Source organism: Anticarsia gemmatalis, chromosome 12 (assembly GCF_050436995.1).
Source record: "Anticarsia gemmatalis isolate Benzon Research Colony breed Stoneville strain chromosome 12, ilAntGemm2 primary, whole genome shotgun sequence".
Classification (NCBI taxonomy): domain Eukaryota; kingdom Metazoa; phylum Arthropoda; class Insecta; order Lepidoptera; family Erebidae; genus Anticarsia; species Anticarsia gemmatalis.
The window spans coordinates 8,713,591-8,835,486 of NC_134756.1; the positions used below are offsets into that span (position 1 = coordinate 8,713,591).

General features: G+C 33.6%; 2 protein-coding genes across 2 annotated transcripts; both read right to left on the minus strand.

The window, feature by feature from the left end:
• Positions 1-6,621: 6,621 nt before the first annotated feature.
• Positions 6,622-12,969, minus strand: LOC142977113 (G-protein coupled receptor moody-like). The gene is made up of 3 exons (XM_076120834.1): positions 12,775-12,969; positions 10,682-10,920; positions 6,622-10,149 (listed from the first exon to the last, which is right to left on the minus strand). The coding sequence occupies exons 1-3, from the start codon at positions 12,967-12,969 to the stop codon at positions 9,345-9,347; spliced, it is 1,239 nt and encodes a 412-aa protein (XP_075976949.1). The 3' UTR covers positions 6,622-9,344.
• A 750-nt stretch (positions 12,970-13,719) lies between these two features.
• On the minus strand, positions 13,720-121,589 carry LOC142977111 (G-protein coupled receptor moody). The gene is made up of 5 exons (XM_076120833.1): positions 121,049-121,589; positions 75,197-75,237; positions 19,267-19,728; positions 14,820-15,058; positions 13,720-14,567 (listed from the first exon to the last, which is right to left on the minus strand). The coding sequence occupies exons 3-5, from the start codon at positions 19,498-19,500 to the stop codon at positions 13,724-13,726; spliced, it is 1,317 nt and encodes a 438-aa protein (XP_075976948.1). The 5' UTR covers positions 19,501-19,728; positions 75,197-75,237; positions 121,049-121,589; the 3' UTR covers positions 13,720-13,723.
• Positions 121,590-121,896: the final 307 nt, after the last annotated feature.

Sequence of the window (121,896 nt, forward strand, 5' to 3'; positions counted from 1 at the left end):
TACATGTGAGTATTTGTACAAAAATACTACTATAAACCGTTTAATATATTATTCTTTAAACTATTTTAAGCTGTGAATGATTGCAGCACCAGAAATAATTTGTCTATAATATTTTTATTAGCTCTTAAAGAATACCTACGTCGCGTCGTGAGTGCTTAAATAGCCTCAAGATCTCATTGGTTACTTTAACTTGAAAAAGGCTGTAATTATGAAAACGTCAATCATACAGGCTTGTAACCTTTAATTTGCGTGAAGACTCGTGCAATTTCTGTTCATGACAGAGCTATCGTAATAGTTACTTTTGCGTTACGGCCTTGAAAATATTCTTATCTGTTTATATACTCTGTTGTTAAACGCTGTTTATAATCCGGAGCATATCAACTAAAGACTATATAGCTAGAGATGCAAATGTCTTATAACACGTGCCGCGAGCGACGACGGGTGAATAGAGGCAACGTTGCTGGACTTCGATCTACAACGCTAGACTTGTCGCTAGGGGCATAATTGGCACGACATGTTGTGATATCCTAAGATCTTGTAGGCAGCAACTATGTCGTGGGACAATGGTTTCCTAATATAACCCTAGCTTCTAACAATCGATACCCGTATACACTAGCTCAATCTCAAATTAATACTGATATGATAATTTAAAACTATCCTTATTTTACGCAGTAAGGTAATAAATTGAACAATCGAACTGCGTATGTCGATACACCATTTTTCACAAAATTACAGATGAAAAGAAATCGTGTGAACATTAGTAAACGTCTTCCTACTATTGTCGTGGCACGGAAAATATGATATAAGTAACGTAGAATTCGTAGCCGAAATCCGCATTCAGTGAGCTCAATGTATAGAAAAACGTTAGATGCTTTCTGATAGTCGGACGTTGAAGAATCGTTGCCTTTTTGTGCTTTATCCCTCAAAGACCAGCTGGGAAATAAATCTACACTTCTATACTATAAAATATTACTATTGACTGAGTCCGGAAATACACTATGTTTGATCTTAAGACATATACGAGTATGATATCAGTGATGTCTTGCAAAAAGGTCAAGTGCGTAGTACTCGTGGCCGGGGTGGTACTGTATGACAAAATGTATGGATGCGAATGCGAGGAAAGTTTGTTAGGTTCGTAGCAAATGGCGTTCTTTGGTGTCTACCTACCCCTATGGAAAATAAGCGTGAATTAATGTATTTATGTATGTAGATCGTAAATTCGTTCTAATCTGTAAGGGAAACAAGTTAAAAGTAACGCGCTAACACATTTATCTCAAGGAGATTCTTCATTTCCAGCGAAATAGCATAAAAACGCTAGTGTCAGATATAAAACCTACAAACTAGACATCTACAAAAATCAAATAGAAATCCTGACCTCGCAATCTGGTTTCTAAGCATCAGGGAGACATTTCTTTAACAAGAAATTGAGGGATATCTTTTCTATAGTCTTTCCTACTTTGTAAGCTTATCTTGTCTGAAGTAGTAAAACAAAATGCCTCTGGTAATACTAGTTGTAGCGTTTCATGCCTTTGCTACTTGTTTTTTTATGTATGGTCTTACATAAAAGAAAGCTCAGCTTCAAGCCGTCTGTCCACTTTTCATTGATTGATAGAAGGGTTTTTCCGATTTTATTTATTGCCCGCAAGCCACTTAGATTTCTAAAATCTCATTGATAAAGACATTTGTAGTAAAATTAACTCTGAATCATATCTGAGGCTTAGATATAGATCTGCGTCGTTGTGTGTACCTATTGTCACCAACGATTGATTGCATTTTAAAGCCTGAAAACTATAAACAAAATGTCAATCCAATGATTGATTTTACAGTCTAGCAGTTTCCATATTTCATAGAAAATATAATAAAACTTTCGTAATACGTATACGATTTGTCTTTGTCAATGTACGTTACAGTATATTTGCGCGACTTCGCAACCGTTTAGCTGTGATTGACACCGCTTAACTGAGTGCGACGGAGCGAATAAATTCCATTTACGATGTCATGCATCGTCACCCGACCTGTGACTGCGTCGATAGCACTTTATATGTTTGAAAGAATGTCGTTGCTTTGATGAAAAGGTTTCGCGTTTGAATTTTACAGGCTGCGTTTTTCAAAGCGAAACCAAAAGCGTAACTGTCGCTGTGGTAGTGACGTTTTCAAATTGTAAGAATATTTTTAATAGTAGCTCGGAGTCTGGTAATGCGCCCGATATATTTATGTCCATCGGCACGGCCCCTATTACATAGGACTAAAAATTAACCGCAAAACGCGGGTGTATCTCAAACACCTCTGCCTACATCTTTCAGTATAATAGACGTATGTAAGCTTTCGATACTGTACGCATAATTATCATGATCATCCACATTCTTGTTCTGTCCATTTTAAATAAAATGTCGGTATATGTCGATGGAATTTTGTATTGAAAAATGTAGAGAATTTTTAAAGTAGGTTAAAGTTGAGCAGAGTGTGCGGGGTCTGGTCACTTTATCGCTCAATTTCCTTCTGCTTACGTATCAGATGTAGGCTATATATTAACTCAATTGAATATGGAAAGTGATAGATTTTAGTAGGTATAGAAATAAGTAGCTTAATAGAATTAATAATAATACCTACAAGTTAAATACGACTTACATTTTTCAAGTTATATTTATAACTACAAAGAAGTATATTAATAATATCTTCATAAATAACTAAATACAATAATAATATTTTAATTTAATACGCGACAGGAAATATGTACGCAATATACGTAAACAAGATTCATCTGAGCGAAATGGTAATTTATTTTCCAAGATTTAATTAAAGTAAAATCAGCGTTGATTGAATTTTTGGCAACTGTTTAATATCAGAAACAGAATTGGGACTTTTAAGACATAAATAGTGTTGTATAGCCTCGCCCTAGTTATTATAAAATAATTAAGTTTAGTTCTAATTAGGTGCTAGTAATGGAAAATGTTCTACGCTGTATCCTGAAACCTAATTAGTGGACTAGACTATAAAACACTGAAATTTACTTGTAGTATAATAATGAGCATCGTTCTGCGAAGTTAGTAGTATAAATGTTCCCCGTGGCAGGGATTATCTGTTGCTCCGTGCGGAAATCGTCTTTTTCTAATCAAAACAAGCTTTTAACTTTTAAGCTTTATGCACTACGGAAACATTAGGAATAGGTTTTTAAGAATAAAACTGGTAGAACAGCATTTGTTTAAATTTTTAATAGGTTTTTTTAAATAAATAATAACGTATTTACGTACAAGTATTTTTAGGTGTCTAATAATTGATACTCGATAGTACTGACTCTCGAAAATCGCACTACAGGTGTTCTAGAGGTAAAGGTTATGCTGTGATGAAAATGGGAGCAAATAAACCTTAACTACCTATATGTTTTCGTAGAAAGTCCGTACATTTCTTTTTAGTTAGAGTTCACGTATCTTGAAGTGAGATAACTCTATCGGATAACTTGTATCGTAAACCCAATGTTACCTACAATTTGTGTTACAGACTAATGCGAATTTAATGTTGTTTATCTTTAACAGACAGAACACTATTATGTTGATGAGTGTTGTAAAATAGATTTCTGTGTATCGTCTAAGTGTAGTATTACGTCTAATCTACCGACGATAGTGACTGAAATACGGAATACTGAAGATTTAGTCTACTTTGTTGTATAAAACGCCGTATCTATATATTTATATATGGCGTTTTATTCGTTTTAATTTGCGTATGGCAGCATTTAATGTAACATAATATAAGTTAGAACCTTATCTGAAAGTAAGTCCTCTTATCAATATTTTTTGGATGTGCTTGAAACACTTTACATTAGAAAGAAAATATAAACATTAAATGTTAAGTTGCATTTTTTTTAAAGACTGTTTATTTGTACCACTAAGTACCAAGTGGTATATTCTAAACAATAAGTTGTTCATAGTTTGATTAATTGAATGAATTAATAATTTCACGAAGTACCTCTTTGAACGTCGAGATTGATCGTCGAGTCGACAACGCCTGGAAGAGCTACTGGTCCATGAAGACGTTACTCAAGGGCGACCTTGCAATGGTACATAAACGTAGACTCATCGACATGTGTATCTTGCCTGTCCTAACTTACGGTGCTCAAACCTGGTCTCTGACCGAGACTCAGCTAGCTATCGAGCGGAGCGTATTAGGCCTAAAACTCGCATACGTAACACCGTTATACGCTCCAAAACAGGAGTCGCGGATGTTGGCAAGAAAGCTGCCAAACTTAAGTGGGATTGGGCGGGTCATGTTGTTCGGATGCATCCAGATAGGTGGGCAAGTATCGTCACAAAATGGATGCCTGAAGGTCGTCGACGACGGCGAGGCAGGCCGAGGAAACGTTGGCGTGACGATTTGGACACCTATCTGGAAGGGTGGCAAGAGATGGCTGAGGATAGAGACCGGTGGAGGAGTTTGGGGGAGACCTTTGCCCAACAATGAGACAGTATAGGTTAAAAAAAAAAAAAAAAAAAAACCTCTTAATAAATAAGTGAACCATCTGACGTAAACTTCTTCAATGTATTTTTTTCAACGTCTTCATTTCCTTCACGTTTCACATATAAATCAACATGCAGCATGTGTAGCATTTCTTCGGCTACTTTAAACGTTACTACGTATTGCAGATAATGAATAAAACATAGTACAAGTGCGGGCAGTCCATTAGTGGTGTAATTCAATGCTCCTCTGGCCGGGTCCGTTTCGTCCTATTTCTGAGTTCCTACACAACGTATATGAAAAAATCCATTTTCGGCATCGGCAAATTAATTGACCCAGTTACGTGACTTCTTTTATCGGTATTTTTCTTATTCTTTTATAGTATATTGAATCGCTGAAGTGGCGTGAAGTGTGTTGAGGTAAGCTTGAGTTATATTACGACTGTTATCGAGAAATATTTGGCTTATTATATGAGAGATAAATAAGTTAACTGAAATAATGTTTCCTTTGCGATTCTAACAAGAAAAGGGAATAAGAAATATAATAAAGTCCAGCTAATAATTTTATTGAAGCTAAAGAATCCTAAGAGGTCTACAATTTCTTATTCCGTAACTGTTTTATGATAACGAATGGGTCCCAAAATATTAGCCGCTCGTAATTTTAATATCTGCGTCCTTTTCATATAAATGACGATCTACGGCTGCTAAGTAAAGATTAGGTCTTTAAAAACTCGCCGAAGTGCGTCGTCCAATTTATTATCTCCTTTTGTTTGAATACTGTTTTTATATAGTATTTCATGAACAAACTTCTTTTGAAGTGCTGTAATAAGAGCTCGTTTACGACTTCAGCTGTTTCATTAAGATTTTTCTTAAGTATTTTGATGTTAAATATGTATAAAAATGAATAGTTATGCTCTGCGACCTAATTGTTAATTTAACAATTGGTCATTTTTTGTCAAGGTTGTTACGTAAGCCTTAAAGAGAGTAACTTCTAACAAATAGAGTATTTCAATAGAACGATCTGAAAAGGGACACCTAAATTTGTTACTATTTAATTAGTAAATATTTAGAATACTTATTTAGGAGCACACTTGAAGTAGGCTTGTGCCGCTCGTAAACCAAAGTTATTATTGACCAAGTAAGAACCAACATTTGTGACTAATAGATATTTTACATTCACGTGGGAATCGAACCCCTGGAGGCAATTGTAGTGTTATTATTTACTCTAGTCTACAGAACATTTCTCAAGTGATTTGCATTCACTCCATCAACTATCTCTTGCGAAGATCTCTTTTATCTCTCTAGTACTCGACTCTACTCATCTAACGACTGCCTCCGTGGCGCAGTGGTTTAGGTCGCCACGCCGATACCACTGCAACGGGAGGTCGTGGGTTCGATTCCCACACGGAGCAATTATTTGTGCGATCCACAAATAATTGCTTCGGGTCTGGTTGTGCTTTGTGTCCGTTGTTTGTATGTTTGTAAAAGTCCCCGCGACACAAGAGCAATTCTTAGTGCGGGAGTTGTCTTTAAAAAAAAAAAAAAAAAAAAAAAAAAAAAAAAAAAAAAAAAAAAAAAAAAAAAAAACAAAAAAACTATGAAATCACTTCATTAGCTGCCCAGTGATAATGTTCTTTTTTATCCCATTCCTTTCCCAGTACTGGGCAAGAATAGTTATTATGAATCTAATGCTCATCATCAGTGGTTTTTAACGAATGAATCACGCATTTAGTTTTGGTTAACTTTAAAAAAATTGATAAAATATCAAACATGTTATACTTAGCCATGCAATCCAAAAGTTATAGAGTGTAAGTAGCAGGTGCATTTATCTCATTTAATACGCAACCATATTATTATCTTGCTTGCGAATCTATTTGCTTAGTCCATATTTATAAGCCTATTATTCAGGTACAACAGCACTGCTAAATTTCTTTAAAATCCGTTCAGTAATTCAGGAGTGATTGAGAACTTAACATTCAAACTCTCGCATTTATAATATAATAGAAGAAATAGAATACGTGATTAAACTTGAAAACATGGTTTGCACTTCAGCATTTTTAATATTAGCAGTATAGATAGATTTCCTGATCAAACATTTAATCATGGTTTTCTTGATGTTTCGGCGCAGATTTTTTATTGCTGAGGTAAATTGATGAATAAATCAAACAAAATATTATTGAATATTTTAATTTATTTTTAATCATATCTTTGGTAAGTACAATGGCTTAAGGGTTGTGGCCCCAGGACTTGGTTCTTTGGTACCTACGCGTTTTGGAGTTCGATTACAATAATATGTCATCAATACAAAGAGTATTTTGTTTATACACAAAGGATTGTGGTGAAATTATTGCGGCATTTGTTTTTCCCTTTTTATGATTCATAGCCTCCCACGAAACTAGAATGACAAAATAAATGATTAATAGAATTTCGTGTGGCTTTGAATCGATACAAATCGTGAATGTATAAATTAATGTAATGGATAAATTATCCCCATATTTAAAGTTTTTTTTTTCAAAATCAAATCATTTATTTTTGAAAAAAAAAACTTTAAATATGGGGATAATTTATCCATTGTTCATCCAAGTTTTGTAAACAAAACGTGGATTTTACGTATTTATATGGTCAAAAGTTTATCAATGTCATTCTAATGTGGTTATTGTAATGACACATTAATTTCACCCCAGTCCTTAAAATAATTAAATAAATTAATATGCCTAAAAAGTCTATACAAACTAAAAAATATATTTTACAAGTTCAGTATCTTTATCGAAAACTTAATTAAACAAACATACGTTGGTACAATCGACCTTTCAATTACATCATTGAGTATAAGTACAATAGAACAACTTGAAAACAGTACGGAATTTTAACATTTCTTTAAGTTTTAAGAGAGAATTGCCTCGTTCAAGCTTGCCTTAAGCAATTTGAGCGTTTTTATTTTATAAAACTGTAGGAAAGTCGCCTGTGTAATTGTAATGTGTTATCGAATTTTGTGCGTCTTATTAAAATTGAAACAAAGTTTATCCTATCTGACTCTTGTCCAATTTATACCCGAAAGATACACGTTAGCTATCAAAGATTATATAGTAATCAACCGGTGACTTGAGTTCTTTGTTTAAACAACGCAACGGTAATTCATGACAATTATTTAACAATTGTATTAAGGAATTGAGCCTTTTATATCCAGTTAGTTACATTGTGTAATCGCTCTCTTTAAAATATTATGGTTATCAATTTCGCTTGGGATGTAATCAGGGTTTCCAGAGGTTTTAAGGACTATAGTTTTGTCGGCTCTCTAAATAAATTGCCTTACACAATAATAACATATCTTTGGGGAATCTTCGGTTATGACTTATCTCACAACTATTTATAAATCTATCATATAAAACATTTAATTCTAAACACTAGTAACATTTTAATATTTCGTCAAAAACAGACAATCATTTGGAATGAATGTCTTTTATTAATTTTGTATTAATATCTTTGAATCAAAGCGCTGTTATATACTCCACCTTTCCATAAGCTAATTGTATGACTGCCCTAACTAAAAATAAGATCAAGCATAAATGCTGCCATTTGCATGAGAATCATTCTCAAAATGTCATAAATAAATGAGTGTTTTCAGTCTACAAACATTATAAAGATCAATTTACATTATATAATCCACAAATTTATGCATATTTACTGCACTATCCAAGTTAACTTCGAACGAAACAGCACCGTCTTCGATTCAATATTAATCGTTATCGAAACATTTTATTTTTATTTTCAATGTCTTTGACATCCTCCTTATTTACAATAATATCACACATTGATATTGTACACTAGTACGAAACACCTTTACCGCTGGTGACTATTGTTTACTTCGGCAAATAATCCATTCATACGTTAACCGCAATAATAAGGAAATAATATGATCGTCTTACTGGCACATTCGATTATGAACTCTACTGCCTTGGAATAAGGTTTTTAAATAAGGAATTATTTACTTGATCATTACGTAGAAATTTTGACCGCGGTACTGCATGAATACGCCATTACTGGCCGCGACAAACAATAATCACCTTTAATTAAGAGGCCTTCGAATTTTCATTAATTAAAACCCGAATATTTTGATTCGGCTTAAAACTATAAAAATGCTTAGTTTATCGTAATACTCATTAGCATAGTTTTACCGTATAATATTACGTTATGTTACGCAGAAGTAATCGTATAGGTAAAGGTAAGTTAATAAATATCTTTTTGTATAATAATTAAACTATTCAGAGGTAACAAGCGTCAGTTCATTTTAACATTTTTGGTAAATATTTTATTAAGTATTGATTTAAATATTCGGTAATTCATATTTAATTTTAGAGTTTGAGATAGGCAATAGGTTTGGAAAAATATTTAAAATGTATGTATTTTATAATTTGGTTTGAATCAAAACTTATTTTTATAACAGCTGCGTGTTTTAATATTCACAGCGATAAAGATACCATCTTTAATTAAATTATTAATATTTAAAGAGTAAGTTGATTGCTTTCTAATTATTACAAAGTCCTAAATTATTGCTAAAGCTTAACTACACGTGCATAAATCTATTTACAAGTACATACATACGTGAGGATTTGATTTGCGATTCGTTTCTACTAACGTTTTGGCGGAATGTAGCTGTTCGATAAAAGTAAACGATAGGTGGTACAACTGTCTAGTATATAACAATATTTACTTGAATACTGATATGCGACTAATAGGTGAGTCTGTCATCACATTCATTCTCATGCATCCTTTCTGATCGGTTTTAGTACACCGTTCACAACAATCACGGACGGGTCGCACTAAACAATCTCTTCCAATTAAAATATACAAACTTATACAGTTTTGAGTATTCTCTACCATAAAGTACATTTACTTTCACCGTCTGCACTTCATAAGATTCTTGTACGCTTGTCGGTATTCACTCGACATCACTACGTATATGACAGGATTGACGCAAGTCGTGAAGTAAATAAGCACGTAGCCTATTATATTCGGGTACGGGTGCGACGTAAACTCCAAAAATACTGTTTTCGTCAGCGTAATTGGCAAGTGGCAAACAAAGAATGCGACCATTATAGCTACGATCATAGTCAGCAGTTTCTTGTCTTTCTTCGTCGGGACCTTTGGCTTGGGTACTGTGCTCCATTTCATAGTCGCTATAAAGCTACGACGGAAGTTTTTCGGTTCGCTGCCGAGCGCTCGCACGGCATCCTCAGGGGTGCTGTACCTGCTTTCAGCGTCCGGTCCAGTACTGTCGCAAGAAGACGAAATTTCAGCACCAGTTTGAAGAAAGCAGGTAAAAGGGAATTGCGGCATTGTGTTTCTTGAAGGTCGCTTTGCATCGAAGTCGGCGGATTTCGTGATTGTCATCGTACTCATGTTTAAAGTTTTCATTTCAGTGGTTGGTTTTGGTCTACGAGATAGCTTAGTTGTTTCTTTGACAATCCACCAGACGCGGGCGTAGCAGAAGATTATTGCTAGACTAGGCAGAATGAAACCAATGATGAAGAGGAACTTCTTCGGCGAATTGTCGTTATCATCAGGGATGATGGTGCAGGAGCCAGTTACGGTGTCCAGGCTAAATTTGCCCCAAACTTCGAGACACGTGGGTATTAAAATGCCGAATGGAAATGCCCAGAGACAGGCAATCATCATACTAAGGTACCGTGATGTGTATATTCTGTGAACAAAGAATAAATTTTATATAAGCTTTGTGTAGAGAATAAGAGGCATTACATATTTTATTTGAAACGCAAATCTTTCCGTTCCCACTAAGGCTAAATCAGAGCAAAGCGTGTAGAACTGTTAGTACAATGCCAATATGACTCTGAACACAATTTATTTGAAGTTATATGTTACCGTCAGTGCATTCAGTGCTGACATAGTTACTAACACTATGACGGTATAAGCATTTCTTTGAAAAATATGACTAACTTGAACTGTGGTTAGAACCGCAGACGAATTGCGTCCACAAAACAATATACTTTTTAATATTTACTCAAGAAATAATAGTGAGATCGTGGGGTCCGAGTGCTCAAAAAATATTTCGTGAAGACTCATGCTTACTAATCAGCGCGACGCGTGACCAGAGGGCTGGCTTTTTTAGGATAAAGAATAAGCATGACGATTCAATGCTGCCAGTATTTTAGTACTTTTTTCAATACAGTCAGATTTTAAACGCATTATTTAGTTAATAAGAAGTAATTACTTACTTTGGATATAAACTGGGATGAGAGATCATTATATATCTGTTGATAGTGATGGCCAGCACCGACAACAGAGAGACTGCGACCAGCGCATATCTGACATACGGGAACATGTGACATAGCACTTTGCCATGAGTCCAAGCTTGGTTCTTGAAGGTCAGCGCCGCGAGGGGTAGTATAAAACAGCAGAACAGAAGATCTGATACTGACAAGTTGATGATGAATATCGCCGTCGCGTTGCGTACCTGTAAGAGACGAAATATTTTTTATTGTAAACCTTTATTTTGTTTCCGTCGCTCGAACTGATTGTTTGTTGATAAAAGGTACTTCTAACTTAACTTATAGATTATTTTTTGATTAAATGATATATTGTTTTATGTCACAAAAGTTACTAAAACAAAAAGTGTTTTATGCTGAGTACGTCACATGAAACATTACGGTCACTATTTTAAACAAATGCGGGATTTGAATGAAAACCCATGGACAGTATTAATGTCAATAATAACAATTACTATTTGATTGACGTCAATTATGTGTTATTTATCCGTCAAATGAACCACGAATCCGTCACTATTGCGTACGCAACGCCATTGATCATATATAGAGTTATATACTTTATTCGCGGTTTGGTTACTAATGCTCATACTCTGACCTATTATTCTATGGTTATTGTTCATTTCTAGGAACGAGGCATATGGAATATATTTTTCCCAAAACATTTTCCTACCTTGCATGCAGGTTGTGTTGGTGGAAAAATATGTTTATTCCATTTAATATGAAGTAAAATGTGTACTCTTGAAACAATTTTAAGTTTGTGTTAACAATAGTTCTTGATCAGGTTTAGCTTGTGGTGTGCCCCAACGCGTACCAACTTTGGGGATCCGTATTAAGCTTGAGATCGCTAATGAATTGATCAGGGGGCCATTGTAATTTTAGTTGACAATCGTTTAATTGCCACTACTCTGAACATTGTTTGTTTTCTTAGTTTATGTGATTGCATTGACACTAGTCGTCACTGAGATACACAATAAGCATGTAGCTAATTATAAACTAACAGCTTTACTTATAGGTAAGCTCGTTGAAAGTTGTGATTAGATAATCTATATTTTGTCACATTCAATCAAGTACTACTACTACCTATGAGTGAAAAAGACAAAACATTGCACAAGCAATCCGAGTTTACGCTACACTTATTAGTTACAGAAATTCGTGCGTTTTCTTCGATACAACGCAGTACAGTTCTAATAGAGCTTTTGGTTCGTTGTTAGTACTCAGTTTCAAATTAATGCATGTGTTTATCAAATTAACAGTTACATTGTAAGTAGTATTTGTGAAGTTTGTAAATAAGACTTGTGGTATGTATTACAGGGAAATCTATTGGGTGCTGATGTAATGGACTCGCGTCATACCGATTCTTATATGTGTTTAATTGAATACTGAACTTAATGACCTTTGAAATATGGTTGTTTATTCCTTGCATTAAATTTTTAGGTACTTTACCTATGTTCGCAAATGACAGAGTGATCGAACTAATGAACTTAGAGGGTTTGGTTTTTATGCTTTTTTAGCTTTGCATATATTTATATGTTTAGATATCTCACGAGATTATGCTTTGCATTGAATTGTTTTTCTACAGTCAACGTTAGGGTTTACAAGTAGTTTAGATATAACATACAATCGCTAAGCTAAACTTGCGTTGCCTAGCAACTGATCGATCAAACACTAATCGAAAATTATCAACAATTAATAATAGATTGTCTTAGGCTTATAATTCCACTTATAGTTCTAATTATTTTATGTTTTCCTGTATTTGTGCTAACATACCTATTTAGGCACCTTTATGAATATAGCGAGTGTACAATGTTGAAGGGAAATCCAGTAAGCATAGTTATATGTTTTTACAATGTAAGGACAAAAAGGGGATTTTTCCTGCCCCGTACGTCACTCATTTTGGAATACATCAAGTTAAGAAAATAATGTCTAATACTTGAGAATAGGATTATTGCCTTTGGCTTTGAATTTAACTTGAACAGACGGTCATATTAAAGTCCTAGCGTATTAGATATAATAATGTTAAAATATAGATTGGGGTTACTGACCTTCTTACATCTGGCGAGCGCGATGATGGTAAACAAGTTGCCAGGGATGCCGATGAGCATGAACATCATGCAGGCATATGCCGCGAAATGCAGCAGAGAATCCGGATAGTCCTTGAATAACTCCACGGCTGCTAAATCAGCGTCAGTCGGATACGCCGAGAGCCCAATGCTCCTATTCACAGCTGTATCATTCATTTTCACAATATTGACACTCAATGCACGTCACTCAAGCACAAAATTTGCACTACAAATGAGAGAACAATTTAATGGTTTACATGGATTTCTGTTTGTTATATTTTCCTTAATGAGTCAAGTTAGCAGTCACGGGTATGTACGACACAGATAACAGTCCAGACCGCAGGTTACTAGCGTCCCGACACGTCCTCATTACAACTACTATATTGCTTCCCAACTTTATTTACCACAGTACAACTTATGCCTACACTTCCTAACGTAACGATTTACAATGATGCTTTTTCGTCACACGCCGATATCAACATGATTCATAAATGGTGATAAACAAATCACTAACTTCCCACAATGAGAATGAACAATGTTTGACATATAATTAACAGTTACTGAGTATTATTTAAGAGATAATTATTACTAAGATAAATATCTTAACTATGACATAATCAATAATCGTATTTACGTCGTTACAAAACTACTTCAGTATAAAACATTCTTAATTGCTTCCATGTCAATGTAAGCACAAACACGGACGGTTCGCGATTATAAAATTGTCAACGAAAATTTTGAACGTCCTTCCCCTACTGGTATACATTTATACTAATAACCGAAGGCTGTCACTACTGTACACGAGTTTATGGTCACTTATCTTTTACACACATGCACTTGAGTGTCCATTATTTGCAGTTATTCAGGCTGTCCAGGGATTTACGACTAGTCACGGCGGGCGCTTCTCGGAGACGCCATCGCCGGGCGAACGTCACGCCCACCGACGACACATGAGCAGATTTTTGTACGCCTGTCGGTACTCGCTCGACATCACCACGTAGATGATGGGGTTGATACACGTCGTCAAGTATATCAGAATATACCCGGCGATGTTCGCCGCCGGATGCGACGTGAACTCTCGGAATATCTTCGTCAATGTTATAGGTAGGTAACACACCCAAAACGACAGCATTATTGCCATTATCATCTTAAGTAATTTTCTGTCTTTTGGTGTTAGTCTCGGTGGTCTTACGGAGGCTGGAGATCTTCTTAGCGCAACCGCTGCTTGACGTAGTCGTTTAGCGGTCTCTCCACCGCTTGGTGTGCGAGGTTTCGCGTCTAAAGCACACTCTTCATCGTGACCGTCAAGAGTATCAACTCCTGAAGATGAGGAGCGTTCAGGACCTGGTGTCGGTGGACAATGCAGAGCAGGAGGCGCCAACAAAGCCCTGCGAGGCGGAGCGACATGATTCGTTCCATTTTCTGGACCGGGGGATCTTTCTAAAGCTGTTGACGCAGATCCAACAGCGGAGTCTTCTAGCCCCGGTCTAGATCGTCCTCGAGCAGGAGCGCGAGATTTTCTTGCAGCTTCTCTTACTATACAGAATATCCGAGCATAGCAAATGACTATTGCTAGACATGGCAGCATGAAAGCTCCGACGAATAGAAACTCCTTTGGTGATCGGTTATTTTTATCCGGTAATATTGAGCAAGATCCAATAGTAGGATCTAAACCGAATCTTCCCCATTTCTCTAACCACGTCGCGATTAGAGCTCCGAATGAGAAGGCCCACGTGCTCGCCACCATCACAGCTAAATATTTACGTCGGTACAACCTGTTGAACAATAACAAATGTTAGCTATTTCAAATCGCGCTGCGTAATAAAAATTAATTGATTAATAAAACAAAGTTCGCTACTTTTTATTATTGGTTTTACTTTTTGTATTTCATCAATTACGAATCAATAATGATTAGTAAAAAAGAACTTGAGAAAAAAATGCATCTTCAAGCTTTGTTCAAACACTTCTTTTTTGCTTAGAAGTTTTCAAGGCTATATCTACAATCGTTTGTTTACGTCTATACTTACTTGGGATACAACCGCGGGTGGGAGATCATCACATATCTGTTGATAGTGATAGCCAGGACTGTGAACAGTGACACGGCGACTAGCGCGTACCGTGCCAAAGGGAACATACGGCAGAGGATCCGGCCGTGAGCCCAGGACCGTCTCCAGAAGGTCGAGGCTGCCAGTGGCAGGTTGAAGCAGCAGAATAGAAGATCAGAGCATGACAGGTTCATAATGAAGACGGCTGTAGCGTTGCGGACCTGCAATAAACATAGTTCGTAGTAGTTCTTAGTTTCATATTTATTAGCAATATATCTTTTTGTTAAATAGTTTCAAGTTGATTATATTATCTATTGAACCTTCAAAAAATTAAAATAATATATATTTTCTTATATTTACGCCAGCAAATTCGCTAAAAAGAGAGAATTTATTGTCATGAAACTGCTTAATGTTGTAGTTTAGTAAAAAAATTACTACAAAAGTTCACTTATATTATCTTCAAAACAAACTCTAAACTACAATCTCATAAAACAGTTTACCGAGTTTTGTACTGAATTTTTTAAAAGATTTTTGGGCCATTTGTTGTTAAAAACTAGTTAAACTTCTAAACTTTCGCGCAATAGTATAATGATAGTTATTTCTGTATTATTGTTTGCGTACACTGACCTAGGGCAAAGGACTGGTGATATTTTATACCTTATTATGACATTTATCTCTAGAGCAAATAAATCAACTCTTTGCCATATTATCGTCGAGCGGGATTCCTTTACTAACCTTCATATCTCTACTGCCTTTTAATATACTCGTAATGTAATTTTATCTGACAGCCTTGAACAAAAAAATAAGGAACACGTGTAAGTGGAATGAAGTGGATGATATCAGAGCATCATTTGGTTTTTTAATGTTGACGGTTCAGTAGCGCAATTTTCTACCACTATTGACTATAGACAACAAGCTAACGAAAATTTTTGTATGATAATATAACTTGTAGCTCAATTCTCTACTACTATCAGCTACCAGCAACCGATCTGTCCTCGAGAAAATTGTATGAAAACCTGACCAACGCCTCTGACGGGCGTCGTAAGAACTATTTTGGCGGTACATTCCAAATGTCAAACTTATCGATACTCGACAGTACCGACTGTACAGAATCGTCGCACTGAGCTGCGACTTTACCTGGCGCAGTAAGAACAGTTTTTGCAGTACATTTTAAATGTCATTCTCGATACTCGAAAGTACCTACTGTAGAGAATCACGATACCGATTGTGGTAAACGATTTCATTTTAAAATACGATTTTGTTTTACTGAGAATAAAATACGTCCGAAATTAAATGATTCATTCAGTTCTTGGAATTTGAAATCCAGGCTTATTAAAAAGTTAATTAAATTCGGAACACGAAATAGTTATCTTGTAAACAAATAATTTAACTTCTATAAATTGTTACTTATATTAGGTATAAGTGAGGAAAGTATTACAAAATATTTAATAGTAAAATACTATTAGTCTAAAGACTACAGGAAAACGCGTACGATATGTTTTTTTTTATATTCTACGAAATACGCTGTGTGAACGAGAACTACACCTGAAGGAAGTAAGCTAGCACTAGCGCAAGTAAGTAATAGTTAACCACTATTTTGGTTTTCCTTTCGTTGTTTAAATAATTGTGGTCTGTGGAAAACACGGTTCATTGAGGAAACATTCAACGATTATAATTGAAATCCGAAGATAGATACTCTGAAAATATCTTTACATAATAATAATAGTAGCGACGGCTACACGGATAAATAAATCATTAACTTGTATTTCGATTCTCTACCACTATCGACTACTGACAACTAGCTAGCTATCTAGAAATGTTATAAAAAAATTTGATCAACGCCTCTAGCGGGCTCAGTAGGAACTTTTTTGGCACATTTTATATGTCAAACTCTCGATACTCGACAGTAGGTACAGACTGTGAATCGCGCTAGTGATTAAAAGCAAGAACAATTCTGTTCTAATTATGTCTGAAGTTATGTATCCAAATTACTATTCAATTATTACCAACCAAACTGTCCCACATTTTTTAAATATAATTTCAAAGCTAAGCTAATTTCAATTTTAAAAATCAATGCGTTAAATTTGTTTCAGTGTACACAAACATCTTTTTTATTTAGCATTGGCTAACAAAAAAAAAGTTTTGCCTAAAAATGTGATGTATATTTATCGAGAGTACAGGATTATTATGTTACATCAATTATTTATTTAACTAGACTACATTTTATTTATTTCTATACAAAACAAGCTGCGGTAAAGTGACGTCAATTTGAAAGATGAAAACAACAAATTAATAGGAAATGTAACTTACGCGTCATAAATATAATTTTATTATATTTAAACAATTTAACGTCTGGCGGTTTTCCACCGTATTATTTTCCCTATATTCTCACCGAAATGGTGTTTAAAATATAGTACCATTTTCCTTTTGTGTGTTGGTTACTGTTCAACTTAGCGTCGAAGTCATTTAATAGTTTGTTACTTAGCTTTATTGCTTCTATTAAGCTGTTGACATACTACAAATGCATCAAAATATTGTTTAATCTTGTTGTTCAAAATACAATTCCAACTAACGACATCACGTCATGATATGTAGAATGGTAAACAAAACCCAGGCTTTTAAATTGTTTAAAAATCTTATATTTTCTCGTTCTTTAAATTAACTGCTTGTCTCTTCGTCCTCGTTCTATCCTCTATTGCTACTTTTCATCCCTTCCTTACACATTCAGAGGATAGAACGAGGACGAAGAGACAAGCAGTTAGCTTGTCTCTTCGTCCTCGTTCTATCCTCTATTGCTACTTTTCATCCCTTCCTTACACATTCTCTTTTAATAATTTCATCCTGATCACTCTGACTCTACTTTTTCATCCCACATAATATATTTTTAAATATCGTAATATTTAATGGTATTTTTCTTCAAAATCGTTACATCTATACTAATATTATAAAGCTGAAGAGTTTGTTTGTTTGTTTGTTTGTTTGAACGCGCTAATCTCAGGAACTACTGGTCCGATTTGAAAAATTCTTTCACTGTTAGATAGCCCATTTATCGAGGAAGGCTATAGGCTATATATCATCACGCTACGACCAATAGGAGCAGAGTACCATTGAAAAATGTTACAAAAACGGGAGAAATATTAACCCATTCTCTCTTATGTGACGCAAGCGAAGTTGCGCGGGTCAGCTAGTAATCAATAAGTAACAGACGTATCTTACGTTGGACTTGATACCTGACCTATGACTTAGAACCAACGGTCATCAATGATGCGGTTGAATACGATAACGGGCCTCAGACATGTTATGGTTGTGTAAAAAAATATTGTTATTGAAATTAAGACGTTTCTCAAACTTGCATACCTAAGAAGCTTCCCAAGATTTTGGATATCTGGCTATGGTAGATGCCTCTACCTCTATTTTACCTTTACATTTTGGTTTATTGAGAAAAAGACTGTATAAGAACGAAAATCTGAGACGTTGTTATGAATTATATTCTGGAGAGACGAGCGTCGGAAATATCAGTCCTTTGCACACTTGCATACCTCAGATCTGCATCAACCTTAAACTATTTAACGGTAATGAAAACAAGTTACAATAAACAGTACTACATCCTAGTTTCACGAAGGACAGACTGCGAGTTGCGACTAATCTTTGAACGCAAATATTTTCAGCGATATGAGGCTACCTACAATATTTACACGTCGCTTCGTTTGAACATGGTTTTGTACTATCTCACCAAAGAGTACTAAAATGACATTCTGTTACAAAACTGACCATCATAATACTACTTTATCAAAGTATTATCTTAAAAAATCTTATCTAATGACATTATTAGGATTGTTTAAATTTATGAAGGCTAGAGTGTTTTTGTATAGTTATATGTTTCTTGCATGAATCGCGTAAAATATTGCAATGTAATGAACATATCACGTTATTCAAATAACAAAATCTGCGCTGCTAAATATAGTGTTCGAGTTTTAAAGGTAAATTTTAAAATAAAATGCTTAAAAATACTACTGGTAAAAGGATTTGTTCCAATCACATGAGTATTTTAATATTGAATGAATGAAATATTGTACTTTATAAATAAGTAATTTTCAATCACAACTGACATTCAATGTTTGTTATGGATTCTGTGACACAATCGAAGGATTTATATACTGTGTAAATGCACTCTGACATTTTCTTTTAAAATAGATAATATTTTTGAAATGAATAAACACTGTCTGATTTATACACAGTGTCTCGACGACGCGTAAATTATTTCATGTCTAGACTTTAAAACATCATTAATTTAAGAAATATGCACATTGAAGATAAAATAACAGAATTACAGGTACCTAACAAATGTACCACGCAAGTCAAAACCGTGATGAAATCTTTAGTCACTAGGTAAAACAGTATTTTTATAAAGTTTACGTTAGACACTCACCTTCTTGCACCGTGCGAGCGCGACGATGGTGATGAGGTTTCCAGGGATGCCAACCAGCATGAAGAGAACGCAGCACACCGACGCGAACCGGAGCAACGGCTCCGGGTAATCGCGGAACAGTGCCACTCCAGCCAGCTCTTCATCAGACCCGTACTCAACACCCGCACTGTAGTTCCCATCCTCTAACTCACTCGCAAACGTACTCCTAGGTATACTCGGCAACAGATCACCCATCGTAACGGCTCACACATCATTCGTCCACAAACGTAGCACTGTATTTGAGTTCATCACTTAGGTCGGAACGTGGACGGGTTTCGTCCACGACTGATAACGAACCTTGCCGGTCAATAAGTGAGTGGTAATAGTGCGTGCTTGATAAGGCATTTTGTCGATGAGCGGGGTTATAGGGTCACAGCTGCTCAGGAAGCGAACATTATCAGCTCTCCGGTCGCGCCGCGGTATCTGCAAAGATAAATTAGTATTCGTTTATTATATTAATTCAATGTAAACACAGATGTAATGTTATGAGAATTACGAAAGACAACGGTAACGTCTGTTTGTTTTGTGAAGTACGATTGTGACGGTAAGGAACTGAGCAATTTATTGTGCTCATTGTCTGTTCGTGTTTTAATTTGTCTGAGTCTATTGTTATGTTAATGAGGTGTACTAATGTCTAAGAATATTTTTGTTTTGGTAATCTATTTGAAAAATAGTGAGTTAAGGATAAGGATAAAGTTTGAGAAAATGTTATAACTTTAGCGTAACATTTTAGAGTTCATTATAATTCTATGTATTTTATGTTGAAATGAATATTTTTTCTTTATTTCTGTGTTATCGTGATTGTATTTCTAAATGTAGAAAAGTGTACGTCAAACTAATCAGTACCGGGTTCAGCGACCTTTGTCATATTTATTGTAATTTTCATTGTTTGTAAAAGTACAATGAGAATTTTAAATCTATAAAAGTTAATATGCGCAGTGGTTTAGGTCGCCACTACAATTGCGTGGGGAGATCGTGGATTCGATTCCCACACGGGTTTCGAGTCTGGTTGTACTTTGTGTCCGTTGTTTGTATGTTTGTAAAAGTCCCCGCGACGTAGCAACACTAAATGAAAACCGCAAAAGATTATTATGACTTAAAATTTACGTTGGAGGTAACAAATCTAGGCTAACAGTCGTAACAGCACAGTATGTTACTGTTCGTTCTATCTGGCACGTATACTAGCAATAAACCAAAGCCTTTGACATCGCTCCAACACCCAGACGTAAGATGAATGATCGGACATAGTGCAAGCATTTCGTATGTAATCTCCAATGTGGTATTTGTAACATAAGCGACGATAGGCAACTATAGAGTGAAGGATATTAATATTATACTTAAGAATGCGTTTGTCAATTTTAAACCACTAAAAAGAAGAATTGTTTTTTTATTCACTTTAAGTCAATTATGATCGCTAGTTTGATCCTCTACTACTATCGACTACCGGCAACTGGCTAGCTTTGGCGAAATTTTACACGAAAATTTTGGCAGTACATTTTAAACGTCAAACTCTCCGTACTCCACAGCACCCACTGTAGAAGAATTGCGCTAATGCATTATCAGATTATGACATCACTTTAAAATTGAGTACTAACTTTCCGAATGCAAAAGATTATTATATAATCTGTCCAGCTTCCACGTTTAAACCGCATATGCGATTTTTATTAAATGTAGCATTAAGGTTTCTGGAGACAAGGAAGGAGAAGTCCAACATCGGTAACCGTATAGAGTTCTGTACCCAAAGCGTATAAATACGACCCTATTACTAAGACTTCGCTTTCTGTTTCTTAATCAGTCCGTAAGCACCAGAGTAGCGTAGGTTTAGTCTGTCATAGTAAACGCCACGTTATTACAACGAATTTCAAGTACATCGTAATTTTGACGTTGTGTAAGCAATCAATCATCTTCCCATCTCAACATCGTGGATCAACATGGATCTCCTAAAACAAGCTTCCTATAACAAGATTATCAAATTTTGTCGGCCGCTAAATTGATTTTTAATTAAATTAGGCTTTAACAGCGTTTAGCCTAGATTCGTTTCGGAGGGAGAATGTAATACTGATTATAGAGTTTCATCTAGATTGTGAAGCCTTTGTTGGACTAAACTTCTGATTTGCTGCGAGAAACTTGAACCAACGAAAACAATTTCTAAAATTCTATTATTACACGTTTGGGTTTAATGAAATGAGCCAATTAAGCGAATTATTAGGTGAGTTTTGGCAAATAACCTATTGGTTTAACTAAATACCATTAAATGAATTTAATTTTAGAACTCAATACGTAAGTGTGAAGGTTTATTGAACAACTACATGACAATATCGACGTCCACCAAGTTTGTAAACATAATAATTATAGTGTTACATGATTTAGATAAAATACTAATCACAAAACTTAATGCTATATAGAAACTATCAGATTGTTACGTTTTTACCGCTAAGAGGAAGTAGAAAAATAAACCATAATATGTTTCCGATAGTACATTTAAAGATTTTAAAGAAAACGAGCAAGTTTCGTTTCATTTTCGCATTGTTAAACCAGTTTTCTATTACACAATGTATGGCTGCTTTATCTAATAGAATCTCGTTCTAGATTCCATTTTACAGCGCATTGAGCTATTCCATCAACGATGTAGTTACAACGTTGTGACAGCATTCGGTTCCAGGGTGAAATGAAAACTAGGACTTTTGCAGCGTAATACGGGTGTGTAGGTTTTATTACCTACTTACCTATCATATTTGTTTCAGAACAGGACACATTGCATTTACTAAAGATTTATTCGTGTTTGGGACGATATTTGGACAAGATTTCATAATAGAACACTGTGTTAGTGTAGTATTAGTAATAATCAAAAATGTTATATTCTAAAAGTTCTTTTATCCAAGTATATATATATTAATCTACTTCTATAATACTAGTGTTTCTGGTATCAAACTCAATGCTTAAAGGATGGGTTAAAAGATCTACCACAGCAAAAAGAACGTAGACTTCAGCGTATAAATATAGCTCAATAAAAATATCGCGTTGCAAAATTCTATCACTAGGGAATGCAATTTAATTACATGAAATACTAGCGTGAATTAACGGGCTCTAAATAATTCCTCTAATGGACGTTTGCGAGCCACAAACAGTTGAAATCGGACCACATTAGTCACTTCATTGTGTGCATAGTTATCGACAGGGGTGTCACAATCGCGACCCATGAGAACCATTCATATTTCCGCGGGCTTTTAGCGTCAACCCTGATTTAGGGATGTCACGATATTTAATGATTGTTGATGAAAGCTTTGCGGAATATATTAGCTATAGCGGTTTGTTGATTTATACTAGCAAATAAAGCAACTGGGTTACGAAAATTTGTTTCAAATTGTAGCCTTATTGGCATCAAATAGTAAAAATTAGAGGAACATCAGTTTTATTTTAAAAAATATAATAAAAAAATATATATAATCGCAACGCACAATAAGAATTTAAACAATTAGCTTTATAATTGAAAAACTGAGACACGAAAGTCTTATACAAGCTACTAACATTTTATTTTCTAACATGAACTCAATTGAGATTATCATCGACGAAGCGATGTTTCCCTCATTTATGGGGCATTTTATATAAGATATAGTATAACTATTATAATTTATAACACAATTAATCTTATAACCTTTGTTGCTTCGCGCCCAACGTTGTTTTATTTCCACAAAATATTTATGGACCCTTGAGAAAATTAAATCTCTTTTCGTGAAACTTAGGGACAAAATTCTCCATATTTCATTTCCCGGTACCTCTGGTTTAGTACAAAATATTTTCTCATGAACATTGTTTATTTTACGAATAAATTAATTTATTTTTGTACAAAATATATTATTACCTGACTACAAGATCCTTCTTAGAAAGAATATCATTCAAGTCCTTGGTACGATGTATTAGCATTTCGTAGTAAAAATTAATGCGATATTTTTTTGAGTATTGTTTGGGTAGCACTTGTCTATATTTAGAGTATTAGTTATAGCTTTTGCACCTGACAGTGTCCAGCTTAGTCCAGTTACTTTATTTTGAAAATGGCTATAATTAGTAATAAAGTTGTACGACTAGAGGACCCATCTCTTGTTCCCCTTGATCTGTCATCAATGTAGCAATAAATATATTAAACTTATTAAATAACGACGGATACATAATAAATATAATATTTACAATAACATAAAACAGTACATCATTATGTTTCATGAAACGAAGCATTTTAATCGGCTTTACGATTTAAGCCGAAAATCAGCAACTTTTGTTTGAAACTCAACGGGGCTTGTGCGTAAATAAAATTATGTGTACGACCGTTTTAATTATATTTTGCTTAGTTAATTAATTTAACAAGGTAATGGTAAACACTCTGCTCAGGAGAAGATTTTGAAAGGCTATTAGGTTAAGGTACCTGAGAGAATACGTTCAGGAATTTTATGTACAGAACTTAACAATAACTTCAAGATAACGGTTTAGTTTAATACGATAAATAATATTCTAGTCTTAAGGCAATTTAAGTATTAAAAACTAAATTATCGAAAAAATAAGTTACCTAACCGTGCGCACCTATGCCTATTCCATTGTATTGTACTATATGACATTTAATTTCGTTTCTAATTTCTATAAATCATTTAAAGCGCAAAAAAATTAATAAACAGACTTTGAATTAATGTAATCTTCTATGGCCTACTTACTACTACGTTAGTCAGTATGTAAAATTAATGTAATATGATGCATAATGCATGTAAACATTATAAGTAATCCATTAGTGTATTTTTAAATTCTACAGGATAACTTAATAGGTTAACGACCGAGCTATCTCAGTATGTTTTTATGCAAGGACAATTTTATAAAACACTGTGACCTTCTACTGTTGTGATTCTACGACGTTATTTGTAATTGTATCCCTACTGATTTTTGACTGCATGTGAAGCGCTGTTGGGGGGTTATACAACGGCTGGTTATAAATTCATATCCCGGAACGGGCAAAGTAGGTACTATTGGTAAATTCTATTTTTTTTTCTGGATAGTATATCGCAATAGGTTCGGCCCTATTAAATGGGACTAACATGAGTGTATTTCATACACTTTCACCTATATATACTTTCTGGTATAAAAGCTGCGGGATTATGTATAATATATATGTATGTTTGTAATTCCATGCAACACTGAGACCTTCACTCTTGTGGTTGTAAACGTAATTTGTATTTATCCCTAATGGTTAGTTGTTAAACTAATACTAAACTAATCACTGTTGTTTCAGGAAGCGGGAAGTTTACTTTTGATAATGATTCAATGTCATTAGCGTTCGAGAACTATTTAATTACTATTTTAGTATCGTGTTCAATTAAAACATGTCATGGACGGTATATTTATTGTAATACAATTAAAGGAATAACGTTGCAGTATAAAATTACTCCCATTTTCTTATTTAAAGACAACTCCCGCACCAAGATTTGCTTTAGCGTCATGGAGACATACAAACAATGAAAGATATACTGACGCAAAATTCCAGTTTGTGGAAAGCACAAAAATTAGTTCCGCGTGGGAAACGAACCCACGACCTAAAAACGCACCGGTAGCGACATAACGACTATATATTCACTGCGACTCAGGGGACATCCATTGATAATATCTTAATTAGCACTTAGTAATGTTTACAAAACGGTGATTAAAGTTCAAACGAAATCCCCGACCATAGTATAAACACAGTACCTGTACCTGTACTTGTACTTGTTTATGTTATTAAGGTGAAAACCTCGGCCCGTTTTATGTGAAAAATCATGATGTACTTTCTCCCCTTATTATGTCAGAATACAAAAATGTAAACGAGGTACAGACACTTTACGCACTTCCCTGTGCTACGTAGAATCTGTGATTATTTATAAATATATTCAGAACATTCTCCCTTTTTATAGGCAGTAAAAACGAGTGGCACAATAACAGCCTACTCCACAGTATTAACGATGAAAAAAGGAAAAATGCAAGCAAAAAATAATAAAAAGTATGACGCCATATTGGGGAACAGATAAAAAAGTAAATTTTCGAAATAAGAACAGCTTTTAGAAGCAATATGATGTTGCCATGATTGCAATTTTATTCTTAGGTTTAAATTTAAGGGGATTCGAGATTGAACATTTTTTTTGTATTTTTTTGACATAAATGAGTGTCTGCGTACATTTAAATGACTCTTTGGCAGTCTAATTTCATATGACTTACATTATTATTTATGAATTATTGTAATACAATGACGTCATTCTTTTGAATTAATTACAATACGTCATACGTAATTTCCTGTTACCTATTCCCGTACGACATAAGTACATACATACATATGGCGATTCCAGTACTTTGTGCTTCTAATTAAAACGTATGATTTTAGATTTCCCTATAAGTCCAAAGTACGTATACTTTGATATCATATTGTTGCCAGAATAATGACATGCGTGTCATCGTGAACTCTGCATATTAAATAAGTAGGAATACGATACCACATCCAGAAGCGTGATTTTCTGCATTCGGTACTAATGATTATCGGGAATTTGACATTTGAAATGTAATTAACAATTAGTTCGCACGGTGCCCGATAGAGACGCTGTTCTGGTTTCCATACAAAATATCTCGGCACTTAGCAGGTTCACAATGATCTATTTATAGGTAGTAGAGAATCGCCTCTCAGTGCTAACTTAGCATGTATTGACTGGCCTTTATTTATTGAGATCTATCTTAAGCAGATATAAATGCCATATTTTATTAGTTTGCCGAACTAATTGAAAAGAATATTTTAGTATCTTTACGCCGTAAAGACGTACATTAAGTACGTAAATAGGTCGCAAATACACTCCAAGAGTCAGTAAAAGTAAATGAATCGTTAAATTAGGAGTGAAACAGAGCATGGCAATCGGGGGACATTTTCAATTAGACACAACAAAAAACGTGGGGTGTGTTAACTAGAGCCTGAATACGCTGAACATTATCACTGTTTCATTTTATCTTAATCGCCTTTGAACATTTGCGGCTGCAAGACTAGCGAGTTACACCGTCTTGATGACGGTATGACGTCACAACAGGGTGACGTACTGTGACGTCATCAGTCAAACCTCTAACAAATAAGACTTCGTTGTTTAAACAAGCTTGTAATGACTATAAGAATGTAACCAAGAAAATAGTAACCAACAAAACATACTACGTAGGGCGGAATTAGGAAGAATTCTGCCAGTGCCTTATAAATGTATTAATTTAATAATGCAATACTAACTGAAAAAAAATATAATATGTTCCTAATTTAGGTAGTTTATAAAAGACATGTACGCATTATTTATAGAAAATTCCTATACAACATTATAGTCCAAAAGTTCTATAAACAAGTTATATGTCATTATCAAGTAGATAAAATTGTATTAAACGTAAACTAAGAAGCTTCGACTTCGTATAATTACTATAAATAGATAATAGAGCTTACAACAATGTGTCTTGTTCTGTGCTTGTTAGTTTTCTAATTATCTTGTTAGTTAGTTAGTACGGAGAAAGTAGGTAAATTAAGTATAAATGGGAAAACACTGTCTGTACAATAAAGCTTTTGAGTGTGGCGTGTGGTTAATTTATAAATTAATAAGAACAATTTCGAAAATATGTGAATAATGAGCGGTTAAATCGGTGTTTATTGTTAATTGTGTCAGTATATAAATATATCAAAATTACGTTTGACTCTGAATCAATTTTCAAGCTAATTTATCACAGACTTTTGTTAAACCTTACTTGGTATTAGGGAAAAACCGTTGAGACTTTACTGTACCGTACCTACAGGTACAATTTGTGTGAAATCATAAACATATCAATATTCACATTCGCAAAATGAATAGTGTATTTCCCGTATACTGAATCATTCAGTTAACTGTTGCAAACTTAACTCCGAACTGTCACGCTAAGCAACCTTTATAGAACGTAAAGGCACTCTTACGCGTATAAATCACGCTCATTTCGAGGCCCACACTCGGGGATGTCCACCGCTCCACTTCTGTATTTTAGGTCGAAAGGCACCAAAGTTAATGAAATATTGTTTGCCATTCCAATGCTTACTTCCTTTATTATTAGGCTGTAAAAGATGAGCCAGTTTGCTCTTGTTGACGTCACAACGACGAATTGAGTTTGAATTAGCTTCCGGATTGAGGACTTGAAAAAGGCGAGAATTGTGGTACTGATTTTGAAATGTATATTATAACAATTGGATTCTTATAGTGTTGTATAGTAGTACATTCGTATATCAAAACGTTAAATATGTACAATATTTACAAAGCTGTTTATTTTGAAATACATACTTTTAAGTACGTTTCATCGCTTTTCGTTAGTCTTCTGTGATAATGATCCTACTGCTATTACTTGTCATGCCACCAAAGTCTAGATGCTTCTTAGAATATTATAATATAAATTAAAAAACAAAAACAACGTCTGTCTGATCAAAACACGCTTAATAATTCAATCAAAGTAATTGCATACAAAGAGGCAGTCAAATGCTGTATTAAGTTATATTTTTGTTCGAGTATTATTTAATTACGAAATCAATACACCAATTACCAGTAATTGCTTTGTGGTTTGAGACTGCATGAGTAGACAAGGCGTCTACTGGCAGTTATGATTGTCCTGAAAAAGATAAGCTTGTTTGTTTAGAATAACGACGTCATTTCAATACGTCACAAATGTTGCTTCATATTGTCCGTGTCTCATTTGTTATTAATAAATGAATATTCTCAGTGTAAGATGCTTATCGTTCCTACATATTATTTTTGTTGCATTTTTCTAGAATAGTGATGCCATACTAACGTATGGTCATTTAACAATTTTTTAACGCGATCATGCATTTCGAACCTCAGGCATTTCAAGGTAAAATGAGTGTTCACATGATTCTCCGTATCCTATCATATAAAAAACATGCAGCGTGACAGTTTTAAAGTCATGATCCTTAACATACTTTTTTTAAAACTGACTGAAAATGACAGACGTCAAACTTGATAGCTGTCAAACTTTGACAACTGTCAGCATGTTATACCAATTTAATTTACCAAGCACAAGAGTCTTTATAGCGACGTGTGATAATGAAAGGTGAATGTAGATACACAAAGATGTGTAGTTTAGTTGTGCAACTAAGCGTCTTGCGGTTTCCCACCCTTGGAGGTGGAAATGAGGCCAAACGTGCATAATATGTTTAAACATTAATTAGAAACGTTTGATGTTAACGTTCCAGCACCTGCGCTCGCCGCGCTTTCATTACGAATGAGCCATAACTATGTGGTTTGGGGTTTTCACACACAAACCTACGATGAGGCGCCGCGTCGGATAATGATACGAACTTATACGACAAGACATTACAAGACTGATTAATTTCATTTGCGTGAGCAATTCTTACAATGTCAGTCGCACTTGCGTGTAGTCTCTTTAGAAAGTTAAAACTATGTAAAGCCTTGATGTACAAAATCATTTTAGCGTAATTTGCGTCACATTCTATTGCGTTCGGAATTTATGTAGCATTGAGTTCGAGCCCTAACATCATCAAAGTATGTTATGAATATGAGCGTATGCCTATAATATGTATTGAATATAACAAACGGGAATTTCGTTAGGAAATTACTGTTACGTAAGCAACTGTTGTTTGTTTGATGTTACGTAGAACGTGTATTTTTGTTCAATGGTTTACGTTTGAGGGTTGTGTGTTGTGGACAGAAATTAGGTAGGAAAATAATGTCAAGGAGATATTTAGCAGTATAATGTTAGTGTAGGTAAGTAGCGCGTCAAGGACTCTTTGTTAACAACCATCTGAAAGAAGTAGTTTATTCCATGAACTGAAAAAGTCATGAAGGTAGTAAACACTGTAATTATGAAAACTTAGTAAGATGGCTAAATTCAATAAAGTGTATGAAATGGCTGCAAGTTCACATAATTTCAGTAGGCATTTTCATCATAAAAGCATTCAAATATGTATTCGTTGAAAATGGTGGGAAAACTTCCCCTTTGTTTCTTTTCTGGGAATCTTCAAATAAACATGAACCCCACAAACCGCGTCGCTGTGCGTCATTTATATTCATTGTTACAAAAACATTCATTTACAATTTCCCGTAATGAAAATATAAAAATTCATCATGTTGGTAATTCATTCAAAACATTCAAATTTTTTAACCTCAAAATATAATATTGGCTACAAACGGGGCTATAACCGACTTAGAGCAAAACTTGTTGAATCCTCCCAACTAGTAAGATCTTACGTCGATATGTTAGTTCACCATAACTATGTTTTGCGGGTTAGACCTCACTCGATATGCACTATGACGAAATGTCGGGTAATCTGATTTACTTAATGCAATATGGTCAAATTAAGCATCTTTTTCCTGCCTTTCGGTCCGAGCGACATGAACTAGCCAAATAGGCGATTTAAAGCGGTGAAAAATGGCCCTGATTTTAGGTGGTATTACTTTAATCCCGGGTTAACGTACCATATTACAAGATCTATTTTTACAAATAATTTTCTGAACAATTTTCAACGTTTACAACACAAACTCATCTCGAGTTAGCCCGAAGGACAATCGGAAAGCAATCTCGTTCGGTCCAGTGCACATTTATCGCAGAACCGATGGAGATGCACTGAACAGCTCTTCACTCTTAATCGTCGAGGACCTGTGACCTGGGGCCGACGCTTATGCTCATCAAGTGGTATAAATGACAAGAGCCCCTATTTTTAGGTTTCATAGAAAATTATAATTTATAAGATTTTTTAATATCGTGCTCGCAAAATTCATAACGACGTTTTCAGTTAATTTCCGTACAGAGTAGCATTTTACATATAAATATAGTTTATTTAAATAGTATGGAATTTCGATAAAATAAGACTTGCCACTTTGTCAAAGATAACAGACACTTGAGTTTAGTTATTTGATTGAGAAATTATCTTTATTTAGTTAGCGACACCTCTATTAAAGACTGTATAAAATAATGCTGTGACTGTGACTGTATAAAATAATAATATGATCAATTTGCGGTCGCTTGTTAGCTTTAAGTAGGCAGTGTATCTAAAAAGTAAACGTTTTATTATGAGGGAAACAACTACTATCATAGCATAACACTCTTCGTAAGGCACATTGCCAAGTAGTAAGGAAATATACTAAATCATACATAGATAGACTTCTGATCGTTATATGGGCACTTGATTCCTAAACTTTTTATAGCGTGTTCTGTCTCAATAAGTATCAATAAAATATATATCTAGGTCTTTGATATACGCTTTCCGAAGTTATTGAAACAGCACATTGGATATTATTTATTATCTGAATATTAATACGTAACCAAGACAATGTATTAAGTTCAGATAAATCTGAATGATACATGCGTAAAATTACGCCTTGTTCCCATGGGAGGTGTCGAGTACGGTGTCGACCAATTAACGCTACTTGCCACCATCCGTACAAATTTCTTTTGCTTCATCAATATTCATAAATATTGCCATACATATAATCTTCGGTTACAAACATTATGCACCTGATTTTTACATATTTTCCTGATGTGATAGCGTAACTTTTCTTGTATGGTACAATGTATAAAATACATATATATATTTTTTAATCTTTATTTAATAAGGAATGTATAAAATAATATGTGTAATAATAGCCTATGATAAAGTAGTTCTATAAGGAAAGTTGCATGTTGCTATTGTCGCGCTGCACCTGTTGTTCTATATCTGACTTTAATGAACAAACGTTGATATATATGTACATACCGTCTAACAACTCAACATAAATTATAAATCTTATTTGATGAAACATACAATTTAACTAGAACTAAGATAGAACTACATTGATTTTGTGTAAGTAGATTTACAGTACAAACTCTGTGTATGTTCTGTACATACGCTGTCAATTTCCAATATCTCCTTGATGAACAAACTCAAACGTGGTACAGCTTAGTGTGCACCCGTAGAAAGGCTTTAGGCAACTCAAAGATCTACAGGGAATTAATACTCAAAGGTTCGTTACTCAGTGGAGCGCTCGTTTATATGATTGGCATTCAATTATACTCTCGACGAGGGATTGTTTCATAATTACATGTTGATTGAGATATTCTTACAGTTCACTTCCCCCACATTTAATGAACTGTATGACGTAATGGCTGAACATTCGCTTAGAATGCAAAGCTGTTCTATTTTATTGCGGCGAATAAATATTTTATGACCTATATTTTGTTCTGAGTAAGGCGCGATGAGACTCATTTATTACTTCGGATATTAATATTGTAAGATCAGCAAGAACCTCGAATTCTCAAGCTCATCGGTTCGCAGACGACTAGTGGGTTAAGCAATCTTTGCTGTCATTGCTTAGATGGGTGGCTACTTAGTGGTATGTCAACTGAGTGTCTTCATACTTTAGGATGCAAATTAATAGTTCCAAGAAAGACTAGATATTATAAAATTTTGACATTAACGACAAAATTTTTCGATGGTATTCAAAACATGAAAGTGGGTTCTAAAAACCGTTTACAAAAGTTACATGGGTTAAAGTAAAGTCGAGCAAAGAACCAATGAATTCTTTATAGTATTATTTTTTATTTGAGTTAGAACCGTTTGTTCACAGTTCATTAGAAACATGCCTTTACTCAAGTCTAGTTCGACTTATCTTAAGTGACGCGGGTCATTGCATTTCGCATAAAAAAGTGCCACGCTTCTACGAGAAACGCGTCATTCGTTTTAACGAGAATATATAAGTATGTTTCAGGTTATGGTCTGCGGTCTGTAGACTGTTAGTAATTGTAATTCAAACTACAGTTAAACAAGGTTAAGTTTATTGAATGGTTACAGGTAAATTTAAAGTTTTAATAGTTATTTCTAAAAGGCATATAAAAGTCATCAACCCGCACTTGTAGCGTGGTGGACGCAAGATTTAAAACGCTTCGCTCGTTTCGGGAAAAGACCCTTGTCCAGTCGGATACTCATGGATGCTATGAAATATGAAGAAAATTATAATTTTTTACAGACTTTACCAGGTGATATTTTTATTTATACTTTGATCATCCATGGTATACTGGTTTTGCTTTCAAAGTCTCGATTCAAACTTTATTGACCTCTCGCGGCACGAAGCCTATCCCCGAAATCCAATTAGCGCAAAACCTCTCTGTCCCAAAACCCTTAGATGGTCCATTAAAATAAACCATTCCGAATTACTCGAAAGAATAACCAAGGAAACCGTGTTGATCATTCACGGGTAGCGGAGACGGTCATAAAGCATTCTCACTGACTTCAGGTCACACAGCTGGGTTAAGAAACTGTGACATCCATTATTTATTTAGTACGCACGTTATAGGCTTATTTGTGTGGGCGCTGTGTAGGGCTGTTTCGTGCTTTATTTTAGGAACAATTTGCACTGTGCAAATAAAGAAGATAACAGACTCGCTGCTAAGTTAAGAATGAAACGTAAATTATGCTGTCGATGGTTTCCCTTGCAATTTGTACACTTTAGTTTTATTTTGTAAAGTAAATCGGTTTTTGTTTTAATGATATCTATGCGTTTAGTAAAATAAGTTTACACAAACTTTTTACTGATACAAACGAATATAGCACTATTTGAGCCTAAACCTAATTAAATCAGTTATTCAATATATCACGTGAGTTAAATATTTTAAATGATCAATAACGAAGTCTGCCAAATTTTCTGGATCATAGAAAACAGACGTAAAGTAAAAAGTAAATAATTTACTTTTGGCGTCACAGTAAAGGTTATCCAATTTACTAACGCTTAGTAATACTGAAGGGAGAAATATCAGAACATTTCGTCTAACTTACATCCAACCCTAACGATGGCCGTCTGCACCCAAAGTACTCTTATACTTTTGCGATTATGACGTCATTTGCAATTGAAATTTAGGGTCACATCACACATCATTTAACGTAACAAAAGGCCATGTAACTATCTAAAGCTTGGATGAGATTTTGGAAGTCATTTCATTTTATTACGGGGTAGACCTGAGTCGTTACCATGCACAGCTTCTAATAAATGTTACGACCACGGCTATTAGGCGATCCTAATGTTTAAAATTGAATCCCGATAAAAAGTTGAATTTTTGTCTTAGTTTCAAGCAGCGTCAGAAAAATATATACTCTGACACATTTCAAATCGTACTTTTTGGTACAAAATTATAAATTTCATTACTGCTATTGCTGCAACAATACGCAATTATTGTAAAATTACATTCAAGTCAATATGCAGCAGTATTATCACTATTTTCATTAGTAAAAATGCTTTTGAAAATGTGACAGAGTATACATATTTTCACGCTGACCGCACATTCTTTTGAGTGTAGCATAACAACAGAATTAAGACTTCTTGATGGACCTGAAAAGTGTATGAAAAATGCAAGAAAAGAAGATATTTGATATTGACAAGAGTATTTTACGATCATCTCAAAAATTTAAACTTCTATTTGATTTTAGGTGTAAGTTTAAAGTTGTGTTATTGCGTGTTATTGTGTTTAATATTATTGGAAATAAATAATCTCTTAACAAGTTATGATCTCTAAAACGGACGATTTATAGCACAAATTCTAGTTTGTTATTTTATTGTAAACAATTTCTTCGATATAAAGGTAAAAAAGGTAGCTTTATTGTTTATAGCTGATAATAATAGCAACTATCAAAGCTAATTCTTACTCATCTATTGCCGGTTACTAATATCAGTTTTCAGATGTCCACCCAAAATCATCAAATGTAAAATATGATATCAGTTTTAAGATGTTCACCCAAAATCATCAAATGTAAAATATGATGAATGCGAAATCGATCTTTGTTTATGTATGTTTGTTATTCAATCACGGTATAAATACTGAATGGATTTTATGATCTAGGATAATACACAAGCTATAGAAATATAGCGCAAACGACGTCACAGGCAAGGGTTAGTTCAAAATAAACTACAAGAGAAAATCTAACGTTAACTAACTTTCCTTAATTAAATTAAAAACGTTATCTAAGTTGAACTAAGCTCGTCAACTGAGTAACATTATGAGAACGGGTATTATAACAATGTAATAAACGCTAAGCTCAGTACCACGCTCACGATGTTCGCTAAAGTTGGTCACGTGTCCCACGGAGCCTCGGGCCCCGGCTTTGTGCTTGCAATATTGGTTTACCCCATTTTGTTCCTAGTTTTACTACGTTGCTCTAACTGAACGCGTTTTAAGTAATATTTTGTTTGGAAATTGAAAATAATAAAATGCAGTACCCTGTTTCATTTTGCTATTGGAATATGCTATAATGATACCCTTAAAGACAATATCAAAAAGGCTAAGGCCGCATCTAGCTGCCCCGGTGCAATTTTGATGGAGCTCATCTCAGTACTCCATCTTTTGAACATAGGTACAGTTGTGAATATAAGCGTAAAAAGAAATAATAATATTAAGATTTCTTTTTAAAATTCAGTGCTAATTTAGATCGGGAGATAAGAATGACTGATTTATTGGGAGAATACCCCATTATGAGTGCTTTAAATGCAACAACAAACAACATAACGATAGATATGAATATTCCGAAATCGTTGTTGAGCTGAATTTAAATCCCAGCTTTTGATTCTAAGCGATAAAAGTTTGTTAGAACACTGACCTTGTCTTTGTATGTCACACTAATTCCCTAACGAGTTTTCAATCAATATTGATCTACCACATCGTAGTAACACTATGGCAACTAGTACAATTTAGTTAATCAATTCTGGATAATGTTTTAAAGTTTTTATATTAGAAAATACAGTCTCCAGTAGAGAAAATATAAAACTGAAATACCTTTTAACTGCTTTAGGACGTTTTTGATTATGCAGATTAAAATCAAGATTTACGTATAAGCCAAAGGCTTTGTTCCCTTCCCTACAAATAATTCACACAGAAATATCAATCCTTCTATAAGTTGTATAGTAGTAGTATTAAACCTAGAAAATACATTGGGAACTGAACTATAACCTTTCACAAATGGAAAAGTATATTGAACGAAAATATTTCACGAATACTTTGAAAACAAACACTGCCAGTTGTATTTGTTTAGATTTCAATTATGATCACGTAAGATGGATGGCGAAGAGAAAAGATAACAAACAATTTTTGTTATAATAATATTTTATTCTATATTCTTAAATAAATATCGTGTTTATTAAAGGAAGATGTATTGCATCAAAATAAATTGTTGGGACAACAAGACGGGTGCGATAAGATGGTCCCATAGATAGTCACTGACAAATCCCATCGAAATCCGTCGGAATGTAAATTACAAGGGGAAATAACATGGTGGGCTGATGATACTATTAGTCCAAAATTGCCAGAATGAATACGGTTGCCATGGGACCCGGAAGACTTTGTCTAATAAAGGGGTCTATTCTCATCCATGGGTGGAAATGGTTTGATAAAATAGAAGGAAATATTCATAGTAATTGTGTTGTCCCATTGTTTACACAGACACACGCCCAGAGATTGCAATCGCTATGTAATTTTAGTTCTGTGTATGCATTTAGTGTTGATATTATTACCCTAATTTTCTTTATTTGGGCGTCCTACGAAGTATAAAGCATTCCTTCCTGCTACGCTGAATCGGCCGAGTGGACCGTCGGTAGCATGTTGTATAAAAAAATCTGTCGCGCACGGCAACTTTGCTGTACCCTGTTCTATAGAAGATCTTGTACATTTTTATACTCGACCGACGAAGACGGCGGAGAAAACCTAGCCTTACGCGAGTCAAGTAAGGTACGGATGCAAAGCACCTTACAAAGTCAAAGTGAACACAAATTTATTATTCAAAGTGCCTGCTTTAAGCAGGTACCATCTCGTTACAATTTGTAATCTGTGAACGAGCATCAAGCAAAATTTCTTGCAGTTTCCTTATGTTCCGTTTGTTTTTTTCTTTGCATACTTTACGCCTGTTTTCCACGGGCTGTAGAAACTTTGGTAATACAATTGATCTGTCATAGATATGAAACTTTTTTGTTGGAATAGATGCAGTAAACATGAAAGATACATGCAAGGTTTTCCAAACTATTTGATAGTCGATAGTAGACCTTTTATGGTGGGTATTTATTTTTGTAACTTTTGGCATGGTGCGGTCTTTATTGCCTATTTTTTACTAAATCTTTATATATTATTCTGCTTATTTATTACAATTACGAAATTATATATCCAACGATCAAAAAACCGGCAACCAATAGCCGTAACGATAATCAAACTAAAAGAAAACAAAAATACTGTCAAATCGAGTCATCACAGACTTAAACAAACTATGGTAATACAATGAATAGCTTAATGTAAAATGTCTCTGCATCCACTATTCACTGAAAGCACCTCGTATTCTATTAACATAGCTAACTAAAATGCAAATTTCCCGTTTCTTACGCAACTATGGCTCGTATATTGCTTGTATTCCTTCATAGACGTCCCGCTGTTAACGCGATGTAAGTTCTTTTTCACATGAATATGTATACATGAACCATAACATGTTTTCAAGATAGATGCTTTATGTTCATGTGTAGCTTTTTTATGTTCGGATGTACCTAGTACCTAGTAGTAGTAGATTCTTATAAAAGAATTAAGGCCTTTTTACCGGACAGTCGGTATTCACGAGTGTCGAGAGTGGATATTCAGACGGTTTTTACCAATAGATAAAGCTATTACCAAAAGAGGTTTTATATAATTATTTGTTGCGGTGTAACCCAGATGAAGGGGGCCGTTTGTATGATATATAATACACTTTATAGTTAAGTACTAGTGTTTAATAATAAATAGGCACACAAGTGCCATGTGCAATATGCCTGAAACTTCAGCTTTATCGTCTAGATTTATCGTGTACCAGTTGATTAGGCTATTGTAACATCATGTATTGTAATGGCCGTACCATACGTCATGTAAGGGGAAATTGAGATGCAGCCTGTAAAGGCATTGTGGCACACAATTAGTCTCTGTTTCCATACATAGTTTATCGATATGTTTGTGAAGTATAAGGACTGGTAATTCATGTTCAATTGTGTCCTTTTCAACGCAATTGTAACAGTGGAGTTCACCTAACAATGTTATTTTGTGAATTGCAATTACTATGTTGCAGAGGTTGAAGTTTGTAAGTCTTACGTTAAGATTTTTTTTATTTGTCTCTTGATTAATGTGTAATCTAAACAAGTAATAATTAAACAATTCAAGACAAAGTTACAAATAACTTACTGTCGTCATTTCGTAAAATAAAATGATGGAGAAAAACTTAAGAAAATCTGACCTAGACTCTTTCATTTCTGATGTCGAACAAACTTAAATTGCACTTATAGTTTATTTGATAATAATGTAAATGAAATAGTCTTGGCCACAGACTTGGCAGAGGCATGTTCCTTGGCATTTGTAAATTAACGTAGATTCCTGAAATTACATTGTGTTAGATCAAGGCCGTTTACAATGGGTCGATTGGGGAACCCTAATTCATGTTCAGACTCACTATTGTTGCGCAAATCTCTGAAAATCTTTGCTAACAATACCAGGCGGTAGAATTTCATTGTATTGACAAGATTTGTTCTGTGATGTACTGATACAAAATATTATCGTTGTTGTGTATTTTATAAAACTTTGTTTACAGTAAGTATAAAATTACAGTACATATTTTAGAGGTTTTTATTGTATTTGGGACTTGAAATGACGTCGAAATTCACGTGTGATGGTGAATTTCTTCGACCAAATTCGGTCATGGCCACCCCTTCGACACATAATCACACTGGGTTTGACGCGCCAATGGCCTAAATATGCAATATTTTGAAAAAAAATCCAGTTTGTAATTTAAGTATCTAAACAAGTGAAGCAAATAGCGTCCCATCGTACTGTAAACATGTAGAACAATTTGATTTAAATTCTTAGAATAAAGTCTAAACTTAACTAAGTACTAACTTGGTCTCCTGTTTACTTAAAGTAACTTGCTAACTTTATTCTACCGTTTAATTTCGTGAAAGTAATTTAAATTTTGTTTATCTAACTAGTGGAATTACAGCGGAAAGTAATTTTAGTCCTTCCATATCTTGATAGGAGAAATTGTTCCTGTGCTCGCCGTGGTTTAATTGAGCTAAAATTTACTTCCTCCAGGCTATAAAGTAACAAAATGGTTGAAGTGAGATTTGGCTTTAGAGGAGATAATACGAGCAATTTTTATATATTTGTGTCGCAAATAATCCTTTGTTGGCTTCATGTTTATTTTAACATTCCTTAATAAAATAGCTATAGGTACCTTCTTATGTACAGAAATAAGAAAAAGTCATTCGTATTTTAACATTTTTGGGGACTACTTTTAAGAGGAGCATTTATTGTCATGCGGTTTTTTTATAGATGAGAAATTGTTTAAATCTTACTTGGATGGATATCTTTCCAGTAGTATGATTTAGTGGAGAAGCTTTTGTTAGAACAGATCTATTATAATTTTGATACAATAGATAATAATTTGTATACCCATATAGCATAAGGACAAATGCTTTGCACATCGTGTACCGGAAGAAACGGGCACGCCGGGAGATTGTATTCAGTAAAGGAAATCTGGCGGCCTGGGTAAATGTGAAGCATTATGATATCATAGGACAAATTGTTATTGTTCAAGCTCACAGTAGATAACAACAAATAAACATAAATTAAATTGTTATTTAGTATACTTTAATTTTGTACGATTATCGACAACCGGTTAGATGTCAAGAGTTATACTATGAAAATCTGATCATTGGATCTAGTGGGTATTGTAGGAACTATTTTACTGTACATTTTTAATGTCAAACATTCGATAGTCGATTGTACTGACTGTAAAACGCCGTAATGTACCTATTAGTTCTTTAGTTATCAAGTGAAAAAAATAATGCATGTCGATAGACTAACATTTTGCCTCAGCTCTTTTAACTTAAGTGGCACTAACAACTTGCAGTTGAAGTTTGCAATTTTCTAAGTAAATATGGGAGGAATACGACTCGTTATAAAGCACATTCGCATGTTGTAGAAATATTGCCAACCACTTCAATTTGTATATTTCCGTTTACAGTATGATAAAAATATATTCAGTCAACTTCTGGTATTTTCTTATATATCATACGTTACTCATATGTTTATCGTCTTCCTAATAAATATCCTGTGAGTTATAGTTAATTATACAGTTTTTTTGTCATTATCAATCAATTTTCAAACTATACGTATATAGTGAAAAAGACAAAACATTGTGTAACTAAAGCTTACACGACGTTTGTTAGTAAGACAGTACATACAGACAAATGTCAATCACTGAACTTAACCAGTAAACAGTTTCGCAAGTCGAAATAGACTCTGAAAATAGTCTTCCCGGTTTCCCTGCCAATGCTTATATCCTTTCAACGTGTGAATGAACGGAGTGTAGAGTTACATTCAATGTATAATCTAAACTCCTGCTGTGATCGCCTCATCGGCGCCTAGACGTAGCTTCGGATTTTCCAAGCCCATACGATGTGTCGGGGTGAACGACCTCCTTTGACCTTAGTATATAACATGTTTACATTGAAATCTAATTATATGTTGCTGTCGATATTTTATTTATCGTGAAGGGATTTTTCCTTAGCCGAGTTACTTTATTATATAAATTGGAGCATAGCTGTGTTAATGATAGGGAAAGTAGAGACTACGACACAGTAACTGGGGTTAAAACGTTAACTGTTCAAAATAACATACATACCAATATAAATATTCCCAATAATAGTTCTGAGTTTGGTAACGTACCCCGGTATTATGACAATAGAGTAAATTGTAACATGGGACTGATATTGTAGATGGCGAAACGTGGGTATATTATCATACACCTCTGGCCACATCTTCAAGTATAACAGTCGTGATATTGTCAATGTATGTATCAATGTACTTCCTACCACGTTTGTCTTTATTTGTAACCTGTACCTACTAGTCTCTTTAATGGGTTAAAGTTATTCAGAAAGAATGACATCTAATCATAATAATCTCCTTCAAAACCTAAGAAAGTTTGCCCAGACGGTTAAATTGTAAATTCCTCACATACCAAGAGTTATTTCCATACAACAGTAAACGATTCACGACGCTGAAACATAATATTACCACCCAGCATGAACACAATTAGGTTTCCCAAAGGGATAAGCTAAGGTTTACTCGTGCCCGACTTCCTTGTTTCAACACTTTCAATTATCCCTTACTCATGTAGATTGTTACGAGCATGTAGGATTCTGTACAAAAGATGTGTTACGATGAAGTACACCGTATAAAATGGAACTAGAACTCGCACGTCGCATATATAGTACTTAAGGTTAAACAAATACGAGATTACAAGGTAAAGTGAAAAATAACCTTTTGTAAATATATGGTTTATTGGATTATTAGCATTATCCCACAGATGCAATTTGAACCGCATTTATGCATTTATGTCGTTTTTTCCGATTATCTCCATGCTAAATATCAACAAAAGTGTTCGGCAGTAACAGAACACACAGAAAAACTTTCGTATAAAGTGTAGATATTCAATTAAATTTTCATTTAACTATAATATTTTACCACAAATGCCCTTTTGATAGTGCACATTCATTTATCCGTGTATGTTTAGATATAATACATGGTATTATGTTCACCTCACTCATCGTTTATTCCCATAAGGGTATATCTTAATCTTATTAAGCTATCATGTCATAATGGGGTTAACATAACTGTTTCGTACAATATTGTACGGTTAACCCGTACAATGGTCGAGAATTAACAAAATTAATTTGTTTTGGGACTAATAATTATGGTAGAGGCTAAAATATTTCTCTCATATTTTTATTTTCCATGGAGTTCGATGGAGTGTAATTTTTCCGCAAAGCACTTTTTACGTCTTAAAAGGAAAAAAAAATCATAACAGTAACAAAAAAAAGTCTTCGTTACTCTCAAATGTACTTAGTAAGTATACAGGAAGTATTTTACTAAAATGTAAAAATGTAAGCAAAACTGAATGTTCCTTCTTAGCCATTTACTCCTTAACCTCAGAAGAAGCCTATTCGTTTTTAAGATTCTTTGTATAATGTAGCGTCTAACAAGACGCAGATTGCAAGAAAGAGCCGCATACTAAACAGCCACTCAAATCACCAAAAAATCCCATTTAATTTTAAGATACGGTTAATGTGTACTGAATACTAAAGGGTGGAGGAAAGACCTTCATTTGAGTGCAAATAAAAACAAGAGAAGGGGACATTTTTCCATTCCGGCCAAAAGAACACTTTATATAAGAATTATGTTTAACTCAGAACAGAGAATACAAACATTCCTATAAAGCGATGTTTTACAGTCAGTACTATCAGCAACTGGCTGGCTATCGAGAATTGTGGTATGGAAATCTGATCAGCGCCTCTAGCGGGCGTCATATGAACTATTTTGAAGTAAATTTCAAACTCTCTATACTCGTCAATACCGATTATAGAGCGCTACTCTTACTGATAGGAATGCCTGTCGCCCGGAGTTGAGAAGCAAGACAAGCAATAAAATCTCATAAAAAACGAAGAAGTCTTAATGCACACAGTTTTGCTCCTTTCCGCATCGGAGGACAAGCAGCTTTATTCATTTTTTATTGATCCAAAGCGCAACGGTTTTATCACATCTTAGAAGTTTTTTAATATACTAAACGCTTAGTACGGAGGCAACACAAATCCGTAATAGCCGTACCTCAGCCGTTACAAAATCATTTTTTTCTGACCACGTATGCAAGCGTACTACTAGTCTACATACTAAAATGATACCCGTATTATTATAGAAACATAAAGTACTGTATTTGCCACCTTATTGTTCAGCTACTGCTACACATAGATTCTATGATTCGAGCAATACTATTGTTGGATTATCTTAACGCTAATTAGCCGATTGACTGCAACAGTAAAGACATTACTTGTAATTAGCACGCCCGTTAAACTAAGCTATTGTCACTTCAGCTATTAATATTGATGATCCATTGATCAGATAACACTCTCTTGGCAATATTTACTTCCGAGCATGCACACGAGGAGTTAATTCTATGAAAAAACAAGTATAATTTCGTGTGGAGCATTAACTAATTAACTAGCAATTATGAACAGATTTCAATCAGTGCTACGGATTATCAGATCAACAATTCCGTGAATCATAGTCAAGATTAATATCGTAAACGCAAAACCCTTTAGCTTGTCACGATGTTTTACTTCACCGTTAAAGCAAGTGAGAGTTATTTCTAATACACACGTCATGACTTCGAAATAATCATTTGATTGTTGATTCAGGTTCGAACTGTCGACCACTTACATAGGACGCGCAAATTTAGACCACTCGGCTATCATTGCAACTTGGCTTTATTTCGTCCAAAATACTCGCGAACGAAGCCGGCAGTTTCTAGGTAGTTTTAAAACAAACTATTAACCACAATATCGTAAACACTGAAATATTAATCAGTGTAATAAACAGTATGATTACACGTGTAGGATCAACGTCACGAGTTAATACGATCAACAGCGCATAATTAGATGCATTTAGCAACATTAGTCAGTACATCAGCCGTGTATATCACCGGTCTATTATGTTAAACTATTAGGCTATAGTCCTACTGTAAGCGTATTTGTACTTAGAGTGACAAATATAGTTTTAGAAAGTTAGCCTAGGAATTGTATGTAAGATTATAGTTTCTGTCAAACGTCGTATGAATCGGTATTCAAAATCTTCGTATAAAAAGAAGGTTTTTTATTTGTTATAATAATTTCTGCCTGTTATTTATTACCTTTTGCCAATGTATCTTTCAATGGGTAGAAAGCAAAAAATATAGGTATTAAATGTACCTTTTGGGGTTATTTCATCGTAATGCTAACTTAGGTAAAGTATCAAACGACAAACTAAGCGATTGAAACATAAAAAAAAATCGCTTATCGCTTTCAATTAGAATTGTTCTTTATACGCTTTAATTACAATATAAATATCGACCTAATTTAATATATTGCGTGTACTCCATTTGTTATAATAAATTATTATTTTACTATTTATGCAAAATAAACACATTAATTACATAGTTTGTTCGTAACATTTTTATTGCGGGAAAGTTTTATGTTTCCTGAGCTCGTCATCAACAGGGGATGAACAAATATGAACCTTTGAATCGTAAACAAAAACGATATCCGTAAATTTGAAATGGGATTCGCGATTTCCTTATTTGTTCCGTTTTCTATAAGTTTTTGTTGTTTATGAGAATATTATTAACTAGCTTCTGCCTGCGATTTCCTCCGCGTTCAAAGATTTTCTGTTGTAAAAAGTATCTTACATAATAATATGTGTTTTACCGGAAGGGCTAGAAATGTATAAATTAAATGTAACTGACTGAACGAATTTTATTAAAATCCGTTCAGTCAGTTTTGCGTAATTGAGTAACAAACATACCGACAAATATCTTTTTCGCATTTGTAATTTAAATTAGTAGGTACGATTAATTTTCACATTTAATTAATAAAATTAGAGGTTGAAGTTGAATCGAACCGTGAAAATATCAACAGCGATTTGGTAATTAGGAGGCAAACCAATATTATTTGCGGTCATCTAATTATAACGAACACACCTACCCGCTGCTATTATTTGAAAATACTGTCCCCTGGTACCTTTAAAATCATATTATAATATTTATATTAGTAATTTATATAAGAATATTTCAAAAGTAGCCCGGAGTTTAGTAATGTGCCCAAGAGATGGCAGTAGGCTCGTCTTGTATTACATGTTCTTTATATTCTAACCCCTGGTTTCTGAACTACATTTAGCAGTAGTTTATCTATTCCAACTCATATAAAAAAAACGCTATTGAACAGATAAACTAGCTCTAAATGCACTCAGAAACTAGGCATTAATGGTGAAACTTGGGTCTATGCCTACACCTTCGAGTATAACAGTTGGAATGTATTATTCAGTATACGGAAGTATATTGTAAGGAAAATTCCCACAAAACGTTCTATATCTATTAGAACTTTTGATAGACACTCGATTGTACTCAAAGTCGAAGATTGACCCTTTACTTTGTGATATTAAAGTGCGGAACTATCGTAGGCGTTTGTATATGAACCCTCGCCCACGCGACATAGTCAAGGACCTTCCTCAATATACAACGGGTAGATTGACTGCTTTGTGTTAGGTCAAGATACTGACAAACTATAGATTACTGTTTTTGTTTTAGATATATTTTGTTGGAAAACAAGTATAATAGAGTATTATAGAGGTAACAATAAATATCGTGGCGAAAAAATAGTCAACGAGAAAGGATCAGTTTACGAGTATAGGGCTGGAAATACCCTTATTCTAGCGTGTTACAAAATCTATTTCCACATGCAAAAAAAAAAGGAAATGTGTGTCATGCTAATATTATAAAAGCAAAAGTAGACGACTGTATGTTGGCAAATTTTCACGAAAAAACGACAGAATTGATTTTGATAAGTGTATAATCACAAGGATAGTTTTCAATCTAAATTAATAAACAAACACACAAACTCGTATTTTAATGTAAAAAATCAATCCATACGAACAAAATCGAAAGCAAGGGCTAGTATAATATATTGCTAAAGATATTGCGCTAACTGTACTACGCAAATAGGTGTATGGAAACTGCTCATAAGCTTATATTAAGGGGTGCTACTTCATATTGTGTTGTATGGGGTAAATATTTGGCGTTTGTGCTAGTGACATTAATTATTACTTGTAATTAAATTTCTTAGCTTCCGCCTACAGCGTTACGTTATTGAGTTTTTGCGTTCTAAGCTTTTTCCTTATTTATTCATTAATTATTTACTCTTTAAGTAATACTTAATTATTATGTTTTTAATGTATTTAAGGCGTTTTTCCTGATTAATACGTTTCAATCAGGAACAGACATATTTGTAATTATCTAGAACCTTCTGTAAAAGAAAGTAGACAAGTATATATTTTCTTTATTTTTGTATATGGACTTACTGTTTTATGAAGACTGTTTTTTGGCCAGAACAAAAAATAGGTGTTCAAAATATTTTTTTGTTCAAAACTCTAATCTCCATTTTTAGCCAAGTAAATTCTAAAACATAATATGAAGTTATTTTAAATAACAATGAACCTTGTTATTAATATGAACAAACAATAGAGCATGATATCTATTTCGCTAAAATATTTTAGTTGAATATTGAAAACAGCTTTATTTAGACATACCGATATGAATCATCATTTAGGTTTCGGCTTAATTTGAATTGGTGGGTTCAATTCAATACGTCCTACTCACTGAAATATTTCTAGGAATATCGCAGTAATACTCAGTTTGATTACAAAACTATTTTGAATACAATTTTACATGTGTATAAATAGCGAGAATAATGCGAAACAAAATATCAAACCTACATTTTACATTGTTTATTCTAATAATAATAATGGTTTGTACAACAATTGTCGACTTTAACAATCTTCATCGTATACGCACAAGATTATGTTATAAAATAATAAATTTAACCCATTAATGTCCCACTGCTGGACAACGGTCACTCCCGTAACGAGGGAAGCCTTGAGTCCACCACGCTGGCTAAGTGCGGGTTGGGGACTTCAGAACAAAATTATTTTACTTTGTGAAATGTATGAATAAATTGTAAAAGAAACGGCTATATCTAAAATAAAGACAGCTTCTACGTACTTACAAATACTCATTTAGTAAGACAAATGTTTACAGGTGAAAGTACGGAACACGTTGAGAGACACTTCTCGTTCCTGCACTCCATAGAAAATGTATGTAAGTTTGTATACTTCATCATACGAGGATGTGTCAAGGTTTTACTGTAATGGAATTTGTAATGCCCAACGTCATTAAGTTAGTGAATAACTGTTTAGGAACTTATTTTGTAAGTAGGTAATAACTACAAAGTTCTAGGGAAACTTTGGATAGATTTTTAGACTGACAAAAGAAGATCAGTTGTAAGGGAATAAAGTTTTGTTGATAGCAAGTGACGTTCTTTTGTTTTTGCCTGTTGCGATGGGAAAATGGCGTGATTTTATGGATGTTTGAGTATGAAAACTAAATTTTACTTCTTTTCATGTATGTTACGTTTATGCAATTATTCCATTTCGAAAAATATGGTCGCTGGATTGCACCAGGAGTATAGAGCATTTTATTTCTGGAAATATGAATCTATAGTAGAATCTTTAAATTCCCGTTTACGATTCGTTACGGAGCTTTCACCGGTACTTCAAATCCAGAAAAATATACAAATAGAAAAGCACTCAACACATTTCAGGATATACATTTTTATGTATAACAATTTTTTAAAACCTCTGACATACGATTTTATTATATAAACGCTTTCATCTTTACATGAAAATATTCAATCAAGATTTTTCAAATCCAATGTATATTTTGCGATGTAAAAATAAAATCATATGAGGTAAAATGTATAAGGAATATATCCTTATTGAGGTGTATTTATTCATATTGTTGACAAAGTTATCCACCAATAAATAGAGAATAACCATACAAAGCTCATCAAACATGCTTTAGTTCTCTTCATAGCAGGTCACTCGTAAAATATTGTTTCAAGATATTACAAACCTGCCATTTAAAAATCAACCTTCAATTCCAAGACTTAAGGTTCACAAGTTCTAAGAGAACAAGAATTGGTCAGAATCATTTCACGGATACACTTACGTCCGGGTGGCTTAATTTCGTACGCCTACTGGTCTAAGCGTACCGAAAGTCATTTTACTTGATGTTTCCTCATTCCTATATCCAATGGTACTAGACCGTACGTTTGTGAGGATTAGTCTGAGAAACTACTGCGATATATGATAATACACATTGTGTCTTCAAAGGAAATATGTTGCCTTCAGTGCCTTGTGAGACTTGTCCGTCAGACTTAAGATTAATCATTCTGCCTTTGACCTAAACCTAGGCTTTTTGATCGTGTCAATTATGTTGTGACTTGATTAATATTTAGTCTCCTTTTGCCAATGCAAATCGCGGGATATTTTTTTCTACGAATTCCAACATCAAATTAATATCAGTCAATAATTGAACCCCGGCGCCCTATCTACGAATTGCTGTTTTGTGAAATTACATGGTAGGTTCTCTAAAACTTCCAGTTTCTCGGTAACATTTGGTTCATCAAATAAATGTAATAACACGTTCTGATAGAATCCTTTCTTGGTAAAAACTGTCATATGTGAGTCCAATCAAATTTTGGTCGTCTTATAAAAATGGATCACATCTGGAAATCTTGGAAGTTACTGCTAGATAGTATATTTGCATAGTAACGTGTTACGTGGGATCTTAATACATAGGCTTAATATAAGGTTACCGACCTTTCTACCCAACCCACATGTTACATTTTGTAGTGGGAATCTGTACCACTATCGACTATCGACAACCGGCTAGATATCAAGAAATTTTATATGAAATTCTGATCAGGGCCTCTAGCGGGTGCCTCAACAACTATTTTTACAATTAAATGTTAAACTCTCGATATTTGATAGTACCAACTGCACAAAATTGTGCTTTTGAAACCTACGTTTTATTCACAAAAACTCGAGTTATTTTCATTCTTTTTGCTTGATTGAATGGACACAAGTATCAAATTCATATGTTGGCAATTAAGTGAATTGATGCTTCAGATCAAGATAAAATTAATTGAATTACGGCTTATTGTAGTCAAATTAAGCAAATTATTGTTGCTGATGGGGAAATAAATTGTTATGTCATAGTACTTTACAATCATGATAAGCACCTGACCTTGATGAGAATAAATTTGGTCTTGTTATCAAAGGTAGTGGGTTCGATTCTTCCCTATTGCACTGCTGACGTTATTTTTTTTTGTATTTTTTAATGTCAGTTATGTTCAAACAAATATTTAGCCAATGATGATAATAAAAATAAAACCGTTAGTAAACAAACACGTTAATCGCGTTAAACAATGAATTAAGAAACGTGAGGCAAATTGGAATGAAATTTTCACACTACATCGTTAAAGCTAACTTGCGACCTAAATTTCACTGAGTCAACCCTCCTCCGGCTACGAAATAATATAACTTGTTTACCTCAAACTTTGTTACGAAATAGGCTTTTCAATTACACGGCTTGGAAGGTCAAGGCTTTACCTAAGAGTGTATAACAATAATATACGTAAGATTTACATTAGAAAGAAAAAAGAGGGAGAAAATAATTTACTTCAAATAAATATAAGAATAGTTATACAGCTATGTGGACTGTAGAGTAGGCATCATTAAAAGCTATTGCACGACTACAAATATTTAGTACCTAAAGATAGACAGGATTTGCAAAATGTTAGCGGATCTGAAAATGGTATAGTATTAGAAGATTCTGAATACTAGTGTATTTTCCCTAGCTACGGCTATAATGGGAATAATATGTAGATATATTGAGTTTTGTACAAATGTCGCACAACCGATTGCTCATTGAAAATACGATCGGTACGCGGTATGTAGCCGGCTTCCAAACGATTTTGGTTCCACAATCTCTCAAAGGGTTTGCGAGACTTAGAGAACTCTCTGGATTTCTGAGTTTAATTAAGGTTTTGATACCTACAGAACCTGTTATATGAAGCTCGAATATGAGCAATATAATAGTGTAATCTGAAAACATATTTTAACATTTCGTAGATTGATTTTTTGCTGGCCTTAACAACTCTATGAATAATAACCACATATTTTGAACATAACAAAATATGTGGTTATTTTTTATCGAAATAATGCGGAAGTGATCGGTGGGTAGAAGAGTATGTGCAAGCGTTTGCGAACACAGATGAAGCGAACACGCTAGTTCGAATGCAATCGCGGATGCAAGTGAGATTGATTTCATTTAGATTCTACTCGATGGAAGCCGCGGTTGGCTACAATTACTAGCTTAGAATAAAATAATAGCAATGTAAACAGCCTGTATTAGTCGAACAAGTTCAATACAATAACAATACGGAATGGAAATGGTTTAACTAGAAATGTTTCAATGTAAAGTTATGAAACGATTGTACAACTTCTATTTCCGTCAGGGTGCGGTAGTTCTGTTTTACTTTATTACGTAACAGTTGGCTATTTTATTGGCTTGATATTTTAATTATAAAATGTGCAAGTCTCCATAATTTATGGAAAAAGTTCTTCTGTCAAATTTGCCAACCCTTTTTCTAAAGATACTTTTAAAATCTTTGTGTACTTTTATGAGTACAAAGATACAGGATTTCCTGTTTAAGAGTTTTGTAGTCAAACAAGGAACCCCTAAGTTTCTGAAAGAAAAAGTAAGTTTTGATTTACGACTTTTATTCGGCTTTTAAAAATATTTAATCTTATTTTCGTTTTATGAATATAAAGTCTTTCGTAATCGACCCTTTCACTTAAAAGGTAAACGATTTATAACTAAAAATTTTTTCGTTTTCTATATGACGTTTTACTGGTTTAAAATACCGGTGGTATGTGAAGGATATTTTACGTGACAGTTCGAAATATCTGCTAAATATGACGCACATTCGGCACAGCAAACTATACCCAACATCCCTACGCTTACATCCCACGTTACCTATTCTTCAACTGCACTAATTGCATCCATACATTACCAAAATGTTTTGACCTGTTGCCCTCCAAAATAGAAAGGCAATCAAGATTAACTACTAGTAATCCAGCATCGATGTTTGTCAACGTCAAGTTTCCATCAATCTGATGGATTTACTGACCAGAAACGATTGCAGGAACTATTGTGAACTATTCTGGGCAACTGTTTTGAGAATAAATTAGTTTGACCGATTGTTGTTGTGAAATGCTAAGGTTTTGAAAGTTGATAGAGTTATATCGAAAAATAATTATTGCTATTCAGTTGTAGCTAAACTAACCTTATGACATGATTTTTTTTTATATAATATGTACCTATAATAATCATAAAGATACCTACTTAAAATGCTGTCATAAAATATTAGATGCAAACTCTCAGCGTTTATCTGTATGTCTGTTTCCATAATCTTCAACAATATTTTTTAACAATGGGCTGGATAGTATGATTAAGGTAAATGAGTCAAATATAATGTGGAGCTTACGAGGTTTTGGAGGAAAATATACCTCGGCGATAAAAAAAATATTTTCCGGATTCTCTCGACTTCAGGCAACAGTGCATACGACAGAAAAATCAAATGCACAATGAAATGTTTTAATTGAAATAAAAACATTTCAACGAATTTCACAAAGTAAATAATACAAATTCAAGTAATCGTCTCGACCAAAAACTGTCATTATCATTTACATAAAATAATTCCGGTAAAAACCAGTAAAGAAAAGAAATATATATTATACGATGAAAACCTTTTACTATAACTACAGAAGCCGTTTTAAAATACACGCGTAACATTTTAACAACATAATTTTATAAGTAAAATATAAACTGATATATTAAATTGACATGTTTTTTTAAGAGAAAATGTGTGTTCAACGTTTTTATTTAAAAACTCAATCGAAACAAGTTTTCCATCGAAAGTTTAAGTTCACGGCCCTGAAAGCCTATCAACTAAAGCTCAAAGTTCATTGCGCTATACCTACAATGTTATCATTGAATGCTATTGGAAATAAGCCTTTAAAGGTCAATGGAAATCGAAGCATGAAATTATCATATTTAATTTGAAGTATAATGTAAGCATTACACGTGTAGAAGCGGGATCACGAGCTTGTGTCAAAAATTTTACATTTTTAGTTGCATATAGATTAATTGCCTTTTATAAAAAGATAATTAGTATGTAGTTATTTTAGAAAAAAAAAAACTCTTTAATGTATTATAATTAATACTACCTGACACGGCAAACGTTGTTTTGCCATATAATTTAAAAAAAAGTGTCAATTAGGGGTATGAAAAACTAGACGTTGGCCGATTCTCAGACTTTCTCAATATGCTCACAAAATTACATGAGAATCGGTCTAGCCGTTGCAGAGGAGTACGGTAACTAACATTGTGACATGGAAATTTTATATGTAAGATATACCTATAATAAAATAATAAACCTTCAGGCGCCATCGAAAACACCATTTCAACTTTACTAGGTGACAACACTTCAAAATATATTAACAAAGTTACGAGAGTTTTCATAACTGTTTCAAGTGCTATGTGGGTGCTAAAAGAGTACCTAAGTTGTACTAAGACAAACATTGTACGAACCAGTCATAACAAGAACTTTTATAATACATTCCACCCACGATCCAGCTGACATAACGATGACAACGTGGAAACTGAGAACATGTTTGCTAATACTGAGATCTTCAAGTGAGTTCAATGTCCGATGGAACAAAATGTCAATGATAGTCCATTAATTATTACCTTTACAAATTGCTAATAATCTATAGTTTCTGCTTACATCTATGAGCAAAGGCGTGATTTGATATATGTACATCTAATGTTAATACAAGAGGTCTAAAGCGCGACTGTAAATTAAACGTTACGATACTAAGCGGCTTATACATACACCATTCAAACAAAATAAAGGTTTTTATAAAGATGCGTTCCTAAAATTCCTAACGCAATAAGTTTCAAGAGCGCACAAATATCCGACTCCATAAATGTGCCCTTACAAACACATTTTACGCTGAACTTGGATTACAATAATAATGTAATATATGATCTCAAACTCTCGACTAACTAAAGCGGGCTGCAAACGATAAAGTGTTGTTATAAATCAGTGGAATGTAGCTTCTCCCGCAGATTTTCACGTAATAACAACGGAGTTTGTGAGAGAAACTGCGTAATACTTTGTAATTCATATCTGCTACAGTAATCGATGACTGTGGCGGTCCGTGACACGGTTTTTTCTCAACATCATTTGAATGATCGCTGTTGTTCTGCCTATGGACTGTTAAAAGAGGCATTTGTGAAAAAATACATCCTATTTTTCAAACTGACAGGGCGGTAGCTTTTATTCGAACTGACGTTTGAGTTCGGAATATGCAATAGGTTTTAAATATTTAATGTAGGCATTTTTGTGGTAGGTTTTTTCGGAAAGGTTAGGTTTCAGCTGTTAAGAAAAATTAAAATTTTAGGTCTTTACATAACTGTTAACAGATTTTTTTTATGGTTTCAAACTGATGCTGAATAAAGGTTACCTAAATGGCTGTAAAATTTCGCCTCTGTTATGGGACTTTACATAACGGGCCAACTAAAAGTCAGGTGTAATATGATGCCCTGCAGATGATCTCATCACTAAAGTAATTGTTTACGGAAACTCAAGTACATTATATACATTGTTATCAATTATTCTCGCAACAAAATTCAAAGAACCAATACCAATATTGTATTACTGTAATTTTGCAATTTATCTGCGTTTTGTATTTCATTCTATTCAATTCTCAGTATTCCTATTACGTAACACATAACCAAGACAATGTCTTTTATTTAACTGCGTCCATTGTTACGCTTTAGAAATGGTTAGATTCTAGAAAGAATTCAAAGTTAAATACGTTTCACAAATTAGCCACTATCTGTGAATATATTGTGACTGTACAAAATGTATGCAGTTCGTCGCTTGAATAATTCTTCTACTGAATAATATCAATCCTTCGTTTTATATTTCAGAGCTTTTTGCGTGTTCTTTTTACTCCCTAAGGTTATTTTACGACGAGGTTAGCTCCTCGACGAACCAAGAATTTATTAAATTATCTTACTCAGGTTTGTCCCTAAGGATAGACAAAGAGGTATCTTTGTCTATCCTTTTTTTACTACGTAAAGTCTGGTCAATCCACGAAAATGAACATAGAAAAATAGCTCGTATTTTCTGATAATATCACTACCAAAACAGGCAGTATTAATTGCTTTACCGTTCCTACGATTCGCACCTTTTATTTGTTTAGATCTAATCGTAATTTATATGTCCAAGTCTCGTAATAAATTATCACGGAGTGCTTACAACTCACTTGGTGCCTATTAACAACGTTTTTCTCCCAATGTAATAACTTTCTCGGAAATCGCGGATTTGCACAAATGGATTAATTTATCTAGTTTTCTGTTAATATTCGAAGGTAGGCCAGATAAATGAGATAAATGGAAGTGTTTTTGTATCTCTTGTTTGTGAGAATGGCCGACTATTAATCCGATTTGTCCAAGACTAATATCATGTTTATGGCTAAACTAGCAGAAGCTGACGACTTGACCTGGGTTGTTTTTTACTATCGTAAAAATAACAATATCCTTTTCTACAGCATCCTACCATATTCATCAAAATCAGCTCAGCAGCAGCGCGATTCTCTACAAACGGTACTATCGAGTATTAAGAGTTTGACGTTTAAAACGTGCTGTAAAAATAATACCGACGGCGCCCGCTAGAGGCCAATAATTTCTCGGTAGCGAGCCGGTTGTCCATAAAATCGATAGTGGTAGAGAATTGCGCTACATTTATCGTGAGGGACCAACAAGTGAACGCAATATACGCGTTGCATGGAAAATAATTAGGTACGGTTTTTTGTTTTTATGTTTGAAAACTTTTTAGTTCTAAAGCTCACACACATTAGCATACCATTTTAACTCTGTGTTATTCTTAACTCTGAACCGAGTACGTATTTTCAATAAAGTAGCTGCAGGAATATTATTTACTTTTCAAAGCAAATATTAAGTTAAAGATAGCTTTCCTTTACCGTTTGTTCTTGCATGATATTGTGCAAGACTTGTTCACGTGTGTTTTATGTTAGAAGTTATACGAAAGGTAGATGGGTAGACGGGAGCCGAGTCCAAATCCCCGGTGAGATAAATATTTGCATGATCAACAGTATCCTCTGTCTGTCCTGTTTTCAGATTTGCATCCGACATACCGATTATGTTTCGAGGGATATAAGACTGAATATGTTAAGTTAAATTACTTAAGTCACAATTAATATACTAAGTCAAATAAAGATAATCGATAAACATCAGCAGGCAAATCAAAATAAAAAGCGCTCATCATTTGTTTTTGAGTCATGCTCATTTTTACCCTTTAACAATGGTAGTTCATATGAAATACAAATACTTATGGAAATACAAAATATGTATTTTGTCAATTTTCGCCGAATGAAATAAAATAAACTATTTTCGCCGAATGTTCAACAATATTATTCCATGAACATACATTTACAACTATATAAAAGAAATCTAAGTAACGATTCCATAATATTCAGTACTCTATTGTAACGTTTCCTTTGAATTGCTTATAGAATAATACATAAAGGTTGTGTTACAATAGACGATTACTCTATACATACTCGACAACTATGTAGACCTATTACAGAATAAGGCTTTGTTCAGAATGAAAATATAACAGGTTTTAGGTCTGGCCTACTTTATTGAAATTATAAATATAAATATATTCTGAGCCTGTACAAGTAAGTTTGATTTTTTCTATTATTGTTAAAAACCTTATTGTATCGTTCATATAGTACGACTGTTATCGTGACACATATTCTGAGTTGACATAAATACCGGAGTAAAACTAAAAGTAAATAGTTTCCTGTAAACTGCTTATTTTTATTTCAATTTAAAATCACGGGTTACAGTAAGGAGCCTTTGCCAAACTTTGATTTCAGGATTATGAACAGTTCATTTGTATGTACTAAAAAAGATCTTGCCAGTTTTTCTTACCAACTTTCCTAGCAAAACTTGAAACATTTAAAAACCGTATCTTAAACAACCACAACAACATTGTGAGATATGCTTGAATTCATCAAGAAATTAGTACCGATGACTTAATTTGCGAATGCTAAAAACTAAATTGCAGTGCCTTTATTTACTTAAATGATAAATTTGTACACTGACTCAACCGCATGACACAATCACCTATTTACCAAGAACATTCATTATTTACAACCAAATAATGGCATCCTAATTAAGTGTTAGAGCAATTCTCAGTAGAGCTACAGCCAGCTAGCCTTTCAGTGTGATGCGGTAATTACTAGCCGAGGCGAATGTATTGATAATTACTATGTTGCGAGTGGAAATTTTAGCCTTTGATTTCATACATATAATATGCTTATTATTGAGTTGTAAAGGAGGATTACTTCTTTTGTTATAAGATTACACATTTGCTGAATTAAAATCAATCAGCGTATGCTAACCTAGTGCAGAGCAAATGCCGTCTGTTATTAATGTAGGTTTATCATTAAAAAAAGATAAAAAAAATAACCAATTACTGTCCCGCTACTGGGCAAGGGTCTCCCCCCGTAAGTAAAGACAACGTGCCGTTTATGTTGTTGTAGCATATTAATGTTTTTTTTTTTACTTTATATTATTATACAGTTGTACAATACCGGACTTAATCCCTATAGGCATATGAAAATTGTATGATCAACCGAAACTGCGTCGCCGCCGCCGTCGCGTCGCATCGGTCCGTTGATTTCACACGATACTATGAAATTGTTATTTAATCTCGTTTAATTGAAAGTAATTGTATGCAAATTTCCGGTAATTAAATCGTTTGTGCCCATTTAATATTTATTTAAGTAAATTAATTTGGTGGTATATGGAAAAGCGCAGGTTATTATTCTTGCCGCAAATCAGTGCTTGGTAATGTATTTGCAAATATTTTACATTAAATTCGTGGCTTCAACAGTTACACGAGTATTAAACACTACCAGGTACTAGAGTATTTACATTCCCTATATAAATATATGAACTGTTAAACAATTTTGATATACAGCAATATTAGTTTGCAACTTCCCGACAGCTATGAATACATGCACTTCGTAATACCGTGCTCTAAATCCTTCAGAGCAGGGTTCATAAATAATATAATTTATATAATAGATCGTTCCAGCTAGTCAACGCATGTAAATAAGGGATATGACGTCACTATGTGGTAATCAAATCTAACCACGAACGACCGTGTTCGCCGGAAGAACTGCTAATTAATAAATTATAATAAAACTGGTTGGAATATTATTTTGTTCATGGCTGATTCTGAATAATTGGGGTCATGGATTTGACGTACTATTCAAAGGACTTTTGATATTTTCCATCATAATAAAGTTACTTTGGGACTAAACAAGCTTAGTCAATAATTTCGTAGATAAATAAACAGTTTCCTTTGAAGGAATTCTCTAGAAAATTTCATTAACGAAATTCATTTTTGTGTATGAACATTTTGCAAAAGATATTTTCATCGGAAATGAAGATACGTCGTGTTTCATTCAACGTGCGGATATTTAATATTGTATATCTTTTGATGGCGCCAGAAATAGATAGAAAGGTCGATGATACGTCAACGGAGGGCTTTATCAAAATACGGCTAATTTGTTTCATAGCAAGCTGAGTCCTCAGCTCGACCCCGGGTCAGAGAAAAGGGCATTAAAGGGATTATGTAGCGAACGACTTAGGTCATGACACGGAACGATATTAAAATTATAATTACTTATTAAATAAACTTTGCAAAATTTATACTCTTTAAGGATTACGTTATAATATATTTTATTCTTGTACATGTACTTATGTCGTACTTCAATAATCTTCATTTTATTAGCTGCGAACAATTCGTGGCATAAATAATGTTAAAATGTTTCATGTTAGTACAATATTCAGTCAACAACATTTTTAACGTTGTGCACGTGTAATTTTACTGACAACAAATACACAGCTTGTATGTTTAAAATTTTAAATATATTGATAGCATAGTGTATTAAAATAGTGATACTAGTTTACATAAGTGGATACTATGAAAATTCTTTAATATTCATGTGAGTGAAAATATCGCAAACTCGTAAAAAGGCAGGCTTTCATTAAGGCGTCAAAGAATAAGGTTAAACTTAGTTAGAAACGACCTCAATCGGAAGTTTTTTTCTGTCTAGTCTAATCAGCGAGCTCCAACTCCGAGATAATTACGAACCTTTACTTTTTGCGGACTTTATTAAAAGATTTGATCAGTCTGCATGAAAGAGTTTACTAGCTATTTTATAATTATTATCTTAGGAATTAGATTGTTCTATTAGTTTTGTTAGTTTGAAAGTTTTTTACAAAAAGCTTGATTGCTAACTTTTACCTGTTGATCTGAATTGCATACATTATTTTGTTAGTGAATTAAGTAGCCGGTTCGCTTCCAATTTACAAAAATATTTTATTACTTTTTATCATGTTATAATATATGCTGTTCAATGACAGTTATTTAAGAAAATAAGGGCTACTTTCAAGGCTTCTGGATAAGTGTTGAATAATCTATTCGAGAGATAAAGTAATCGCAAATGTAACACCACTATTAAATTTTCAGTTGATAAGGTAACCAATAAGTTATACAGAACTGAAACAAGATCGTAATAAGTACCTACTTATAAATACCGCATGATTTGCACGAGTGCCTTTACAGGATTTCCTCGTTAGGAACTTGACAGAATTCCTTTGATAGTCCGTGATTGGGGTACTGATCTTTGATAATTAATATGTGTAGTACGGTCATTAATTTTGTCGATATGTCAGCCGTAGTTTGGCTGATATGAGGTCGACGCTTCAACACGTTTGTCCGGCCCATAGCTTAAATTACTGGCGGATCCGTAACGACCGAATATGCCTAAATTACTACAGGTACTAGTTTAATTGCATTGAGGTACCTTACACGATCGACATTTCAGTTATTGCTAGTATTCTGGGACTGTTGGGTTTAACCGATATTCAACCGATATATATTTAAAACAAAGATTGCACTAGATTTCAATATTTCTTGGATTTTATCGTACCTGAAGAAAGTTCAGCAATATTTTTTGTCATTTGCGACTTAATAATTTGAATGATTTTATACCGCATCTCCTGCTAAAAATGCAAGCTACGCATAAATCGAAATAAATAACTTTGCGTTTAAGGCACATCTTTACGACCAATCCTGCTAGTTATAAAAACTAGGTATGCAGATTTATGAAAGAAGTTTTCGAATATTCATATCCTACGTTGATTATACGTAGGTTTCTAAGAACATGCCTACGTTTTAAATATTATAAGGATGGTACGTACAGCACTTTTCCCTTAAGACTTAAAAAGGAACTTTTTACTTTTCATTTTACGTTTCGCAGGAACGAGTTTTCCGGAGTCGGATTAATTTGAACATCTTATGAGGGAATGTAAATATTGGATTTCTTGTTCAAGCAACAAAGAATTAATATCATGTTGGCATATTAAAACTCAACGTAAACTGTTGAAGACAGCAGACTTTATTTAGCAAACAATGATGTAACTCAGTGTGGAAGTCTAATTATGATGTATTTTATACTAAAATGTGTGGTAAACAGTTTTTCAAGGTCTTAATAACAAAGCTCATATTTAATATTAAGCTATACCTGCACTTAATGGCTTCGTAATCAGGAGTGCAATTCTCTACCACAATTGACTATCAACACCAGATTAGTTTTCGGGGAATTTTGTGTGAAAATTTGATAAGCACCTCTGCCGGGCGTGGTAGAAACTATTTTTGTAGTACATTAAAAAATGTAATGAAAGATTTTTTTTACAATATTTGTCCATGTCAAGCCTGTTATTGGTAATATATAATAAATAATAATATACGGTATACAGATTTCCATTTGTCACTGATTTCAAATGCGTCTAAAACAATGATTTAGACTTCTGCGTAGAACGTTACAAAATCAATCGCTTACTTATTGTGTATTGTCTAGACGAGCATCAAAACAATATTATTATGCAGTGTGAATAGAATATGACTTCAATCAGTTAATCTGTGAACGATTGAACTAGATCATTGGTGTTTGTGTACTTGTTATCAGTCATCGGGAGTACATTAATGTAGTGTTTGCAAACAAGTTGTATAATTGTATTATCATATTTAGTGTAATATGTTTTTGTGGCCATTGGTAGTGTTTGCAACTGCCTTTCATGAGGTTTTCAATACCTTTTTATGTTTAAAACCAAAGTATTACTTGTTTATTAGACAAAGTTTGATAACAATAGATAATTTATGTGGCAAAACGTCGATGCTTTTTGTATACCTCAGCTAAGTTCGTTGGGTCTAATAGGCTATTATAATATAAAAATATCATTACAATGTCAATCGTAAAAGATCGAATTTTATAAACATCATCTATTAAAATTCTATTTGACCACTTATGTTGGTAACTATACCAGTAATTTTTCCTATGTTTTATGGTAAATGTTTAAAATATCTGTTGCATACGCAGATTATATTTTATTTAATGAACTAAGAAATAACAATTATTTTATCTATCTCTATAACCAATTAGCCTTTGTAGTCAAGCGCATTCTGCTCGTAAAGGGTTTGCTGCACACTTTGATAAGCGAACAATCTACGTATGGTCTAAAGGATTAATACTGGTCTTTGAATAAGGGAGGCTTAATTGATAAATCAAGCTCAAGACAAGGTCTTCTGATACCTATTACTACTTAAGATGTCAAAAGCTTACGAACTGTATTGGCATTTGTTAATCAACTGGTCAGGCATTTTTTTTTTAGGCAAGGTTGTCGAATATTTTTTTTATAATTCATTGCTGTCGCACTACTAAGTTATGGGTTTAGCCAAAGAATCCGAAGGATTAGGCCTACCACCGTAAAATTGTCTAACGAACTTCCAAAAACGCAAGTACAACATCCATCTGAACACTGAATGTCGACAAATCAAAGTATTGAATAATGACTTGAGAGCGCTGAAGTTAAACTAAACAACCCATAAAAAATTCGACGTTTTGATTACCAAAAGAACCTAAAAAAATAAATTCACACGGATGTTTAGAGACTGAATCATTTCATCTCGGTGGAGTTCAATGACCTTGTCTGTATATGAGTAAATAGGTCAAGCCGTCAGTTTCATTGTTTAGCTATAAATTTTGTAAACTGAGTTTCGTTATAGGATCTTGTTTTTATAGTATAAAGTTTCATGATGTTTATTTACGTTTGAGTACGACTTTTATTATTATCCTGTGAAATATTATCACTTTAGCTTGTAGTTCACACTTTGATTGGCTTCAAGGATAAAGGTGTATAATCCATACTAATATTATAAATGCGAAAGTAACTCTGTCTGTCTGTCTGTCTGCTGCTCAATCACCCCTAAACTACTGAACCAATTTGCATGAAACTAGGAAATTTAATGTTACAAAAACGGGGAAAAATTTCACCCATTCTCTCTTATTGGACGCAAGCGAAGTTGCGCGGGTCAGCTAGTATTTAATACGTCTTAAAACGATAGATAAGCTTTTTTCATTTCGACCACTAAACAGTCCCTAAAGTAAAGACTGACATACATAACTAATATCATTTATATTTTACGGAGAAGCCGAACGACGCATGGAGTTTAGTGAATTGTAGTTTGTAATTCGATAGAATTGTAGATCGGTGATTTTACTACAGTTAGATACTTTTTATGTTACGCCGTAGAGCGCCATTGGTTATGCCCAACTAATTATTGTCCCTTCATTATGAATAAATCATAAGATATTGATCTTAAGATTCGTTTTATCTACTATCAATAATTATCGGAAAGGTGAACGACTCCCCAAAGTGCCAACCCATTCCTTTAATGAAGGATCATTTAATTTGATAGGTAACGAGGGTTGAAAGATCGATCACTACAGATTTCCCTAGACAGATTCTAGTTTTATCCACTTAGAGGCGAATTCGTTGATTTCAAATCAAATTATTTGCTTTAACTTTTGCGCATGCTAGTTAGTTCTAAATGCTTATATTATTTGCCGAATGTTGGCGAGAATACCCGAACCTTCTCGACTTTGCTGGGAGATTTTCGAATGCAAATTGAGTTGAAAGCTGGCCTCGTTGACCCCTGCTGAAACAATCGTCTCTGCCCCTAAATACTCGTAATGTTCGCATGGAACAGTCTGTAAGTATAATGTGGGTATATGTATACATTCATATACTAGTATTCTACTAGGAATATAATGTGAAAATGTTGTAAATATACATAATAATATGTATGTATATTCGACATGTTATATAAGCTTGTGGGACTTTGACGGTTAGGGTATGATAAGGTCTTCGACCTATATATATTCAGACATTAAATTACTGAGTATGTCAAACCGCAACTATCGTCATAGAAACGAAGAGAAAGAGTGTGTCTTAGTATTTATTACCTTTTCACAAAGATCTGCTACGGGGATGAAATAGCTATGCCATGAAAATATTTGACCGTTTCCACCAATACTAAGCTATATAGTGGTGCGAGAAAAATGTGCTATGAAAATGCATCGCTGCAAAGTACTTATAGCTTACAGGCACCCTTAAGTCCGTGAAAGAGGTATAGTTAAATCAATTTTGTAAAACAAATATGGGCCATACACTAGTACTGTAGAATTATTGAGTATTAATTAAATCAGGTCAGCAAAGCCAAAAGTGAATAATAGTTCTAAAATTATTGAGTAATATGAACTTCATTTAAAGTTAATATTATGCTGCAATATTCCTCATAGTATAGTTGAAATAACAGCGTGTGTTTATTTAAATTCAATAAATTTTAACGAGAATACGTGTTACATATTCATGAAAATGTGTTCGTTTTGTTCCTAACAAAGAGGTGTTCTGTTATTTAATATTCTAATACTGGATTTAGCTTTCATAATAACTTTTAACAACTTCAAATTGTTGTACATTATGTAGAGCTAGGATTGTATGTAGATGTTTGAAACAAACGTCAGTCGATCGGCAATAATAAATACATAATATCACGTCTTTTTTCAATAGGGGTAGGCAGAGACCAAATAACGTCACTTAGTATGATCCTTACAAACTTCCTTTGCCTCACTCACATGCATACATTTCGTCATATAAGACCGCCGGTTACAGGTACTACGCACCTGACTTTTTTTTCATTTCAACGGCGATGTGATCTGCGTAAGTCTTTCTAGGGCGCCCCCTCTATATAAAGTAATCAGAAGTCTTTAAAAATAACGTTACAATGTGTTATTTACGTAAAAGAACTTTATTGGTAACGAGAGATCAGTCCTTTTACTTAATAAAAGTCTGTTGTATCTTATTTTGTACTTTTAAAGTAATATATTTTCAAAACTTAGATGAAGCTTGACTACTATTTATGCATAGATATCAATTTGTTGTGGAAAAACTTTTATTAAATCTCCAGACGTCTGCCATTGATATTTCGATGTTTTCGTTTCAGTGCCAGACAGATTTGTGGGTGTCAAAGTAAATATTTTGCAAACAACAATAATATGAGACTTGTATAAAATACATTTACCAATCAAGTTAAGCTTTTGAAAGTATAATATCTTCTTGTTTATGTTTGTTTTTCAATAAGTCAATTACAGAAATAAGTTTTTTGTCTCGAAGGAAACTGATGCGGCATTATATAGGAATTAAAAGGAATACGTAATTGTTATTTAAATTCACTCGCTAATATTGCGAATTTTGATACTTAAGCATGATTTTACGAAATAGTTCCTTTGGAATACTGAAGGGACGTGTATTTTTGCACCAGTGTACTGTGACTCCATAGGAATCAGAAATTGAGCAAGCTGTATTTTAAGCAGCACATAATCATATCTCAGGATCTTATAACAAGAAGGCACAGTAACCGATTAAATTCAAGACAAATAATCAACGCGAAGGCGACACGTTCGAATCGTAACCTAGAACTTGCTCCTTACCATACCAGCAAGTAATTGGAATTACTTCGATTGCTACTTCACTAGGCAAATAGTCAGTCGATTGGATTAGTTCTACGAATTTGTAATACATATAATGAGTACTTTTGTCAAGTACTAACGCTATTTCAGGATTCCTAGTATCGTACAAAAGCTTAAGCTAATCTGTTTATGAGGAATTGCTTTACCATAATAACGAACAAACTGGTGGTTCGGCGAAAACGTGCACTGTCCAAGGCTATGCTGCGTTTAATTCAATGTAATTGTGATGCGATGTAGGTCATTCGGCCGTTTATGCCCTAAATGGTACACACAAAATGGTATTTTGTTACCTGTTTTATACTGTAACTGGTCTGCAATTTTCTGTTCTACAACTTGTCAGAATGCTATTTTAGTTTAATTTATAGTTATTTGTACTTCAGATTTGTGAAATGTCGTTATTTGACTAATATTTATGCTAGGAAAACTTAGTTTTAAAAATAATCTTTTATCGAGGTAAGCTCCAGATACAATTTTAGCATTTTTATTTACATTACCTAAGGACATAAAACCTCATACTGTGTTATTAATATCAAAAATTAAACAAGATCAATCGCAGAAACGTTACACGTTACGTTGAAAGCAATAAAAAATGTAAATATCCACATCTGTAAATCGAAGTCATAGATTATTTCTGTCCAACCTATTTACCTAAGCTCCGTCGTTCGGGTTAATTAAGAACGGGTATTTAAAAATGTTACATGTGTCTAATTCCTGATACATGATGGGAAACTGGAGCGGTCGTTGGCACGTGGTGACGTAGGCACATTACCAGTATATCTTGGCCTCTCGTAACATTGACACTGTAAGAAATGCGAGAGCAGTTAATCTTGCCCATATGGGTCAGACGAACAATGCGTTAGGTTACTTTACGAGTCTGTATATTAAGTCAGATATATCAAGTTGCATGTATTTCGTAACGTTCTAGTAGGCTTTGCCTTTTGTTCTTAAGAATACGTCTGTTTTCTGTACGGTGTCCTCGTTTTACGTGTTTCGTGAGAATTTTCTACGCAGTTTCGTATGAGTCAACTGGACGAAATGGGTTTGTTGTATCCGGTAGAAGTTCAGGTAGGTTTGCCAGATATTCAGTGCAATGAGTAATTACAAAACTGTTTAGAATGCGGTCACTGGGGAATGAGGGAGTGACCAATATTTATGATGCCAATTGGTCTCGAATGTTTCATAAGTATTTGTACAAAATTCAAATAGGATAAGACATTGTTTATACGGTCTTTGTTTGTACAGTTGACAAATATTACTAAAGTTACTCCTAGGAACCTGTTAATGGCTTCTTTGTTGCTTGGTGCGAGCTGTGTAGCTAGAAAAATTCCAATAACGGTCTATATTTTTGTTCTAAATATTTCCGTCTTCAAATCTCGATACTTTCGTCGAAAGCTCGTGATTTATCTTCAGAAATCTGTCATGTTCCCAGTACTGTCACGGGCTCTGTGCCAACCGATTGCGCTTCTCTTTGTCAGGGCTGTCCCTAACTCATTGGATCGCAACAATGCTTTTAATGAAATTTTACATAAAACTTCCCAAACGATTTATTGTACCTACGTAACCTTTTCTTACTGATTAAATATTTTCAGCGCGGTTTTGTTCGCTTGATGACGGTCGTTGTTAGCCCTTGACTTTAAATCATGATTGCTACAATGGCACTCGAATGAATCCGGATTTCGAGAGGATATTTGAAAGGATTTACCTTCGGGAAAACTAATGGAATTTACGGAAGTTGAAATAAATCATTCTTAATTTTTCGACTACGCACATTTTCAACTCAAAAAGACAGTTAGCTCCAAGTTTTTTGCTATAAATTATGACTAAGACAAAGCATTTATTTTGGTTAAATCGCATCATTAAGCTTAATAAAAAATGTTGCAACTGAAGGTAATAAAAAAAATACAGTCGACTTGAGAACCTCCTTTTTTTTGAACTCAATTAAAAAGTATTATAACAATCACAATACGAAACAAATAGTCAAAAAGACAGGGTATTGCTTCTCCTACAGTTTTTTATTCTCTCATGTCACTCACTACGCCTCAGCCCTACACATATGCACCTAATTGGTAGTGGTATGTTTCACAGGCAGCGTCCACACGTGTTGTGTTTCAGAGGGACAGTCTTTGTTTCTTTTGTGTCCATCATATGTCTAACATATTGCGATGAAATGATGGTGTGCTTACTCTTCCTATATGGCCGTATTATAATTAAAATAGAACATCTGTGTTTATCTTTTCCTAGAGAGAAAGTAATCTGAAATAACATGATAGCGGTGTTTTAGAAGTAATTTTCAAGTTGATGATACTCGAGGTTCATTAAAGATGTAACAAAATTGATTGTCCTTGTCGCGTACACTAGGATATTTTCTTCTTCTATGGACTATCTATACTGATTAGGTCTTTGTAAAGTATGTAAAACTCAACAGTAACCCTAGTGTGTTCGGCAAGAACGATTTTTACAGGAATTATAAAATTGTATATGTCAAACGCTTGTCCTCGATAATACTGAGTGTAGAAAATCGAGGTACACTAGTGAAAAATAAAACATAATAAACATTATTAAAACATTTTATTTTAAATATTTAAATTATAAAACTTTTGTTTTTATCCTTAATACCTACTAATCAAAATCTAACACAGGCATAGAGAGTCTAAACACAAACTCGTGTAATAATTGCTGAACATGCTCTATAGGTAATGGCGTTCCACCGCGGATCGTAACTTTAGTCGTTAATCCATTACGTATTAGTAGTTAGAGCTGGATTCACGTTCACTGATAATATCTGCTTGTAGAATCATGTATTTACGTCAATTCTTGTTGTAAGTAGTGATTAAGGTCGTTCCTAACCGTACAGTAATAGGGCACAATAAAATTGAATCAAAAACAATACAATAATATTTTTGAAATATTGCAGGGTATAAATGATCGACGGTTAATTATATTCTGCAATACGCCTTTTAGTGCAAAATTATTTAAGTTTGAGGGATGGCCTTGGATACCGGCGAAGATAGCCATTGAAATGAGTTAATTGTATGAGGTTCTAGATTTTTTCACTGCGTAATTTTATTTGTCTAGCCCTTTGTAGGTTCCATTGATAGTGATAATCCTAGCATTAGTCAAAGATAATGCTCTAGACTCTTTTAATACAGAAAACTAAAATTAAATTAAATATTCTACACACTAATGCGTGAAATATTCAATTTGCAAAGCTACTAATACTAGCACATAGCAAAACATTTCTATTATAATCTTTAGGCCAATTTGTATATGCCATCAAAAACATTCTGTAAAAACCTCAAGTCTCGCCGTAAAAAGTGGTGAGATCTATATAATACCAAGTCGATTAATCTATTTAGTCTCTACTTAAAGGACCTTCTGTCTTAAGTTATTACGTATGTTATTATCATGCCAATTTAAAAAAAAATACCTTTAAAACAAATAGACCGACCTGGTCATCGCATGATTTGATTATTAGTATGTATCACACTACACAGCACGACGAGAAGTTAATGCTCCTGAAATGTTAATGGCGAATTTGTGTTTTCTTGCGATGACCAAGTCGATCTATTTGTTTTAAAAGTTTTTTTTTTTAAATTGGCATGATAATAACATACGTAATAACTTAAGACAGAAGGTCCTTTAAGTAGAGACTAAATAGATTAATCGACTTGGTATTATATAGATCTCACCACTTTTTACGGCGAGACTTGAGGTTTTTACAGAATGTTTTTGATGGCATCTCACTTCTTTTTGTAGAGCGAACATAAGTCCAATTTGTATGGAAAGACGTTTTTTTTTCATAATTCAACATATTTTCCTATGGGAATGTTGTTCAGTTTCATGAGCTAAACACCCTTACCCACCCTATACCCCCCTCCCGTTATGCCTTATATAGTAGGTACCTATTTATTTTATTTTCTACAGTAATCATAATTCATTAACTGCAAATGTAACCTTGTAATCTTATACATTTATATGGGATTACAAAGTTATTGTTGCAGTTGGTGTATTTAAAAAACTGGATCGAAATTAAAAAATATTTGATTTTTCCCATGATAAAGACACTAAACCCTATTTGTATTCTAAATTTTAAGCTTCTAAGTCTGCTAGAAGTACCTTAGACTTTTGATGATCGGTGAGTCAGTGAGTCAGTGAATCAGTGAGTGACAAAATTCAAAATTTTAACAAGTTGTCATTCTTAAACTACTGGTTCAAATTGATTGAAATTTTAAATATACCGTATTTATACAATTACTGATTAGTTGCTGAAAATCCAGGCTTCTTGTTTTATCCACAACGAAATTATAGGGGTGTCAAAAATAGCCCGAATTGCTTCGAGAAAAGGATGTTACGGCCGTGCCGCTTTTTTTTTGCTCGACTTGCGGGGGCACTTCCGTGCCCCCAGATAAACTTATGACGTCATAAAGGTGTAAAATGAACCAAATATAACAAGCCTATATTACATAGAATGTATTTAATGTTATGTGCAGTACGCTTTATACGAACATTTACGTATATACTGCAAGTAATGTTTGATTATAAACTCGTATATATGCCGAATGTATCGCAAATTGTACTTTGGTTTAATATTACACTGCTTATTAGCGTTGTAGAGCTTTATGTGATGGGAACGTACATTTGTATGGCTTCGTTATATTGCGGAGTTATAGGATTTGTAAAGCAGAATATTTGGTTTATGTTTTGATATAAGCTTGTGAATTTATCATGAATATAGTAAAAGTAAATGGTCTATTTATTAAATAATATAAAGCTTTACTGTTTATATAATTTTATGATGAAATGTGAAAGGGTGCATTGTTATTTTTTATTAAAAAACAAAAACGATTTGGAAAAAGTTCTAAGCTACCGTTTGGATAAAATAAAAAGCAACGCAATACAAAATAATAGAAATCAGGACATCTACATAGAACAAAGACTCTGTGAGAAGGTTCTGTGGACTACCTAAGTATTTATTCAAGTGGAATCGAACCTTCTATTGCTTTAACTAGCTGAATTCTCTTTTCTCTAAAGACTCAATTTCTAGACCACACGCTTTTTGAAACAACTAAAATGTGTTCAAAATAATAATCGCGAAAGCCTTATTTTAAATGCGAAACTTTGGATGTTACGATAAATGTTTGTTACACAATCACTACAAAACGACTCAACGGATTTGTATAGGATTTAGTACATAGATAGTTTGTAATCCAGATTAACGCACAGGGTACTTTTCCCTCGGAAAATCCTTTCACGCGGACGATATCGCGGACATCAACTAGTTAGAACAAAAATAAAGGATGTAGTAATAAATTATTTATTATCTAAAATACTTGGACCAGCTGTAACTAATGTGTAAAGCTTAATAAATTATGGCACTAAAACACGATTATATAATAATGCGGGTCCTGAATTATAATACCCTAAATAATGTAGGTAATGAATTAGTTTGCAATGTAACAGATCGCTATCTGAATTACAATAAGGTCGTAAATCTTCACTAACTTACGATTCGACTAGGGACCGGTAAGAATTCAACTATTTGTGTGAAATTTATCATTTTACCTTTGACCCTAATTAATTAAACATGCGTATGTGCAAACGTTGGCTTTACATGTGTCGCCAACACATTTGTCATATATGGGATTCAATAGAACATTATTAAATGGTTAGGGCTCTCTTTTGGTTTGTTTACTCCGATTTACCAAAGAATCTTACTTATATAATGAATGCAAAAGTTCAAATGTTTATACTCAATAACGCCAAAATTATTGAACGTTACTGATACTTTTTACCAGAAAATAAAATGACGTAAGCCAAGTCGCGGGCAGAAATTAGTTACTTAATAAATTCTACAGGGTGATTTCAGAGAGAATTCGTATCCCAGCTAACAAAAAGTAACTACTTTCTAACTCTTTCTCAAACAATAATCTACTTAACTGCATTATGCTTATATTGTCAACTTTATAAACAAAACTGCACATGTTGTTATCCTAGTTTAATAAGATATTATTTATTATACTTCCTAATTAGTTTTACCTAAGTGGCATTAGCCGTTGTCTCTAGCTGACTTTTACTTCGGCATTAATTTCCTTTTCTTTCAGGCACTACCTTAGTCCAAAATATACTAGCGTTTCGTCGCGTCCTATCACATTTTAGCTTAAAACCATTCTTAGAAATCATTCTGTCTATTAGTGAAAATCGCAAAAAATCGTAAAAATCCGTTAAGCAGATTTTGAGTTTATCGTGAACAGACAAGCAGACAGATTGACGTACTAAAGGATGAGTGTTTTATAATATATAGTGATTATTCTGCGTATTTACAGTTGAGATAACTCTAACCCCGTTCAAACAATCACTTGGCTATTTTCCCAACTTCCCTTTATATTGACTAGACGAATTTAGTTGTTTACTTAAAGCACTTGAAGTCTAGGCCTAGTAATTAGGCTTAACTGTTGAACTAATTCTCTAGGAATTGGAGAATAAACTTAGACCGGTTTAGTTGTTAGTATGTCTTTGTTATTGCGTTATAAATAAGACAAAGGGCAAAGGACAATGTGGTCTAACAACAAAACACTAGCGTTATATTGTTATGCATAATTTCAAGACAAGTGAATAAGATTTACATTAAAATTATAGATCTGGTTTACATGTATTTTGTGAAAAGGATGAGTTAGGTTAAAGCGACACAATGACTGAAATATTACCTTAAGCCAGATAATGTCGCAATATTCTAATATCGCAATCGTCTAAGATTTTTCGATGCAATATCATATTAGTATTGAGAGTGAAATGAAGATTTACTTTAGTTTATTTGACGTTTCGGCCAAGTTATATATTCTGTCGTAGCAAGCTAAATGTTTATTTTTATTTACAAAAAAAAACATTACCCATAAGAACTGCCTAAATTATAAAGATAAAATAGATTTGAACCAATTTAAGATTTGAAGAACAATTATCTATCACAAGAATAACAAGCTCGATCATTTCCATGAAAACTGAAACTGACAGTTTCAAACTTTGCAAATATTGAATAAAGAAATATGCAAAACACGGGCCGGTTGACCTCGGAACAGAAAACAAAACTTTTCTCTCTGTAATATTCGTAATCGTGAACAAAAAGTTTTGACACAGAACATCAGTGATCACATCAATCTCTTAAAGAACCCTGATAAAATTCTATTGTGAATTCAGGCGCAATCTAATAAAAAGGTTTTCGTATCCTTCGTATGATATCAAACCCTTTGATACATTACTAAAATGTAACTCGATTCTTTAATATGACTAATACGATTTGAGGGTCAAAGTTGCAAATAACTGCAGTAGCGTGATTTGCTGTAGTCATTATTATAGATTATTGGGAATTTGTCAGTCTTCTTCAAAATTATTAGTTTCTATAGCTGCCGCTAGAGGCGCTGATAAAATTTCCATACAGCTGACAACTGGCTGGTTGTCGGTAGCCGTAGTAGTTTGATATTCAAAATCGACTCTAGAAACTCAGTATCATCAAAACACGATAGGGCACGGAATATAATTCGTAAGCATTCATCAATAGTGACGCCGTAGTCGACAGTAGTATGAAAATACTGTCACAAATATTAGCAAGGTATCTCCTAGTTCTAGGTATTAAATATTCACGTCCGACGTCCATTTTACTCAATGTTTTAATTATAGAAATACTTCCTTTAATTAGTCTTTCCTTTAAACTTGTTAGAAATAATTTTGTCCTTGTAATCTTGAGATGCTATGAGCTACGAATAGAAGACAGTATTGGCTTGAATAATTTACTTTGGAAATATTAGAAAATGGTATTAAATAAATGGCTACTTTTTAGAAAAAAGTTATATACTATTTAGTGATTATTTTGTATTATAAATGTAACTTATTGTTCTTCTGCTAGGCAAGGGTCTTTTCCAGGAATGAGGTAGATGTCATGTCTTGAGTCCACCACGGGTTTTATGCTAAATGGGAATAAATGCTATCTATTCATATCTGCCTCATTTAGCTTGACAATTCAGTAATTACTATATTTTATTGATAGGCATAATTTTACAGGGTTCGCAATAACTTATTATTTTTTTAATTTAAGTCGAAAATACGTACACGTAAAACTGTTTATCAATTACGAAGAAATTACGACCCAGAAATCAAAGTTAGCGGTGAATATTTGTCGATTTTCAAGTGACTTATTTCGATATCTAATTAACATCTCATTTTACGCGTCTACAAGTTTGTCGAACTTACAGAAGCATTCATCTGTAATTATTAATTAGGTAATTAACGGTTTCCTTGCGAGGTTTTAATCAGGATTTATTCCAGCATACATAGGTAAGAGATTTTCAACTACTATCGCATGAATTAATTTCCAAAGAGTAATTTCTATATTATACTTTTTCATGATCTCTACATCTCCCAATATCTAAATTTTGCTAATTTGACAGTTTAAAGATCTATAAATGTTTTGGGAAATACATTTTTGAAATAAATCCTTATGTCCAAAAGTTTCTTCATTCTATTTGTGTCAATTTTGGCAATTAAAATAAATGAAGCCATTGACCTTTAAGTAGGTAAATTTATGCTGTAAACATTAACCGTATTTAGAAGTAAATTAATTTTACAATTTACTTGCAAAGTCTATCGTACAAATAAATTACTTATTTATTAAATATATTCAACAGATTACTTTAATGTGAACTGTTGTTCAAATCTCTAAATTAACTATTAAATATTGCAGTAACCTACATAATTTCTATAGCGGGGTAAACAAGCAGGGTAATGTAATACGAACTATAACGAGGGTGAATTACAACGGACACTCAAGTCACTTAAGTAGGGATAATTGCATCTTGGAAGTTAATACCAATGATACATGGCGTAATGTATTAAATTCTTATCACTAATGATGAAATATATCACTCAAGAAACTAAGATTAATTTATTCATCAAAATTAAATATGTTTACTTATGTGTATACTGTGCATCTGTCTTTTCATTCTTATAAGATAATAAATAATTTCTTAAACAGGAATTATATTAATTCGTCATAGCTATTGCGAATGCCCTACGTAGTGAAAATTACTTAAGGATCTAAGCAGTGTAACGAATGCCTTATGTTTTGATAGCTTTAATTTTGTATTTCCCAGAAATTCATAAACGTAAGTTACGTGTATTATATTATCTATCAAATTCAATCACCGATAACTAAAATTTACAAAATAGTATTCATACCCCCTTATTCATAAAAATATATGAAGTTATGAAAGGCTTATAAAGTGTTTTGTTTCTTAGCGAAATAAAAAAGAGAAAACATATTATAGCAAGTTTTTAACTAAAATAGGTTTATAGTGTGTTTATGAGTAAAAGGGTAAATCTTGTTCTAAACGCACTACGCGTGTACGCAAAGACATGACATCTAAAACGTATTTGTCGGTTTATAGAAAGAACTGCAGTAAATGTGAGTACGTCAGTCCTTTCCCTCCCTCCCAATTGTGAGTGTCAATTACCAAAACTGGGTTATGATGGTTGTAGGCGACGGCATAAAAGTAAATACAAACACAACACGTCATTTTTTCCCTTTATGCAGTAAAAATAACTCGTAAATTACGAGACGCTTTCTGTTTCTGTGTGTGATGTTTTTATTCGATTGTGCTGAAACTGCTGATGGGCACAGATTGCGATTATTTTTTTTAATGTTATGAGTTCTGAAGGTGCATTTTTTAAACGGAAACATGATTGGAATAAATAATAATTAAATTTTTGTAGTAGAAGTGTACGAAGTGCTAGAAGAATTGTATTTTTTCATTATTTTAATAAATTTTGCACAATAAGATTTTTATTATATTTTTTTCTGTTTGTGTTTGTATTTATATTACTAATGGAACCATCTCCCAAAAAATGATTCGATTATACAGTATCCATACGTGTTTTATATTCCAAAGACAAAAGTATCTTTATAACCACTATACATACACATATTTTTGATGTCCACATTTATTATGACGTGCTCACATCTCTCTGATGACCGGACTTTATGTAACAGTGGCCAGTAAACTCTCATAAACGAAAACATTTTGTTTGATACTACCTTTTACTCCCACTAAAAGTTACACGTGCAAAAAGCATATAACTTTAAAGCCTTTGTGTTATGACAAAAAGGATATATTGAGTTAAATTGCGGTTGCTTTCACAATATTACTCCTACGATTTTTACAACCGTGGCCTTGCAATATGATAGTAATAACTTTGAACTTCTTGTCATAATAGTGTTTTGATGTGAACTTTAATAATACTCTACATTTCCTATAACTTCTGCGCGTGTTAGCCTTGAAAAATTACCTGGGAAAAAGTAGTTTTTGTATTTCATAGCATGTTTTCTTTATCAATGCTTATTAGACGATTGTCACTTGATTGCACAATGATTATGTTTTTCTTTCTAAAGTTTTTCGTTACGGAAATATTGAGGACTAGCTTTTGCTCGGGACTTCGTCCGCGCGGTTTATGATTCAGGACAGAATTTTCATACAAACTTTCTTCGCCTTTCTTATCCCTTTAGGAATTAAATTGATCAAAATCCTTTATAAGCGGATATTTACGTCAGTATATGTCTACCTGCATGCCAAATTTCACTCTGATCCGTCCAATGGTCGAGGTTGTGCGTTGATAGATCACAATGTCAGTCAGACAATCAGTCACCTTTGAGTTTTATAAGGTTTAGGTGAAATTATCAACATATTACTCGTAAAATTGTTAGGAGGTAACAGAGGATGTGGTGAGGAGTGAAGGATTTATGTGGGCAGCCGCATCGTGCCAGACTGCGTGTCTTGTCTTATTTTTAGATATTGAATGTAGCAAGAGGGGAACCCATTGATTTCGACAATTTTTTTAGTTTATGAAAATAACTGTGTTTGTAATATGACCCTATTTCGCATTCGTTAATTTATTTGAAATAAAAGTTTCTGCTCATATCAACATACTGCAACAAACAAGATAACATTAAATCATAAAATAAAATAGAAATAGTCTAAAAGAAAAACAGCAATACATCATCCAGATACAATCTAAGATACATTAAATTATTCTGAAATCGTAAAGAACTGTCGTAAAGTATAAAATTAAATATACAAAGATAATAAAAGTATTCAACTCAGATAAGTTTTAATAAAGTTATTTATATTCTTAAAGTTTACTTTTTCCCTGGCCTCAATTTACTTAGTAACGAAGAAAAAACTTTGATCTACGTCTAGTCGCGTCCATGTCAGAGAAAAAGCTAAAATATGTAAAACAGACGTCGCTCTCAACCGACACTTTTTACTACAAACGACATGTAAGGATTATACTCCAATTTCTCAAACTATTCTACAGAGAATACAATTATTTTGCCTACATAATGACAATGTCTTGAAACGGCTCAAGCTTGTTTGGAAATTATCTGTGTTGCAGAGATAAAAGAAAGTGTTTATTAGCAAAACACCGCATCAACTACACCGTGAAGTCGGTAAACAGACTCTATAGTGGTCGTCTTTACTCGAACCTTAGCATATAAGATAAAAACTACCTGAACCAAACACTGACGTTCGCATGTATATAAACTTGTAAAAATACACGAAACCGCCAGTTATTAAATATTTTCGGGCTTTAGGTTACTATAAAAGTGGGGCAGAAATATTTAAAAAATACAGACAAGGTTACCCAAATAAAGTTCACGTACGAGGCAAAGAGGTAATTTGTATGAGTAGTCAAATATTAAAGGTCTTAAACCGAACGTAAAAATATATTTTCTAACAAAACCAATCAGTTTGTCGTAGGCATTCAATCACAAAGTTTCAACAACATCGCTTAAAAATAATCGAAAAAAAGGTCGTAACGGCAATAAATAAGGTCTTAAACTCTCAGACCCGTAAAATGTCTAAATGAAAATACATAAATTTGTACTGTAGTGTAGACCTTCAGGTAGGGTACCTAACTCAAGAATTTAGTCTCACGATAAGTCTGAGTAAACTTGGTGAAGCGGCAAAATGAGTGAAGCGAATTTAAACTTGGGTTTGTTCGACAAAGACTTTGATTACACAAACTTACTTCGTTGTGGTTCAAACTAGCCACGTTTCGTGCACGGCATTGTAATTTAGAAAATAGTTTAATTCGACGCTAATCTATTTTTTATGAGAATTTTGTTTAAGTTGAATTCTCTAGGGATTTTCGTTCGTAATTATGTTTTGAAACAACAGATTTGTATAGCTGCAATTATGTTTTCAAATTAAAAGTAACTTACATATTCACGACGTAATTTCCATCACTGTAGTCCATAAATATCTGAAACAAACATAAATACAGATTCAAAAACCGTCAAATTAGCTTTATAAAATGAGCGACAGGAAGCACCTGTAGTAAAAGGCTTATCAGCGGTGCAAAACATTCTAAGCAGACAAAACATCTCTACATAATATTTCACCTGTCAGCTTCGAACATAGAACCATTATCCCAAAATTTGTGTATCTGTAAACAGAAGAAGATTAGTCCAAGGTTCTGATGTCAGGTATAAATGGTGGTAATTTGTACAAACTTTAGATCAGTTTAACAAACAAATCTCTACGATGTACCTACGGCCATTATTTTTCCTTGTTGGCCTTTCGAACCCTTTTATACGTTTTTGCTGATTAAACCTGCTACCAGTTCGCTAAAAGATTTATTTTCGACAACTTTACTTGTAAGGGTTTATGCTTAATCCTTTGGATCTTTTTCCAATGTGTTAACTTTGACATTGACAAGTTAAAAGCACAAGACCTTAATTAAAAAGATTCCATAGTTACAACGAAAGATATAAGATTTATATTTTTCGTCCGAATAGAAGGGATTTTTGTCTCAGTTTAAGAAATATAAAACAGTTCATTAACTTCAAATAGTAACTTATTGCCCCTCACATAAAATCATGTAGCTTTCCCCTTTAAATAAAATAATGTTTATTTGTTCTAGAAGTCTCAAAATAATTGTTTTCAGTGTAATTCAGGACGCACAAAACGAACGCACTAATCGTATTAACCCTATAAATATCACCTCACGTGGAATGGAATCTTAAAGCTACATCGCATTTCGGATTACGTTCACTAGCAGCTTTAAACTCCAACCTTAAAGTTATTTGTGCTAATCCTGTACCTATCTTGAAACTTTCCTTACTTACGAGAGGATACCTGCTTTCGACTATATCCAGACAAATTGTCACATGGAAACTAAAACTTGTTGCAACAAGTTTAAAGCATCTTTACATGCTTGTAACTTTTTAACATGATTGAAGAATTTTTGTATATTCGTTGAAAATAGAAATCAGGGTTAGGCTATTTAAATACAAATTAATGCAAGTGACAGATTTTTACCGACTGTACGCTTCGAATCCGATGTTGTAGAGACGCAGCTCTACGTCCACTAGACTAGAGAAACAAAAAAATATGAAATTAAAACAAAGTTATGTTAATATGGTAATGTCTAATAATCCATTTCCACAACTTTCTTCTATCTTAATGGGGATTTATTTATGTTACAATCTAAACTGAAACAGACGCAATCTTTTCAATCAAATGCAGTTTTCCGTAGTAACGTACCATGTTCCTACTCTACTATTTGCTTCGATACTCCATTCAGTTCACAATCTGTATGCATTCAGTGCTCGTACACTCGGCCTTTTAACTTGTATTCCAGATTCTATAGAAACGCAGACTCGCGCTGCTCTCGATAGAATATGTAACCTACAGACTGTGTAAAGGCTGGTTGCGTAGAATATTCTCTATAGCTTTCGAAAATACATACCCACTGATAAAGAAAAATAAACACTGAAACGAATGAAAATACGAATTATAAAGTAATAACGTAGAGTTTTTCTTATTTCTATAAAATTTCACGTACTTAGTTATAATAAAATTACATTAATTGTTTTAATTGTACTTATTTGTTTTACGTTTCCTGCTTTCTACTGAAATAAATATTTTTTTATGAATTTATTGGATAATTTTTAGGACTTCTGGTAGTGATCTGTTGTTTAGCGCACTTAGTCTTATACCAAAGCTTACTCATGGAGCGTTGCGATTCAAAAGGATTTGTATAGTCTACGAGAGAATAGGATTATCTAAATACGCGACCTCAATCCAGTCACATTTATAGGATTTTAAATTGCTATTTTATATCCAATGAAAACAGGAACATTTTAACATGTTACTGCTACGAAAATGGCCAAATTGCTTACGAGCACTAAAACGTTATGTTAATTTTATTACCGACCTACGCTCATTCCAAATTGATATGCCGTTTTACCAAATGTCACATTATCTGAAATCATGTCAAAGATTACAGAAGAAAGAAACTCCTTGAAAATAAATTCTTGCTTGATAATCTCGCTATAATTTAAAGTACAGTAATTTTCCTTCATAGCACTCATAATATTGCTTGATTGAGTTTCACATTGTTTCTCTCTTACAGTACACAGTTACACACACAGTTGTACAGCTAAAGATTCTGACAGCTTTATGTGTTTTAATTTCATTCATAGCAGAGATAATGTTAACAAAGTAAATATAATTTCGTGTTTTCCTTATTTTACTCTTGGTTAAGATACCCTCTTTTGTTTTTTTCATTTCATCTGTTACGTTTTAATCAGGTATAATCAGCTTAAGTACTTATTTAAATTTCGGCCTTACGCCTCCTAAAACTGTCTAATTAGTAAAAATGCGAGATTTTTTTCTTGAAAGCTCTTCATCAACTAAATTAAATAAAAGCACTGAATACAGGTTTCGTCTGTTACCCTCAAAATTAAACGTGGCCCAGAATCTACTGGAAACTAAGTTTTAAAAGTTGGAAGTAGGGAGCTAGTTGAAGAATTTCAAAGAAGTTAAACATAAAAAGCCAAATTTTCTATAATATGAAATGTGGTTATCACGTCCAGACGGCGAGAAATCTAGGTCAGTACCTGTCATCTAGGACATTGGCTGTATTAATAGTCGGTCCATTCCCGCACGGAGCGTCGTCTGGCCGACCGTCTCCCTCGCTGATGACATTTGTTATGGAACCATTAGGAAATTGAGAAGATTCCAGATCTGGCCGCGGCGACGGCAGTAATGTGCCTTTTATGGCCACTTCATCATTTTCATGTATTGCCCAAATAAATTACGCAGGGGTGTATCTCTGTTGAGGGTCATTAGGTCCGAATTTTGTATTTCAACTCAGTACTTCGATATGGCATGGTGTCCCGTTTACAAAAATGCGAGATAACAATGTTCTATTTTCCTTATGGCTGTTTAATTTAATTCTTTTGTTGGTGTCACAAGGAACTCGAGGGCTCGTTTTAATGTAAACACATAGAACATTAGGTAAATTGGACGAAGTACATTATGGCATTTTTTTCTTATGTTCATGAACGGGTGATATTAATCCATGACTTTTTTAATTTCCCTAGATTTTGATTTCAATTTAATTATTATTTTATTATATTATTATTATCGCAAAGGAAGTCGAATAATAAAGTGTTAGCTAGGTTTGAACATTGGCTTATTTGAAGTACAGTCTAAAAATGTAACTACTGAAAGGTCTTCCCAAAATTGTAGGTACTTTCCGCTAAGGTAAGTTACGAGAACATTTTAATCCAGATTATATGATTGTAATAATTTAGAAAGTGAAATTTCAAGTACTTCAGTTGGAACACTAAAGATACCTGAGCACAAACGTACCGTATAGAAATACAACTGTATTTGTTTGGAATTTCATTTACTTTTATTACAATACAAAACAATATTTTTAGCAAGATAAAGTACAGCGATAAGATTGAACTTATACGCTTCGCTAGTTTCAGTGTATTTCAAGTTCGTATGTTTACGTTAATGTGAACAGGAGATAGCGTTTTCCAAATACTATTGCAATTTGTTTTAAATAACTTGTCGTCGTAATTTTCTGAAGATATTTTCTTTACAGAAAATTCTTGAAGCAAGCGTTTAATAGTGGAAATCTGAAGGTTCGAAGCAATGTACATGAAATAATATCGGTGTAGGCACCATATTAAAACAGCAAGCCTTATTAAATCCTTATGTAGGCCAGTCGTGCGGTTTAGCCTTACAAAATATATGGCTTTTTTATCGTAAACCCACATTCTAGTTCAGCAATATAATTCACAAATCCTAAACTTTTGTTACGGTCAGAAGATGTAAGAATAAAAACAAATCCCGGATTGAAAATCTAAAGTACATTTGCCGTATAAAATTGGCAGAATTGTCGGCTTAGGTGACAATGAAACCGTCTAATCCGAAACATCTTAGGGAAAAATTCTGTACAACAATGTAGGTGGATAAAGATCAGATTTTACTGAAAGGGCGGCGTCCCGTGGCTACAGAAATGAACAGATTAAGGAAAGCGGCGAAGGCGGTGAATCAGCATTACATTCAGACAGCCCGCTGCGAGATATGAATTAGTATGGAAATATGATTAATCGCCTATCAGACGAGAAATAGAGCGTTCACGGATATTCCTGTAAATATTTGCGAGCTGATATTATTAGAGATAAAATGATTGTGAATGTATTGAGGCTTCGGGAAGATTACACGACTTGGCATGATCTGTAACATAGATACAGGCTGTATTGTGAATCTATTACAAAAAAAAATCAGAAGAAAATCTTTGCTATTTTATAAAACCATCTCGTTTCATGGGAACTTAAAAACATCTGCCATCTGGCAACAGCCGGAAAAGTTTACTGAAAAAAGATGCGTTGGCACCGAAATATAATTCAGGGATCATTTTTCACGCAATATCTGTAAAAACGCCGCCGTTGTGGCTCGAGGGGCGTTATATTTGCGATGCCCGGAAGTTATCGACGAGGTATCGTAGGACTTTTTATGCGTTGGACAAATATGCCCTAGGGTTTTTGACAGTTTTTGTATATGAACGCAGAAACAAGTGACAGTTACTGTTCGTAGCACCATTTATTTCAACTGGAAAAATATATCCCGGTCTTTTTTCGGACAAACACATTTGATGCAGTCTTCCTAGATCGTAAACGACACATATCATTCACAATAAAACTAAAAATAAGTTCACTAGTTTTACGTGTGGCGAGTACAAACAAGCAGAAAAATATCCAGAAACGGGCATTCCTTATTGCTTTTTTATAGTCCCTTTATCTACTTTTTAATACCTTTCTGCCCAGCAGGGAATTTTTACCTTTATTGTTTTACTGTGTGTACACGGCACATTTCTTTTGTTACACCATTTCGTAGTTGCCAAGTTTGGAGCAGGAGAATTCGTAAGGATTGTGTAAACGTTTTTGTGACCTTTTCCGTACAATGTTATTCCTAAGATTACGAGAAATTCTTCAATGAAAACGAGGTCATGTTTTTGCTTTCGCGTACTTTTTGTGAACTTACAAATAAGGTTTCGATGGAGGTTAACAAAAAGAGGCTACTGTGGATTTCGTTCAAATAAACGCTTATTTCACGTGATATTTTTTGCGTAAATAGGGTGATACAGACTTATAAATGGAGAAAAATGGAAGTTGTAATACATAAAAATCCTCAAAAAGTAAGTCGTTATCTATCTATCGTAATATTAATAGTTTGTAGCAAACATACTGATATTACGAAGACTGTTATGTATTGTTATGTGCATATTCTGATAAAGGAGTTAGGACCCACATCGGGTCTAAAAGCCAAAGAACATCGCAAAATATTGACAGCCATTTCGCATTTACATTAGCATACAACCGGTAGAGGAAACACTGTCTACATTTTAATAATAAATGCGCAACGTGTATGTTCCTCACAGTACTTGATGGGTAGCGGGACTGTCACGTGTCGGTGCCATCGCGTTTGGCTGAGTGTATTCATAATGTATTCCATTGCAGTACATCGCCCTTGAAATATTATAACCACTGCAGACTGCTTTATGCATGCGATTAGTAACATTTGATAATTCAATTAGGTTTAAAAGGAAAAGTAATTAAATATGTAATTATAGTTAATATCTTGAAGATATTGTTATAAAATAATTGTATAAGAAGATGTATGGATGTGAATAAAGCAAAGGAAGTTGGTAAGGATCGTACCCAGTGATGTTCTCTAGTCTCTGCCTAACGAATAGAATGAGTGATTTTATGTATGTATAGCTGACCCGCGCAACTTCGCTTGCGTCACCTAAGAGAATAAGTCAAAATTTTCCCCGTTTTTGTAACATTTTTCGTTGCTACTCCGCTCCTAATGACCGCAGCGTGATGTTATATAGCCTATAGCCTTCCTCGATAAATAGGCTATCTAACTCTGAAAGATTTTTTTAAATCGGACCAGTAGTTCCCGAGATTAGCACGTTCAAACAAACAAAAAAACAAACAAACTCTTCAGCTTTATAATATTAGTATAGATTAATAGTGGCTTACTGCTTTTAATATTATGTACCTAAATTACAAACATGGCATTTAAATAAAATACTAAATTGTTTTCAATATAACCGAATTTTGTGTGACACTTGAATAAAAATAATGTTATTAGGACAGGAAAACCTTTTCACATTACCATTTACGGCTTTACGCTACAAAAAATCTAGCCTACAAAAGCCATGAACAAAGTGCGAAAAACATCCTATTTGTAAACCTCATACCGAAAACAGGACCGAATAAAATTACCATAAGTCATATGTTTGTTTACAAGCGTATAACGGTAAAAGACTAATGTATACGAGTGATGTATCACGTTTGTTTCGTCACGTATTATGTACTACAAGGTGTAGTTTGCCCTCATTCTCGACGTAAACAAACGATCGAGTTCACCCATAAAACTGTACTGAGTTATTGCTACGACTCCAGGTGAATCTGTAATCCTAGTACCTTATTAACTGGTATAATGAATAATACTCGTTCATAGTCTTAAAGTCCATTTTTCTGGATACATTTGTTTCTAACATACATACATAATATCACGACCGTCATATTTGAAATAAAGACAGAGGTTTATAGAATACTGGGTGTATTCTTTTAAGCTCTTTTTGCCATTAACAATGTTCGTCCCATGTAATAAAGGGCGAGCCTATTGCCATTTACCGAACACGTTGTCAAACTTCGGTCTTCTATTGACAAATATTCTAATATAAATTGGAAACACCAATAATATGCCAATCCTGGAATGGACCTCGTTACAGAGGCAGTTAGTAATGAATATAATTAATTATACTCATTCATAGTCAAAAAGTTCTCTACATTTATTTCTTTGTCATTGTTATTTGTCAGGTGGGTGGTATAATATACACATTTTTTATCACGTTTACTCACGCCTGTAGGCTATTTTTATGCATAAACTAGCGGCCTTGTAGAGACAATGGTCTGTCCGGTTTAAATGTTAGTCACCCGGGCCATGTCAATAACATATTACGCATCAAATAAAATAGTTCGCGGAATTATACATTTTGGCCAGTTGCTATGACGAAAAGTTGATGAAGGATTTCTTTCCTTGTAAAAATTTTATATTGGGCGTACCCACGCAGGCCTTTCTATAGACCGATTGTTAAATCGAGTTGAGTTATTAGCGCCCATACTGAGTTTACATTCATTAGGTTGGCAAAGTAGTACAATTAGAGATCTGTTGGAAGTCCGTCGATTTATGTGATTTTTTGCAGTATGCACATTTTCAAACCCTAAAGTAAACTATCCACTGGTAGAGGCTCCTTAAAAGTTTTGAATGAGAAACAACTAAATCAATTTAAAAATATTTTCTTTTTAGTCGTATGTTAATGTAACAATCTTTATAGGTTACAATTCCATCAACTCTTCGTTGTTATTTTAGTCGCCTGAATGTTATTTTGGACGCCTGAGTGACAATTAGTTAAGCGATTAATCGCTCTCATCTGTGTGTCTGTGTGTGATCGTGTACAGTCGTAGGCAAGAAAACATTCCTTCAAAATTATTTAACTGAAAGAAAAATGAATGTAACAAATTAAGGTATTAGAACATATTTATGGTAAAATACATAGGTATATTTTGTAACGCGATTGGCCAGCGAGGTGGACTTAAGGCGTAACCCGTCCCTCGTTTGGGAATTGGGAGAAATAAGGAAGAAGGTATCGCGATTTTGTAAGCTCTGTTTTATGTGGTAATGAGAGTTAGACGTTGCAAATACTTTCGAGAGAACATGCTGGGAGCGCTGATCAAACATTATGTTTTACAACAATTAAACATTTTTTGGATTTTTTACTACTACTAATGTCCGTGACTGTAGACCACTACGACTATCCCGGGCGTTGGCATTTGTGTGGGTGAGTCTTAAGAATGAAAGAAATGCGAGTTATTTATATTTGGTGACAAGAGATTATCTTACTTCTGATATAAGAAATAAATAACTCTATAGTTTTCGGATACGAATAGAAACACTCAGCTCCTTTTATATACTTTGGTTTTAGGATACCAACGTATTGCTGCGTAGTCTGATTCATTATTTCGTTGCTTAAAACGTGTCTTTTGTCTGTATTGTATCTAATGTACCTTTATTCAGTTAGGTAATTTCTGACCTTTACGTTTAAAGCAAAAAAAGAACATCACTGAATATCAAAGTCTCCTTTCTCTTCCGTTTTGGCGCGGGTTGAGGGTTGGAGTAAGTAAAACTGGGAAATACTTATACATAATAAAACATTTTAAGGTAAAATGCGTGTTCCCGATAATTCCCGTATTCTATTATACACTAGCTGACCCGCGCAACTTCGCTTGCTCAACATTTTTCGTTGCTACTCCGCTCCTAATGACCGTAGCGTGATGTTATATAGCCTATAGCCTTCCTCGATAAATGGGCTATCTAACACTGAAAGAATTTTTCAAATCGGAACAGTAGTTCCTGAGATTAGCGCGTTCAAACAAACAAACAAACAAACAAACAAACAATCAAACAAACAAACAAACTCTTCAGCTTTATTATATTAGTATAGATTAAACATGCAACGCTAGAGTTTAAAAACACAATAAAATTGTTTTAATATTTTGTTAACATATACGCTACGCTACGTATATTATGTATATCATATTTAGATAATTCGTATTAATAAGTAGGAGCAGTCAAAAACAAACATGAATGTGTTCATTAGACCAAATAATTAACATGGTAATTTGTAATTGGTTTATTCTAATTGAATAGAAAGCCTTTCACTCACACTACTCGTTCGTAATTAATATTATGAGTTCATATTTATAGAATAAAATTATTTAGATTTGAAATGATTTATTTTATTAAGTATTTCAGAGCTGTAATAAAATATTTACTGATCTCCTATAAGTCCTAAAATAAAATATGTAAGTAACTTTAGAAAACTATTGCTAATATGAACATATATTTGTATACGTATACTTTTTATTAAGAAATCGAATATGATATGCCGTAATTATTATACGTTTTGGCGTACTACATGGCATAGTTTAAATTACTGAATTAAGAATTAATTATTTACTTGAAAATTAGTTCCTTTGATGCTCGCTAGCATAACTAGCCGGTTATCGATAGTATTAGAAAATCGCGTTACAGAAGTCGGAACAGCAAAAGTTTTGATATTAAAGAATATTACTTAGTTTATATTTTCAAAGTAATCTGTTTGTTTTATCGAAATCATTACTTAGCAACCTATAAAAGTACGCATATTTTCTGTTCATGTCCAAATCATAACAGAACCTAGGTTTTACTACCTAAGAAAGAGTACTAAAACTTTATATACTTTCATACATAGTTTACCAGCCAGGAATATTTTTTGCTGGATGGTTTTTATGATTACTTCTGTTTTTTTTTCTTTACTGTGTGTTTTTCTGTCAGTCAAATATCTCGTAATTGATTTTTGTTGAATTTTGACTGCCTCTGTGGCGCAGTGGTTTAGGTCGCCACGCCGATACCACTGCAACGGGAGGTCGTGGGTTCGATTCCCACACGGGACAATTATTTGTGCGATCCACAAATAATTGATTCGGGTCTGGTTGTGCATTGTGTCCGTTGTTTGTATGTTTGTAAAAGTCCCCGCGACACAAGAGCAATTCTTAGTGCGGGAGTTGTAAATAAAAAAAACAAAAAAAAAAAAAACAAAAAAACAAATTGCTCTTGCTTCATTTGGGAAAATAAAAATTAGGCAAAATGACATGGTTATCATGTGGTTTGATTTCTGTGTCGGGAAAAGCGATGTTTGCAGTTTTCTCAGCAGCTTGAAGTTCATTAATTAATAAATACATGGCTAATTACTGTTAATGGCGAAATATGGGTGTAGCCGTGATATCATGATACTAAAAAATATTTTAGTTCGACATCCATGTCTGTTATTCACAGGAACCATAAAACAATACAGTGAGAATATTTAATGTATTTAATTTAAAACATTTTGTCGAACAATATAAAAATTCTTTAGCCTTGAGCTATGAAAAGCATTTATATTTAAAATCTGTAGCACACTCGTTCCAGTTCCATGAAAGCGAAAAACGAAATAATTTCTGAGCCATGAATCATGATGTGATAAAGTCTTTTATCTGAGGTCCATAAAATTAAAACCTTCTGTCATAAAAGTCCCAAAGAGTCTTTGTTAAATAACCTATTTCGATTGGTTAATAAAATTCAAAGATGTTGTATTTTGTAATTTATTACTTCTTGAGGAAAACGGCCGTTTTCAGTACTAAAGTTTTAGGTAAGAAATTGTTCAATAGATTTGTGTTCTTAATAAATTCTAGGCTGTTGTTTAGACATATAAAAGGCTACTAAATTTTTACTGAGTTTGCAGTAAAGTTTTGTTTTTTAATCAAACTTTACTTTCCTTATTAGTTTTGTTAACATAACAATGAAACTAAAGTACCTTATTTGGAATCTGAAACATAAATATCGTGGATAGTTCAACGGCTAATATCATGTTATGTGCTTTGTTCAGCCTCCTGCAATGCAGAGAGTATTCCCATGAGAAGCAAAGGATTTAATAAAGAAGAGAATATACAGAATATTCGGTATTCCAGCAAAGATAGAAGATGAATAAGACAAGACAAATATAATATACTTTTACTATCTTTACACATATAGAACGAAAGAAAATTAAGGATTTGTGTTAATGAGAATAATACTGGTATTTTCTTGCCATCAATATGGTCAGATTTGTAGCGTGACGTTTTAGATAGTGTACTATTGCGTTGCTCTCGTAGCTATAGTTCGTGAATTATATTCTTTCTACATTTCATAAAATAAACTCAATCTCGCCGAACTTAAAAATCTACTGAACGGATGTTCATGCCCTTTTTACCAATAGGCAGATTTTCACGTAAACTTTAGTGTATAATTTTGGTATTGTGAAGGCGTTTGTTAGTTTTTAATTTGTTTTGTTGAGTTATATAAATGTCTTTGTAGCTGGTTAAATAGTAGCAGCACTTTTCTTGTTAAGAAGAAATAAAAGAAAACCCAATGATAATCAGTTTAAACGAGTGTTCGTGTAACACAATTAGCAGTGAATTGTTCAGTGATTTCACATGTGCTCCCTAATCACTGTAACAGATACGCTCCCACGGCCCGAGAGAAATTATCACATGTTATTGATATTACACCTGTTATAAGTACTTAACTGGTACTTTTGCAATTACCTATTACCGCTTTAAAATCTTATATTGTTCAATTTTATTGATAATAATATTTATAATTGTAAATATTTTGTTTTTTTAAATTATTTCTAGTTTAGTTGTTAAAAGTTATTTATAGTTAAGTTTTATTCTAATAAATTTCTGTACAGCCAAAAAAAAAAAATATTATTGATAGTTGTCATTTCTAGTATATGATTTTATGTGACTAACAAGATAAAATGCCATTTGGTCGGGTCCAATTTCTATGAAAAGCATCCCTCTTTTAGAACAATACTTTTTCTTCTTAATATAGACCTGAAAAAACTAGTGCTGAAATAGCAGTACTCCCAAAAACATATTGTTTCTTTTTTAACAATTTTCTTAATAAATTGAAGTTAGTAATTAATAACGTGGTTTTAAATGTAGCGCATGGCAGATTATCGTTAATTTTGTAGCTATTTAGTACCAAAACATAAGCGGAAACTCGAAACACGTTACAGAGTTTTGTAATGTTGGGAAACTCGCGCAATATTGAAGGAGTCGCCAACATTTAGTTAACTTTGCAAATAACCCTTGTAACTCAGTGACACGTTAACGCCTGTTCGTGACAGTGGAGCGTCGACTCGCAAAACTGGCCAAGTGTCAATTATCACTGCCTTTGAGTCCGTAAAACTTGAAGACTTCTGGATACTTTTTTGTAAAGAGTAATAAACTATAGTGCGTTCTTGAACTTTGGTATAATAGTATCGAGCTCTGCGTGAACAAATGTCAAACTTTTCGTAGTACTTGACATTTGGATATTCAAACTTTCTTAAGTAGGTACTTTAAATTCGAATCCCACGTTTCGAAATGAAATGGAGAGTGACATCTTCCTAATTAGTATTTTAGCAATAACTTATTTATGCTTCTTCATCATCATCATCATCATCATTTTCAGCCTATCAAACTGTCCACTGCTGAAAATAGGCATCTTCTTTATTTCCTAATAAAGCCTAAATGATCGACAAGCTCTTGGGAAAACTTTAAGCTTCAAAATTCTTGAAAGGTTCTTTAGAGCTTAATTTGATCGAGCGTCTAAAGATATTATCACCAAATAATTTAATTAAGTGTCTAGTAACAGAATTAAGCACTAGGATATATTTTATAGTGATTAGTAACACCCACACAATGCACTAGTATTTGTTTTAGTAGAATTTGTACTATATAACTTTCGTAATAAAAAAAATAACTTTTCCTACTATCTGATTCGAGGGTGTATCGAATTTGATTTTGCAAAACATTGCATCTCCTATTTTTCTATTACTTAAATTATCGTTTCATTACAATTCCAAAAGAAATTTCAACAAAACGATCATAAATAAACATCGATACAATACATTTTCAATACAAAAGGAAGAGAAACATTTGTGATGGTAACACATAGGCGGTCGTTTTCAAATGAAAGATAAATGCGTGACACATATTGGACGGGACCTAGTGGATTCTTGCAAAGATCGTAGCCGTATCTTATGTTTCTTCATGACAGCTTAACTTTAGAACCTCTGCTAAAGAACTAAGCTAGAATAGATCTTCTTCGACTTTATAAAACAGTTTTATTTTTAAAACACGCACTCGGCAAGCGTGGAGGCTCAATGTTTAATCTCTCTATAATTTTGGAAGGAGATCCTTGCCCAACAGTGGGGTTATAAGTGGCTAAATTGGTATTAGGTTATGTATTTGAACGCTGCGTTGTGTTTTGATTAAAGTAAAATTTTGACTATTTTCTAATACTCGATTTCTGTCTTACACTTCACTAAGAAGCTTAAATATAAAAATATTGTAACAATGTAATTCGCATAATCGCAATTGCTATAAATCGTTTAATAATCACACATTGATCTAGGTCTAAATATTGAAAAAATATTCAAACCCTTTACTCGAAAGTATTCTCTTTTGTAAATGAAAGAAATGGAATTCCGTAATTTTTCTTTCTTTTATACGTAAACAAACTTTGATACAACATTACACATCGGAAGTATACAAAAACATTTATCTGAAACACAAATCAATGATATTTTATATTGAAAACCCATATCGCAGAGTGTATTCGTTCCAAGGTTGAGTCAACAAAAGGAGACGCGGTTTAAATCCAATACTCTTCTGTTTTCAATCAATCAATTTCATCTACACAAATGTTTGCGAAGTAAATTGTAAAAAAGTTTTTCTTTTTTGTTATGATCATAATCTGTATTCGGGAGCTTTGAGAACGGTTCTTATTACTTCATCAAATCTACTTGTAACCGTATATTTATATTTTATTAAAATCTCGTAGATATCTACGATGAGTTGTTTTCTGTGTCACCAGTCTACTTGACCCGAACTTGAAGAAAACTTGAGATAATAATATGAGTTGAAAAAATTACTAAGTAGGTCACCGAAAATATTACCAAACACGCGCAATAAACTAGCATGAAACTTAAAAGCTAACAATGTACTGATAAGTAAAAAGAAATCTTTGACTCGTATCAAATAATGAAAGATATACGTAGACACGAGCTAACAAACCGAAAGTCCTTCAATCGCCGATAAATTATATGGTCCAACATCGTGAACTTACTTTCTTTATCACTTCGCCACTGTTTGTTGTTCGGCTAATTAAGCCAAGGTTTCTGCCTAATTCTGATGGCCTAAAATGTAGAACAAAGTGGGTTATCTTTTATAAATCGTCAGTTTTAATTAACACTTTCGTGACCAGGACAGTGAGACACTGTAATAGACTGATTGACCCCGTTACTCCAGTCTTTCATGATTCGGAACACTTTGCTAAAAGAACCACTCTATAGCCGAATTTATTTGTTTTTCACACGGCTTGCGTCACGCTTCAACAGCCAGTACATAAATCTTCGGATTAAGGTTTGTTGAAATAATGTTATTTTTGTTATAAATTGCTTTTTTTTAGTTTAGTGATTACCATAATGGTTATCTAGAGCGTGTCTACTAAAAATATTTAGTAACTCGTTTACCTCTATAGCTAGTTAAACATTTTATAAAAAAAGACGATTGTGAAATGTAAACTTCAATAACTTTAGTAATATTTGGTTAACACTTCGAAAATTAATTAAAAAATATCCCAAAAGAAGCAAAGTGTATGCAAAACGTTCTATTTAAAACGTCGCGTGTTTCTAAGAACATGTACCGTTCCACACGTGCACTTGTTTGATCGTTTTATTTGATTCCCGACTGTCTGTGCTCGGCTTTATTTTTGTTCGCTTTATTGCCTATCGGCCGAACTTCGTGTGAGATCGGACGAAACTTAAAGTTTTTTATTGTGACCGCTAAAGTACTCGCCACATGTTTGTTTATCCTTCAAAGTTATTACTAAGTAAAGTTTAGTGTTGTTTTAATACGGAATATTTTATTTTATTATACTAATAACTCCGGAATAGGTTTATTAACAAATGAGTTTCAGCTGTGAAATTATTACGAGTTGTGGTGATTTATTTATAAGTTTTAAGTTACCATTAAAAAGAAAGAGTCGATTTTTCTGTCTTCATATGAGCTCGATTGACGAATCGTTATAACATTCTACCTGGTAATGTATGGCAATTCTGAGGAGATTCAGCCGTTTCTTTCTTACCAGATATATTCCTTTTTTGAGAATGTATTCTTTAAACTCAAAGTCGTGAAAATTATCTAAATTTAGTTAGTCACTACTAGTGGTTAAAAGTGCAGTGATTGCAAAACTTACTTAATAGGTCAAACTAGACTTGCAGTAAAGTGAAATCTTGTTATAAAAGTGTCTTCAGTGATGAGCTCAGGAAGTTCTACGGTGTCTCAAGGAAACTTCGATTAATTAAAATTGTTTGTGACAAAGGTGAAATCCCGTATTAGAACTATAGACATAGGACTTAGAAATTCATTTAAGTTGTGCTAACTCCTGCTTCCTGGATTAAAGTTTTATATATTACTTGCCTTATTAAATCTCTATTCATTAACACTTTATTGTCTCTAACATGAAGTTTAAGCAATTTTAATTAACTATTTAGCACCCGCATGTAATATTTAAAACACGCTTTAGATGGTATCTCCTATGGATCGTTACTAAAATTAGCTCATTGTATCTTTGTTTTATGTTCAAACAACCGATCGGCTCGCTTAGCTGCCCCGTTTTAATCATAGTTTTTTTTAATACTGAAATATTCACCCACTTTCACATAACAACCAGGTTCATTACGTAATATTGATTAACAGCTTGATATTATTCAGACAAGAGAACAAAGTAACATTTTTACTTCATTGAGTAAAAATGTTACTTTGTTCTCTTCTCTACGAGATGAGTAATGTTACATGAGGCAGGATGTAACCAATTAGCCGGCAAAAGTAATAAAGATAATTGGCCGTCAGAGTAGCTTGAATTTTAACCGTACTAAGTACTATACAGGAGGTCTACTACGGCTCAATGAAAACGAAATGTCGTACAAAATTTCGATAGTTTCTTGCAGAATTCGTCTGATCTTTTAAATCTACTATCATTCACGAAAGTACGAATCCTAAAATCGGATTAGTAAGATAGTCTACCGAACATCGAAATTGTAACGGAATTTTGGATAAAAGAAACATAGTAGACCTACAGAAATGACTGAAATACAAACCGTAATATTAGTCATTACAGGCCACATTGTAACGTTTTCCCCCAGGCATTAGGGTCGGCATTCAGTCGACCTGTTGCGGCTAATTATCAGTATTTACTCGCCGCCAAACGCCTGGCCTGACCCTGTGAATACACATGCGGGATAATGGCTACCTGAACTTTTATGAAGTAGCCTAATATATACGGGTGGCTTTATTTTGCTGCTGTATTTGTAGGTACGAATATAATTGTTGCGAAGGTCGTGGGTAAAATTCGGAATTTCTACTGATCCTACTGCGGGCACGTCTATTTAGTCAAATGTAACATTATAAGGTACCTGAGTCAATTATGGTCAGCTGAAAAATATGGGCTAATACCATTATTCCAAACCTCAAGAGCATATTTTACTTCAACTGATTCTAGGCGACTAGAGACTGAATGGTAGTATTGCCTTATTTTATTTTCAGTTTTTTAATTCACTTTGTAATGTAAAGATAAATTAAACTATTAAGAATCTGTCTAGCCTTTTCTATTGTAATTTGAATCACACTATGCAAAGTTTATGCAAAAGGTTCTTAATATTTTTTGAAATTAAATTAATAATCACTGTCATGACAAAAAGTGCTTAAGCGCCGTAGACACAAAAAAACTCATCGTCTGAGACTCTTAAATACTAAACGATTTTTTAAATTAAAATTCACACAGAATGAACGTCTTAATTTAATCCGAGCTATGTAAATATATAAAGTGAAATACCAGCACCTAATAGTACGTAGCTCCTTGAAATTAAATTAAAATTTCGTTCTGTGAAAATTTTAGGAATTTATTTTTCTGTTGGTGACAAACACGATGTTGCCAAATGAACATACAGACACGAAAAAATATATACTTATCTAGCTTAAAACTTTAGGTTAAATAAAATTAAAACCCTAACCAACGTTATTTAATCTATCCATCTCTAATATCCAATCTTCCACGTTTTAGAATTCTAAAGTAAAATTGCACCTATCCTTTGAAATATACGGCAAAGCGCTTGTTTTGGCTTCCAACAGTGTGGACACTAGCGATTACCGTGTTACGACAGTCTAGTCAATTGCGGTCGGATACTAACGTGAGCTAGCACATAAACATTGACCGTCGTTAACGCGTTGCCTACTTCAGTGAAGTCTACTACACTAGAATGGACCTGATAGGGTAGTTTCTGAGGTATCAAAATGGAAGTTTTAATAAGTGCATCAATCAGATAACAGAAAAATATTAGACAAATACTGACTTAAAACTATTGCGTGGGGTTATGTATTGTGGGAACAAAGATGTATTAAATACCTTTATAATGTACAACACTGTAATGGTATCTTCCTCATTACGTACAAAAATAAAAAGTGCGTAATATACGTAACAGGCGGTCCTGTATGAAAAGATATGTGAATGCGAATGGCGTTATTTAGTCTCTGCCCATATGGGAACAAGGCGTGGTTTTGAAGAATGTAAGTAAGAAGAAAAAAAATGTGTTTAATATTTTTTCGCGATCGAATACACTGCCTGAAAAGTATTTTTTAAAATTAGGAAACATCGCAATTGGTTGCGTGTTGCTTTAGGTCTTGTGACTAAATGGCTCAATCGATGGGGTTAAGCCGCACTGTTTGTCAAAGGATTAGTAACTGTTAATCGTGTCGAGACAGCCTCGTATTGGAACACTTGAGAGAATGTGGAGGCTACTTACTGTTTGATAGGGCCTTGTAGATTAGTTGCGGTGTTCTTTATTAGTTTAGACTCCCGCATATAGCCGATATGGCTTAACGATATACCGTCGAATAAGGCTATAATATTATTTGTTGAATGTCATGGAAATAAATTAAATAGTCTAAGTTGTTTATACTACGGCCATTAAATAAATAGCAATATAAAATATTGCTTTCTCCTAAATAAGCATCATAAATCTATCTACCTTAAATTATAAACCAACTCCCATCCTCTCGGGAGAATAATAAAAGATTTCCCCATTATATTTCTTTACAGGAAAATTATAAAAGTTATAAAATAAATGACTACCAAGAAAAAGTATGAAATTGTGAGGGAATGACATTAATCTTTGGTTAGGTCAGGGAGAAATTTTAATTCAATCAGTGTAAATGTTATTACCGGGGTTTGTTTATATTTTGTTATTCACTGACGGCGGAGAGAACGCCATTAATTTAAAGGAAAGTTTACGGAAATGAATATTGGTGCCGAGACGAAGAATATTTGAAAAAATGCCTCGTTCGCATTGACTGCCTCCGTGGCGCAATGGTTAAGGTTGCCCCGTCGCTACCATTGCGTCGTCAGGTTCCAGTGCAGGGTCGATTCTCACACGGAACAGTTTTTTGTGCGATCTACGGATTTGGTTGTTTTTTGCGTCCGATGTTTGTATGTTTGTAAAAGTCCCCGCGGCGCAAAAGCAATTCTCAGTGCGGGCGTTTTCCAATTTTAAAATAAATATTTTTTTTTTGTTTTTTTGCTTGAAGATTCACGTCCCATATAAACTTGCAAGCGAAGAAGTTAACATTCTAATGACAGCTTTGCTTCAGGCCCTACAAATTGTCTTTAAGTTAGCCTAGTGTTTAACTTAAGCTGACCCTAAATGCTGAACTAATATCCAAACGGACTCGAGTGGTCTGTAACTGTGTAACTTGTTCGTCTTTACGGATAATAAAACGTGCCCCAGAGCCCATTCAGCGGGCCATTTCCTTACGACTTTCTCGTGGCTTACTCCAATAAATATCTTAATAAAAATGGTGCCGTTCATTAATTATCGTCTCAGTAATTTGTTTGTTATCATCCTTATTTCTGGTTATTTCTTTTTCATGATAATCTACTCATTTATTTTGGCTTTTCGTTTTTATAACACGAGTATGACTTCTTTAATACGATCGAAATTAAACCTTACAACAACTTATACATACAAACATTCGTTAAATTACGCATTCTTCCCATAGAGGTAGGCAGTAACCCAAGAACGCCTTTTGGTAGAATCCTTTCAAACTTCCTTTGCTTTATTCACATCCATACATCTTGTCATACAGGACCATCGGTTACCAGTACTACGCACATGATCTTTTGTTCTTTTCAAAAACTCTCTACTAAGATAAAATATAAATTAGTTACCAGGTACTTTAACTAACAAATAGATAAAATTCAAGTCTTATTTTGTGGCTCAACGTCAATCAGAACACCACTTTATCATGACAAAGTTGTCAAAAGCAGCGTTTGTGTAGAAAGTTCCATTAAACTTCGTCTGAGTGAGAGTCGGCTAGATTTATTCAATATCCGAATTTGGGCTTAAAGAAAATTAAACTTTTTAACCTTCAGACGGTAACAGGTATGGATTTCGAAGTTTATATTGATTTGAACTGGAGAATCGACGGCGAGGAATGGCAGTTTATTAATCTTATATTATAACAGCTTAGTAACGGCGTCAAGAGACCACTTGTAGAAATCAATTGAGAAAATCATACAGACTAAGTACAAAATATCGTAATTGATTAATCTATTATTTATATGATTGTATTAACATAGCTTGTAGTGTTAACAATTATCCATTTTCTGTACTTAAACATAAAGTTTCTACAAGTACAAAATTGGGTAAACATAAAAAAGAGCTCGGGAATGTGATAAAGTCTAAAGTAAACTAAATCCATTGCGTTCCAGAGTTTTTCAAACACGCACTACATATTTTTGCTAGCCCGTTGCTAGTACACAAAGCGATCTGCAAAATCCGTGCCTGAACAAATAGACTATTGGAATGTTATTATTTTAGATTCAGAATTGAAGCCAGCGTGACGAAATTGTTTTCGTCTCGTGTTTCCAAGGTAAAGGGAGAAAATTCAATATTATACTTCTAGTTACATGGAAATTCTTTACTAAGGATTTTTATATTATTTTTTTGTGAAAACGTCCTGCCTCTATAATACGTAGTTCTGTATCGTTCGACAACTTAGGAATAGTACGCTAGGTTTACTGATGGCGAAGGTATACGAAATTTGGAATTTAGGAACTCTGTAACTATAGCGTAATTCTTTACAATTATCGACTATCGACAATCGGCTAGCTGCTAGAAAATTTTACCTGAAAATCTGTTCCGCGCTAAACTAACTATTTTTGCAGTACATTTTAAATGTCAAACTCTTGATTGTACCGACTGCACAGAATTGCGCCTAACGGTGGCCTGTATAATGCAGATACTTTATTTTGGACATGTACAAAATTATTAAATGTAGTTCTAGATACATTGTTTATGTCAAGGCTGTTTTAAGTTGTCGGCAAATAGTTTTTTGTGCGGTGTGTGTAAAACGTGCAGGTTTTTAAACAAGAAAGTTATGATATCGCAATGTTCTTGAGGTAATGGCGTCATAACAGTAATATGACACGGCGCTGATTAAGTGTTTCTTTTACTGTTTGTATTTTTAGTGTAATGTGGGATTTTATGAGCACGTACATACATATATGACATGGCAACAAAGTATGGCGGATATTCAATTTATGGTAACTAAGGAATCTTTAAAAAAACTGACATATAAAAAGGTGATTTGACAATTGGCTATACTACACTGTACATATGTACATACTCCTTGGAATTCTACCTCTAAAAGATAATATATTCTTGTCTTATGGGGATACAGGCATATCTTACGAAAGCATATAAGTAAGTTTATATCCAACAATCACAGATTTAGCTTGACTAAGTAGGTATGTACAATATTAATATGCACTCATATACAAATTACAGTTTAGCAATTTAAAATACGTAATGTTCAAACTACTTACTTACGCTTCCAGTAAACAAAGGGCGTAAGATCAAAACAACATAAAACAACTTACGACCTTTTAAACAAAAGTGTTATTTGTAATATAACATTACTTTAATCACCGCAGAATTTTACAACCGAACTCTAGTAAGACCACCGGTCCGGAAGAGGGCGTCTATTGAAAATCATCGGCAAGTTTCGTAATTTCTCCACGAGGTGCCCCGTTGCTATGACAACGGTATAGTAGTGTAATATTATTCCAATTATAATAATACAACATTTTGACGGTTGAATCGCTTGTGTAGAATTTTCATGTGAAAGTAGTCTTGTGTGATGTGTTATTATCTTGATAAACATGAAAGATAGCGTGTGTTTGATCCGGTCTTACTTATCTCCATGCTTAATTTCATGAAAATGGGTTCAGTGGTTTTGTAGAGGTGGCGTAACAGGCAGACAGACACACAGAATTTTGCATTTATTACATATCTTGTATATTATTATGAATGTATTGATCTAGCCCATAAACTACTTGATACTTACAAAGTAAAGCGCTTTATAACAAAAGGCCATAAAGTAATATTTATGAAAGCAATTATCATTGTACCATCCAGTAAATGTGTACGGAACTCAAACCCCTTTCACAATGTCAACAAACTTTATTTACTTTGCCGTTGCAGTATTGTATTACAATGAGCTTTAGAGCCTTTAAATTTTAATAAGGATGAACTTTACGAGTTCAGATAAATAGGAACAACGGATTTAAGGCACGAACACAATAGTAGCGAGGTTAGAAAATTATATTAATATAACTTCATATATTTTCCGCCACCGGAATTTTCCCATGAGAATGCGTCATTTTCCCGAGGTAAAAAGTAGCCTTTTGTTCTTTCTCAGGTATCAAAATATTTCCGTACCAAATTTCATCCAAATTGGTTCGGTAGTTTAGGCGTGATTGAGTAACAGACATACAGAGTTACTTTCGCATTTATAATATTGAATTAAGGAGAATTGCTATAAAACAAAGTCCCCTAGCCGCGTTTTTCTATCGCGTAATTATCTAGAAAGGTTTTAGTGTATAATTTTCTAAAGCAAACCCAGTGTAATCCGGGCGGAGCCGGGGCGTGCTACTAGTGTGGAATTTAAATAACGAGAGAGTGCGTAAAACCCATCTCTCGACTTTGATTTGAGAAGTCTTGTACTAAAATTTTAGATCCATAATTTTTTTTAATTTGCTTAATTGTAACACTAAAACATTTCGTTATGTAAAATATATTATCTAAGCTTCTAAGCTCGTAATGTACTAACAAGAATGTTATTCCATCAACTCTGCAATGTCTTATGTACTAAATAGATAACTAAGACGGCTTTTAATAGCTAATAGCAAGCTTCAAGCCAACTATACTCGAACCCATATCCCACATTAATAGCTTCATAGCCACGCAACTGCAGTATAAACGCCCCCTTATGTCTCAATAAAGTCGCTATACGATGACTAGCAGCCTTTTATTACCTCCCCTTATCATGAATACTGATTCGACTGAGCGTTTCCTCCGCAGTATTCATTACGCCTTCCAAATCGAGTTTTTATACTGTTACCGCGTAAAGGCTTGTATGTATTTCGTACACCTTTTGTTACCGCTTGCCAAGTAATTTGTTTTACAATTTTCTTTTGCTACGTTTTGTTCTCGGAAGGCTTAGTAAGTAAGTTCATCATTGAGAAACTATAGTTTTTTTGGTAGACATGGTTCGAAGTTGAAGCGCCAGTTATCTACGATCCTTGATCCACAATTCTGGATCGCTGATCACGGGATTGCTGATCTAAGAAGGATCGTTTGGTGTGAATCTTGGTATCACACTCCTTGAATTCGCAAAAGAAATTCGGAATATCTAATTGTCATTGTTCTTTTTATTTTGTTTATTTTTGGCTTTGTACCGGTCGATACCATTGTTTTGAAATGTCTACTTATTTGAAGCACCAAACTAATTAGTCATAGTTTTATAACGACTTTACTTCGTGCAGAACGAAACAATCTTTTCCTTTATACTAAACTGTTTATAAAACAAGCTACAGTTTTGGACCTACTTTTTTACACCACGAAAGCCTCACCACGCATATGTAAAGCATTTCACGGGTTTTTACAGATAAATGAAAACTTTGAAAAGTGGCATATTTATATATAGTGGCATTTTTCCTCGGTGTCCGCTAACGATTTAAGAATAAAATGCGACTTAGTACTGTGTAATGAGAGAACTGGAATCACTGTTTCAGACTAAAGCTTTTTAAATTAGTGATTGTAGAACCCGTGTCTTTTTGACTGACTTTCCTAGAAGTATTTTTTAGTATCTTTTAGCTAGAACTCTACTGCCTTAAAGTTGTTGTATATATTGTTATACTAGAGTTTAGACTGTTTTATGTAATAACTAGCTGACCCGCGCAACTTCGCTTGCGTCACATAAGAGAGAATGGGTAAAAATTTCCCCGTTTTTGTAACATTTTTTACTGGTACTCTGTTCCTATTGGTAGTAGCGTGATGATATATAACCTATAACCTTCCTCGATAAATGGACTATCTAACACTGAAAGATTTTTTCAAATTGGACCAGTAGTTCCTGAGAATAGCACGTTCGAACAAACAAACAAACAAACATACAATCAAACAAACAAACAAACTCTTCAGCTTTATAATATTAAGTATAATATTAAGTATAGATACACAGTTATGAAAGAAAACACAAGTACATGAGAATAAGAAAACAAATAACTAAATAGTAGTTATAGAAATGACCTTAAAGATCTTATTTGACTTCTTAAGAAGATAGTCACCACATTTTCATATAATAAGATAAATAAAGTCTTGGTTATTTATCATTAACAAAGTAATGTTGATGGTAAAACCAGAAGGACAGACCGCGCAACTACAATATTGTTTTACGATAATGTCTTTGTCACTCGCGACGACGTTCCTTTTACGATGTGTTTTGTATTAAGCTTAGTATACACTGATGCACAGTAGCGGCAATATACGGTAGCCTACTGAAACTACTAGTTTAAAATGTACAATAGCCAGAGAGATTTTCTACCACTACTGAATAACTTTCTAAAAATCTGTATATATAAAAACGAATTGCTGTTCGTTAGTTTCGCTGAAACTAGCTGGACCCATTTGGCTAATTTTGGTCTTGAATTATTTGTGTAAGTCCAGAGGAGGTGTAAAAGGTGAATAAATTAGTAAATTCGCGGTATTAAATAAAAACAAGAAAGCGTAAGCGGAGCTGCGCGGGCCAGCTAGTGTTGTATAAAATACTGGCCTGGTTAACTGGCGTGTAGGCATGTGGGCAATATGATAGTGTTCAGTAGATAATAGTGCTACAGCTCAATCTGTACGATAGCCAGCTGAAACAGAAACCGAAGAGATACAGTAACAAGGTTCTACACGAGTAGAAAGCGGCCTTTGATTCACAGCAAAATCAAGCCTTTTGTAAGTTGGACAACCATGAAATTGAATACACTGCGATTTTTGGTTACAGTTCCGTACAAAGGTAAAGTTTGTGTTGCAATAGAATAATTTGATAAGAGCATTTGAAACGAACTCCGACTATATTAGCTAGCATGATAAAAAATAATATGAACTTGAGCGGCATATTTAATCATTTTTTATTTTTTCAATGCATTATCGCTGTCACGAGTCGCTTTAGTCTTTCAACTAGTAGAGAGCCTCGGCACGCACATTTTAGCCAGATGATAATTGCAAATACTGCGTGTTTCCAAAATAAAACAGCTATATCAATCAGGCCACCGTCAGCTGCATAAGCGAGTTGCTGATGTTCTAAAGTCTGAATTTTGTATACCTCTATATATCAGCTTAGCCTTTCTTCCAAACTATGTTGGAGTCGGCTTCCAGTCTCACCGGATGCAGCTGAATATCAGTGTTTTACATGGAGCGACTGCCTATCTGACCTCCGCAACCCGGTTACCCGGGATAACACGATACCCTTCGGTAAGACTGGTTGTCAGACTTTCAAGCTTCTGACTACTGTTAACGACTGTCAAAGATCTTCGAAAATGACAGCCGGGACCCACAATTTAACGTGCCTTCCGAAACACGGAGGAACTCGATATGTATAAGATGGTCACCCATCCACAAATCAACCTCGGCAAGCATGGCTTAACCTCAGAGATCGATTCGCGCGGCTGTTGTTAACTAAGCCACGAGTATACCTCTGCCAGCCGCAATAATTGCATACTATATTCTTTAATACGTTGTTAGAGTATTGTGTCCTCGGGTTTATAAAATGGCCGCTGACTTAGCTGTTTTGTATTTTGTTATTGTATGAGTAAATAGTAGGTCGTGAACTTGTCAGTTCATAAGTGTTGTGTTACAAATGGCGTGATGCATTAGTGTCAATACAGCCTATATTAGTTCGTGTCAGCGAAATAATTGTACGCAATAAAATATAACGTAAACAACTATAACGTTTGATGAGTTAGTAGTGTCTATATTATGTTACTTATTCGAAAAGTTTTTCAATGCTGCTGGCGTTTTATACTAATCGTACTAGAATTATTATCATTCGGCCCTTTATCAAAGAGCCTCGGTATACACAATTTATCTAGATGATAATTAATAATTCTGGTTATCCAATATCTTTATTTTAGTTGTATAAAAAGGCCACCGACAGCTGCATAAGCCCGCTGGTTACTCTATATTTTAAATACCTCCAACCGCTGCCAACTTTGATGCACGGTTCTATACTTAGGTGATGGATTATAGAGTTTGTGTGACATGAAACAAATCGCAAATTATTAGTAACCGCTGCTGCGCTCGTAGACAATCCGAATTCTAGGCAGGGTCATAAGCCGTTTTCAAATTAGTTTCTTTGATACGCAGGTAGCTCGGTGAATGTTCTTTATGAAAAATAACGATAGTATCGCACTTTGATAGAAAACGGTATTTCAAAGGCACAAAAAGACTAGAATGCAAATAAATAAGGCACGGGTAAAGTTCATAAAAGTGTAAGAAAGGAACGAGGTGAACAAATAAACGTCGAAAGGAACAGCTTTTATGTTTCTTCCTTTATTGAAATAAGGACTTCTGAGGCACTATATAGACACTTCTAAGGTACTTAGTTCGACGGAATACAGGACACAAATGTACATAGCCATATTTAAGGCTTGCTACGCTCATATTCGGTTCGCTACGTTCGGTTTGGCAATATTTATCGAATAACAATACCAACTCGAATCACATGTTCGGCTTGTGCCAATCGGGTTCGTCTAATACACATATTCGGTTTTGCCGCCCAGTTAGGCAGATTAATGCCGAACCGAATGTGTGTGGGCTATATAATGGTATTACATAATTAGAAGAAAACAAAGAGTCATTGGCCGCATTTACATGAACATACTTATGTTAATAAAAAATATTATATCCAACATTTATCATAGTTTTATGTCTGCCACAATTGGAGCAAACATTGGACACAATTTTTGCGTTCCTTGTACATTTATGAGCACAAATAAATATTTGAAATCATTGTAACAATCGACTAAATTATATAACTTTTTTTATAGTATTTGCTGGAGTTCTTGTTTTGTTTAATTCAATTTTATCTGTGTCCAGCAGCAGACGTATACAGGGCGATGATGATGAAATTTGATTTTATGGATGGAAATAAATAGTTTTAAAAGTATGTAGATAAATTCGTATTTGTGCTTTAAACTGTACCCAAAAAACAAATGCTGTTACCTACGAAATAGTTAAACTTATGTCGAATAAAAATCTTTATGCACAGTCTTTATACTTATATTCCATACTTTATGTAGTAAGTTTGTTTCTTTAATTCTTGACAATATTCGTAATGAGATTGAGTTGTTTATCTCGTCTTTACATCAAACTTTTTTTTACAGCTGTTGGCGTATATCAAGCTAAAATGTTGAAGCAAGTAAACTTAAGGTAAGTAACTATGTTATTACTTTGTTTATCAGGTAAGTAACTTTTTTATTTTCTAGCAAATTACTGTTACTATTTGTACCATTTTGTATGTATTATTTTAACTTGATTTGATTTAATACATAGGCTTCGGGTTTTAATTCATTGATTGCGTATAGATGACACTGTACTAAGATCTACAACGCGTTTTATTACACCGGTATTGTAATATTGAGGTGGTATCGAGTACTTTACGTGCTCTAAGCTCTTACTCTTTCACAAGGCTCTAACCCCTCCGCTAGATTCAGTTATTGCAATGACAATCACAAAAAAAGAAAAGTATTTTATTTTTCCTAAATTCATAAATGATTTGATTTTTAACATTAGACACTTGATCGAAGTTCTTTCAACAATATATTTGGGTTACCACTTGATAGCTGCTTTAGTACTAGACTAGCTGACCCGCGCAACTTCGCTTGCGTCATATAAGAGAGAATGGGTCATAATTTTCCCCGTTTTCATAACATTTTTTATTGCTACTCTGCTCCTATTAGTCGTAGCGTGATGATATATAGCCCATAGCCTTCCTCGATAAATGGACTATTTAACACTGAAATAATTTTTCAAATCTAACCAGTAGTTCCTGAGATAAGCGCGTTCAAACAAACGAACAATCAAACAAACAAACTCTTCAGCTTTATAATATTAGTATAGATAGGATAGACAAGTATGCCATTGCCGTTGTCCTCCGAAAGAATTTAATACAGACTTTGGCGCTATTTCAGGCTGTCATCTCATCCTAAGGCTTTAAGTAGATGAGATATTTTTTCTAGGACACGCGATTCAGCGAACATTACAAGCGTAAACCATGCATGTTATTGCCTATAAATCTTCCCATAAATAATAGTTTATTTAAGACTGTATAAAAAAGAAGAATATTTTGTCTGTTGTTGAACTTTAACCTCGCGTAACTCAGGCTCTCTTTTTGTGACCAAAATGTATCTCGTAGTTCAAATCTAAAACAATATATTTATTAGTTACTAAATTATTTTAAGTGACATTATTATCCTACTTAAATGATTGTTTTACTTGACAGAATAAATTAGCTTTAGCGTCATTATACTATTTATGAATTTTCCAATAACGGCCTACAAAATACATTTATTTTTAACTATTGTTATACAATAACGGTTAATATTCCTGCATGTCATTGTAAGTATGGTTAGTAGTCAACCTGGTGTCAAAATTGTTCAAGTCACCTGAAGGTCTTTGACCTGACTTGACTGCTTTTAATCTCTACTGAACCACGATAATGCGGCCACCCATCTATACCATGTCCTCGCTAAGACTAACCCACTGATCGTTTACCAACCGGTTAGCACAAATAGCTACGGTTGCCTTAAGTACAACTATGGAAATTTTAAAGTTCTAATGTTAATTTCCTGACGTTCCGGCCAAAACGTTATTTGTAATGTAATACATAACATACCTAGCTATTATTCTATATAGAGATTTCTCCAATACTCTAAGCCGAGCGTTAACAGTTAAATATGGCCGCTCATTAATTGTGGTTCAAACCTATCCGACGTCCGCGTTTAACTTTGTAGCAGATTGTAACTATTAGTCTCTGTTGTGTTCTACTGGAAAAACTAATAGTCCTGAGGTAAAGATACTTATAAATAACAAATGATAATTGTAATAAGTATTTAGCGACAAAGCTAAAGGATATATACTTGATAAATCTACTGCATTTAAGATACTAGCCTATACCTTACTTATTGAAAAATTATATTGTAATGATGTTAAAAATTTAAAACGTCTTATAAAAACACTGAATCTTTTACTGATAAAGAAGGGATTTGAGTACTTATCGGCCTTATTTAGATAGTTTCGGTCAAATCCAAAATACTTGCCCGTTTTCTACATGAGAAAGCTCTAGTTTCAAACCATTACGTTAAAGGATATCCTTTTCTTTACTAAATTTGTTTGTAGAATTACATAAGATAGGTACTACGTCTATGACTCCCACAGAGTAATAATAATATATCACCAGTGCCTCGATTCTCTACTACTATCGACTACCGACAACCGAACTGTCATCGAGAAATTTTGTATGAAAATCTGATCAGCGCCTCTGGCGGGTGTCGTAGGAAACATTTTGGCAGTACATTCTAAATGTCAAAATTTCGATAGCTAGCCGGTTGTCGGTACTCGATAGTTGTACAGAATCGAGGTACTGTATGGCATCTACATAGTAAGTCCATTAAACAATGCATTACATCATTGCAAATATCAATTGTATCTCCCAGGTGAAGTTCCCACTGGTATCGTTCTCAAAATAACCGTGAATACGAAATTTCACATCAAACGAGTTGCGGTCAGTTTAACACCTTTCCTTGCAGGAAGCACTTCCTGTTCCCGTAAACATTTACACCTCGTGCATGCCATATTGTACGAATACAAATTTGTAGACACACTTTTTGTGCTTGAATTTTTTTATACTCTTTTTATATCAAATTCACTGATAATGCGAGTGAGTGATTTACTCTCCCCCGGTTTCTGAGGTACATTTAGCGGCAGTTTATCTATTCAATACCGTTAAAACTCATACAAAAAAAACGCTATTGAATAGATAAACTACCGTTAAATGAAATCAGAAACCGGGGGCCTGTGGTAGGCGGTAGAGCATCCGACTGCCGATTATGAGGTCTCAGGTTCGATTCCTGGGTCGGTTGGTTTTTTATATTTATATTTTATATTTCTCAATAATAGCCCAGAGTTTATTATTGTCACCGGTAATTGGCAATAGGCTCGCCCCTATTGTATGAGAATAACATTATTAAACTACGACCGGTAGGTATGTTATAAAAATACTATTATAATATTCTATTTCTATAAAAATCGTAGTTGTTTTAGAAATCCAAATGTTAAGTGTTTATTCTAAGTTATAAAAACTGAAGCAGTTTTCAGCTTTTTATTTTTGTAAAAAAGTAAGAAAAACAAACAAGAAGGAATATTATATACATAGTAGCTGTCAAAGAAATCTGTATTTACAACGCTAATTGAATAAAGTTAAGAACCTAGAAGGTTTTTTCTCTCAAATGATTAAACGTTACTCAATTTCAATCAAAGTGCTCGTTAGTAAGTTTTGCCTATTCAGTTTTGATACTGTCGTAGGAAAAAGTTCCTGGCCCGTTTATGAAATATTGTGCAATACCTACGCTTGGTGTCTTTGTTTGTGTTCTAAGGAAATGTGCTGCGTATTAGTGTAATTGGGCAAACACAGAAACAAAAATGTCAAAGCATTTGACAAAATACCTATGTTTGTTAAGTTGAAGTCATTATTTTGTCAACTTTTATTCGCTTTAGTTGGTAACAAAACAATAGGTTCGCTGATGGTTATTTTTATTTTCCAGTGTAACCTATTAAAAATTGGCAATGTAAATAAAAATATTCATTTACTAGTACGTAAACGAATCAATCGAGTAAAAACACTTTAAAGAGTGTCATTTTTTATTTAAAACTGACGTAAACTTACTTTACTTACGTAAAATTTACTTACTTAAAACTTTAACTTAACTTACTTAAGATTTGGTCAAAATTACGGTCCAGTTTTGTAACTTTAATACAATATTATAATATAGTTAAGATATCGTCACATGTTGTTCCTTCCATCTTCAAGACGAATTGAGGTTTAAAATAAATGTAGCCATATAATTTAAACACACGAGTTACAAGTACTAAAACAGGCAGTCTGTCTTCAAAATAGATTTATTTGTGGCTACTTGTCGTAACATTCTCGTAAGTGTTTCTGACTCGAGAAAATGTTTTTATGACTGTACTTTAGCAATTATTGTTTTGCACCTGAAATTACTTCGAAATTATTATTTAATTTGCGGTTTTAGGATACAGTCGTAACTTTATTATATTATACTTTTCAAATACTACTTAATTAATACATATATGAACTCTAAAGTTAATGTTAGATAATTAAGTTATACGTTTAGATGCACACAAAATAATACGTTTTATACAAACATTATGAACAAATACATATACGATCATTTTATATACATACTGTCTCGTACACTGCCGGTTTATTATGAAAACTAAATAAAACATTTTAAACACTCACATAAAATAATATCTATAATATTCTGTAAACATAATTAAAACAGAAAATGTACGTAAGTTTATTAAGGCAACATAAATACGCGTAAGCACTTAACCCTGCAGCGGACGCGGTCTATTCTAACCGGCTATTTGTGGCTCGGCTATAACTTAGCCCGTTTTATGATAAACGGCTAAACCACATAGCTTTATTTTTAAAGATCCCCCATAGACTTCCGATCTTTGGAGTGCTGTGAGAAATTATTGAGGATGATGTTTTTATATTAAGTTGAAGATAAACGAGTGGATGGATGAAAGCAATTTAATTTCGATGATGGTTACTGATGATACGATTAGTGTTCTCGCTGTATTGCTTTTGGGAAGACGTTTATTTCCATTAGTGAGAATAGAAATAGAATACTTTTTTATAATTGGGGCACTTTATAGGCAGCCGATTTTACAAATAATAAATCTTATATAACCTCTCGAGCGCCCAACGTCAAAATTGAAATATACCGTTAAGCGTCCGGGCCAAAAATGGCGCTCGAAATTGAATTGGCGGTTGGCGTTTAAGCGCCGATTCCGTCATATTTTGATACTAACACCCTAGTCATATCTTATATATTTGAAATCTACATAAAATTTGCTATAGATTAAAACAATAAACCACAAATAATATTTGATAGTGGTGGTACAATAGTCGGTTTAATCTGAATATTGTGTGCTTTAGGCATGTGTTTGAAGAAAGTCTAAAAAATATTTTTAGGCATAAAAAATAATATGACGGAAGGTCTTATCGTGTAGTTAATGAATAATGACATTAAAATCCAACTGTAAAATATACTCAAATCTTTAAAATTAGTTAAAAAAAGTATTTACAATATTGGTCATAAAGGAACATGTCGTTAGGTCAGATGTTGTTTAAGGTGCTCTCTGGCCTATATCAACCACTTATTCAAGTGTGTGCATTAGATCGTCGTCTCGTTTCATCAGCTTCAATATCAAATATGTTTAAAAGGGATAAACATAGTTTTAGCATTTCGTTTTTACGTTTTTTAAATGTAAGATCGTTTTGCCGTACCACGGTGGCGGGGCGCTTGACGGGGGTAGCACATTCAACCGTGACACGGTGGCCGGGCGCTTGAGAGGTTAATAATACTAGTGTCTTTATTAAAGAGGAACGCTTTATTTCAATTTATTTTAGTTGCGGTTTTGTTACTTTTCGTTAAATGGTGACCTATTAACGAAAAATCCGAATTTGAATTACAAAACCCGTTTCACAATCATCGTTATAAAATGCGAATACAATACAAAATGTGAACAATCATGGAACTTATTTTCAACCTTGAAGGTATAAAGAAAAACATGGGAAAGCAAAGTTGTTTGCATAATCTTTCCTATGGGAAAAAGCCCGGTGGTGTAACGATTATTGATTCGGGTGGCAAAAACAAGTGTCTTGTGTAGGTAGCTAATGGCGCAATACACAGGAGAACAGGGAAGTTGTTTACTTCTAAACAAAAACATATGAATGTGAACATCACTCACTCGTATATAGGACAGTTGAAATATTGTGATAATAGCTCTTTGTAATTGGAGATTTTGTATATTTGTTTTGGAGTGTTCGATGTGTAACGATGTAGAATTACTGAGTGTATAAATAAAAGGAATACATTCGTACCATTTTTTCTTTAAAACAATGTATTCTACGGGATTAAAAGTCTTGAAATTTTACTCGAGTTTTAAATACTTTTATAACTTTTACACAAAGTTTTAGCACAAAAACCTTTGCTTCCTTGTTCTTGACCCAATTTTAAGCAAGCTCTCCACAAAAACGTCGAGCTAATTATTATAATTATCTATTAAACGCGTTAATCACACAAAGTAATACTTAAGAGAGGTCTATTATAATCTATAAAGGCATGTTGAAGTATAAAATTATTTTTTGTAGCCTTTGATATATGAGGCTAATAAAATTACATGCATGACTGCTTTTTACGGTTAAAATTAGTCAATTTGGGTATTGAAAAGGTATATTCGACCTTCATTAATGAAAATGGAGAGTATTACAAGGTGCACTTACGTAAATGGACTTTAATCGTCTACTAATTGGAAAATTTTCAAAGCGAACATTGGGATCGCTTCGTTTTTTCATTGTTTGTGTAGTTTGAAATTTAATTTCCTGCCAAACCATGTGAGAAACAGAAGCGAACACGTGTCGGTTTTTCGGACATTCTGTGACGGAACATTATCTGAGGAAAATGAAAATATAAGCTGTGGGTAAGCGTTTTACTTTTAAAACTATTAAACAGCTTTACCACCCCTTTATGAAATATTTAATTATCACTACTTAAGAAATGCTTTAACAATAATAATTAAAACTATACATTAAACTAATACATTAAATAATAATTTTATATTATCACTATTAAATTCTATTCCTATCACCACAATAATATCTAATACTAGTTCTCGAACAATCTATTCATAGATACGAATCGTGAATTGTATCTTGCAATTAACAAAGCTTATTACGTAGTTATTTCTGTTATCAAATACATTTATAGTAACTATTGTCTTTACGGCGAAATACCAAGTTTATGAGTACGTATTTCTAGTTGAAATGTTATACCGGTACTTAGTGTGGGGTACAAAAGACGCGTTCGTACGACATCTCATTATTTGAACGCTCCGACCGTGAACTACCGTTTGCGTAATAGGACATCGGAATCTTTCAGGGAAAATATTCGTGATGTAGTAGTTTATAAAGCCTTTATTTATTTATGTGTTGAATAGTAGTGACGTATTTTTGAGATTTTTTAGTTATATGAAACTCAGCGATGTATGAAATCTATTTTTTTAATAAGACGGTACTACTTACTTTTTTATATGAACTGTAAGTTTTTTCCTTTGACTATTAATATTAACATGTAGTATAAATCCATTGACCATTTATTACGAAGTCATTTTATAACATGAAACTGATAAATCACGAATCTTATAAATTCAAAATTATGTATGCTACTGCGCACATGTTGTTCAAAAATACTTTAAATAGTTAACAAGACCCTGAAAGAAGTTCTAAGAACTAAAATGGTGCCGGTCACTCGCCTATTTAAACTTTTCACGAACTAATAAGAAGTGATGGAGAAACTGGCAAAAAACTGTTGTAGTGACAACGAAAAATATATTTAGGTCATTTCGCGAAAACTAACAATTTATTTTGCGAGAGTAAATTGGACATTTTTCACGCGAGTATGTGAATAAAACATTAGGTAGAAACGATACGATTTTTTTTATAAATGCTTTAATAATAGTCCGGGACCCGAAATTAAAATGTAATACTCATTGACTACATTACTAATATACACGTAATTTGTAAGTTTGTTACTGTAATAATATTAGAGTTGCTTAAATTACATAAACCACTGCGTCATTTCGATATGATGTCAATGTAAAATAAAAATAATGAAATATAAACTGACATACAAATAATAAAATTACTGAAACGTTTTTCAAGATATCTAGCAAAGCGATAGCTGGATCAAATCTGTATCAAACATAGACAACATTTTATAACAAAAGCTAACCACATGGTAGAGTCACAGGCAAAATCTAGTAAACAGAAATCATACGACACATAAGTGTTATATGATATAACAGCAGGTATAATAATGATGAGATATGAACATTTCATCGCGTTACGTGACAGTGATAACGTGGCACTAAACGTCGAATTTGGCACTAATTGCTCTGGCACTATGCCAATACGACGAGTGAGTATCGTGTCGGTATTCCCCTTAGATATGGAAGTACTAGTGGTACCAAATTAAACTACGTTGTAGTAGATGACAATTTTGAGTAAGAACATATTAAGTCTAGAAACTAATACTAAGGGAATTTGCGTAGTATAGTGATTTTTGGTAGTACAGCTTAGAAAGCAATAATTAATATGTGATTTTGCTCGTGCAAGATTTTTTGGAAAATGTGGACAAAAATAAATTTTTCACTTTGCCAAAATGTCATCTGAATGGTTTTGATACGAAAAACCAATAGGGCATAATTAGCATTGAAGACCAAACTATATGGTTCTTGCAGTATCTTTTCACAAGTAAATTTTGTTTCTAAACTGTTTTGAAATATATGTAATTTGAAGTGAAGACAACTTTTGCAAAATATCAATGGAAAAGAAGTCCAGAAGGAAGAACTGACATTCTAAAACAAGCTAATATTTATTCATCAACGAGGCCAAAAATAAACGTAGCATATTGTTGCTCAATTTATACATAACGTTCGTATAACATAATTATGGAAGTTTGTCCGTTCTATGTAACATAATTGATGGAAACTGGGGCAGTATTCTTCGGTCGCTATGTGATCTGAATTCGTTAATACTTTACGAGTAATAAAACTTTGCGATTAGGGATCGCCAGTTACCACTGTTAATCGATAATGTACGTATTAGAATACTCTTTTGAAGAATAAGGACATCTACAGATGCGGTTTGGACATTTGTGATAGAAGTAAAGCTGATGGTAGCACTTGAAAAATAAGTCTATTCTTAATAGGTAATGATGGCTTAGCCTTTCTTTCAATCTATGTTGGAGTCGGCTTCTAGTCTCACTGGATGCAGCTGAATACCAGTGTTTTACATGGAGCGACTGCCTATTACCTCTATTCTTAATAGGTACTTTCTATTTATAACAAAATGAGTATACCTTTTAAGGATTACTAGATAACTTGGTTACTAACATAAACTGCAAGCTTGTATTATGTCGTGAAATAAATATTGACGTGCATTCGAAAATACGCTCGTTACCTATTTATGTCCTAAAATTATTAACTTCAGTAATCAATTCTGGGAATGTTAGCGAGCACATAATTCACTAGAGAATAGCTTAGGAATATTTTTAATTTATTTTATAAGAACCCGAGTTTGCAAAGTAATTTTTGATAGCGATTATCTTTTGGGAAGTTACGAAAACAGATAAGTGATTAGGTTCTTTTGTTTTTAATTTTTCTCGACCGATGTTGGAAAGTTTATACTTGTTTAATAATAAGTAATTATTTTGAACTATAAAATTATATAAAATTAAGTCTTTACTATATTACAATGTACATTTTAGAAAATGTTTTATCATAGTTATTTGTATCTGGCATAAAATATTGAACGTAATTTTTATATTACTCAAATCTACAAAGCAATGATAGATTTATTTCGACATATAAATGCGTGTATAAACTCCAACTAAATAGTTTGTCACCAATCAGACGACGCTTCGCCCGCAAGCGATGCAAACTCGGAACTTTGCAACTTATACGATTCCAATTTATCTCTCATTCGGAATTCCGACGTCAACATCGTCGAAAACGAAACCTATTGGTTATCGCCAATAAAATTCCAAATTCGAAAAGTTGCGCCAAAGAGAGTAAACCTATAGATTTGACATTTCATTACTTGATTGGAAAATGACATTTGGTGATAAAAAGTTGTTAGATTATCGCTGGCTGAATGTTGTTAAGTTTGTCATGAAAAATAGAAAAAACAGTTTTATATGCGTAGACACATTGTGGCATGATGCCAATGTACTCTAGTTTTATTTACGTCTTAAATCTAACTCTGTATTGACAGTTTAGTTTGACTTTTGACCTTTCTGATTTTGCATATTTTTATCCAATTAGATTTTATACCGAACACGCATTTTACCTTAAAATGCCTAACGTTTCGGCGCAGGTTGCACTCGCCGTGGTCCCAGGCAGACTGCCACGGCGAGTGCAACCTGCGCCGAAACGTTAGGCATTTTAAGGTAAAATGCGTGTTCGCGTTAATTCCCGTATTCTATTATACATTAAACATGCAACGCGAGAGTTTAAAAGTTATGATAGGTATGTTATAATAAAATTAAGTATCGTGTTTCATTACACAAAAGTCTAGTTTATTTACAACCTCAAACAGATGTTAGAATTCTAATTTCTCATAAATTCGTATTACTAAAGAAAATGTTTAGGATTTAATTTGTCATAACTTCAAACGCAAAATGAACGGATCATGACCGTCACTCGTTCAAAATTATTTTTATTACTTACTGAATTTCAAACGAAATTATAATAATGATCTAAGGCGGTTCAGTAGAGTAGGTAGGTATACAAAATCTGAAATTCCTATGTACGGTATTCAGTCGGGCAACACAGAACGAGATTGCTCTGGTTTAATTTAAGTAGACCTCAAGGTATGTAGCCTGATGGCTCCAGACTTTACCGCTGAATTATTTTACGGTACCCGTTTTATTAAAATGGCGTCAATATTATAAAAAAATAATAACATATAAAAATCTGCGATGGTTTGCTCTCATATATCATCTCATATATCATAGTCTGTAAGCAGTCAAATTTTAAAGCTATCAGAATTTCTACAAAGCAATTTGTAGGAGCAATAATAAAATTAATTAATGTTTTATCCCATCAATATAAATTATCCCACATTCCTCATAATAAAGTCGTCCAATAATAATAACCTATTCTGGGAACGGATTACAGCATTATATCAAAAGAGTGGGCGCGGTTGCCAATTTGCAAGCCAATCACAACGGAATCCTTCATTAGGAGGAAATAAATCGTTTTGACTCATCAGTAATGTTAAGTAACAAATTGCATTTGGAAATCACACCGTTAATACTAAACACCTTAAACAAAGCAATAATTAGTTGGTGAAGATTTAGCATACCAATAAATTACGTTTAAAAACTGAAGAAGTATGAATGGTTAACTAAATTTTTTTGTATATTAAAATAGGCTGAAATAGTGGTTAATTGGCTGGATACAGTAAATAAATTAAACCTCGATCCTAATCGGGGGATTCTGTACAACTATCGACTATTGACAATTATTGAGAAATTTTATATGAAAATCCAATTAGCGCCCCAAGCGGGCGTAGTCGGAACTAGTTTAGCAGTACAAGATAAATGTCAAACTCTCGGTACTAGATAGTACCTACTGATCGTAGAGAATCGCGGTACAGAGCTATCTACAAATACCAAAAAAGAGATTTTGCGACCGAAAACAAAATTGTCAAACTGCTATAAGACAGCTAGTTAGTAGTAGTTTAAGGAGTAAACTTTAGACGGTTAACTCACCTGTTTCAATAGTTGTGTAAGTTACACAGACTCTTTAACGAGTGTTTCGCTGAGTTAAATAGCTGCATTCAGTTTTGTGAACTGCTAATTTAACGGGCGCTGTTTTCTGACTAGTTAGTTAGGAAGTTAGTTGGAAAGACTTATTTTGTTTGATTAAATTAGTTTTATTTTGATAATATACCATTATGCATTACTGTTAAAACTGTTTGTTGGTTCGTCATTTGTAAAGAAATCATTAAACAGACTACTTTATTCTTTAAAAAATACTGGAACATGATAAAAAATATCATCCGTGCTATTAACGTTAGCGTGAACGAGTATTACGTACGTCAGTAACATAAACTAAAGACGTTGACGACCTTTGTCTTTTCGCAAGTTGAGAAAACTCATTATGTTTAGAATATTACGTAAGCTCTGGTGCCAAAATATTTTGTTATCAAAATATTTTACCTTATAACAAAGCTTGTAAGACAAAACAAAGTAAGTTTACACTAATATTTTAGGAGCCATCTTGTATAAACAAGAACATTTTACGAGGATTTGTGTAAGGTTTTATTTTAAAAGATTTTGTCAAAACTGTTGACGATAAACGGCGACGTCGGATAAGTTTACGTCACTCTTACTACGTTCTATCGCAAGGGTTAGCGAAAATGCTTCAGTTTTATCCGGATCCGCCATTGCTGATACGTTCAGCTGTGGGAGTTTATCCGAACAAATTGAAATCGACGCTCTAGAGTTGCATATTTTTCCTTCCACTTTATTTCTATTCCTTTTCTGACATATGGGAAATCTGGAACTGAATATATCGATAGTGTTTGTATTGGAGAACTGATATTCATAATTTAACATTCCAGTAGCCCGCTTCTCTCCTGTTGGAAGAATATCGAGTATCGAGAGTTTGACATTTTAAATGTACTGCCACAATAGTTTCTACGATGCCCGCTAGAGGCGCTGAACTGAATGTCATACAATATTTTTTGATAACAATCCGGTTGTCGGTAGTCGATAGTAGTAAAGAATCGACATACAGACGAATTCAATTATTTATACAAAAGCAGCCGTTAAAACGAAGTATAAAATAAATAACAATAACAAGCTCGGATCAAAACAGACGATGGGGACAATGACGTCGGGACAATTCCCATAAATTCCATTTCATCACGTAGAGGGAGACAATAAATCAAATAATATCTGGGGCATGTTCATATTGCTCATCGAGTTTTGCCGCGAAATGGAACTAAGATTGAACTGGAAAACGATCAATCAAAGGTTTCTCAACACAGAAGTGTTGGCTATTATTAATATTGTGGTCACGTAAGCTCTCGGGACCCGAAAGATTGTTGATTTCGTTGTTCGACGTGTTTTAATGAAGGAGTGTGGAATATAGACCGTGTTGAGGGAATACCAATCACATTACACCTTTATTTCGGCAACACAATATACCTGAAAGAAAATATTAGCTTTATTTTGCGACCATTTCGAATAACAAAGGTACAATTTATTCGTCTCAAAGATTAACTACGAGAATAGTTCAAAATAAAAAATGTATCTAGTTTTATAAACGAATCTAGAATGCTATTAAAAGCTTTATTACTATTTTATCAGATCAAAATAAAGAATATTATTTAAATGAAAATATTTAAGTTGAAGCGTTTATTTTCTTTACGAAATATGAAAAGTATTTATAAAAATGGTATTATGTTTCTTTTGAGAGTAGTGTTTAATCAAAAACTTTATTCAATGTAAATGTTTTGTAAACTAAATACCTTACTTGAGACATTAAGACGATGTCTGGATAGGTACTTCAAATACTACTAAAAAAAAGGTTAAATTATGACTCTGTTTGTGTTAGACTTTTCTGAAAGAAATATTAAATTTGGTTCTATAAAATTCAACCTAACCTCGTCAATATGAGTTAGGAAGATAAAACAGATATTATCAGTTATGAATGCGATATCAGTATAAATACTTAATCCTTATCTAGCTTAGTAATAGTGTTATAGCTCGTGGTAGACCATGGCCTTATCACCCAAACTTAAAGATCCGACCTATGACAGGGTTGTTGAAACTTTAAACTTTGTCTTACAAACTTATTTGTGCGTCCCGGTAACTTCCGTTCATAACAGAAAGTTTCTTAGTTGCAAATAAACAAAGTTTATCCATTGCCGTCTTTAGCGAAGCATACGTAACTTATTTAATAAATATAAAAAATTAAGATAAGATAAGAGCCTGAACATTCTTATATAGGGTGTCTCAATAATAATGTCCTTTGCTGTATTTATTTTTACTCTTGAATTGACATTTTGGAGTAATACCTAGCTGTTATCTATGATATTATACAAATATACGCTACTAAAAAAGAACACTACACCGTCGTGAAAATTAAGTAAAAAATGAATAATATTCTGCCGATATTCCAGACAGCTGTCGACAATCGCAGAATATTTTAGTTATCTCAAGAAAAGGATTTTGACGTATAATTTTTATATGTAATTTTACGAGGTAAAGTTTTTCATATAAACCCGTCAAACTAACCAATATTTATTATAATTATTTAATAAACGGCCTCTGTGGCGCAGTGGTTTGGGCGGCCGCCACGCCACTACTATTGCGATGGGAGGTCGTGGGTTTGATTCCTACACGGACAATTATTTATGCAATCAAATTCGTTATTTCAGGATTGGTCGTAGGTACATTGTGTAAGTTGTTTGTATGTTTGTAAAAGTCTCCGCGACTTGAGAGCGGTTTTTTAGTGCGAAAGTCAACTTTTTTACATGAAATAACTCAGTTATTTATTTTTAATAACTGTATCCAAATAGTTGTAGATGAAATAATATTCGTTCAAGGAAAGAAAACCGCAACATGAAAATATAGAAGTAACAACGTTAGCACACACTAACGTAATGTTTATTTAAGTGCTTTAACAAATAACTAGCTGGGTTTCTTTGTGAGCAAATCAATGTTGACTTGATAAATATTATCCTGTATTACATGTGTAAACTCCATGTTGAGAAATGATACTTCCGTGTGCGTAATATAAAGTAGAAAAGATTATATTTTCATTAATCTCTGTACTATCTCAGAAAAACTTATGCGATCAATACGAGTTCGTATTTATCGCACTAGTTTTTCTTTTTTTTAAATTAGATCCTTTTTTAGATATTCTGATAAAACGAGTTTAACACAGACATGGCAAGTTGGACAATATTTTAAAGAACTTTTACTAGCTCTCCACCCCAAGGCCCGTTGATACGCATGACTTCTACTTATATCTAAAGCCTATGAAAGGCAGAAAATAAAAGTGTTATTCCCAAGTATCATATCTACACCACATAACAAAGAATATATACGCTGTATATTGTGAATCCGCGGTACATTGCTCAATGAAAACCCCATCTCCCTTTACAGCGCGTTGATGTCATTATTCCATTTAACTGAGAGTGTGTGCGTACCGTTTTGCGGTTTCAAGGACTCTTATGTTCAACCCAACCCTTTTATTCACACATTTTTCAAAACAATTCAATTAAACTTTTATCCTGCAACCGCAGTTCTAAAAGGAATTAACGTAATGAGAATTATAAGGTTTACAATACCTTATTTGCTGCCGACGCGCGACGTGGCGATCTAATTGCATCAACAGTAGTCGAAACTATAGCTAATATAGTATCGTAAACCGTATATTTTAAGGCCTATTGCAATTTTGTATTATGTGTACAAACCGCCATAGTAAAAAAACTTCAATTAAGTTCTAAAAAGTTTTACATAAACCACTGCTGAACAAACAACAATTCAATTACGAAATCTATTCTCGAACTAAACGGTCTTAATTAAATCCTATAAATAAATAACATAGCATGCAAATTAGATTCTCCTAAATATAACTTGGTGAGTTCTCGGTATTTATGTCCTTCGGTAGTGTAGGTGAGTAGTACCTTAGTTCTGTGAATCGTTGAGTTTCTAACCCTAGGGCATGCTCGTTAGAAGCCTCAAACGTGTTAGGAACTTGTTGAGTTTCTTGAGAGCTTTTTTCGGGTCTAGTTTTGTCTAATTCAATTTTATTCTGGCCTTGACTGAACAACTTAAGACCTTACAATAATACTTATGATAGTTTAAGTATATCCTGTTTAGAGAAATCCTGTCGTTGCAAAGAATACAGGATTAAATTGAGACTGACTGAATCTAAATATCCATTTTAGCATTAGCTCCTACTTAAAATAGCATTAAAATGGGCTAGAAACGGACCAATGAGATTCAGTAATATTATTGTAATAAGATGTTAAGTAAGTAGGTAATATGCGACCAAAGATAGCCAGATACACAACTCCAAGGTAGATTAGGAAATTATCATTAACATTCGTATTAAAATACCTCCATAAATGGCAGTAATCTTTCTCATAACCATATTGAATCCACATGCAGCGTTGTACTGATATAAAATACCTATTACGTCTAGTATTAGGCCTTGGGCTACAGACATAATGACTGTAATATTTAACGCTATGCATTTCCGTAAACAAATTGTTCATACATTTTTATGTTTTTATGAATCATATTAACTACAGTCATATGAATTGCATTGAGTACCACATGTGTATATTAACATATTGAAATCATCAATGGTCTTTTTTGTTCATGTGAAAAATATGCATAAATAAACTAACGTCTAGCGCCGGCTCCGTGTGATTTTGATTAAAAAAAACGTCTCAAAAGATGAAGTTTCCAATCTTTTTTGCGTTGCTCATTTATCATATTCGTCATACATAAAATCTTTAGTTTACACTTCAAGTACAAGAAATAGATATTTTCATTGACAATCATTAGATCATATTTTTTTTCATTTCATTATCAATTATTCGATAATCCCAATCAGCCAGTCAAGCTTCTCTATTATTTACAAACCCAGAAGAACAACACTTTCAGATTATATTCAACTCCGTTCTGTTTTACAAGTTCCTGTGAATAACAATTTCAGTATTTCGAAGTCATTTTGTCACAAATATTGTCTAAAAGGTCGATTTAATATTTGATTATGAAAACTTCTTGGTAAAAGAGACTTATTCGTCAACTCGGCCGCAATAAACTCGTCCGCGAGGTCGAGTCGGGAAGTTTAAACATTAACTATTTTTTTATTGTGCATCTCGGCCGAACCACGTGGTCGAGTTGATGAAGCTATTTTTTCGTATCTTGTATTCGTCAACTCGACCGACATTGAAAATATGAGGCATTATTGTACTGTGATCAACAAAAGTGTTTCGTTTTTAATTTAATTTTTGTTCTTCTATGGGTAAAATAAAAATCCGATTCAATTAGAACATGTATATTTCTGAAAAATCAACATAATCAACATCAATATAAAAATGCTTAGTCTTGTCGCAGGGTTGCAAGCACTCAAAATTAAATGCTTGTCTTTTAAAAATAAAATACTAAAAATTTTAATATATAAATAAACAAATAAATAAAGTTTATTTTTTATTATTTTATATTACAATTTTGTGTATATTTTTATCAAATGATAATCTATATATATGTATATAAAATATTAGACAGATGCTTTTCTTATGAGGTATAGGTACTTTGTTAATAACTTAAAATTTTAATTAAGGACAGATAAAAATATATTTTTTTTTTCGAAACAATAGCGTACTCTATAAGATTATATAAGCCAAAATAATTGAAGTTTAGATATAAACTATAATCTGGCATAGCTCAGTTGATTATTACTTCATTTCTTTCCTCCAAAAAAAATTCAAAGTTGCGAAAGAAAGACAAAACTATTTTGCGAGACAGAGAAAACTATTTTAACTAATCAGGATAAAAATGCTACATTTTACAAAACTAAACGGTGATTGTAATGAAACATCTACGATCGTTATGTTAGCACAGCACGCATTTTAATTTGCCTAACAAAATAAATCTTTCCATGATATGCCTTAAACATTTTCTACCCGAATGTACATTTTGTACTCGGTCGAGATGACGAATAAAAAAAATCACAAAAATTTGCCGGGTCGACTCGACCGCATAGTGAATGTTCCTACGGTCGAGATGCACAATGAAATTATAGGTAGATTTAAATCTTCCCAACTCGACCGCGCGGACGAGTTTATTGCGGCCGAGTTGACGAATAAGTCGTAAAAGATTAGACTTCATCTTTAATGACACGCCCGATCTTGAGCCCAATTTAAAAATTTAAAACGTCCTAAACTCTGTCGCCTACTTTATTACTTTGGTGTCGTATTTTTATTTAATGAAAATGCCTTCACTGATTTCCGTGAAAATTTAATTTGATGTTTTTTCTTTGCATTGAAAAAGTTTTTCCTTTTCTAATTCTTATGAAGTATTTAAAACTTGTTCACTGTTGACCAAAATCATGGTACTTTATATTATTTAACTTATTAATCACAATAAATACTTATAATAATATAAATACTTATGAAGTATTTAAAACTTTTTCCTGTTGACCAAAATCATGGTGCTTAATATAAGATTTAAATTTATCTGAACGTAGATTCGTTTCTAGATTATATCAGCATAATAAAACATTCTCACTTTTCAAAAGCCACTATTTTATTGCAACAACCTGAAAACTGTCCTTGAAAATACCGGCTGACAATATTTACAGAAACGCACACATTAAATAGATCATGATCCGCAAATGTACATATTATACATACACACCGAGCACCGACACGATGGCTACACATACTCGTTATATTTGTTCAAACAATTTACCACCGAACGTGTTCACTGTGGCGTACCTACAGATTATTATGAAACCGTGAGAAAATATACATGGAATCTCTATTGTAATGAACACTTATTATCATAATATCTTTTAGATCACATGTCTGCTGCATACAGAAAAAATCTCTCTCTACAATGCGAAGAATAGTCAAAACAAAGATTCTTTTTACTAAGGTTAACAACCGGAAAGGGCTTAGGATCAGATCTAATACGCTAACAAAAATATTTTATTGAGAGATCACGGACTAACGAATAGATAAACCGAAACAACATGGGCATAATCATCCAATCATAATCAAGCAATCTACTTTTTTTTTCTATTAACAATATTTATTCGAAGATTAATCAATCCACAAACAGAACAAAAACACACAATTACGTAAATGCATTGCAATTAACGATCAAAAGTACTAATTAAGAACACAAAATCTTTGACTTCCATTAATGTCTGAATCTCTGTTAGCATATACAAGGAGGAACAGAAATAGAAAGCCAACAGCACCTATAACCCAAACATAATACTGATGTTACGGCCGATAGCATCTCCCTTAAAAAGTAATAGTCTCTAAAAATATACTCCTGTTTGAGATGAAGACACGCCGTCTACGATAAAATTGATAATGAATGTAAGATCAATAACACAACACGATACATAATAACATATTTTAAGATGTGATAAACCTGTCACAACATTTATATCACAAGCTTTCGTAAAGCCGATAATTTATTTACGGCAATGTCATCAGTATAAAAGGTTTATATTAACAAAAATGGAGACATCAGGACTGCGTAAATATGACAAGGGATTTATTATGTAAGGACAAATAATAAAACCGAAGGCTTTGTAACGCGAGTAACAAAAGCGTTATTTCCCGTTATCATAAATAACAACGGGCCGGTCACGTTCACCAGCTATCTCCAAATATTCAACGCGGACTGCCGTCTGACGCTTCACCCGACGATGTCATAAACTTGTTAGAAAATATGTCTAATTGAATTCCTGATTGTGTCGTGGTCGGAATTCTAATTAACACCCGTCAGTCCAATTTCTGTTTCATTCAAGTAAGTTGCGCTTATTGACATAACGAATGCACGTTCCGAAATAGGTTTAACGATATCAAATCACCACGAACATACGAGTTTGTTTTCAATCATAACTGAACGTGTAAGAGTGGTTATAACATTGTTCAACAATTATAACGGGAATGTAACCACAACAAACATGTTCAGTGAAAACAAATGTTAGTTACCGTTCTGTTGATGAACCAAGTTTCTATTTCTGACTTCTAGCTTTACTCGATCTTCGTGCCGTTGACTTCCGTTGGTCGCAGGAAACCACCAGTCAAAGCATTAAAAATTGTATCACATACACGTCCCGACGAGCGAATGTTTCCAAACTATGGCAACAAAACATTCATTAACGTGTCCTCACATAATTGTTTTCATTACATCCGACCGTTTACTGAGTCGACTCGGTCCATTTAGAGTAGTCCTATTCACAAAACAATTTAAAGTGCTTATTTCAATTACGATTAGGTCCGAAGATAAACAATAACGCCTTAAACGGGTCTCTATCAATACGCACAATTATTTTGAAGTCCGTTAAAGTTTAAGTTTTTGGAGAAGTCACTTTTCACAGTTTTTGTTAACATACAAATCGTAATTGAATGTAATATGATTTTTGGTAACAGCGGGAAATGGTACTTAGATTTTTTCGAGTTATGTATCGAAGTTATTTACGCGGCGCGTAGCTTTTTGTGAGCTCGCGCAGACACGTCGCTCGTCCACGACGGCTCGTTGCCGACTGACGCTTTCCTTCAGCCACACTGAAAATACAAACACATGGTAGGTCCTCTCGGCGTTTTTATCAAACGCAGCCTCGCGCGGGGTCACTCAACTCTAGAGGGATGAGGTCTGAACGCTAAGTGCTCTCTGGCGTTTTCCCTCCGATGGGATCGTGGGTAAAATTACTGGGACAAATTTAATTGTATTACACATAAAGGGAACTGTCATTTATACTGTACTTTTACAAATTAAAATAATCGAAGCAATTTTACGATTGAATAAATCAATTTAAGATATAGTAAGCACTCTATGT

Excerpts from the sequence above, each read along its gene's own strand:
- LOC142977113 (XM_076120834.1), bottom strand. The coding sequence starts at position 12,969 with ATGAATGATACAGCTGTGAATAGGAGCATTGGGCTCTCGGCGTATCCG. Across the intron at positions 10,921-12,774 it reads CGCTCGCCAGATGTAAGAAG|GTACGCAACGCGACGGCGAT; the intron begins GTCAGTAACCCC and ends CGTCTCTTACAG. Across the intron at positions 10,150-10,681 it reads CATCCCAGTTTATATCCAAA|AATATACACATCACGGTACC; the intron begins GTAAGTAATTAC and ends CTTTGTTCACAG.
- LOC142977111 (XM_076120833.1), bottom strand. The coding sequence starts at position 19,500 with ATGGGTGATCTGTTGCCGAGTATACCTAGGAGTACGTTTGCGAGTGAG. Across the intron at positions 15,059-19,266 it reads CGCTCGCACGGTGCAAGAAG|GTCCGCAACGCTACAGCCGT; the intron begins GTGAGTGTCTAA and ends TGTTTATTGCAG. Across the intron at positions 14,568-14,819 it reads CACCCGCGGTTGTATCCCAA|GTTGTACCGACGTAAATATT; the intron begins GTAAGTATAGAC and ends ATTGTTCAACAG.